General features: G+C 36.7%; 11 protein-coding genes across 11 annotated transcripts; 4 read left to right on the top strand and 7 right to left on the bottom strand.

Annotated features, from left to right (window-relative positions):
• Window positions 1-253: 253 nt before the first annotated feature.
• LOC129242058 (ice-structuring glycoprotein-like) lies at window positions 254-2,143 on the bottom strand. Its single transcript, XM_054878617.1, has 2 exons — window positions 2,132-2,143; window positions 254-2,035 (listed from the first exon to the last, which is right to left on the bottom strand). The coding sequence occupies exons 1-2, from the start codon at window positions 2,141-2,143 to the stop codon at window positions 254-256; spliced, it is 1,794 nt and encodes a 597-aa protein (XP_054734592.1).
• A 19,290-nt stretch (window positions 2,144-21,433) lies between these two features.
• On the bottom strand, window positions 21,434-21,914 carry LOC129241447 (cuticle protein 38-like). Its single transcript, XM_054877772.1, has 2 exons — window positions 21,853-21,914; window positions 21,434-21,781 (listed from the first exon to the last, which is right to left on the bottom strand). The coding sequence occupies exons 1-2, from the start codon at window positions 21,862-21,864 to the stop codon at window positions 21,434-21,436; spliced, it is 360 nt and encodes a 119-aa protein (XP_054733747.1). The 5' UTR covers window positions 21,865-21,914.
• Window positions 21,915-22,479: 565 nt separating this feature from the next.
• Window positions 22,480-22,879, top strand: LOC129241448 (cuticle protein 16.5-like). Its single transcript, XM_054877773.1, has 2 exons — window positions 22,480-22,497; window positions 22,568-22,879. The coding sequence occupies exons 1-2, from the start codon at window positions 22,486-22,488 to the stop codon at window positions 22,877-22,879; spliced, it is 324 nt and encodes a 107-aa protein (XP_054733748.1). The 5' UTR covers window positions 22,480-22,485.
• A 4,726-nt stretch (window positions 22,880-27,605) lies between these two features.
• Window positions 27,606-28,082, bottom strand: LOC129241164 (cuticle protein 16.5-like). Its single transcript, XM_054877354.1, has 2 exons — window positions 28,071-28,082; window positions 27,606-27,995 (listed from the first exon to the last, which is right to left on the bottom strand). The coding sequence occupies exons 1-2, from the start codon at window positions 28,080-28,082 to the stop codon at window positions 27,606-27,608; spliced, it is 402 nt and encodes a 133-aa protein (XP_054733329.1).
• A 610-nt stretch (window positions 28,083-28,692) lies between these two features.
• On the top strand, window positions 28,693-29,092 carry LOC129241165 (cuticle protein 16.5-like). The gene is made up of 2 exons (XM_054877355.1): window positions 28,693-28,710; window positions 28,781-29,092. Exons 1-2 carry the CDS (start codon window positions 28,699-28,701, stop codon window positions 29,090-29,092), a joined length of 324 nt encoding a protein of 107 aa, XP_054733330.1. The 5' UTR covers window positions 28,693-28,698.
• A 6,231-nt stretch (window positions 29,093-35,323) lies between these two features.
• Window positions 35,324-35,723, bottom strand: LOC129241166 (cuticle protein 16.5-like). The gene is made up of 2 exons (XM_054877356.1): window positions 35,706-35,723; window positions 35,324-35,635 (listed from the first exon to the last, which is right to left on the bottom strand). The coding sequence occupies exons 1-2, from the start codon at window positions 35,715-35,717 to the stop codon at window positions 35,324-35,326; spliced, it is 324 nt and encodes a 107-aa protein (XP_054733331.1). The 5' UTR covers window positions 35,718-35,723.
• Window positions 35,724-36,333: 610 nt separating this feature from the next.
• LOC129242392 (cuticle protein 16.5-like) lies at window positions 36,334-36,758 on the top strand. Its single transcript, XM_054879007.1, has 2 exons — window positions 36,334-36,345; window positions 36,417-36,758. The coding sequence occupies exons 1-2, from the start codon at window positions 36,334-36,336 to the stop codon at window positions 36,756-36,758; spliced, it is 354 nt and encodes a 117-aa protein (XP_054734982.1).
• Window positions 36,759-40,558: 3,800 nt separating this feature from the next.
• LOC129241773 (cuticle protein 16.5-like) lies at window positions 40,559-40,958 on the bottom strand. Its single transcript, XM_054878275.1, has 2 exons — window positions 40,941-40,958; window positions 40,559-40,870 (listed from the first exon to the last, which is right to left on the bottom strand). Exons 1-2 carry the CDS (start codon window positions 40,950-40,952, stop codon window positions 40,559-40,561), a joined length of 324 nt encoding a protein of 107 aa, XP_054734250.1. The 5' UTR covers window positions 40,953-40,958.
• Window positions 40,959-41,569: 611 nt separating this feature from the next.
• Window positions 41,570-42,000, top strand: LOC129242330 (cuticle protein 38-like). Its single transcript, XM_054878912.1, has 2 exons — window positions 41,570-41,581; window positions 41,653-42,000. The coding sequence occupies exons 1-2, from the start codon at window positions 41,570-41,572 to the stop codon at window positions 41,998-42,000; spliced, it is 360 nt and encodes a 119-aa protein (XP_054734887.1).
• Window positions 42,001-58,621: 16,621 nt separating this feature from the next.
• LOC129241002 (uncharacterized) lies at window positions 58,622-59,549 on the bottom strand. The gene is made up of 2 exons (XM_054877112.1): window positions 59,434-59,549; window positions 58,622-59,342 (listed from the first exon to the last, which is right to left on the bottom strand). The coding sequence occupies exons 1-2, from the start codon at window positions 59,440-59,442 to the stop codon at window positions 59,010-59,012; spliced, it is 342 nt and encodes a 113-aa protein (XP_054733087.1). The 5' UTR covers window positions 59,443-59,549; the 3' UTR covers window positions 58,622-59,009.
• Window positions 59,550-77,420: 17,871 nt separating this feature from the next.
• LOC129242747 (peptidoglycan-recognition protein SB1-like) lies at window positions 77,421-79,492 on the bottom strand. The gene is made up of 3 exons (XM_054879558.1): window positions 79,397-79,492; window positions 77,823-78,161; window positions 77,421-77,747 (listed from the first exon to the last, which is right to left on the bottom strand). The coding sequence occupies exons 1-3, from the start codon at window positions 79,434-79,436 to the stop codon at window positions 77,566-77,568; spliced, it is 561 nt and encodes a 186-aa protein (XP_054735533.1). The 5' UTR covers window positions 79,437-79,492; the 3' UTR covers window positions 77,421-77,565.
• Window positions 79,493-107,212: the final 27,720 nt, after the last annotated feature.

Raw genomic sequence — 107,212 nt, 5'->3', positions numbered from 1 at the left:
CATAATTTGAGGTCTTCTGCACGTAAACATCCTCGAATTATATCTTTGGATACATTTACACCACTTTTCCTTAAAACTGCTTTCGTGGGCTAAGTAATTTGCTCCCCCCTGTACAGAGGACTTTCGTATAAATATGCATTTAATTATAAAGATTATACAAATTTGAATTATAACTTTTTATTTCGATTGTTTTGCTATATTATCATACTTAACAGCTAATTACAAACATTTTTCACAACACAGCATCACCAAATTACCAAAGAGCTGGTGTCGCCGCAGTGTACTTCAGAGGAGCAGCTACCGCGGCGACTGGAGCGGAGGCCAAAAGTTTAGCTGGAGCAGCGGCTAGAGGTGCAGCAACTGGAGCGGCAGCCAAAGATGCAGCTACTGGTGCGGGGGCTACAAGTTTAGCTGGAGCAGCAGCAAAAGCTGTGGGCATTAAAGCGGCGCCATAACGCTGATTAATGTCAAGACGGCTGCTGGCGTAAGCGGCATCCAGGGGAAGATTGGCGTAGGCAAGAGGTGCGGCGACTGGAGCAGCCAATGGAGCGGCTACTGGAGCGGACGCCAAAAGTTTAGCTGGAGCAGCGGCTAGAGGTGCAGCAACTGGAGCGGCAGCCAAAGGTGCAGCTACTGGTGCGGGGGCTACAAGTTTAGCTGGAGCAGCAGCAAAAGCTGTGGGCACTAAAGCGGCGCCATAACGCTGATTAATGTCAAGACGGCTGCTGGCGTAAGTGGCATCCAGGGGAAGATTGGCGTAGGCAAGAGGTGCGGCGACTGGAGCAGCCAATGGAGCGGCTACTGGAGCGGAGGCCAAAAGTTTAGCTGGAGCGGCAGCCAAGGGTGCAGCTACTGGTGCGGGGGCTACAAGTTTAGCTGGAGCAGCAGCAAAAGCTGTGGGCACTAAAGCGGCGCCATAACGCTGATTAATGTCAAGACGGCTGCTGGCGTAAGCGGCATCCAGGGGAAGATTGGCGTAGGCAAGAGGTGTGGCGACTGGAGCAGCTAATGGAGCGGCTACTGGAGCGGACGCCAAAAGTTTAGCTGGAGCAGCGGCTAGAGGTGCAGCAACTGGAGCGGCAGCCAAAGGTGCAGCTACTGGTGCGGGGGCTACAAGTTTAGCTGGAGCAGCAGCAAAAGCTGTGGGCACTAAAGCGGCGCCATAACGCTGATTAATGTCAAGACGGCTGCTGGCGTAAGCGGCATCCAGGGGAAGATTGGCGTAGGCAAGAGGTGCGGCGACTGGAGAAGCCAATGGAGCGGCTACTGGAGCGGAGGCCAAAAGTTTAGCTGGAGCGGCAGCCAAAGGTGCAGCTACTGGTGCGGGGGCTACAAGTTTAGCTGGAGCAGCAGCAAAAGCTGTGGGCACTAAAGCGGCGCCATAACGCTGATTAATGTCAAGACGGCTGCTGGCGTAAGTGGCATCCAGGGGAAGATTGGCGTAGGCAAGAGGTGCGGCGACTGGAGCAGCCAATGGAGCGGCTACTGGAGCGGAGGCCAAAAGTTTAGCTGGAGCAGCGGCTAGAGGTGCAGCAACTGGAGCGGCAGCCAAAGGTGCAGCTACTGGTGCGGGGGCTACAAGTTTAGCTGGAGCAGCAGCAAAAGCTGTGGGCACTAAAGCGGCGCCATAACGCTGATTAATGTCAAGACGGCTGCTGGCGTAAGCGGCATCCAGGGGAAGATTGGCGTAGGCAAGAGGTGTAGCGACTGGAGCAGCTAATGGAGCGGCTACTGGAGCGGACGCCAAAAGTTTAGCTGGAGCAGCGGCTAGAGGTGCAGCAACTGGAGCGGCAGCCAAAGGTGCAGCTACTGGTGCGGGGGCTACAAGTTTAGCTGGAGCAGCAGCAAAAGCTGTGGGCACTAAAGCGGCGCCATAACGCTGGTTAATGTCAAGACGGCTGCTGGCATAAGCGGCATCCAATGGAGCGTTAACAGCAGCTGCGGCAAGAGGTGCTTCGACTAATGGAGCAGCAAAGGGGGCAATTAAACCTGGTTTAGCGACAGCGCAGGCAAATAAAGCACACAGGACAATCAACTGTAAAAAGAGAAGCGATAATTTCATAGAAATTTATTAATTAGAAAGAAGATGTGTATGGATAACCGGAAATTTGCTTGTAAAACATATACTTACGAATTTGGCCATTTTAAAGGTTAATAGAGTTAATATTCGGCAGGCACCTGGTGTGTTAGCTGGGTGAATTGAACTGTGAATGTGTCTTCATTGCTGGTAGGCCACGTTTTTATACAGTAAGCATTTGAAGTAGTCTAGTAGCCGAATAGTGAATTGCCATTGGCATTGAAGAGTGCTAACGGGTGCATAGATGATTAGTTCACCAATGCAATGGGTGACCACGTCGACTGTTTTGTATTTGCAAAGAATGCATGCTCTATATTACCATACTTAATTAAAGTTTATAAATTTCAAACAAAAGTAATTGTATTTTGGTTTTTTACATATTATTGCGTTCAACTTCTTTACCATCATACCGTATGTATGTGTGTATGTATGTATGTATGTTTTTGCATAGGTACTTTAAGCGTGCATACGTGATTTGAGTGGAAGTGGGCTTAATTACCAAAAAATAGTTTTTAAACCTAAGTTACGTTAGGTTAGGTTCACGTGACCGATCCAAACTGATCGCACGTATACCACAATTGGTCACTAGTGTTGTCTTAAAAATGTACACATTCATAGGCTTGGACTAGTATTACTACTCTTGTTGAGTTTCAGTAAAAAGTTGATCCTCTAGTCCATAACACATATATCATATCACAGCGAGAAGAATGTTGCAGAAACAAGACTGTTATGTCAATGCGCCAATGATATATGGGACACGCTCCCATTGAAACAGACCTCCTACGGTTGACTTCCACCCCGGGACCCCATGTGCACTACATCGAGGGTGATTATGGAGGTTATACGTCGCTGATAGTTTCTATTACTTTCGTTATGAAGCAGATGGAGCTTCGAAAGTATGCGGTAATGTTGTGTGCAGAAATATGTAGGTTTAAAAATGTGGAATATCTCCACGCATCACAGCCCCAACCCATACTGAGCTACGTGACAAGGCGGTGTTCTAGGAATTGAAGAAGCCTTTTCCAGGAGGCAAGAGTGTTAGACAGAGTTTGGAAGAATCAGGGAGGTTGCAAGCTTATAAAACTCTCATATTTCCGAAAATTCCCTATAGAGGAAAGAACTCGGAATTTATTGAGGCTGTGCAATACGGCTCCATTGTTTCTCAGAGGAATACTAACGGGGTACTAAAGCACTGACCAATTGTTCATAAGGTTGATTTCTCCAGGAGCTGCCGAGATGAGGAGCAGGGAGAGCCTATTCAATAATTGCTGTACGAATGCGCTACAGGTTTCTGGAGAACCACTTTATTGAGGGCCTTGAAAGTTCACGTATAGTTTTCACCAAGTGATCAGCTCGGTTTAAAGCCTGGGAAAAGCTTGCCTGGCCATCGCTGTATACTTGTGTGGCCACCAAGTGAACTTAGTTTCAGAGTAGTCCATCTCACCTAAGAACACAAAGTCGCATCCGCAGCATTTCTGTAGGAGGTAGCGAATTAATTAGGAGATATACAGATACTTTTAAAGTATGAATGAATGAAATATTACCACAGATTGCATGCCACTACAATTATAGTGTGGCCGCGTGTGTGTTTGTGGTTAATCAGATATATTTTTTCTTTGCTTTAATTATCTGACCTAAATCTCTCAAGGTGACACCCGTGCGGCAAACAATCAGTATTGTTTATTACCTTTAAACTCGATAAAATGTATGAACGTAAGTTCCTACCAAAATACTTTTTTCTATTATCCGTACTTTTTATATATTGAAATAGTTTGACTTCAATATCACGGCTTTAATTATTTTACTTCGTCTTTGCTTGTGTTTGTCTTTTCGCAATAATTTCTCACTTAGTTTTAAAATCTCATTCCAAACTTAAATGAGGCATGTTCTGGGAATCGTGAGACAAGAAGTCCTGCACTTAACGTAATTACATTTGCGACTTGAAATTGCGCAAAGTATAAAACAGCTGGTAGCATAAACGACAATAGCAATAACAACAGTAACTGTATAAAGCAACATCCATTTTACTGAGTAAGTTTTTCTGATATTAATATAAAAAGTTTTCATCATTGTTTACTTCCCACTCCCAACGTCATCACCTCCCCATATTATAACACTCTCTCAATTGCTCTCTTCATCATCATCATTTTCTAGATTTTCCCATGCTAAGTGTCGGTACCAGCTGTTCTTCACCTACTTTTTGTCAGTATTCACGTACCTACATACATAAAACTTGTGCATTTGTGTGTGTGTAAACACTGATCCCAGCCAACCAGCGCATTCCGCAAGGTGCACAATTAGGACTTTCTGTAGGAGCGTCCCAAGACAGCATATCCGCCGAAGAAAAGTGCCTTCTTTATATACATACATATATGAAAAAAAAATTTGTCTGTAGGCCTCCGCCGCCGGCTGGCGTAGCTGAATGGGTTGATGCGTGACTACCATGCGGAATTCAGTGGGAACGTAGGTTTGAATCTTGGTGAAACACCAAAACGAAGAAAAAGTTTTTATCTAATAGCGATCGCCCCTCGGCAGACAATGGCAAAACTTCGAATGTATTTCTGCCATAAAAAAGTTCCTCATAAAAAAATATCTGCCGTTCCGAGTCGGCTTAAAACTGTAGGTCCCTCCGTTTGTGGAACAACATCAAGACATCAAACACTCAGAAAGGGTGTACGCGCCAATTATATATTATAGATATAGGACTCCTTAAATGGATGATTTCGGCGTTCTAGAAGGCTAATTCAATAAACTCGTAAATACTCCTTTGTACTCCCTTATTCGCCTACGATTTAAAAAAAAAAAAGTTTCTTAAGTCATCCAAAGATAACCTAGATTGAGCGTTTTGGGAATATTTTATTCACTTATAGTTATTAAGTATTAAACTCTGTCTTAATTCCATTCTAATAAAAAAAAACCTTAAAATAAAAGATATTCCATACATTACAGGTATTATATTTAGAACAAGATAGAATAAATAAGAAAGTAAATGGAAACAAAGTTTATTCTTTTTGAAAATCCATTTGAAGCTTGGAGCTACTTTGCGCTCACTCGACTGAATTTCTTGTGAAAGAAAACCAATATTTTGCTATCTGCGCCTGAAAGGTTCTTATGATTTAAACTTATTCTCTCCATCGTGAAACACAACTTGATTCTAACCTCTGGTCTTGACCACTTCATTTTCACTCTTTCACCGGAGCGCCCCGCATTGGTTGGCTGGGATATTTCAATTTGTTGGCACAAGCGAATGCGAAAGCAGCAATGTAAATAAGAGCGAAAAAAGTCTATGCCCATCTATATAAAGAAGCAATAGCATCAACAAAAGCTAACTGCTGAGTACTTCGACAATATAGTCGTGCCATCGAGAAATGCGCAACTTTTGTCATCCATTCTAACAACATAATCGGTGTTGTGTTGTTTCTTTTTATTGTTTTTGATGTCTTAAACTTGTAAACTCATGCATACAAATAACTATGCACGTACATTGTAGATGCCCCACAGAGAAAACTTGAACTAAATAATATTCTGGTTCAGAACTAATACCATTAGGTGCGCCAATTGCGCTTATCGCCATCCGTATTTAAAGTGTGACATTAGTTGTCTTTGCCTATAAAAAGCTTGCGAAAGAAAACATTCCGTTTGGTAATCGGTGGTGAGCAGAGCTAAGGTGCTTGCCAATGACTACTTTTGTGCTCTACAAAGCATGTTATTTCTTTCGATATGAGAAAGGATACACTGCTAATGTCAATGGTCCTCGGTATAGAGTGTTGTTAACTGATAGAGCGTGATAATATCGATATATTCTTGCTGTTGTTCCAACAAGACGGTGTTACATGACATACAAGCGAATCAACGCTAGTAGTTTTGAAGGAGAAATTTGACGACTGGGCCATCTTCCGGCGAGAGGTCATCAATGGGCCGCACAATTATATGACTAGAAACATGTCGATTATTCACTTTGAGGCCATGTGGAATTGTTAGTCTACGCTAACAAGCCAACCACTTTGGATTATCCCGAGCTCAACATTAGTGGCTCTGCCTGACTGCACTCCCGTTCCTTGATGGAATCGAGAGTTCCTGATGTTGAGGCGTGAGTTGCGAAAACTTCTAAACCGGGCCCTTAAGACTAATCTTGCTGAGGACTGGGAACGAAACCGTGATGAAACTGCAAGAGCCTTATTCGGGAATCGAAAACAGCCTTCTATAGGGAATTCTGAAGGGGTATTGCATCTCTGAGTGACATGACGAAATTGGTTAGGATTCTGAAAAGGGACCCAACTGCAAACCTGGGGTCACTTAGGAAATCTGATGGCTCCTTAACGGAGAGCCAAAGTGAGACACTCAGCTTGCTGATGGAATCTCACTTTCCAGGTAATTAGATAAACGTTGGCAACAGCCCTTATTGATAGAGGCGGTTGTTAGAGTTTCACTCCATGTCATCCAGAGTTGTGCTTGACAAGAGATACAGTGGGGTGCTGCCAGAGGCTCAACTGAGGTCAAACTCATAAATTGAGCTCGGCAAACACTGTTTTCGCATTTTCACGGATGGTTCCAGGATCCAGCACGGCTCCGGCTCTGGGGTCTACGTGGTATACAGCCGGACAAAATTGCTCTTTGCTCTTGGAATGCATGCATCAAGAAGCGATGAACTTTGTTGTGGAAAACAAATGGAGAGGCAGATCTATATGTGTCTGCAGCGACAGCCAAGCTGCCCTTATGACCTTATACAGGCCCCAACCACTTCAAGGGTTGTCGAGTCCTGTAAATCCAGGCGGAACAATGTCGGTGGACATAATAGCCTGATGGAATATCTGATTGGAACGAGTCATAAAAACATTGAGCCGATTGCTTGAAGCACTACCAGCGAAGCTGAGGCGGCCAATTAAATTATGTTCCTATTCATACTAATAGCACGAATGTAGCTTCAAAATAAAGCCAGAATCAAATTGATATCTTAAATTTCCGTACTAGTCGATTTCCTGAAGGGTATGCATGGAGGTAGTATTGTGTACGAGTATATTCAGCTTCTGCAGACTTAATGTAATGCTCTTTCTTACTCGGTAGTATCAGCGTTAGCTTTTGTTGGTGTATCGTTAAATTTTGCATAATAAAATTTTTGAATACTTTGCGTAGGAAGAAAGTATTTTTACCGATATTCGAGAAACAGCTATTGTGTTAGTGACATATTCACATACAAGCTGCATTAGGGGATACTCGTTAAGCCGACTTATTTTATTTAAAATGTTCTCCTTCCGATTCAGTAAAGCTATTGTTTTTTTATCTAGAAGTATGATTTGTATGGATATTCTTCAAAACTCAGTTCTTTCAGCGACATGCAACCCGAAAAGATAAACGTCGCACAGTGCCCTTATTTCCTTGTTGTGAACATTTTTGAATGATGACATGCACATCTATGTTAGAAGTGATTATTCATTTCATTCAATCCTCACGCTCTGGCACAGAATAAACATTCATCATCATCGATTTGGAAAAAACTTTTACCTATCATTAAATAATATGGAAGGTAGTCGGAGACGAATCGATTTAAATGGAACGAGCTTATAGTATAACCTTAGCCTTAAAATCTAATTTCTCTTAGCAATATTGGTACTTTGGACTGTGTAGGCAACTGAGTAGTAAAGTCTTCCTTCTATGAACAAAAACTTTAAAATCGCAAGCAAGCACATAATCAAGATCAATTTCAGGTACATTTACATTCTGTCAAAAAAGTAGCGGGAATTATTCAATAAAACGAAAAAAAAAATACCAGTCTAACGGTTAGACGCGATAGAAGTGAAACCTTCCGTAAAACAAACTGAGAGAGAATAAGACGAAAGCAGCATTAGGAGCGGGATAATTATAGGTTCATTATAATATTGCTATAAAGTTCATATTTTATTTTCTTCATTTTATTATTATTCATCCTCAATGTTTTCAATTTCAACAAATGATACGAGTGGCTTATGATAGATAAAATATGATACAAATGCTTTGGTTTCGATGTTGTCAACATATCTTTGAAATACCGCGTCAATGGTTGTTTTTGATCGTGTTGTCGATTCAGTGCGATTGTTACACATTTTTAAATTGAATGTTGTATTGAGAACGTCAATTAAAGGAACCGCTGTGTCCAATGCAAAATTTACGTTAAAATCCCCACTTAAAATCATTGGAATTTTATTGTAATCTTTTCTAAGTATCCGCGATACTTCTGGTGTATACTTTATTAAATTTTCGTGAATGAATTCCGTGATGCTATTTATTGATTTTTTTTTCTGTCGATACTCACGACACTTTTCTGTATTATTTTTCTGCATAATTGCGGTAAATATTTAAAAATGAAAATATTTACGAATATAAAAATACACACACGGTTGCTATTATGAGCGTTCCCAGCAAAACCTGCGTGACCGAAACTCTAACACAATTACATTTTTTTGAATGTTACAAACACGTATGCACGCAGGTTTTGCTGGGGCGTGACCGAAACTCTAACACAATTACACATATGCACTCGTATTTGTTTGAAAATCGACTTTTTTTTGGTTCTCCGTCACTTTTGGAAAATGTGTAAACAGTAAGCAAACTTTATTCATATATTTTTCCTCATTTTTGCATCAGTAAAATTAAACAAACGCCGTAGCCGAATGGGTTGGTGCGTGACTACTATTCAGAATTCACAGAGAGAACGTCAGTTCGAATCTCGGTGAAAACACCAAAATTAAGGAAAACTATTTTTCTAATAGCGCTCACCCCTCAGCAGGCAATGGCAAAACACCGAGTGTATTTCTGTCATGAAAAAAAGGTCCTCATAAACATATCATAAAATAAAATAAAATAACTGTATAAAAAAATTTTTTTTCTTGTGATTCGAACAAAGAATTTTGGATCGGAAGCTCACATTGCTAGCCGCTCGGCTATCGTGCCATGCTGTCGGCGCTGGCCTAAAAGTTATTTAGTTCGTCGCTACGTTTATATGTAATATTCGTAGCCAAGAGTGTCGCTTTTTTCGTTTCACTTTTTCTCAAATCACTCCCAACGATTCTAAAGAAGTTTTCACTTCAAAAATTGTTCCTTCAAAATAGGCTCCATTCGAAACAATACACATATACCGACGTTTAGTCAAGTCTTCAAAGCACCTTTTAAACGCATTTGAAGAGATCTTCTTCAGTGCCTTCAGCGAATTCTCCTTAATGGCCTCTGTCGACCCAAAGCGGCGTCCGCCGAGAGGCAATTTAAGTTTTGGGAAAAGGAAAAAATAACAGGGGGCTAAATCCGGTGAATATGGTGGTTGTTCGATGATATTTGTCGAGTTTTTGATCAAAAAAGTGCTTACAATTTGAGTCCTGGGCCGTATCCTAAGCACATTCCCTCTTAAACGTCGCATAACTTGCAAATTATATTCTTTATTTACCGTAGAATCATTTGAAACGAATTCCGAGATTCCGAGTGCCCAACACCATGATAATTAAAGTAAACGAGAAGCATGACTTTCACTTTTGACCGACTTTGACGTGGTTTTTTAGGTTTCGGCTCATGTGGATAGCGACATTCAGCCGCCTGTTAACTGGTATGCATGTCAAATTCATATAACCATGTCTTATCACCTGTTATGATGCGCTGGACAAACTTTGGGTCCGAATTCACTTTCTCAAGCATGTCTTCAGCCACCTTCTTCTTCTACGGTAAGGTCACGAGCTACCTCCCCCAAAGTTAAATGATGCTTTCCAGCACCATTTCCTTAACTTTGTCGTCGTTTTTATTCGTTAAAAACGTTGATGGGTGACCAGATCTCGGCCCTCTGTAAAAGTGTTACACCTCTCGTTGACCCGTGTTTTTGTTAAGGCACACTCGTCATTGGCTTTCTGCAACATTTTCCACGATTCGGCGTACGAAATCCCGTTCAAAACATAAAATTTAAGACAAATTCTTTGTTCGATACATTCATCCATAGTGAAAATCGTAGAGGGCACTTGTGGTTGACTGATATAATTAAATGCCAAAAACAAGCTAACTGATAGATCACGCTCTAACTCTGCGACACTATAGAGAACAGTTGTACCAACATTCCAGCAAAAAAATTTAGACATACATATGTGCAACGCGCAATTTTTAAATGAACAATTCCCGATATTTTTTTGACAGAATGAATTTTGCTCTATTTTCCCATTATTGTCTAATATTTTTGCAATATTAAATCACCTTAATTTCTAAATAAGATTTTAGAATTCATCAAAAGTACTATTTTTGTTTGTAAAATAAATACAATTTTATACAATTTCCAAAAGTCCTTGAAACTGCGCAAGGTCGGAATGAAGAAAAGTGCATTTCGTGTACCGAATTTTCTGCATAAATAGTTAGTAAAATGTAAATGAAATACAAGGTTTATTCATTAAAAAAAACCTAAAAGAATGCATGAATACGAGCACTTATACATATACCATTACCAGTAAATATTGGTAATTTATGTAATATACATATGTATGTACATACATTGCGTGACGGTTTTTTCTCACAGCTTAAATTTATAATAAACATATGTATTTATGCACATACATATATGCACCTACATAATGAACGCACAGCTCTGCGGTAAATCCTGAACTAGTCAAACAAATTTTAAGTTCAGAACTAGTACGATTTCGATAATTGTAGGTACATCACTTTTTAATAAAAGTTTCGAAATTTTAATAAAATAAAACCTACACAAATTTATAATTACAAAGTAAGAAATAAAAAAAATTATTCTTAAAAAATTAAAAAGTAAAATTCTGTTTTGCCGTACCCAAGAAGCAAATGCTTCTTCTTCTTTCATAGCGTTACAACGCGGGGTGCTTCAAAGCTTCCTTCAAAATGCTCCTCCAAAGCGGTCTATCTTGAGCTGATGCTTCGTAGTTACGTATTCCCAGCTTCTTAAGAACGTGTTCCACTGCGTCAATCCAACGGTTTCTCGGTCTGCCTTTGGCCTTCACGCCCATTAGCTTTCCTGTCAAGGCTTTCTTCACGGTACAGTCAACAGGCATACGGATCACATGACCTAGCCATCTTATGCGCTGCGCTTTAACAAAACGCACAGCTGTCTCGTTCTGAGTTAGATCGTTCAGTTCCGAGTTCAATCGGATTTTATAGGTACCATCATCCATTCTTATTGGGCCAAAGATCTTTCTTAAAATTTTTCTTTCCATGCGAGCAATCTGAGCACAATGATCAACCTTAAGAGTCCATACCTCACAACCATATGTTAGGATTGGTCGAATAAGAGTCTTGTACATAGTGAACTTTGTAGCTTTAGACAAAAGTCGGGACTTGAACAAGTTAAGGTGGACGTAATACGGTTTGTTGGCGGCGTTAATGCGATTCCTGACGGCGGAAGTTGAATCACCGCTACATGCGAACATAACTCCTAGGTACTTAAAATGCTGCACTGCTTCAAAAGTATAGACTACCACATGGAAATTTGGCATCTGTGCAGGCCACCTCGATTTCAACAGATATTTGGTTTTGCCCTCGTTTACAAAAAGGCCAATACCGTTCGCCATTTTGTTAATTTTCAAGAAAATTTCTTTTAAGTCATTCCCATTTCTTGAGAGAATAGCGATGTCATCTGCATAAGCACATATTTGGGTTGTTTTAGTCATCAAGGTACCACTTTTGTTGACTTCCCTTACGACAAAGTGCAACATCAAATTGAATATGACCGTTGATAAGGCATCACCTTGTTTTACCATACATCTGTTTCAATAAAGAACGACTCTGTGAGCTTCCCTTGAATGATCACTTTTGCATGTGTATTTGTGAGCGTTGCGCTAACGAGCCTTATTAGTTTGGCAGGTATTCCAAGAATAAGCAATATGTGCTGGATCCTATCTCTTTTAACACTGTCGAAGGCTTGTTTGAAATCAATGAACAGGCAGTGAACATCTAGCCCGTATTCATAGTGTTTTTCAAACATTTGGCTAAGAAACATTGGTCGATTGTAGACTTGCCTCTACGAAATCCGCAATGAGTCTTCAATTATTCTTTCAGCATATTCGTTGATTCGTTCATAGAGAACATTTGCAAAGAGCTTGTAGGCCGTGCTTAGCAGTGAGATACCACGATAATAATCGCATACTCTCTTATCACCTTTTTTGTGTACTGGGAAGATTATGCATCCTAGCCAATCAGATGGTATGGATTTTTTTCCCATACGTCTATTATTAAATGGTGGAGGCACTTATGTAACTCCTCACCACCTTCTTTCAGGAGTTCAGCCGCTATAGAGTCTTCGCCGCTTGCCTTTCCATTTCGAAGCTTTTTAAGAGCCACGATAATTTCGTCAAATTCTGGTGGAGGGATGATGTTTTCAGCTGTAGCTATAGGTCCCCAAGGTGAATGCTCTTCTTGATGCTTATTATTTAGAAGATTGTCAAAATGTTGTCGCCATCTTTCTAAGATTTCTTGGTCAGTTTGTATTATATAAACCATTCTCAGATAAGCAAATATTTATTCTAGGCTGAAATACTGTCGTTTGGTTTTTAATTTTCCGATAATTATACGCGTTATACTTTGCATTTAATTCTAATTCCTTAATTTTATTTTTGATGGATCCTTTTTTCTTTTTATTTATAAGTTTTCTAGCTGCCGATCTTTTTGAAATATATTCCGCTCGCGCTCTGCTTGGCGCTAATAAGCTCTTTACATTCATCATCAAACCATTCTTTTTTGGATTGTTTTGGTAAGTAGCCAAGCACCTCCTTGGCCGAGCTAGATATGCTCTTTGCTACCGCTTTCCATTCCTCTACAGCATGATTTGGGCTAAGTTCATCCAATTGCGCACTCAACGTAGATTGGAAGCTGATTTTAATTTCTTTATCTGAATAAAGTTTTTCTAAATTATATTTTTCTCTCTTGAAGTTATTTTTAGACGCAACAACTGCCAAACGTTGCCTTAATCTAATTTTTATCAAATAATGGTCAGAGTCGCAGCAAGCTCCTCGGAGTGAACGAACGTCAAGTACTGAGGTAGCTGCCTCCTGTCTACCAAAGTGCTAATACAAGGTAAAGCGACTGATTTATTCAAAGTTGACTCAGGAGTAAAGCTGGGAGAAGTACTGTCTATGTTTGTGTTCAATTTGATCCTGGGCTATATAATTAAAGAGGTTGTACCATCAGTTTTATTTTTGGAAGATTTAAAAGCAGAGCAAATTTATGAACGAATGTTGAAAGTCTATAAGGATTTTTTGCCATCAATTAGTACAGCAGAAAGATGGGTTGCTGAGTTTAGATGTGGTCGTACAAGCCTTGAAGATGATCCACGTCAAAAACATCGAAAAATAGTAACAACACCAGAAATCTTAAGCCAAACAAAGGATATCGTATTTGAAAATCGTCGAGTGACTGAAAGAGATTTGGTAGAAGCCCTATACATCTCATTAGGCAGTGTAAGCAATATTTTGACTGAAGTATTGGGTTTCAGAAAGCTGTGCCGCATTCGCTAACAGTGGAACAAAAACACATTCGAATGCGCTTTTCTCAGCAACATTGAGAGTGTTTTCGAAAGGATAAAGTGGATTTTGAGCGTCGATTAATCACTATAGTCCATCAACATGACCCCTAATCAAAACAAGAGGTTAAAGAGTGGTGCGAACCTAATTCTTCGGCTCCAAAATGAGTTCGTTTCCAGCCTTTCTAAATATGAAAAATCATGAAAATCGGTTGTGATCAATTTTGTTTTGATTGGCCTGAAACTTTGATATTTAACCTTTCAGTAAAAGTGCTATAACTCGCTCACCTTTGCTCTAAATGGCTTGAAGTTTCGGCACGTAACTGCAAAAGCGTCAGTCTTTCTAACTAGGCAACAGTTATGAAAATCGGTTGTAAAACAACAAAACTGTCAGATCTCTTCGGTAAAGATGCCGTAACTCCCTCAAATCTCATCGGTAAAGATGCCGTAACTCCCTCAATTTGGCTCTGATTGGCCTGAAACTTTGACAAATAACCTTTCAGTAAAAGTGCTATAACTCGCTCACCTTTATTGTAAATGGCTTTAAATTTCGGCACGTAACTACAGAAGCGTTATCCTTTCCAAATATGCAAAGATCATGAAAATTAAAACTGTCAAATCTTTTCGGTAAAGATGCCGTAACCCCCTCTGTTTGGCCTAAAACTTTGGCGTATGACCTATCAGTAAAAGTGCTAAAACTCACTCAGCTCTGATTGGCTTGAAATTTCGGCACATAACTGCAAAACGTTATCCTTTCTAAATAAGCAAAAATCATGAAAATCAGTTGTGAAACAACAAAACTGCAAAATTTCTTCAGTAAAGATGACGTAACTCCCTTAACTTTGCTCTAATTATATCATTCAATGTAAGCTCGCTTTCTGGGTACTTCTTCTTTTCTTAATTGGAGTGATAACCACTTACGCCTTTTTCGCCGAGTTTAACAAAGCGCGCCAGTCGTTTCTTTCTCCTGCTAACCGGCGGCAATTGGACACACCAAGTGAAGCCAAGTCCTTCTCCACCTGATCTTTCCAACGCAGAGGAGGTCTTCCTCTTCCTCTACTACCACCAGCTGGAACCGCATCGAATACTTTCAGAGCCGGAGCGTTTGTATCCATGCGGACGACATGACCCAGCCAACGTAGCCGCTGGATCTTTATTCGCTGCGCTATGTCTATGTCGTCGTAAAGCTCATACAGCTCATCGTTCCATCGCCTGCAATTTTCGCCGTTGCTAACGTGCAAAGGTCCAAAAATCTTACTCAGAATCTTTCTCTCAAACACTCCAAGCGTCACTTCATAGCATGTTGTCATCGTCCACGCTTCTGGGCCATACGTTAGAACGGGCATGATGAGAGCCTTGTAGAGTGTTAGTTTTGTTCGTCGAGAGAGGACTTTACTACTCAGTTGCCTACTTAGTCCAAAGTAGCACTTGTCGGCAAGAGAGATTTTACGTTGGATTTCAAAGCTGGCATGTTATCGGTGTTAATGCTGGTTCCTAAGTATACGAAGTCCTTTACAACCTCGAAATCATAACTGTCAACAGTGATGTGGGTGCCGCTACGCGAGTGCGCCGATTGTTTGTTTGATGACAGGAGGTACTTCGTTTTGTCCTCGTTCACCACCAGACCCATTCTCTTTGCCTTTTTATCCAGTTTGGAGAAGGCAGAACTAACAGCGCGATTGTTAAGGCCGATGATGTCGATATCATATAAAAAATTGTGCCTGAGCGATTAAGTTCTGCGGCTCGTACGATCCTCTCCAACATCAGGTTAAAGAAGTCACACGACAGCGAGTCACCCTGTATTAAACCTCGTTTGGTATCAAACGGCTCGGAGAGGTCCTTCCCAATTCTGACGGCGCTGCTGGTGTTGAGCAACGTCATCTTGCATCTTCTGGGTACTAGGAGGGTTTATTATTCTAAAAAGAATCAAGGTTAAAGCTAATCGAAGCTAAACCCATTGACTATCACACCCAATTGAGAAGGTCCAGGAAACCTTAAATTACATAATTACCACCGATTGATTCATATCGAGCTTAGTGAACAAAACGATATCTCGTGTGTCCCGTAGCGGGGTCTTGCTTAAATCAAAGCTTGAATACAATTCTCAAATGTACGGCCAAGATAATTGGTTGCAATATCTCTCTGGTGCTCTTCGTTGGCACAATCTTTGTGTTGATAATAATTGGACAAATATGGACTTATATTAGGAAGCGACATCGAACGCAATGGCTTGCCATCAATTTCAGAGTTAATTGAATTTAATGAGCGGATAAATTCAGTTTGTTAAATGGAATTCTCCTTAATTCTTATTTTCTGAAATTTGCGCCGAGTTGATGTTGTCGGGTTCATATAGTTGGCAACAGTTATGTGTTCAGTAGTAAGCCGATTTCTCGAAATTGTTTCAATTGTTTGCTTCTTTTATTAGTCGTATGTATTAAATAAGAATTTCCACCGAAATTTCTTCTTACAATTTGCACTGTTTCAACAATAGATGATCCGTTTTGGCTACGTTGGCTGGGTCATGTCGTCCGAATGGATACAAATGGAAAGATCAGGTGGAGAAGAACTTGGATTCACTTAGTGCGTCCAACTGGCGCCAGTTAGCACAAACAGAAACGACTGGCGCACTTTGTTAAACTCGGCCAAAATCGCGTAAGCGGTTATCGCACCAATCAAGAAGAAGAAGAGGCACAATTGAGCTATACAATTTGTCTTATAACGCTATAAAATGTTTCTTATAACGCTAACAATTTTATGGTCAAATTATAACCTACAGTAAAATCAGACAGACGTGCCGAATATGAATAAGAGAACGGGAGTAGGTTTATATAAACGGAGAAACCACCTTTAAACTATTTAAGCAAATGATTCACCTTATTACAGGCCGGGGTATTAGTTTTCTCGATCTGTGTCAGCACAAACATCGCATAGGGCTGAAAGGCGCTTTTATAGTTACTATACTTTAAAATAGCCATGCTCTCAAGACTCTCTTCAACCGGGCTTTCATGGGCAATGTGTGCTATGATAACCTACATTTTCAGTAACCAGCATAGAGTACCTGTACATTTGAGCTAAAAGCGTATAGTTGCTGATCAGATGATAAGAGGAGAATCGGCCGGCGATGCCTTTATGGAAGCGGGAACATAATGGTAAACTTCTAGATGTATAGTTCCTGAGTGGGTAAACTCAGAGTCTTTTTGGAAGAATGGGAGCCCTAGATAGGCAAAGCTTTTTGGAGTATGCGTTCGGTGGGTACGATATTAATCGTAATATTAATTAGATATGACTGACAATAGGCTTTTCACTGTGTTATGTCTACGGAAATTTCCTTTCCATGAAAGCAGCTGATGTGCACTGAGAGTGCTTTGAAGCTTAGCTGGATAATTGGTAGGGTTATCCGATTTTTTAATGAAGAAATACACCTACTCCGGGAGTAAATATATAACTTTTGCAAGCCAAGAGTTTTGATGATCTGAGATTTGCATTTTATTATCCTTAACGGAAGAAATGAGGTCTTGGAATCCAAATGTACACAACACATTTTTAGGCAAAGCTATTTGAAATCCACTAACTTTTAAGAAAACATACTGAGTCCGCTAAGTAAAGAGAAGAAAAGCACAAATAAAGACGGAAATTCATTAATTTTTTCTTTTTATTTTAGTATAATTCCAGGAATTTCGGAATATAAGCAAAAACCAATAGTCGATTTAGCCATGTCTGTGTTCAACATAACTCTACCAATAATTAATATATCTGAACGAAACTTGATACATTTTATACTTTTTGTTCGAAAAGAGAGATCCCGGTCAGTAACTATACCTAACTGCCATATAACAGCAATTTTTTCTGTTAGGAAATTTCTCAAATCTCTTTGAAGCAAAATTACTCAAATTCACCCAAATAATGTAATAAAGAAAATAAATATGAAAAATAGGCTGATCATTTAGATCAGATACAAATATTATAAAGATCGGATAAAAACCACGCCCAGTTATATTAACACTAAATTTCCGCTCGTCCCTCTGATGTTAAAGCTATATAAAATCCAGCCTAAATTAAACTCTATTGTTTTGGAAAAGTATTTGTTTTCACCTAAAAAATAATTGCTTCCCATAGAAGCCAAATCACAGATAAAATAGGACTGTTAGAAATATTTCGATGCCAATGCCACCTGGAGAGTAATATTTTTCAGGTTGAAAAGTAGCATTTCGTCAAATTTGGACAAACAGGCAGACAAACTGACAACTTTTGTTGCATCCACTACTTCAACCACAATAATATTTTTAACAAAATTTTCAAGATAAAACCGCATGATACGGATATGTTTAGTCTTTTTGTTAAATTTTGATTAGTGTTTTTTTAATACGTCTATAATGTAACGCGATTCATTTAATGTGACGATTCGGTCCAGAAGATGGAAATCCCAATAGTGCAGTAACTGCTCTGAAATACACATAAAATACCATATTCAGAAGACAGTCTTCCAGTTACTATTTTTGCGTTGTTTTATCAGTTTCTTCACGGGACATCAAATTTGCTATTTGAGTTTCTTGTTTTGTAGTTATTGAGCATAAAACAATGCTATGGAGGTATGCTATGCAAGTATGTATGAATCTCCATTACAATTCAGTGAATATTTCTGTTTTGCATTCGTCCCTAATCAAAATGTAAAACTGAACACTGCTGCTAATGATCAAAAATGTGTATTTCATTGCAGTATGAGACACATACAAATAAGACCCTGGTGCATTCTTCGCTGAAGGTTTTAAAAATTTGCAAAAAATGCTAGTAGACACAAGAAACATAAATGATATCATACTATTTGAATAAATTTTGTACTTTTACTTAAGTGTAAACACAAATAAAACTTAAAATTTGACTTAAAATTTCTTACTATTGTATTAATATAGAAACGGCATAATTTAAAGAATCAAATATACCTTAACTTGATTCAAAGACAGTCAACCTAAATACAAAAAAAAAATCTCAAGACGTTCAAATACGTAAGTCCTTCATTTACACATTTGTATTATTGTAAATATTGTTATTGTTATTTAAATTATTTTCCTCTTTAAACAGACCATTGTTCTCTTCGCTCTCATCGCTTGCGCTGCTACCAAGCCCGGTATCCCGGCTGCCGCTGTAGCTGCTCCCGCCGCTGTTGTTGCCGCTCCTGCTCCTATGGTGACTGCCAACAGGAATCAAGTGATCGCCCAGAACTACAGTGGCATCGCCGCTGCTCCACTCCTTTGGTAAAAATGGAATTTTACGAGTCTGATTTGATACTATGCGCAATAATAAATACTACGCTATGGGAATATCGATAAATAAATAAATAAATTTCCAAGCAAAATCAGTAAAAAAAAAAAACAAAAGGAAAAGTTTCAGCGAAGTAGGCTGCTCACCTAGTTTGAATGGTTCATATTCATATTAAACTATAATCACATCGGCAACCGCCCTACTCGAATGGGTTGGTAAGCGGCTACCACTCGGAATTCAATATTCGGGCGTGAAGCACCAAATGATAGACACAGCTTTATCTAATAGCGGCGACCCTTTGGCAGACAATGGACAACCTCCGAGTGTATTTCTCTCATGAAAAAGCTCCCTATAAAAAACCATCTGCCCTTCGGAGGCGGAGTAAAACTGTTTCTCCATTTGTGAATCAATATCAAGACGGACCCTACAAATTGGAGGAAGAGCTCGGCATAGTAGTATGCACAATTTTTAGCCTCACACCTACAAGAGCAAAGTTCAGCTGATTTCAGCATAAAATCTACAATATTTCCTCCGTTTAAGATTTTAAAGGTTTCGAACAAAGGGCATTGGAACAAGACGTGACGTAACAATTTCTTCGCTCACCGTGCAGATTGGACTGTTTGAAGAACTGTCATGGCCAAATCTATGGATATTTTCGATATATTCCGTGCCCTGTAAGGATTTGAATTAGGTGGTAGTTTGTCCCCCATCGCTCCTTTCTAAGGATGGGCCGTACCGATACTCGTGAGGTTATAGTTGGGTGATCTGTTCCACCGGTCTTGCCAGTGGCAATGGAACGACGCTTCTCTTCTCTTGCAATATCTTTACGCGTTGCTCTACCATCCTGTTCGGATAGCCTTTTATAGGTATATATGTAAGTATAATCTCTTCTGGCTTTTATTTTCCAAAATGTCTACCGGGACCAGTTCTGCAATAGCGAAGGAAGCGTCCTCAGAAAGGGTACGGAAGCCGCAGATTTGGAATGCCGCTAAAACATATGTCTCGTCTCCTGTAATGATGCGTTTGGCGAATGTTGAGTCGTATTCAGCCTTGGAAATCATGTCTTTGGCGATATCATCGGTTCTTGTTTTTCATGAAATTCAGGACCTTTCGGACTAACTTTGCAGCAACATAGCGCAAACTCAAATCATTAACTACAATGTCCTGAACGGATCCATAAGCAATGTTCAAGGCCTATGCTATCTCTCTAACGGTTAATTTGAGGTTATTAATCACCTTTCTTTCACTGTATCTTTTTTATCAATTTTTGATGTCGACGACGTGCCACTACGTTCGTCATCCTCGAACGTTGTTCAGAACAATACCATCCAATTTTGCTCATAAAACATCGTTAGTCATCTCTCGATAGCGCAATCCATTCACCGTAACTGTTGCTCCAGATTCATTTTCGAAAAAGTAAGGCCCAATGAATCCGCTGGACCATAAACCGCACCAAACAGTCACACGTTGAGGATAGAGAGGCTTTTCAACAATACCACTTGGATTTTCTGAGCCTCAGATCCGACAATTTTACTTGTTGACGAAGCCACCGAGGTAAAAATAGGCCTCATCACTCAAGATGATTTTTCGATGGAATTCCGGATCATTTTCATGCATTTCAACGACCCAATCTGCAAAGACACGACGTTGTGGATGATCGGCCGGCTTGAGTTCTTGTGTAAACTGGACTTTATAAGCTTTCCGGCCCAAATCTTTATGCAAAATACGGAATGTCTAATTCCAAAAAATGACTAGGAATTGAAAAACCAGGGTTTTCTTCAACACTTTTAACACTACAACAGCAATTTTCGGCTGTTCTTGAACAACGTGCACAGGTTTTATTCTTCACATCACTAACTTGTCCCAACAGCTTGAATTTTTTCACCTATTTCTGTATTGCGGTCCCACAAGGTGCTTCACGATGACCCAAAAATGTTCGAGTTTTACGAACCGTCTTTGCCAAATTTCCACCATTTTTATTTATTATTATTTATTTTCAAATATCAAGAAATGACAGCTTCAAACATCTGTTATTGGAAAACCGTTTACTTTATTTTTTCTACGGTTTCTGGTGTTGTTGATGTTTTTGGAGGTCCTTGGCGTGTATCGTCTTCACGGCCTGTACGACTGCGTTTAAATTCAGTACTAATTGATAGCGAAAGTTCCTTATACACTTTCAACATTCTTTCATAAACTTCCTTTGCTTTTAAACCTTCAAAAATAAAAATTCAAACACACTTCAAAATGAGACTCACATATGTTCATATGAAGAGTGTCCCAAACTAACAAAAAACAATGTAGCCTAGTAGCCACGCCCTATCATATCGAACCGCAAAACTTAGTGATCAACCTAGTAAGAAGGCTTAATTATTTTTAGTTAAATATTATATTTACCCTTGCCCATTATTGCAATCCTCTGTTTGGTTTTTATTAGGAAGTTACCCATCTGAAATAACTTTTCTCACTCATCAAAAATTAAAAAAAAACTTTCCGAACCGTAGAGGCCTTTACTAACTCACACAAATTTTATGACTCTTCTTCAAATTCAAGTAAAAGACTTCTGAATAATTTTGTACTAAAGTTTCTTATTTATTAAAATGTACGAACATCTTTCACCACACGGCAGCAGCTAAGGGAGCGGCGGCGTAACGGGCCAATACTGGAGCGGCTAAAGAAGCAGCTGCATAGTGAGCAGCAGCCAATGGTGCAGGTAAGGGAGCGGCTAAGGGAGCAGCCAGAGGAGCAGCGGCAGCATAGCGAGCAATAACTGGGGAGGCAACAGCAACTGGAGCAGCGGCAATACCATTGTAATTTCTCGCGATCACTTGACTGCTGGTGGCGGTAACAACTGGAGCTGGTGCAGCGACAACAGCGGCGGGAGCAGCATAGGCCAATGGAGCGGCAGCCAGGAAACCGGGCTTGGCAGCAGCGCAGGCGAAAAGAGCGAAGAGAACAACGGCCTGTTCAATTAAAGAATAAGAATAATTATAATTTTATAAAAGAAAAAATTTTGAGAATTTTTACAACTCACGTATTTGAACATTTTCGGTTAGTTTTTGTTTGGTTGCTGTTTATTGAATGAAAGTTGATAACTGTCTGATATATTTGGTTTAGTGCAGTGTGCCTTTTATAGTAAATTTTATAACATATAACCCATAGATTAAATTTCATCCAATAATGCATCGAAATTGGCCTTCAAAGTACATTTATTTTATTGACAAACTATTTATCGAAATATCCACTTCCATCTCATTACAATTCAGTACATTTTATTATTTTAAGTAGTTATTCAGTATGCCACCAATTATTGTAAAATTTAAATTAACTCAAAACGCCCACAACTACTATGAAGCTCGAAGAAGAAGTGTGTAAAAAACTAAGGCCATGGTTTGCATTCCTAATTGAGAGTTTTCGAAAAGAGCCGAAAATATCAATTCGACAACCAAAGAGTTATTTTAATTTACCCTTGTATTGCAGTGCACATACCTACATATGTATTTGTGTGGGACAATTAGTCATATCAACACTTATTTACAAATTTTGGTACCAACTTTTGTTTCAGCACTTGACTATAAATATCCAACCGATTTTGGTTATTGGTATCAAACAATCTTTAGCTTTTGTTTAAACAACAGTCACAGACAAGAAAATCAAACACTTCAACATGTTCAAATACGTAAGTTTCTTAAAATTTCAATAATATTTTGTACAGCTCCTCATTCATAACTCTCATCCTCTTATTCCAGGCCGTTGTTCTTTTCGCTCTCATCGCTTGCGCTGCTGCCAAGCCCGGTTTGCTAGCTGCCGCTCCATTGGCTTATGCTGCTCCCGCCGCTGTTGTTGCCGCTCCTGCTCCAGTTGTTACCGCCACCAGCAGTCAAGTGATCGCCCGCAACCACAATGGCATCGCCGCCGCTCCAGTTGTTGCCAGCTATGCTGCCGCCCCAGTAGCTGCCCCAGTTGTTGCCAGCTATGCTCATTACGCTGCTGCTCCTTTGGCTGCTCCAGCAATTGCTCATTACGCTGCTGCCCCTCTTGCGTCATCGTTACTTTGGTAATGAGATATGTATTTAAGAAAATCGAAAGTTGCAAATGATCCGGTCAAAATAAAATATCTGTTTCGAAAAGATTTAAAATTACTTTGTTGTAAATGAATATCTAATCTAGTGAAATTTAGCAAAGTTTAACCTGGGTCTTCCAGTTATAATATGAAAATTTGCAGCATCTAAGAAAAGTTGATATCATTTTTCTGGATGTCTCGACTTTTCATAGATTATATACGGGTACAATGTACGGGTACGGATATGGGTTAATCTACAATATATAACACCGTCTGGGCAGTTTTTATGAAAACTTTCTATAGCTACTGTCATGATTTCAGTCCACTTCAAACGACACGTTTTTATTTTACTCTTGAATTTGGAATATTAAGTCAGAGTTTTCATGATCTTCTAAGGAATTTTTAGTTCGAACTTTAATTTTAAATTGAAATAAGAAATACTTAAGTGATTGGTCAATCATATTTGTTTTAGTGTAGAACCATTCATGGCATTTATTTTTTTAAGATAATCCCTGTCAAAAGTGGCTGCAACTGCGCCGTTATCCGGCCAGCCGTAAACACAAACTTTGAATGACTCCCTGGATTTCGTTAATAACTTTGGTAATGTTGGCTTCCAATACCTCAATCGCAACTGGTTTATCCACATACCTCCAGAAATAAAAGTCCAAAGGTGTGATATCACATGATCTTTGTGGCTAATCCACAGGTGCGAAACGAGATAAAAATTGCTCACCAAAACGATGACACAGGAAATCCATTGTTTCATATGGCAAGTGGCGCCATCGTGTTGGAACTAAATGTTGTGGAGATCACAGGCTCCAATTTCCGACATCAAAAAGTCGTTTATCATGACGCGATAGCCTTCACTATTCACTGTTACATTGGTGCCAGTCTTGTCTTGGAAGAAATGTAGGCCGATGATTTCGCCTATTTCCAGCACATTGGCCGCACCAAACGATTGTTTTCAATGGATGTAATGGCTGTCTTGAATGGCTTCGGGTTACTCTTCAACCCAAATACGGCAACTTTGCTTATTGACGTAGCCATTAAGATAAAAGTAGGCCTCATCGCGGATCGCCATACGTTGGCCCGAACGCACGATGAACACTTTTCACAGAACGTCGACTTTCGTAAACAATTTTACGATTTGTACACGTTGTCAAGACGTAAGTCCTTCCATGATGAAATGCCAATAAATACTGAAAAATTATGTATTTAGTTTGACAGTAGTCACGTGTGATTTGTCAAAAAGCCCTTTTGGAAAAGCACCTCCAGTCTGATCACTATGTACATATACATATATACAAGTACATGTAATGGTACTTCCAATATTTTTCCTATGGATGAAAACCGTTACACCTATTTATCTATTTATTTTTTATTTATTTATTTTAATAGTATGTAGTATTTTTTATTTTATTTCTTACTTAAACTATTTAATAATTTTTAATAAAAAATAAATAAATAGTTAGGTTTAGATTTACCACTTTTTCAAGTTCAGTCGAATTTCACTCAAGTTGAATAAAACTAACACCACTTTGAATATAACAATCCATTCGTTTATTTATTATGAGAAGTAAAATCACAACAACAAACATAATTCTGAAAAATATTTGGAAAGAGGTTGTGGCGCCATAGTTGTTGTCCTACAACTGTACTCGTATATGGCAAACTTTCCATGGAAATCATTGAGTCGCAGGTTTGACATGGTTTTGACATTGTCTGCCAAGAGGCGAAAGTGAGCAGGCAAACATTATTTCCTTAGCTTAAGTTAAGTACATAAAGGCGAAGGCGTTAGAAAAATCAGCTATTGAAATTCGGTGATCTAATCAAAAGAACTTAAACTTAAGGGGCATATTCCAAGAGGCATCTGATGAGTGTTACGACACGGTGGCCCGCGGCAGAATTAGGTTTTAAATTTTTCCCCAACCGCGAGAACCGAGAATAGCGTACATTCGCAATCGAAGCGTATTTTAAGGTCAGCTGTTCGTATGCAACTGCTTGTCGTTGATTTTTTTCATATTACAATATTCGACGTTTATATGACGCCGCTAGAGAAGATTTTATTCGTTCATGTGTGCGAAGATTCCGGGCAACAAGTTCGGTGGCAAACAGTCCACTGTCGGGGTCCAGTCGGTCATCGAGAATAAATCAAAATATTGAGCTCGTCGCTACAAATTCGCAAGATAATTCTCGCCAGTTCGTGCGCCAGTTCGTGTGCCAGAAAACGGCTACCCTACGTCTTTCAAAAACTGTTAAAAATATCAATGACAACCCAAAATCACTTCTTCTGGACATTTAGAGGAATTAATTAAAAAAAAGTGCACACTCGTAATCTTTCTAATAGTTATTGAAAGAAACTTTTATCATTAGTAAATCTTTTTTAAGTCAGCTATTCATTTCTAATTATGTCCGTAATTTAATTACTCTAGAAGTCAACTTAACTTAAGCGATGTAAGAACTTAATGATATTAACTCAAGTTGTCAAATCAGGTTACGAATACATCCTCGCGACAAATGAATAATTTATCTCTGTTTAATTGGGCTTGATAAATATTCCATTCGATCCTACCACTAAACCTGATCTCCAGCTATCCCTCAGTAAACAATACTTATGAAAGCCTAAGTTCAAAAGCTCTTTAAGTTCCTTAAGTCTGGAACAAACATTTGTCCATGCTTCCCATATCACAAGTGACTTCTAAGTTTGTTAAATTATGTTTTAGAGTCGAGGAATTGCACTATAAGTTAGTATAGCTCTTTACACAACAAACATTATTTCATATTGAAACATTCAAGCTTATTCATATTTGCAAAAAAATTTTAAGTCGATTTTGCTTTTTTGCACTCACACTATACGCAAATCCATAAACCATCATTTCATTGCGATCGTCGTACTGTTAACGTACGAAACAGAAAAGCGGGTTACTCGATTGCTCTGGCAGTTAAATATTTACATCTGCAATAAGAAATAAAACGAAAAAAAAACAGGTTTGTATGAAAGAATGGTTGCAAAATAGGAGTAATCGTTCTCCTATTAAGTTAAGAAATGTAGGAGTGAGTACTACAGAGAAGTATACAATTTTTTTATTAACACTTGTAAGTTTTCCGCTTACTCTTATCTTGACTTTGGTCAGTAAAAAAATGAGAAAATTCACAAACTGCGCCACACTCTAGCGGCAATTCCCAGGTAAATGAAAATTTTCAATTACTTGGGGTATGTGCCCGCCCTTCGCCATACACGAAGGACTTAAAATATACCGAAATTCCAGGATCCGAATGCATACAGGTGTCGAACGCTTATAAAGGGTGGGCCATGTAAAATTTGCTTTTTGAACCGGCTATAAAAAAGAAACTAATAAATATTTTTTCAAACTTTTTTTTTATTTTGAAGATTGAACATTGTCATTTATGAATAAAAAATAATATCGTTCAAATGACTGCCACGACAGGCTTTACAGTGGGCCATTCGATCAACCCAATTTTTAAGCACATTTTCATGAATGACAACTTCGATTTCGTGTTTTAAAGCATCAATCGTCTCTGGATGGTTCGCATAGCATTTGTCCTTAACGGCTCCCCACAAAAAATAGTCCAACGGGCTTAAATCACAGCTCCGATGCGGCCAATTGATATCGGAATTTCGGCTGATTATTCGGTTTTCAAAAACGGTAGCCAAAAGTTCGAGTGTAACTTTGGCAGTGTGACAAGTTGCACCGTCCTGCTGAAACCAAATGTCGTCCATGTCATCCTCTTTAATTTTTGGAGACAACTCGTTAAGCATGTCATGGTAACGCTCGCCATTTACTGTACCCGAGGCTCCTCGCTCACTTTCGAAAAAAATGGCCCGATGATGCCGCCAGACGAAAAACCGCACCAAACAGTGACTCGTTGTGGATGCATTTGCTTCTCTACAGTAACGTGTGGATTTTCTGAGCCCCAAATCCGACAATTTTGCTTATTGACGTAGCCACCGATGTGAAAATCAGAAAAGAAGAAGAAGGCTCACCACTTTGGAAATAGGTTTTCAATATTTCCCAATTTTGTTCAAGCGTATAGCGTCCCATTTCGTAAACGCCAAACCTTTAAGTAAATTATCAACACATTTGACATGCCATTTGTGTTACCATTCTCAAAAAAATAGGTGGTTCAAAAAGCAAACGCTATATGGCCCACCCTGTAGCCCTTTCGCGAACACTATTTTCAAAAAGAGGAACATAATGCGCTATAGTAGTGGATAGGTTTCCAGTCTTGATGAAACTGCACCCAGTACGAGATAGTAATTTGATCTGTTGTGAAGCACGTAACGAAGGTAAATTTTTTCTCACAAAAAACTATTCGTATGCTGTTTGTCTGTTTCAACGCGCCAGTCTCCAGAACTACTGCAACGAAGTTTGATGGGTACGGTTTCATAGAATCTTGAGTTTAACTTATGGTAATAAATATATCATTCTTTCATTGATTGATTAAAAACAAGATATCTTAATTTTACTTTCTATTCAGCATCGCTCTATGATTGTCTTAAAAGATTACAAAGTTTTTGTTTTCTCATCAGAAATTGTAAACAAAGTTTGAGTAGTTTTCAATTCAGTTGAGTATTTTTGAAGGACCCTCCAAGCCGAAGAGAACTCGAATAATTTGTAAATTCTTAGGAGAAATTTAAGTAAAAGTCTCTTAAATAAATTTGTACTAAAGTTTTCTCATTTATTAAAATGTACGAACATCTTTCACCACACGGTAGCCGCTAAGGGAGCGGCGGCATAACGAGCAACAACGGGAGCGGCTAAAGGAGCAGAAGCATAGTGAGCAGCAGCCAATGGTGCAACTAAGGGAGCTGCTAAAGGAGCAGCCGCAGCATAACGGGCAACAACTGGAGCGGCTAAGGGAGTAGCTAAAGGAGCAGCGGCAGCATAACGGGCAACAACTGGGGCGGCAGCAACAACTGGAGCAGCGGCGATACCATTGTAATTTCTCGCGATCACTTGACTGCTGGTGGCGGTAACAACTGGAGCTGGTGCAGCGACAACAGCGGCGGGAGCAGCATAGGCCAATGGGGCGGCAGCCAGGAAACCGGGCTTGGCAGCAGCGCATGCGAAAATAGCGAAGAGAACAACGGCCTGTTCAATTAAAGAATAAGAATAAATATTATTTTTATCATAAAAGAAAAAAATTTCAGAATTTTTACAACTCACGTATTTGAACATTTTCGGTTAGTTTTTGTTTGGCTGCTGTTTATTGAATGAAAGTTGATAACTGTTTGATATATTTGGTTTAGTGCAGTGTGCCTTTTATAGTAAATTTTATAACATATAACCCATAGATTAAATTTCATCCAATAATGCATCGACATTGGCCTTCAAAGTACATTTATTTCATTGACAAACTATTTATCGAAATATCCACTTCCATCTCATTACAATTCAGTGCATTTTATTATTTTACGTGGTTATTCAGTATGCCACCAATTAAAATTTAAATTAACTCAAAATGCCCAAAACTACTATGAAGCTCGAAGAAGAAGTGTGTAAAAAACTAAGGCCATGGTTTGCATTCCTAATTGAGAGTTTTCGAAAAGAGCCGAAAATATCAATTCGACAACCAAAGAGTTATTTTAATTTACCGTTGTATTGCAGTGCACATACCTACATATGTATTTGTGTGGGACAATTAGTCATATCAACACTTATTTACAAATTTAGGTACCAACTTTTGTTTCAGCACTTGACTATAAATATCCAACCGATTTTGGTTATTGGTATCAAACAATCTTTAGCTTTTGTTTAAACAACAGCCACAGACAAGAAAATCAAACACTTCAACATGTTCAAATACGTAAGTTTCTTAAAATTTCAATAATATTTTGTACAGCTCCTCATTCATAACTCTCACCTTCTTATTACAGGCCGTTGTTCTTTTCGCTTTCATCGCTTGCGCTGCTGCCAAGCCCGGTTTGCTGGCTGCCGCTCCATTGGCTTATGCTGCTCCCGCTGCTGTTGTTGCCGCTCCTGCTCCAGTTGTTACCGCCACCAGCAGTCAAGTGATCGCCCGCAACCACAATGGCATCGTCGCCGCTCCAGTTGTTGCCAGCTATGCTGCCGCCCCAGTAGCCGCCCCAGTTGTTGCCAGCTATGCTCATTACGCTGCTGCTCCTTTGGCTGCTCCAGCAATTGCTCATTATGCTGCTGCCCCTCTTGCGTCATCGTTACTTTGGTAATGAGATATGTATTTAAGAAAATCGAAAGTGAAAGTGATCCGGTCAAAATAAAATATCTGTATTGAAAAAATTTAAAATTATTTCTGTTGAGAATGGTCATCTAGTGAAGCTTAGCACAGTTTAGCTGAGGTCTTCCAGATATAAAGAGAATATTTTGAGCTTTTATTGATACCTTTTCCCGACCTATACTTCAACTTGTCATAGATTATATGCGGTACAGGTACAAGTACAGGGTACGATTATAAGTATGGGTTTATAAATCTTTTAACCCCTAGGCAGTTTTTAAGAAAAAAAAGCCGCCCTAGCGGAATGGGTTGGTGTGGGACTACCATTTGGAATTCAGAGAGAAATTAAGTTCGAATCACAGTGAAAAACCAAAAATTAAGAAAATGAAGACGAAAACCTCCGAGTATATTTCTGCCATGAAAAAGCCACTCATAAAAAATATCCACTGTTCGGATTCGGCTTGAAACTGTAGGTCCCTCCATTTGTGGAACAACATCAAGACGCACACCACAAATAGGAGGAGGAGCTCGGCCAAACACGCGAAAAGGTGTACGCGCCAATTATTTATATACAGAAAAACAGGTTTTTATTTTGCTCTTGGATTTGTTTTTCATATTCTTCGAACTTTAATATTTTAGAGTACGGACCGTTACACATTTTACACATTTACAAACCCGACCCATTTAAGAAAAAATATTATTTTTCTCAAGTAGAGGTAGTATTAGGTATGTATTAGAAATTATATAAAATAGTGTTTTTGAGTTGATAATTTTTTATGCGAATAAAATTTGGAAGATGAGAAGATCTCCACGAGAGAGCCACGCAGAAGATATAAATACGAGTTTTAGAATAATCCAATAACAGTATAAAATTTGTTAGGCACCCGCTAATTTTGATCCATAAAAAATTTAGACACCTATTCCTTTTATTTACTATTTACCCGTGCGCAACACTTTGAAATACATTTTGGAATTCGCATGGGAAATATGCACTTTGCCATAAATTTGTTATAAAATATTTATAGATCGATATTATTTAATATTTTTTATTTTCTCTTCACAAACACCTATCTTTTTATCTTAGCAGTCGGTATAACTGAGCAGTCGGTATCTTTGTTGTGACAAAAGGAGTGGGGTCGTCGTGTTTATCACGGTCATTAAAAGTATATTCAGTAGTCATTTCTTAGCAACTCAAGTGCCTTATTATGGTATTTCTCTTATTCGATTGGGCTGGTAGACTATTTCGGTTGTTTAAGTAGCTCAATTACGAGTACAGAAGAAGGCAAAGGCCATTTTGGTAGTGTTAGAGTTCTCGTCAAAATCACTTTAGATATGATGCTCAAATAATGTGTAATATAGTTCAAGATTCCTGTGGTAGTTCGTGTCTGCTTTTTGTTGTTGGTAGCATTCTACAGCGGAAAATGAGTCTCAGTTTAACAGTGAAACACTTTTGATATAAGAATTAGTTTATCGTAAACGAGGTGTGGTCGTAAAATAAAATGAATTTTCATTTTTCTCAAAAACAATGTATTTATTCATCAATTTTTATTTTATCCTCTTCAAAGTACACCCCCCACTTGTGCCAGCTTTTTTTCCAATCCTCGAAGCAGTTCTGATATGCACTTTTTGGTATATCCTTGAGCTCTCTAAGCGATTCGGGTTTTATCTCCTCAACTGGCGCAAAACGCCGTCCTTTCATAGGTCTTTTCAATCTTGGGAACAGAAAAAAGTCACAGAGGGCGAAATCTGGTGAATACGGTAGCTGAGGCATCATTAGTGTGTTGTTTTTGAATTAATTTTTTTCTGCAATTCTGGAGGTTTTTTCGCACTGCTTCACGCAAACAGCGCATAACTTCAAGCTAATACTCCTTATTTACCATATGACCTTGTAAGAACTCCTATTGCGCTAGGCCATGATAATCGAAGAAAACACTGAGCAACATCTTGACATTTTATCGAACCTGGTCTTGGCTTTCCTAGACTCTTTCATTGGGATGATTGGGCTTTGGTTTCGATGTCATAACCATATACCCATGATTTGTCTCGTCTTATGACCCTCTTAAACAAATCTGGATCATTGTGGACGTCATTCAACATACGGTCATGCGACGTTGTTTTTGGTCAAAATTCAGCAATTTTAAAACGAACTTTGCTACAATACGCTTCATGCTCACAACTTTCGAAAATAGTTCATGGCATGAGCCTAACGATATGCTGACATCCTCAGCAACTTATCTAATTGTGAATAGATGATTCTCCATAACAATTTTTTTCACTTTCTTAACATTTTCATCGGTTGTTGTTGTGCTGGGGCGTCCAGAGCGAATGTCGTCATTCACATCTTCTCGACCTTCTATGTACCACTTGCAAATATTTTTTTTTGTTTTTGCTCAGCGTACTCTTACCGTATGCCACTGTCAAAATTTCACGTTTTTTTTTCGCACTCAAAATTTGATGCAACTTCTTTAATCCATTTTTTTCGATAGCAGAAAATCGCCGAACACGCAAAACACTTGTCTTATTTATGCCTCTCACAAATAAACTAAACATGCAATATTACTAAAACCGTAAACATATCTTTGAGACGAGTGTACCAACATAAAAATGAATAAAAAGCGAAATTTGAAAATTCACCTTATTTTTTGAACACACCTCATATGACTTTAATCTTGAAACTTTGGCAATAGACGGGGAGGGAAATTCATGAGTGCTTCTTCTGACAGCTCCTTTAAGCTTTTTTACTTCGTGCGTTCAGTTATTCGCAAACACGGAGCACGTTTTTATCAATATGTCGCTGGCTTCGGAAAGCGCAGATTACTCCTTATGAGAGAAGCTAAACCTAAATTCCATTACAAGAATAAGCGAACTGCACAATAAAAAAAAAATTGTCGCTTTAATTAAAACATCAAATAATAATCATAAATGAATCATAAATTAATTCGAAGTGAGTACTTTAGTTTGTAAGAAAATGGAGATTTTAGATTTGCCTTTATTTTTTCATTCATTCATTTTTATTTATTAGTTTACTAAAAAAATTATAATAAAATTATACCTATTGTAAGGAATGATAATCCCATAGTGCGGCCTCGGATATAATCTAAGGTTAGAAAATTGTTGAGTAGTTTAAATTTGATTATCAGTCTTAAATCGCTCTTTTATGGACAAACAACACTCTGCTACCTAAAAAGCTTTTTTACATTATAAAACACAAAATTATGTTTCTCGTCTGTGGAGTAATAATTCCAAGCATTAGTTTTTTCTTATGTTGACTTAAGCTGTTTTATTATTTATTGAAGTTGAAGGTTCAAATTCGCAATGCGTGGACAAGCAAATATTAACGATTTGGTAACTGTTTAACAATTTCTGCAAAAAAGGTCACTCAACTTTTGGAAATGGCATATACTTGAGTTAATACGACCTTGACACGCATCGGAACCACACTTTGTTTGCATAGGAAGACAATTGCAAATGAATAGAAAAACAAAAAGAAAAAAGAACTGTTAAAGGTATGAATAAAAATAAAATTATGAAACCGCACTTTTTCACTTGAGTACATACTACGGACTTCACTTACTGGTTTCATTGAACTCCCCCACCAAAAAAGACGGAGCAACAGTAGGTAGATACTAACCAGAGCTGTGGTCGATGGCCAGTGGACTAAAGACAAACCAACGTACATTTGCGTACGTGCCATGACTACATTATGGATATTTGGCTGTCGAGTATGATAACATTTTTTGTAGCGTAATGTGAATATATTCCTTCCGTAAGCGCCGATTGAAGAAATTGTGACCATAATTATATCAGTATACGTAGTGTGTTCAATGGCCAACACTTCATGTTTTAAAAGTAGATATTACTAGTCCCATTAACTGGCACTACTGCCATTGAATGCATTATATCAGGTTCTATGTAACCTAGATGTATCGTGCCTCAGGCTGGAAATTGGCTGAAAGCCAAATTCTTTTAATAATTTTTCCGCCTTGCGGACAAATTTCAGAATATTAGCAACAGGAGCATCCTTAATTTCTTTCGGATCATTTGATCTCGATAAGATGAAAGACGTGCAGTCTTGTCTTTGCCAAGGTAATACAGGTGCACAAAATGTGCTCTGGGGTTTCATCATTCACCAAACAGAGTCTACACTCTATCACATTCCCAATGTAAATTTTTTTGAGATGGTAATTTAAGTAATAGTGATCTGTCAGATAACCTACGATTTTCCTGATGTCTACTTTATGATAAGTAAAAGGTTTTATAAACCTTTTAACTTGACGGAGATCTTGAGTGATTTCCCAATGGGCAAATCTTTGCATCTACATTTAGCTTTTGCCCAGTTGATTCTATCGTAATCTTCAAGACCATGAAAATCTGCAGCCGAACCTACGCCAGTGAGGTGATCATCAGAAATTTCATTACCTTTTATTCCAGAGAGACTTAGAATCCAGCAAATTACAATTTTATTTGTGGTACTAAGTTTGTTTAGGCTGTTAAGACATTTGTACACTCGTTTCGATTCCACAGAATGTAAAGCTAGTGCTTGACTGTCGGCGAGCACTCTTGTCGCCCCTCAAAATTTCAACTTAGATGCCAGGCCATTTGCACGTTGGTCCGGAGGTTTTCATGTTTGGACTATAGATATAGGTATATGTGTATACCGACTCAAGTATTTGTTTTCGAATCGTCTGTGAACCGTAACTGCCGAAACTTGTGACCATAATTGTGCATAGGAGCGACAGCAGAGAAACATTTATTTAAATTTAATTTCCATAAGCTTATTTTTAACACTTCAAGTTGAGATAACGAAAACGTAATTATAACAAAACGTATGTCGAAAAATAAGTATCAGTATTTTGTATTTCAAGTACCGTTCTATTATTGGTCATCTAAGTTCGGCTGTAGCCGTATGGGCGGCCGCCGCAGCTTAATGGGTTGGTGCATGACTACCATTCGGTAATGTCCAGGCTGGAAACCCGCAATGAACACAAAATACCAAAATTATATTATAAACATTTTTTTTTAACAGGGGTCGCTCCTCGGTAAGTAATGGCAAACATCCGGATATATTTCTGCCATGAAAAAGCTGCGGAAGCGTAAAAGTATGGGTCGTCTCATTTGTGAAAAAATATCAAGACACGGGTAACATTAGAAGCTCAGCCCAGCAACCAACAAAGGATAGATACAAATTTATATAAGTTGAAAGAGCTTACGGCTACCGGATCCTTTACCGTTGAAGGGCGCATGGCAGATCGATATACAAAAGCAGCCCTTCAAAAAAAGGCAGAATGTAATTATAAATATACAGCTAAAATTCCACGTCAATAGGTCAAATTTTCTTGTACGGTATGCATCGCTTGAAGTTTTCGGTACTGTATGCCTCGGATTGAGAGAATCGGCACCAAATATAAAAATGGAAGTATAAAATATATGAATATAAAATTGTCCATCTTAATCCTTTGAAAACATACAACAATCTATAGTGCGGCTAAAGAACAGCAAAGCTGCGCGAGCAGCTGTCGTCTGAACTATACATGCCTGTTGATTTGAATTTAAGGGAGTTCAATCAATCTGTGTCGACTGAAATGATATTAGTATTCTCAGCATCGTAAAAAAAATAAACTGTCGACCAAATAATTATTCACAATATGCCATGTTTCGAAGAAACCATCTTAAAGTCATTTTGGACAACAAGAAAATAAGCTGTGTATATGACGCTGAGCCACACCAAAAGTTCTGTCAGAAATAAGAACCTATCTGCCCGCTTGATACCAAACAAGGTAGCGCGCAGGGTGACTTCCTATTTTGTGATTTATTTTATCTAACGCAGAAAAATATTGTAAGTCAGAGAGGATTTTATCAAATTTTACTATTATAATTTGTAGAATCACACTCCATAAGAGTAAATGCATGGCTTGTATCAGGTATGGTTCGGCATAGAAAAATGGTTCAGTTTTGAATATATTTTTGTGAAAGTGGGTGCTGCTTGTCCTTTGGAAAAACTGTTCAGCAAGTTTTACTTTCTTCTTAATTCTCTTCTATTCGCTTTATATGAAGAACTCGTCAGCTAAACACTACTAAATGCTAATAAATAATCACTACCAACAGCAATCGATATGGAAACTAAATATTTATATTGTGTAATAAAAATAATGTAACATTTTTTCAATAATAATATTTTATTTTGAACAGACTATTTGCCACTTTCGATTCTTAAAGACAGATTTCATTACCAAAGCAATGGGGATGCAAGAGGAGCAGCGGCATAATGAGCAATTGCTGGAGCAGCCAAAGGAGCAGCAGCGTAATGAGCATAGCTGGCAACAACTGGGGCAGCTACTGGGGCGGCAGCATAGCTGGCAACAACTGGAGCGGCGGCGATGCCATTGTGGTTACGGGCGATCACTTGACTGCTGGTGGCGGTAACAACTGGAGCAGGAGCGGCAACAACAGCAGCGGGAGCAGCATAAGCCAATGGAGCGGCAGCCAGCAAACCGGGCTTGGCAGCAGCGCAAGCGATGAGAGCGAAAAGAACAACGGCCTGGAAGAGGAGGGTGAGAGTTACGAATGAGGAGTTGTGCAAAATGTTATTGAAGTTTTAAGAAACTTACGTATTTGAACATGTTGAAGTGTTTGATTTTCTTGTCTGTGACTGTTGTTTAAACAAAAGCTAAAGATTGTTTGATACCAATAACCAAAATCGGTTGGATATTTATAGTCAAGTGCTGAAACAAAAGTTGGTACCTAAATTTGTAAATAAGTGTTGATATGACTAATTGTCCCATACAATTACATATGTAGGTATGTGCACTGCAATACAACGGTAAATTAAAATAACTCTTTGGTTGTCGAATTGATATTTTCGGCTCTTTTCGAAAACTCTCAATTAGGAATGCAAACCATGGCCTTAGTTTTTTACACACTTCTTCTTCGAGCTTCATAGTAGTTGTGGGCATTTTGAGTTAATTTAAATTTTAATTGGTGGCATACTGAATAACTACATAAAATAATAAAATGTACTGAATTGTAATGACATGGAAGTGGATATTTCGATAAATAGTTTGTCAATGAAATAAATGTACTTTGAAGGCCAATGTCGATGCATTATTGGATGAAATTTAATCTATGGGTTATATGTTATAAAATTTACTATAAAAGGCGCACTGCACTAAACCAAATATATCAAACAGTTATCAACTTTCATTCAATAAACAGCAACCAAACAAAAACTAACCGAAAATGTTCAAATACGTGAGTTGAAAAAATTCTGAAAATGTTTTCTTTTATAAAATTATAATTATTCTTATTCTTTAATTGAACAGGCCGTTGTTCTCTTCGCTCTTTTCGCATGCGCTGCTGCCAAGCCCGGTTTCCTGGCTGCCGCTCCATTGGCCTATGCTGCTCCCGCCGCTGTTGTCGCTGCACCAGCTCCAGTTGTTACCGCCACCAGCAGTCAAGTGATCGCGAGAAATTACAATGGTATCGCCACTGCTCCAGTTGTTGCTCGTTATGTTGCCGCTGCTCCTTTAGCTGCTCCCTTAGCCGCTCCCTTAGCTGCTCCCTTAGTTGCACCATTAGCTGCTGCTCACTATGCTGCTGCTCCTTTAACCGCTCCAGTTGTTGCTCGTTACGCCGCTGCTCCCTTAGCTGCTGCTGTGTGGTGAAAGATGTTCGTACATTTTAATAAATGAGAAAACTTTAGTACACATTTATTGAAGAGACTTTTACTTGAATTTGTCCTAAAAGTTTACAAATTATTAGAGTTCTCTTCGGCTTGGAGGGTCCTTCAAAAATACTCAACTGAATTGAAAACTACTCAAACTTTGTTTACAATTTCTGATGAGAAAACAAAAACTTTGTAATCTTTTAAGACAATCATAGAGCGATGCTGAATAGAAAGTAAAATTAAGATATCTTGTTTTTAATCAATCAATGAAAGAATGATATATTTATTACCATAAGTTAAACTCAAGATTCTATGAAACTGTACCCATCAAACTTCGTCGCAGTAGTTCTGGAGACTGGCGCGTTGAAACAGACAAACAGCATACGAATAGTTTTTTATGAGAAAAAATTTACCTTCGTTACGTGCTTCACAACAGATCAAATTACTATATCGTACTGGGTGCAGTTTCATCAAAAGCGCATTATGTTCCTCTTTTTGAAAATAGTGTGCGCGAAAGGGCTATAAGCATTCGACGCCTGTATGTATTCGGATCCTGGAATTTCGGTATATTTTAAGTCCATCGTGTATGTCGAAGTACGGGCACAAACCCCAAGTAATTGAAAATTTTAATTTACCTGGGAATTGCCGCTAGAGTGTGGTGCAGTTTGTGAATTTTCTCATTTTTTTACTGACCAAAGTCAAGATAAGAGTAAGCGAAAAACTTACAAGTGTTACTAAAAAAATTGTATACTCCTCTGGAGTACTAATTCCTACATTGCTCCTATTTGCAACCATTCATCCATACAATGTAAATATGTAGCTGCAAGAGCAATCGCGTAACCCGCTTTTCTGTTTCGTACGTTAACAGTACGACGATTGCAATGAAATGATGGTTTATGGATTTGCGTATAGCGCGAGTGCATATGAAATGGAGGCAGGGAAAACCTTTTTTATAGCAAAAAAGCAAAATCGACTTAAAATTGTTTTGCAAATATGAATAAACTTGAATGTTTCAATATAAAATAATGTTTGTTGTGCAAAAAGCTATACTAACTTATAGTGCGATTCCTCTAGTCTTAACATAACTTAACAAACTTAGGAGTCAATTGTGAATTGAGAAGCATGGACAAATGTTTGCTCCAGACTTAAGGAACTTAAAGAGCTGTTGAACTTAGGCTTTCAAAAGTATTGTTTAGCTGAGGGATAGCTGTGAGGGTTAGGATCGAATGGAGTATTTGTCAAGCCCAATGGAACAGATATGAAATATTCATTTGTCGCCAAGATGCACTCGTAACCTTATTTGATAGCTTGAGTAAATATCTTTAAGTTCTTACTTCGCTCAAGTTAAGTTTATTTCTAGAAAACTACGTAGTAATTAAACTATGGGCATAATTAGAAATGAATAGCTGCCTTACAAAATTATTACTAATGATAAAAGTTTCTTTCAGTAACTATTAGAAAGATTACAAGTGTGGACTTTTTGTTTTTAAAATTAGTTCCTCTAAATGTTGTTCTCTAAATGTCCTGAATAAGTCATGTTGGGTTGGCATTGTACTTTTAACAGTTTATGAAAGACTTAGGGTAGCCGTTCTCTGGCGTACGAACTGGTGCGGATTATCGTGACTAAATAACCCGCCTTAATGACGAAGTTGGCGAGATCCTCTCCCCTCTCAGCAGTTGGGGAAAAATTTAAAACCTAATTCTGCCGCGGGACACCCTGTCGTAACACTCATCAGATGCCTCTTGGAATATGCCCCTTAAGTTTAAGTTCTTTTGATTAGATCACAGAATTTTAATCGCTGATTTTTCAAACGCCTTCGCCTTATGTAATTCTGCAATGTCTTCTGCCTAAGCTAAGAAAATAATGTTTGCCTGCTCACTTTCGCCTCTTGGCTGACAATGTCAAAACCATGTCGAACCTGCGACTGAATTATTCCCATGGAACAGTTTGCCATATACGAGTACACCGCCCATTTGTAGCACAACAACTATGGTGCAACAACCTCTTTCCAAAAATTTTTCAGTATTGTGTTTGTTGTTGTGATTTTACTTCTCATAATAAACAAACGAATGGATTGTTATATTCAAAGTGGTGTGAGTTTTATTCGACTTCAGTGAAATTCGACTGAACTTGAAAAAGTGGTAAATCTAAACTAACTATTTATTTATTTTTTATTAAAAATTATTAAATAGTTTAAGTAAAAAATAAAATTAAAAGTACTACAAATAATATATTTTAATTTTTTTTACCCAAGCACGGGGTGTAATTTTCTGTACATCTGTAAAGGGAAATTGAAAGAGGATATTAAATAATATCGATCTGGAAACATTTTGTACCAAATGAAAGGAAGAGTGCATTCTTTCATTGGACTTCAATAGTAATTTTTAAATCAGCAGCAACGACGCGCGAATAAAAAATAAATAGAGAAATAGGTGTAACGGTTTTCATCCATAGGAAAAATATTGGGGATACCATTAAGTAAAACATGTACTTGTATATATGTACATGGTGATCAGACTGGAGGTGCTTTTCCAAAAGGGCTTTTTGACAAATCACACGTGACTACTGTCAAACTAAATACATAATTTTTCAGTATTTATTGGCATTTCATCATGGAAGGACTTACGTCTTGACAACGTGTACAAATCGTAAAATTGTTTACGAAAGTCGACGTTCTGTGAAAAGTGTTCATCGTGCGTTCGGGCCAACGTATGGCGATCCGCGATGAGGCCTACTTTTATCTTAATGGCTACGTCAATAAGCAAAGTTGCCGTATTTGGGTTGAAGAGTAACCCGAAGCCATTCAAGACAGCCATTACATCCATTGAAGACAATCGTTTGGTGCGGCCTATGTGCTGGAAATAGGCGAAATCATCGGCCTACATTTCTTCCAAGACGAGACTGGCACCAATGTAACAGTGAATAGTGAACGCTATCGCGTCATGATAAACGACTTTTTGATGTCGGAAATTGGAGCCTGTGATCTCCACAACATTTAGTTCCAACACGATGGCGCCACTTGCCATATGGCCCATGAAACAATGGATTTCCTGTGTCATCGTTTTGGTGAGCAATTTTTATCTCGTTTCGGACCTGTGGATTAGCCACCAAAATCATTTGAAATCACACCTTTGGACTTTTATTTCTGGAGGTATGTGGATAAACCAGTTGCGATTGAGGTATTGGAAGCCAACATTACCAAAGTTATTAACGAAATCCAGGGAGTCATTCAAAGTTTGTGTTTACGGTTGGCCGGATAACGGCACAGTTGCGGCCACTTTTGGGAGGGATTATCTTAAAAAAATAAATGCCATGAATGGTTCTACACTAAAATGAAAATGATTGCCCAATCACTTAAGTAATTCTTATTTCAAATTAAAATTAAAGTTCGAACTAAAAATTCGCTAGAAGATTATGAAAACTCTGACTTAATATTCCAAATTCAAGAGTAAAATAAAAAAGTGTCGTTTGAAGTGGACTGAAATCATGACAATAGCTATAGAAAGTTTTCATAAAAACTGCCCAGACGGTGTGATATATTGTAGATTAACCCATATCCGTACCCGTACATTGTACCCGTATATAATCTATGAAAAGTCGAGACATCCAGATGATATCAACTTTTCTTAGATGCTGCAAATTTTCATATTATAACTGGAAGACCCAGGTTAAACTTTGCTAAATTTCACTAGATTAGATATTCATTTACAACAAAGTCATTTTAAATCTTTTCGAAACAGATATTTTATTTTGACCGGATCATTTGCAACTTTCGATTTTCTTAAACACATATCTCATTACCAAAGTAACGATGACGCAAGAGGGGCAGCAGCATAATGAGCAATTGCTGGAGCAGCCAAAGGAGCAGCAGCGTAATGAGCATAGCTGGCAACAACTGGGGCAGCTACTGGGGCGGCAGCATAGCTGGCAACAACTGGAGCGGCGGCGATGCCATTGTGGTTGCGGGCGATCACTTGACTGCTGGTGGCGGTAACAACTGGAGCAGGAGCGGCAACAACAGCGGCGGGAGCAGCATAAGCCAATGGAGCGGCAGCTAGCAAACCGGGCTTGGCAGCAGCGCAAGCGATGAGAGCGAAAAGAACAACGGCCTGGAATAAGAGGGTGAGAGTTATGAATGAGGAGCTGTACAAAATATTATTGAAGTTTTAAGAAACTTACGTATTTGAACATGTTGAAGTGTTTGATTTTCTTGTCTGTGACTGTTGTTTAAACAAAAGCTAAAGATTGTTTGATACCAATAACCAAAATCGGTTGGATATTTATAGTCGAGTGCTGAAACAAAAGTTGGTACCAAAATTTTTAAACAAGTGTTGATATGACTAATTGTCCCACACAATTACATATGTAGGTATGTGCACTGCAATACAACGGTAAATTAAAATAACTCTTTGGTAGTTCGATTTGATATTTTCGGCTCTTTTCGAAAACTCTCAATTAGGAATGCAAACCATGGCCTTAGTTTTTTACACACTTCTTCTTCGAGCTTCATAGTAGTTTTGGGCATTTTGAGTTAATTTAAATTTTAATTGGTGGCATACTGAATAACCACGTAAAATAATAAAATGCACTGAATTGTAATGAGATGGAAGTGGATATTTCGATAAATAGTTTGTCAATGAAATAAATGTACTTTGAAGGCCAATGTCGATGCATTATTGGATGAAATTTAATCTATGGGTTATATGTTATAAAATTTACTATAAAAGGCACACTGCACTAAACCAAATATATCAAACAGTTATCAACTTTCATTCAATAAACAGCAACCAAACAAAAACTAACCGAAAATGTTCAAATACGTGAGTTGTAAAAATTCTCAAAATTTTTTCTTTTATAAAATTATAATTATTCTTATTCTTTAATTGAACAGGCCGTTGTTCTCTTCGCTCTTTTCGCTTGCGCTGCTGCCAAGCCCGGTTTCCTGGCTGCCGCTCCATTGGCCTATGCTGCTCCCGCCGCTGTTGTCGCTGCACCAGCTCCAGTTGTTACCGCCACCAGCAGTCAAGTGATCGCGAGAAATTACAATGGTATTGCCGCTGCTCCAGTTGTTGCTGCCGCCCCAGTTGTCGCTCGTTATGTTGCCGCTGCTCCTTTAGCTGCTCCCTTAGCCGCTCCCTTACCTGCACCATTGGCTGCTGCTCACTATGCTGCTGCTTCTTCAGCTGCTCCAGTTGTTGCTCGTTACGCCGCCGCTCCCTTAGCTGCTGCTGTGTGGTAAAAGATGTTCGTACATTTAATAAATAATAGAAAACTTTAGTACAAATTTATTTAAGAGACTTTTACTTGAATTTTTAAAATTTTTAGGGAATAATAGATTTTTCTTCGGCTCGGAAAGTCCTTCAAAACTGTGCTAAAGCTTACTATACTGAATTGACAATCTCTCTTTATTCATAATTTGAACTGCAACCTTGGTGTTTGGTGAAACCCGTTGCATATTGCGGCGTTCCAAAATAATGGTTAAAAAGAGAAAATTCTATGCATTACGTAGATACGTAACGTAGTAGATACGTTCAAAGTGAAGAGGCGGTGAAACAGACAGCACAAAAAAGTGCGCCGTTAATGGACCCAATGGAAATCGAACTTTTATGATTTTTATAATAAATGTTTTAAGAAAAGAGTTATATTTTTTAAATTTATTCTTTTCATTTATTTCATTTACAATTATCTAGACCAAGCCGGTAAACTTTACCTAATATTTCCTTGGGGCGAAAAACTTGTAAGAGTCATTTCCCAATAAAAAACACATCGTTTACCCAAATAAAAAAAAATGCAATTCCACTCAATTCAAATATCAATCGATTGTTCTGAACCTCTGGAATCGAAACAGGTTTAGTATTACTATTACATTCGTTGATATGAGGTGTTTCCGACATTCTTAATCTCTCGCAGACAAGGTTGCCATTATACCTTATATTTTTTAAGTTGCCATTATACCTTATATTTCGTAAGGATTTTTAAACCAGATATACAGTATTGGTGTAAATTGAAAGAGAATTGAAACATATTTCACACTTCAATATCTAAATCAGAGCTGCCACCTATTGAAAATTATTTCAAGTAAAAATACTATTTAAATAAAATTTAATTAGTCTCTACTACAATAATATGAAAGCATTTATGCAGTAGAGTTGCCATTTATAAACATAAGCAACAAAACATTTATACGAGTATAAATCACAGCATCCAAATATCATTTTCAGACCATTCAAAAAATCAGAATTTAGCTTCGGCCAGCTATGTGATTTTTTTGCGCATAATAAAAAATACTCCGTAGAATTATTCTACTGCAGTCAAAAATCGACAAAAGTCATTGAACAAAGTGGCGCATATTTGATTTATATCGGATAATTCTTAATATGTTAATTTCATCGACGAGAAAAGTTTGCAATTTTTACTTTACTCAATAAAGGGTTTTCCAATAACAGGTGTTATCTATCGTTATCGAGAGATGATTAAAGATTTTTTATGGCCGGAATTGGATAGTATTGATCTGGACAAGGTTTATTTTCAACAAGACGGCACTACGTGCCATACAAGTAACAAAACTATTGATATTTTACGGAAAAGTTTCCGGACCGTGTTATATTTCGAAGAGGTGATCACAATTGGTCATCGAGATCTTGTGATTTAACATCTTGTGACTTTTAACATTGTGACTTTTTTCTTTGGGGACACGTGAAAGAGAAGGTGTACACCAACAGCCCAGGGTCGATTCAAGACCTCAAAGATGGAATTCGTGAGGCTATCGAGGACATAGGGCAGCCACATTGCAATTCGGTTATAGAAAATTTCATGAAAAGGATATTGTCCTGTAAGCGTGGTCGTGGTGGTCATTTACCTGATGTTAGTTTCTACTATTACATACCTTCCTCTTTATAATGAAATAAGCATTTATATTAAAAAATATAATTTTTTTTGAATATCAAAATAACAACTCATATTGGAAAATCCAGAGGTTTCACTAATTTGAAAAAAAAATATTTTGAAAAATTAGAGAATATGATCAAAAAATGAGATTTCTCAGCTGTTAATATTTTTATGTTCACCACAGTATTCTTCATTTGTCAGTGGATTAAATCATAAGGTTTTATAGCTATTTTTAATTTGACTATTTTTGTTTTGAATGCTCATTATTTTTGCATAAATAATATAAATCATCGTTTAACAAAAACTTAACTGAACTACTTATGAAATTTGGATTTATAACTTATACAAAAATCAGAAAAATTACATCAACTTTCATTCCAATTCTACGGATTTTAATTAGAACTTTCAGAATGATTTTTGGTTTAAATATGTTTTAGAACTTTTATTTAAATAAGGCATATATCATATTGAAGGGTAACTCTCGACAAATACATTGTTTTTATTTTAAAAAATGTTATTATTTATTGTTGATATCGCCCCTCCCCCGAAACGCCGTTTTTTAGAAGAGGCTTGCGGTGATCACGGTAGCGCATGAGCAGCTAAATTGAAATCAAAAAAATTAAATGATTATTGTAGAAGAATAGTTTTTAGTAAATCTGAACGGTTTATTTACCCAAAAAAATTTTTTCTATATGAAAACCGCTTTGCACCAAAAAGAGGATTTTAGAAAAATTAAAAAAAAAATAATTCCAGCGAACTATGCAAATATTTATAAAAAGTGAACCATTCAGATTCACGAGGTTGTAAATTCGAATAATTAAAAAAAAAGTTTATGGAAATCGGTCAAATAGTTTTTGATAAATAATGATCATCGCGACGGTAATTTTCAAAAAACACGACTTCGAGATAATCGCGTCTAAAGTTTTGCGTGCACTTCATTTATGGATAAGGTCGCGCACTTCCACGGTCTTTAACTTTCGTTCTAGTGCTCCGATCTTTATGCTTTTTGAATTTATATTTTTAAGATGATGTGCCATAAAAAAATTTTCCATTTTTTAGTCCAACACAAGGTATATAACCCCTTATGTTCACTCATAAGAAATTTTTTAACACAGGCGCGAATAGGCGAGCATAGGGAAATAATATAAAGTATATATTTACTAAATATGTTACATAATCTATTGAGTAACATCATCATTGAGTACATCTATTGAATAACAAAATCAATACAACTCAGCAGTCGTAATTATTGCATAGCTGCTGTCATATCTGCTCTATTGTCTTACTTTTGTTTACCGGCAATTGAAACATGCTAAGCTCCTACTGGATCAATGAAAAAGTTACTTGATTTTGAAAATTTGCACACACATATGCATAAAAGTATAAAATCTTTTTCAATGTATCACCTGCTCACCCAGAAGAGACTTCTGGGTATCACTGTTGTAAACTGTTAAACTTTATTTGCCTTTATATGCACATTTAGGTTAGCAGCCTCGAGCTAGGTAGGTAGGCGTCATAAAGACACACTTAGACCTTTCTCAGGTCCATTGTGATACCACTGGAGCTTATCCTTACTCTACGTGTTCCTTTTCAAACCATCCGGTAGCTTTAATAAACGAGCAGAGCTTCGTTAGTTTTAGATGGGCTATGCCTGCTACATCGGTTAGAAATGCTGTATCAAGAGTGCGCAGCCTTCTCATAACTAGGCTTTCACACTCACATAAAAGGTGTCTGACTATTTCCTCTTCTTCTGTATTAAGACAGCTTCTACAGAAATCGAAGTACGGGAGTCCTAACCTTCTAGCGTGGCTGCCTATTAAACAATGACCAGTTAATACACCTATCATTTTTCTTATAGCTTCTCTGTTAAATCTTAGCAAGATCTTCGATCGACCGCTGTTCCAGTTCGGCCATGTCTGTCTGCTTAGTTCGCATGTTGTGAGGTTTTGCCAGCTTGTATTTACCTTTTTGATGGTTTGCCTGTCTATAAGTAATTTACAAGTGGCTATGGGCATGGGTATCAGCGCCTTATCCGGTTCGAGATCGAGCGTTGTACCGGTTCGTGCAAGTTCATTCGCCTTACAGTTTCCTGCAATATTCCTGTGGCCTGGCACCCAGATAAGGTGCACCTTGTAACACTTAGATACGTCATTTTGTAGTTTAAAACATTCCAGAACTGTTTTTGACGAGTGCGTTTTTGATTCAAGCGCTTTTATTGCCGCTTGGCTGTCCGAGTAAATGAAGACTTCATTTGCGGATAATACTCTCGTTTTTATTTCGGTAAGTCCCTCTTTTATGGCAGTGACTTCCGCCTGAAATCTCGAGCTAACTTAATAGAAATCCACCAAAGTGGCATAGCTAACTAATGAAACTTTATCAAATATTACTTGGTTATTTTTTCATAATAGTCCTCGAGTCTAAGTTTGCCTTAGTAAGCCTGCTCAACCTTGAAATTCTTGATCTTCCGCTTTACTTATTTTGAACTATATCATATATTTTTCTATAGTGAGAATTTTTACCAAAAGAAGAAGCAGTAGCAAAAAGTGCAGCAGCGAATACCATAGCCAATGTGGCGACAGCGAGCAACAAAAGGGTCTGCGGCGATACCATTCTGCATCCTCGAGATCGTTTGATTGTCGGTAGCGATAGTACCTGGAGCAGAAGCGGCAACAACAGCGGCGGGTGCAGCTTATGTCAATAAAGCGGTAGCCAGGAAACCGGCTGTGACAGCGGCACAGGCAAAAAGAGAGTCTAATGTTTGTGAAGATTATGCAATTCAGAAAATAGAACAAAAAAGTAAGCATGACTAAATTCGGCCCAGACCGAAAATTATATACACGCGCACATTTTATATGTATTGGGTTGGGGAATAAGATCTTAAGATCGCTTTTACCGAAAATTTTTATTTAAACAGAAAACAATAATTATAATCAGAAAGTTAATCAATTACAATTTAATTACAACCTCTTCCCACCTCTCGACCAATTTGTTGATGCCGTTCCGCACCGTCCAGTAAGCCGTGCCCTTCCAGTCCCACCAAATACATATTATAGCTTGTAACATCAGATGGACGAACGAAAACTTCGTTTTATTATTATTAATTATTATATAAAAGTGATTAGGTCTCAATAATATTAACAAATTTCGGGCTTAATTGATATCGGAACCAATGCGTGAACTATATTTGGGTGAGTTTTATTTAGTTGTTATTGAGATACACGAATTTACCTAAAAGTGGGCTTGGCGCCGACCATTTTTCAGAATTTTACTTGTGTCGTATTTATTTGAATTCATCATTTGTACCAAACTTAAGTAATTTTGCAGATATCTCGTTTTTTTTATTTGTTGAAAATTACCATTATACTCGTATGGCAGGTGGCGACCGATGCCGCATGTTTTCAATACCGAGATATATTAGTATGGTAATTATCGTGCACACGAACCGGCGAATTGGCTTGGCTTGGCTTCGTCCCATTATTCTAAGCCTCTTGCTGTAGGTCTATATCTACCTCGATTCCTTTATGCGTTTACATACAACTGTTATGTGGAAAAAATTATGACAGTCTTGTGCACAAGTATGTGTGGGTATACAAATATTTTGCGTAGATATTGAAATAAGGCCTATTCCTTTCGGCAAGCATTAGCAAGTGGTGAATAGTGAATATCTTGGCAACGCTGAAATAAAATTACATTTGTTTGTAAAATAGTTAGTTAAGGTGCTGTCCCAATGCAGGCTCTCTTTGCTTGATGTACTTGTTTTGCTTGGCTTCGAAAACTTGCTTGGCCAAATGAGCACATTGAATGCTGTCATAACAATTAGATGATTAGTAAAAAGAAAAGGAAACAGAGATGTTGACTATATTCAATACTACATAATGCATTTTGGAATCATGATGTTACCTAGAGGTTGTGAAAAATTACGCGAATTTTTCTTTTAATTGTAAAAATATACAAGATATGATTTTCAATAGCACTTATTAAATTTTCTTCAAACATTTTTGAAAAGCAAATGTAAATAAAAACTCACAAATGAAGCTAAACCTAGTCAAATGAAATGAAAGACAGGGCTGTTCAACTCCTAATGTCGCAAGCGCTGCTAATAAAACATTGAGCTATTTAAAACTTCGCCGGGGCTCAAGGGCTTCAAGCAAATCTGCACAACTCTTCATATATTTCAGTATTGTTCTATTTATTTTTGACAATTATCGAATGTAGCCTGCATTGGGCTAACACCTTGATACCAGTTTTATAGGTATAACCAACCTCGCTAGCGGCGAATCTTGCTCGATAACTTTGTTGTTGCTTTCACATGCACATTTTTCGTCAAGAAAGCCGTACACAGGGATAGCGAGCAGAGCAGCGACAAATAGAAGAGGCCTATTGTAGGACTTTCATACGTATTTGAACATTTTGTTATTTATTTCATTCGATTTGGCTATTGTTTTAATGAAATCTAAGTAGTTTGATATTACAATAGTAAGCAAGTTTGTTTGGGCTCTTATATTAACGACATAGGTAAGGTTAAGTTGACCTGGCTGGCTGAAAGGTATCGCATAGACCTATTGGTCCTTAGTGTTACCAGATGGAGCTAGACCTTTACGTTTCTTTGCAGTAGACATCTTGCAGTACGTGTGCGTCTTTTGCGAATCTAAGTTAACTCTGAAACACTAACGCAGAGAGTCATTCTAACTTCTCATATTGTAGAGCTCCTAAGCATTTTAATCCGGTTCTAGCTAACGCAGGGCAAGGACATAGAAGGTGTTCTAGGGTTTTGCTCCCTTACAGTTCATTGGAAAATCTGTGGCCTGTCAGTATATTTACGATAATTCTGCTTTCTTTTCTGGACAGAGTTAGTACGAATCATACGTATTTATCTGCATTCTGGGTGCACATGATTTTTGCGATTTTGCAAGTGGCTAGATTATTCATTGATTAGCCATTGTATATCGTATTTAAAGGTTTCAGTATGTCATTTTCTTGTTCAAATGGTGTATAAGCAGCGCCCTTGGCAATCTCATCTACAATTTCATTTCCTACAATGCCCTTATGCCCGGGTACCCAACGTATATACAACCGTCTGTTTGCGGCTAGTCTCTCTATGGCTTCCTTGCTTTTTAGAACATTTTTAGATAAAATTTCACATGAGTTTATTACTTTTATCGGCGCTTGGCCTTCAACATATGTGTATGTTTATTTTTTCGTTGCTTGATGTCTTTGCGAATGCTTTATCTGCAGCAAATTAACTACATATAGTATGTATGTAAGTATTTTCTATTGGCTATATTTCTGTATGGCTATCTTTGAGCTCTTGTTGAATTCTGCCCACTGTGCACTGTGGTGTGTTTCATTACCAATTTCAAAAGTTATCGAGCTCCGTTAAATACATACAAAAGTGTATTTTAAATACATTTACGCCTTCAATACATTATGGAAACATACACACAAACTAAAAAACATGTAAATAAACCAACAATTGCTATAAATATACACAAGTACTCGAAATATACGCTTGTTCGCGTTGCTCTTGCGCATAACAATATTTTGGGTAATTTACAGTAGCGCACATGTCTACATACAAATTTAGTTCAAAATCTTAGCACCAACACTCCAGCGGCTTTGGATTGCAATAAGGTTTGTCAAAATTCCTCAGCGTCGAGGTATTTAAATGCCGATTATATTTGAAGGGCATTTTTGGTGAACTTGAAAATAAAAATAAAATTAAAAAATACTAATTTTTGCTACGTCTTGGTATAAAACTTGCAAGTCTTTTCAAAAATGGAAACATATAGTTTTTAACGCTTTTTCGACACACAGTCGTATTAAAAAGATAAGTAGAAAAGTAAAATTTTCAAATACGTAAGCTTTTTTTTAACAATTCGAATTACTAGTCTCTAATTACTTACGACTCCCTTATTTTCATCCAACAGGTTGTTTTGTTTTTCGCCCGGCATCCTGGCTGCTGCGTCCGCTACCGTTGTAACTGCTTCAGGCCCTGTTGGGACTGCCACAAGTAATCAAGTGATCGCGAGAAATTACAATATAATCGCGGCTGCCCCAGTTGTAGCTGCCGCTGGTCTTTTAGCTGCACTCTCCATTACTGTGGTAAGAATGTGAACCTGTAAGTGAGAAAAGTGTGATATATATAGTTTTCTATGATATATTTTGAATTTATTTTAAAGTTAACATACATATAGTACTTACACTCTGCCAAAAAGTTTCCAGGAATGTAATAAACAAGTAATAAACAGGAGATCAATCCTAAAATTATAAGTAATTATTGGGCCCCTATCACAACCAACACATTTATTTCCTTGTTGATTGGCAACTATGAAACCTAGAGCTTTAAACATAAGAATGCAGAATATAGGATAATTTTTCGGTAATCACCCTTAGGGTCGAATAACCGACCAGGGCTGTACAGCCAATGATGCTGATGATTGCGATTAAGATTTAGATGATTTATAAATTTTATATTTTCACCGAGAATTGAAGATGTGGGAGTACAAAATGTCGGACATAATCCATATCTAAATTTACTGATGATATTGATTGCTTTGCACGGTAGTACCACAATTCGGAACCCAGGATATGAAATACCAAATGATGGAAAAAGTTTTTTTTTAATAGTGCTCGCCCCTCTGCAGGTAATGGCATTCGCAGTCTTCAGTTCTCTTTAGGTACGCACATCACAAATAGGAGGAGGAGCTCGGCCAAACACCTAATAAGGGGTGTAAGACCCAGTTATGATTATTATAATTGATTGTTTTGTGTGTTATAACGATCAAATTTTCCATGTATTTTTTAACGAGACACTAAAGCAAGTGCCTGAAAATACCTGCGTAATTTTAGCAGTTTTTTATGAGTTACACTTTTAAAATGCAATTTTTATACTACAATTTATATATTTATGTATTTATATATCTATGTACTAAAATTATTTTTGGTCCTGACGTCGTCTAGATATTTAATAAAAAATTAGTCTGTATATTGTTTGGCTCTTATTCACATACTGGTTAAAAGAAATCAAATAATTATCCTAAAAAATCTCCTTTAAATAGCGCAGGGATAGACATGTTTCGACAAGTTGTACATAAGCTTGAAGTTTAGAATACAGTTTACTTACTTATGTAGGAATACTTCTGTGAAATATGGAATAGGTAAGCAAAAAATTCGAACGTCCTTTTAAGGGGTTAGGTGGGTTACAGAGGTTAAAAAAAGGGTATTTTTACTATTTTTTTTAATATATACAATCATATATTTTATTTAAACAATTCAGCATATCAAAGATACATATTTAAACAGTATTTTGTGAAATTTTTATTTAAAAATTCCGAAAACTCAGCCGTTGGTACCTCATCTCCTCAATAAAAAAATAAGAGGAGTACACTTGTTTGAAAAATTATGTTCAAGTAAAAATGATAAAATTAAAGAAATATAAAAATATGGATGTCAAAAAAATGTGAATGTTAATTTCGAATATATTTTGAGCAGAGTTGCCAACTGCTTAAAAATTAAATTGAATAAATTAAATAATTAATAATAAATATCAAATAATAGAACTAAAAAGAAATTTAGAAACGCTTATTTTAGAAAATATTTTTGGAGATGGTTGCCGCCTGTTTGATAGGGTTGTTAATTGTGTTTTATAAGAACGCCAACTGAAATATTATAATGCAGATGCCAAACGAACGATGTATGAAAAATCTATAAAACAAGTATGCATATAAAAAAACTAATTTTAATAATGTGTGTATGTGGTTGGAGAATAAGTTCGAAACGCTTTTATCGAAAACTTTTATTTAAAAAAAAAACAATAATTATATCAATAAGTTAATCAATTATATATTCGTCGTTACTCTTTACAATCTCTTTCCACCTCTCGGCCAATATGTTGATGCCGTTCCGCCAAAAGTGGCCTGGTCTGGTACCAAAAAAATTTTGAGCCAGTTTTTAAGGATCTATTTGTAATCGAAGGTAACGTTCTTCATATGGTTTAAGAGACAGCGGAAAATATAGCAATCGGTCGGTAAAAGGTCCGGAGAATACGGTAGATTCTGAAGGACCTCCCATCCGAGTTTTTGGAGTGCGGCTTTGAGGACTTGTGCAACATGGGGCCTGGTGTTGTTGTGAAGGAGTATAGTTTGACCATGTCGATCAGGTATTTTCAGTCGAATAGCCTCATTTATGTGGTGTATCAGGGAAATGTAGAGCTCCTTGTTGACAGTGGCATTTTCGAGCATTTCCCAGTGCTCCATGGCACCCAGTCCCACCAAACACATATCATGAACTTCTTTGGATGAAAATGCGGCTTGACGCTCGGCTTTGGCTTACCTTCTGGAGCCACCCACTCCCTTCTTTGCTTCATATTGATATATAGGCACCATTTCTCATTTCTCGCCGATTCGGTACAAAAAGCACTGTTTATGACCGAATGTTGCTCAATGGTGGGCGAGATGCTGAGAAGCAATTTCAAGACGCATTTCTCTGTTTTTTGCGTTGAATCAAAAGTGATTTGAGACGTTCTTCGTCGAGTTCAGAAGGTCTTCCGTTGCGTGACGTGTCGTCGATGTCAAAGTCGCCACTTTTGAACTTTGCTGTCGGGCTGCTTCGGTAACTTTTTGACCTCAACGTAAAGAAAAGAACAGGTGTGGAAAATATTGATTTTTGCCTCCTGAATATTCCATTTCTAAACCTCAGAACTAATAAAAATTAAATAGCTCAAAAATACAAATAAAGTTCTATCAAATGAATACTTAACCTGTGCCAAACAGCAAACAAATCGTTGTAAAATTAAAGCAAATATAAAGACGCTATGAACTTATTCCTCAATCCAATATAAAGGGTTTTCCAATAAGAGGCCCTATTTTTATATTCAAAGAAAAATGCTATTTTTTATTACAAATGATCGGATGTTTATTTTTCATCCAATTCCGGCCGTAAAAAATCGCTAAACATCTCTCGATAGCACAATCCATTCACCTGTTACACCTGTTATAGGAAAATCCTTTATAATTGGCGTGTACATCCATTAGCCCGTAGAAACACCCAATAGCCGGGCTACTCCTACAATTTGTAGTCTGCGTCTTGAAAAAAGCCTTTTCTATAATTTGGTATTTCTTGCCCTCTGTGAGTTTCGAATCCAGCTCCTAGCGAATTGTAGCTGCGCACAGCCCTAAAATTTGGTTTATTATTTAATTCTCGACACTTTTTGGTAATGCTATCTATAGGCACACTAATTTGATGCTTTTTCTGATAACACACGTACCAGGTATCTTTTCCACTGCAACTCTTTATTTTAAAAAGTAAATTACTGCTTTTTCTTATAAAAATAAAAAATAAGTAATTAAATTATTGCCGCGTACACTTCTGTTAGGTATTTGTCCGAGGTGCTCCTCCAATTTGTGGCCTGCGTCCACAAAATAGAGAGACGTACAGTTTTAAGTAGACTCCGAACGGCATATGGTTTTTATGCGGAGATTTTTCATGGCAGAAATACACTCGGCTTTTTGTCATTGTCTGCCGAGGGGCAACCACTATTAGAAAAAGTGTTTATTCATTTTTGTCTTTCACCGAGATTCGAACCTACGTTTGCCAAATTCCGAATGGGAGTCACGCACCAACCCATTCGTCTACGGCAGCCACCTACCGCTCTTTCTTATGCCTGGCATAAATTTGTAACATAAATTATACCGTAAACACACAAAAAAATGTAACGGGGTTTCGACAATGGAACTTGGTAGAGAGGACATAAAAATATCAGCGATTTGAAAGTTTAGGACTGATTTTATCTTAAGAAGAGGTTCCAGTTGTCCCTACTTTGCACAATGTTATAGTAATCGGAATAACAAACTGAGGTGTTCGTAGAACATTTTAATCCTTTTACTCCTTAGAAGATTTGCGGTTTTTGTCTCCTTTGCGGGAAAGATAGAGGAATTTATCAGACGAAAATGTACTACCAAAATATTTATCAGCTTTAAATTCAACTTAAATACGTGAAATAAGTGAAATGGAAAATTTGTACTGTAACTTGAAAGTGTATATTTAATACACAATTTTTTCAATCCATGCTAACGAAATGAACCCTTACATAACTTAGTAAATTTTCCCCCTGGAATTATGTTTTCTGACGATAAAACTTCAAATATTTTACTTATGAAGGCATGCGGGGTATTGTCTGTGCCGTTTTCAATAGTACGAGTACTTTAGAGTGGTCAACTGTTCAGTATCACATCGATTTTTGCGACCAATTAAAAATAAAAGTTGTAATGAAAGTCGAACTTTCGTGGTATTGGGATCCAAAATTAATCCAATAATTTATTGATAATAAAGTAACAATTATTAAGTAAATAAACAACCTTTTAATTCAAAATTAACTTAAAAAGATTTTGAACAAAAAAGCACATATTTACTTATACATTGATTAAATTCGAAATAGTCTGAAATTTTAAGATAACTTTTATGCAAATTGCTGTTCAAGGTAACTGCTTCATTAACCAACTCATATAGTGGCCTCTGTAAGTTTGTCATTTTCCAAATGATCATCATTCCATTTTACTTTCCATATTATTATCATCAGAAGAATCTCTTAGCTTTGTGTCAGATAATTCAATAGCTTCAACATTGTTTCCTGTGATGGCAGGCATGTGCTCGTGGCATCTGCTACAAAGTCAGTAAAATTTAAGAGGTTATCATTTTTTTCTGCGATTTAGTCGCAAATGTGTAGCCAAAAAAACTTACTTACAGTCAGCGTAAGAAGAAAGTGTACATCACATATTGTCAGGTTTTGACTATTTATTTATTTAATTTCATTTATTTCTTTATGAAAATGTTGTTCGTACTACAACAAAAACCATACACTTTGTACGAAATTTATAAAAATTTCCATTAACGTTTGAACTTTTTAATCAGAATTTCTGGATATATTTTGAGTATGCAGTCTTGTAGTCCATTGAATTTTGCAAAAAGTGCCAGTTTAGAAAGGCTCAAAAATCGTTTTAATTTTTAACAATTTTTGTTTCCTGACTGTGGTGGGTATTTTCCCCATTAAGCAAAATGTGGAGCCTACGAGCCAAACAAAAACTTATAAATATGTGGCCAATACCACGCAAAGCAATGCAGAAAATTAAAGAGTCGTGCTAATAGAAACCGATTTTCTACAAAGTTTAAAATTGAATGGCCGCTATAATGGTTAGTTGCGTTTACCAATCCTATGATGCTGCATTTTAGAAAGTGTCTATGGCACTTCATGCATTGTATTTCAAGAGATATCCAAATATTATATTTTCAAGTGTTTTTTATTAAGTGTTGTTTATTATTAAGTATTTTAAATTAAAGTTTACACTGAAGTACGTTTTTCACTTTCTGGGAATATCTGACCGCGAGGTATCATTCGATATTCCGAATTTTCTAAAATGCAGCTGACTATAAAACTAAATATAGCCTAGCAATAAGTTGCAAGGCCTTGAATCCAGACTATTCAGCTTTAGCTCTAAACTAGGCACTAAGCCATCTTGTCGTCTTTTAAAAGATTGATAAGTCTCTTCTCCGCAAGCTTAAAACAATCATGTGCCGCTTAAAGTTTTGCCAACTAATTTAGATGATTGCGTAATTTTATTACATATCGGGTGCTTTTTAAGAGCTTGAGAACATAAAATGATAACACAAAGTAGAGATATTATTGGAATGCATTTGTTAATATAATATGGTTGATAGTTTCTTGGTATTTATTTTTTGAATATGATATATACTAATGCCGGGTCATGCTGCGGACATATGCTGCGGCTACGAGTTACATGGACCATTCGATCAGTCCAATTTTTGTCTACTTTACTCGATAAATCTGGCGTCATTGCTGGTTTAAATATTGCAATAAAGGTTAAGGGCCCGAAAAAATGATGATTTTCAATAATTTTGTTTTTTGCTGGTCAATTGCTTTATTTTACAAAAATAAAAACGTACATGTACGTAAAAAATACATCATGCTTCGACTTGACTTGAGTAAAATTTCAAAAAAAAAAAAAAAACAAAAGTCCCTTGCGGTGATTATCACAAATCCTTGGAGATTCACTTAAAATCAATCGGACAAGAGAAATTAGTTTTATTAATAGATAATCTTGTGCCTGATCGAAGCATTTTTTATCTAAATCAGCAAGAAAAAAACCAACAATGAATTGTTTAAAAAAATTAGAAATTAAAAAAAAGAAATCCTTCGATCTGGCAAGAGTTTTTTATGTTTCATAAATATTATTAAAATCTACCAAGCGGTTTTTAAGTTACAGTAATCACCAGTTCAAAAAACATAGTTTTGAGAAAAATGCATTTAAAGTTTTGCTGCTGATAGCTACTTTCTCTCGAACGCTCCGGAGCGCCCGAGATCCCTTTGTTATTTGTTGAATAACTCGCAAAGTATGTGTTGGATTCACTTCAAATTTTCACACAATATTTTTAAGATACTATACTTTAGGAAAATGCAAAAAAATCCATTTTTTGAAAATTCTGACTACCCTTAACCCCATAAATCGATTGTTAAGCGCGCTGTATTGCAAGATTCGCGGTCTTGTTGAAACAAAATGTCGTCGGGGTTCAGCTGAATAATTTGTCGAAAGTCCCTCATGCTACTTTTGAAAATTCAATCAGCTGGTTCAATAGCGATCGCAATTCACCGTAACGGTAACTCATTCTTCACTTCGAAAGAAATAAGGACCGATGATGTGCCGCCAGTGCTCTATGAACGTCAGGATCATATTTATTTTAAATTCATTATATTATATTATTAAATTTCCACAATTTGGAAGCGTAGCTCAGGCGTCTTGATGACTAGCCACTCCTTAGTGAATGGATATGTCCACACAGTTTCCCATTCTCAGTTATCAAACCATAGTTATCGATGGCTCTCATGCAGCTAAAAAGCACCCGATATTTTACTCAGATACTTTCCATTTCACCGTTTTGGCTACAGATTTCTATATATATTTTGGTTAGGGACCTCCAATGATGACAGGATTTTAGTTTGAAACCTCTATATTATATTATGGTTGGTTGCACAGGCATACTTGAATACCTTACATGCAAATTGGCTTGAATTTATTATATATTAGAACTTTTTATCTAATTATCTTTTAGGTTGTGGAATAAGTGCTTAGCATTTTATTGAAACAAAAAACAATAATTATATCAATAAGTTAATCAATTATATATTCGCCGTTGCTGTTTACATACTATAATTATTTTCTAGGCAAGTATTTTGTTCAAATATACATATATCTAAATAAGGAACTTCGAGGGTATAAGTGTACTACTTAATTTGATTGTCAGGCAAGTTTGTGGACTTAACGAAGAAGCGACATGCTTACACTTTTCCTCATTTAATTTTACATTTATGTCAATTTGCAAGCCATTCGTCAATAAGGTGCACGTGTTGCTACAATATTCTTCAACTTGTATAGGACACTTATCATGGCTTGTGGCTCTTTGATCCCTCGCAGAACCATTGGAAGTTATATATATTATATATATTATATATATACCATTTTTATTTGCAAACGTGGGTGCCAACTACTTGCTGCTAGTAGGGATGTCTGATACAACATTGGCCTTAGAACGCTACCGTGAGGACCACCAACCATTATTGAAATCCCTTAAATAGTTAAAAAGTTCAGATGTTTTTATAGTAAATCGACTGTTAGACAGAGAGGAATTCAAGAGTCTAGGAAATTTTATTGGCATTCGTCAATTATATCAGTACTTACCATTGTTTTCGACTAACCTGCTCTTTGCACCGTTCTTTTCTCGAAAACTAAATTAGTGTTTGATATAATATAATATTATAGTCATTAAAAAAAAATAGCCATCTTTGATACCAGAACTTATTCAATTAATTTAGAAAGACATGACACTGTGGCACTAGAGAGATCTGAAAGAAGTGCTAATGCAATATTTAGCAGCTTTCTTAAAATTTTTGTTCTTCTTCTTATGTAGCGCTACAACAGTGGGTCGGTTTTGGCCGAATCCAAAATAGCGCCCACTTGTTTCTGCCCTGCGCTCGTTTATGTCAGTTCGAAATATCGAATGATGACAGGTTCTACCAACGGATATGTGATCTTCCTCTTCCACATCTTCCTTTTTTGGGTACTGTGTCGTAAATTTGCCTGCTGGAGCGTCTTATTTCATGCGGTTAACTATGTCCACGTCCCTATATAGCTCACACAACTCGCTGTTCCACCATACGCGGTACACTTTACTAGCGCGCAGAGAGCAAAAGATCTTACGTCGCATTTTTTTCTCAGAGGCTCCCAAAACTTTCTCATCTGCTATTGACATCATCAATGCTTCTGCGCCATTTAGCAGGACGAGAATGGTGAGCGTTTTATAGAGTGTCAGTTTGATCTTTCGAGAGATATGTAGCTCTACTTCTCAATTGCCTATTGAACCCAAAGTAACACCTGTTGGCAAGTATTATTCTGCGTGTGGTCTCCAGGCTGTGTCACTTCTGTTGTTAATACTGACCCCAAGGTAGACGAAGTCCTTCACAACTTCGAGTTGTTGGCTGTCAGCACTGACATATTGTCCAAGACACGAAAACTTTTTGTGTGTTGACAGCAGGTACTTTGTTTTGTCCTCATTCACCGCAAGGCCCACATTGTTCGCATCTCTCTTTAAACTGGAGTATGCCGAGTATACAGCGCGGTTGTAGTGAAATATTCATAGCCCGGCAACTTCTTTGGATCCAGATGTTGCTCTATATGCTATTCTAATCTATGAAGTGGGTATCTTGGTGTAGAGTTAGGGAAGAGGTTTATGTAATCTTTATATTTGCATATTCCTTATAGTATGGGCTTCCGCTTCATTAAGCACCGAAATATATTTCAGCTTTCTGCAGGCAATAGAAGAATCATTTTATAAAATTCAGAGTTCTCCTTTCTTTTTAAACATTCTACATTACAATTTTTATGTAGATATGAAATATTTAGTGATTTTCTATTTTATGTGGAATTTTTTATTCGAACGCAAAATATTATACGAAATATAATATTATATACAGTATTTTCATTATTCACTTGCCTCCTGCAGACAATTTTAAACATGCAACACAAAACCACTCTCACCTCGTAACATTAAAACTTATTGTATGAATTACTTATGCATAAGCCAGCCATCCAGTCGCTCAACCCAAGTTCGGAAAATATTGCAGATAAAAGTACATAGCAATGGGCTTCACCATTACGTTAAACAAACTCATCAACTCAGCAGCGCGTATCCTGGCAAAACCACTCTTCAGCTACACGCGGACACACTCTTGCACCTACTATACCGTTACACAAACATATTCGCTTAGGCTTTGTGCATATTAGCGTTAACACATCATCGCCACAAGGCCGTCGGCACAGGGGTACCATATCCATAGCTGTAGCCGTAACTCGGGTAATAACCGTAACCGTAACCGTAGCTTGTTGGATAGGGGTAGGTGGCCAAGGGGGTGGTGGGACTTATAGCTGGTACATAACTTGTGGGTACATAGCCAGCGGGCACGTAGAGTCGATTGTAGTTGCGCGCGACCACTTGATGGCTATGCGCCGTGACGACGGGTATTACAGCGACTGTGTATGTGGGTGTCGCCGGTATGACAGCAGCGGCACTTGTCGTGGAGGTGCTGATGGCATGCAGGAGTATGCTGCAGCAGAACAAAAAAATGAGCTGAAGACGAAAGAAAAAAAGTGAAAATTGAAATGTTGAAAATTGAGTAATATGCACAGTTGATTTTTGAGCCATAAAATTTAACACTTACATTTTTCATATTTGTATATCCTCTTTATCCTCTTACGCCTGAATCAAATTTTTTTCGCATTTATTCGAGATTTGTGGCTGTGCTTACAGCACTTAAGCTACTGGAATTGTGCACAATTTGTCACTGCACTTTTTATACTAAAATTATTTAGTCTGACGTTACTCATACGCCCCACTACCACTTACACATTTACACTATAAGTACACACGGGTGAGTACCGAAGAAATCAATATAAGCGCATTTGGTATATTTACTAATAAATATTTTTAGCCGTAGCTGTGTTGGCTTGTGTATTACCATTATTTGGTGGTTCCTGGGTTCGATGCACAATGGATACATGGAACATCAAATTATAGGGAAATGTGTCTTGTAATAGAGGTTACCATACGACGGTCACTAACAAGCAGGACTCCGAGCGAAATTCTGCTATGAGAAAACATCTGATGAAAACCAGCTATAATTCGAGGGCGAACCCTTCTTTTGTGTAGGTAACTTCGGCCAAACATCTTGCTTTGTACGTATGCGCCATTTATAAATACAGTGCGTGCCACTAAGCAGCGTACCTTCACTTTTGAAAAAATTGGATTGCTTTGTTTCTTAATTTATTAAAATAAACATTGTTTATGGTCAAACAAAACTTTTATAAATTGTGGCTCCAGCATTTGAAGGGAAACTGACAAAGTTCTAGCAAAATACAAAAAAAGTTTCGTTTAGATTTTCTACAATTTTTTCTGGTATACAACTTTATAGCTCATTAATTTTAAGCCCAAGTTGCTATGTTACATTACTGAAATCGCTCAAGCTTCTAGATTCCAGAGAGATGCCAAAAGCTTACTATATTCCAAGTTAGTAAGAACTGCCTCTAAGTTTAACCTCAAGAATGCGAAACGACTGCTGATAAAGTAAAATGCAGAGTTTTCATTCACCAGACATGAAAATCAGATTGTTATCTGACAAAACTAGTCTAAGCATGGGTTAATAATGCCTAAATATCGGTTGGAATACCTGCAAGTAGTCTGATTTATCTGTAGCTGAGAGAAAAGCCAAGTCCTCGCCCAAGGTTTGAAATCCATTTCGGGCATGAAACACCAACTGATAGAAAAGGTTTTCTCCAAAAGCGGCCACTCTTTCACAAACCTCCTCATAAAAAACCGTCTACCGTTCGGAGGCGGCATGAAACATAAAACATCAAGACGCACACCACAAATTTGGAAGAGGACTTGGCCAGGCACGTGAAAACGGATTTATATGCCAATTATATTTACATACATATGGTATATACATATACACGGGTGTACGTGCCAATTATATATACACTCTTTTTGGGTATTTGACCGAGCTCCTTCCTATTTGTGGTGTGCGTCGTGATCTTGTTCCATAAATGGAGGAAACTTTTTCTTCATTTTGGTCACCGAGATTCGAACCTAAGTTCTCTCTGAATTCCGAATGGTAGCAACGCACCAACACATTCGGCTGCGGCGGCCGCCAATTATATATACATGCATATGTATTATATTATATATTTCAAACCCCCAGAAGCTACACTTCTGCTGACATAATTAAGTCACTTTATCTTTTTAAATTTTTTTTACAATTTTTTAATATTTTTCTGTAGAATTTTTGTAATCAATTTCATTTTGCTTTTTACAATTCTTTAATATTTTCTCAAAAATTTTTAATATTATTATTTATGCGGAACTTTTTTCGTAATTTTTTAATGAAAACATAGAACTCGGTATACAGTTTTATAGCCCATTTAATTTCGGTACACTTCGTAAGTTTGAAGCCGCTTCAAAATAGCGTTGATGTTTGAAAATTTGCTTGCATACAACGAAGAGATATTTTTTCGAAATCGAACTAAAACTGGTGGAAAAAATATTTTTTTTATTACTTATAAGGGATATACACAATATAACCCTAACTTAATTAGCAAACTGGCAAATTATTTTGAGGATATTATATAAAAACTAAATTCCTCATACAAAAAAATTCCCAAGTACAAGTTTTTATTAAAAATAGCATTCATTTTACTTAAGTAAATATTAATCGCCAAATTAACTTGATATTAATTAAAGACTGCTCCTTTTAAAACTTGTACGGTTCGAAAATGACTTTAGAGTTGTACTGTAATGGACTTTTTTCCTATAATTTTATTTAGAATGACGTCGAAAGAACATTTACTCCCCTAATGTATATTTAGTGATATATTAGGAAAGTTAGTCGCAGAGTGTTTGCAACCAGCCAACTGATCTGATGCTAGGCACAGACCCATATGTGAATACGTAATTTCACTGATATTGCAGATAAACCAATACGAGTCTTCATAGTTCTAACGAGCTCGTTCCCAGATGCGCTCTTATCTCCAGGTAACCGAGTAAAGCTTACGAAACTGTTAACGGTAGCCACTTCAAGATTGCATCATATTACAGAAGAATTTATGGGACCAGCATATTACCACTTCACTATAAAATTGTAATCTAGTATGAAGTTTGAAAATATTTAAATTAAAATTTTGGTTTAAGTTTATACTTTTATTAAGAGTTTGAAGAAATTTTTATAATTAATTAAGCAAAAAAATAACTTCAGAAATATTGCAATTAAAAAGATATACGATTTTTACTGACACTCACTGTATGTGTACACATATTTGCATATGATGCATATTGCATAGCACCTATTTCCTTTCCAATCGAAATGATGCATGAGCTTTGTAATCAAATGCATTTGTTACACATCTAAAGTGTTGCAAGTAATTTGAATGAACTTGTTGCTCCGTCTATTATTTATTGGTTGCGCATGTCTTGTGGGTTCATTGCATGCAGAGCACGTATCGCTGCAGCTGCCATATTTGTATTGGGAAAAGCAAAATTTGCAAGCCTCAAATATCCAAAATATTTATGCATATACACTTAACACAATTTGCAAGCAAATATATACATAATTTTAACTTAAATGAATGCGCAGGAATATATTCAGTACTAGCAGCTGGTTCTGAGTTGCGTATGATTGCAAGTTTACAACTCACTGCAATATCATACATAACACCACACTTTGTGCCCAGACTGTCTACAGCTAAGGAAATATGGCCCATCAAATACTAACCTCTTCACATTCATGTAATTATTATAATATAATAAAATTATAGGGGCGATGCAACACAAAAAAATGGACTACTGTCTTAGATCAAGTACCTCTCTAAGTGTAGATATGTGTAATAGATAAAGAAAAAAAAATGCATCGGACTAAGTTGCGGTTTCGCCATTAAAATATAGAAAAGACGGCGCTTAAGCAGTTAATAGAAGTATTTATATAGTGCTGCATAGTATACTGTGGGAGAAATAGCTCTTTAACTGAAAAAATTTAGCAAGGGAAACTTGGTACTAGTGAGGCTTTAGGCTCATTTGACCAATTTTTTAAACTATTTTTGTGATTTTTGCGTATTTAGAAAGGCTAAAGCTTTTCTTATTAAGATAAGCCACTCCACCCTAACTAAACCATGTAGAGTGTTAAATTAGACTAAGTTAGGTTAGATGTTTGCCCCGTCCCCGTCCTCAGACGAGCTTTAAAAGTGTAAGCTAAGCTTTGATGAAAGTCGCTGCTTGGATTCTTTTCTGAGATGCTCCGTTTAAGACCGCGCCAGAGTTGCAGCTTTGCTAGTCCTGTAAGCTCTTTCGTTGCCACCGACACACTCAGGTGCTCAGAAAATATTCTGAGCTCAGAGTTCGCTGAGTTGAGACGTGACTCACTTGCTCAGGAGTATACCACAGTAAAATGGTAAAACCTATATGGACATATGGTACAAAAATGTGGGGAACTGCTACGCTTTCAAATATCGAAAAACTTCAGAGAGTGCAATCTAAAGTCTTGCGAATAATTACGGGAGCTCCATAGTATATAAAGAACGCTAACATTCACAGAGACGTTTGCATACCTCGTGTAGCCGATGAAATTGTACCGTTGAGCAAAAAATACCTACAAAAGCTAAAATACCATCCCAATAAGCTACGATGAAATCCTTCGAATAGAGATGCCTGAGGATGTGCATTTAGTGGGATACGCAGATTGCAGCTGTAATAACCGAAGCTAAAAGGAAGTTAAATCAGATGATGATCCGAGTTCAGACGTGGTTAGAAGACTATGGATTAAAGCTGGCCACAGAGAAAACAGAGTTAATCCTTCTAACGAACATACGTATCCCATTAGAAGTAGACATACAAGTACTCGATGAACCTTTTTCGACAAAAAGAGTGGTCAAATACCTAGAAGTGCAATTAGACACAAGGCTAACTTACTGGGCGCACATAAACCATGCTGCCACAAGAGCTGCCAAAGTAAGCGGCATGTTAAGTAAACTCATGGCAAACCTTGAAGGTCCAACGCAGAACAAGCGAAAACTTTTAATGGACACGACAAACTCGATTCTCTTATACGGATGCGAAATATGGGCAGATTTGCTATGGGTGGAATGCCGGCAGAAAACTCTGCAATCTGTGCAACGCACCTGCGCTCTCAGAGTGGCTTCGTCATACAGAACAGTATCTGAAGCAGCGGTGCTAGTTATCAGCGGAACCATCCCTATAGATATTCTAGCACAATAGCGCAAACGGGGATGGGAGGCAAAAAACACAGGAATTCCAGTACCACGCTTCTCCGATGTTAGAGTTCAAATGCTCACACTTTGGCAGGCAAGATGGAACTCTGAACGGTATGGTAGATGGACAGCGAGACTAACACCCGATCTAAAAAAGTGGGTAGAAAGAAAGCACGGTGAGGTTAACTATTACCTCACACAGTTTTTGTCCGGACATGGGTCCTTTCGCAAGTATTTGTAGCGAATGGGAAAGTGAGCCAACCAAACTGCATATATGGAGATACTGAGTATGATGATTCGGAGCACACCTTCTGTAAATGCGAGAGGTGCAACGTAGAGAGAACAAGTCTGCAACGAGCTATTGGTGTATTTACATCTGAAGAAATTATCGAGAAAATGATGATGGACGAAGGAAATTGAAATGCCGTCGCAAATTTTGTGGAGGATATTATCCGAAAAAAGAAGCGTGAAATGGAAAGTTATGCTGAAGAGCATTGAGCATAGGTTTTTCAAAACAGGCGACCCTGGACGCAGGGTGAGTAAGTAAGTGTCCTTCTTAGGACGCCGTCTTGACCCTCTACCTCGAAGCAATGCGGAAGCAGTCCCGGGTTGGAGGGAAAAATCCAAGAGGAGAGGAGGGATATTTTTAGTGGAAACACCACACCCGTAGTAGCGACGGTTACTATATGGTGCGAAGGCATTTTTAACCCAATCTCACCGCCAAAAAACAAAAATAAAAACCCGAATAAACTAGCCCGAAATCTACTTCTAAATGCAGGCCACATGCGATTGAGAAAAAAAGACATCTACAAGTCTGCACTATTTTAATTATCTCATCTCAAACGAGGGTCCGGCCACGAGAAATCAGCTGAATCTTGGCCATTCCGGTTGCGAGTACGGCCTCATCGTCATGATACACGCAGTTTCAAGGGATACGGAACACTTGGACCTTAACGGCTACCTCCATCCAATTCCATCACGTCAAAAAAAGAATTGCACATGCTCGTCGTGAGTGACAATGGAAGCTTTACGGGAGACTGTGAACTAGGCCTTTCCAGCTCCCAGCTATGAAGAATCGGAGACTGGAAACCCATCCTTTCTGACTCCCTCCATTCATTCACTTCCATCACATCCACATCCGATTTAATCATGTATGCACATATGCATGTAGAGATCCCATTGAACAAATAGTTTGTAAATTTATTGTTAGTTTCTTATACAAGAAATATTCAATAAATAAAGAAAATGGAAAAAAATGTTAACTTTGAATTTTGTCGGCCTCTATTTTAATAAACAGACTGCTAAAATAAAAGTAAATTTTTAATATTTGGCTGGAATAAAGCAACCAGCGATTGTTCGTGAGCTCGTGCACCTTAGAGTAAATAAAGTTTTTATTTATCGCACCATTACTCCCAACAATGATACTGGTAGCATCGGGAAACGTTATGGAGGTGGTCATCAAAAGACGGCACGTCACGTGAAATGGTTCAAAAAGTAAAGAGGCTTCTTGAGCGAAATCCCCGAATAAGTGCCAATCAAATGGCGAAAGAACTGAAAGTATCTGATCTGCCGCATACTGCAAAATGATATCAAAGTCAAGCCTTACAAGATCCAAAAGGTGCATGATCTCACACCAATACAGCACCAAGTTAGACTTGAGATAGCGAAGGAGTTGCTTCGTTTGGCCTAAAGCGGTCGATTCCCGAACAGTTTGTTTTCTGACGAGAAAATTTTTCAAATTGAGCAATTCGTAAACTTCCAAAAGGATAGGGTTTATTTGACCGACCGTTCGTACGAGAATTGAAGCCATCGATTGGCCACCAGGAGGCAGCATTTGCCACAGCTAATGGTTTGGGCCGCTGTAACCGCAGATGAGCGCTCTCCAAGCATTTTAGTCGAACCTTACGTCAAGGTAAGTTCGAAATATTATCGGGAAAGTATTCTCGAGATGGCAAGCGGCAGGCTAATCACCGACCATGGCAGAAATCAAATAGATTAACAAAACCACCGCAAGACTGAGTCTTGTCGAGGCCCTCCCGAGTGGAATGAACAAAGGTGGAAAAAAATTCTCGATATTGCTGTGAAGTCGTGGGCAGACAAACATTTCGGTGGCAGACCATGGACATTTCAACAGGACTCGGCAGCGTCTCACAAAGCTCGATAGATCCAAAAATGATTAAAAAACAACGTTCCGAACTTCATAACGTCCAGACAATGGCTCTCAAATTCACCAGACGCGAGTCCGATGGATTATTTTCTTTGGACCATTTTGGAGAGCAAGGCCCGAACTAAAAGACTTAACAGTCGCGAAGCGCTGCAAAAAGCCATTGTCCGCGAGTGAGCCAAAATACCTGCATGTCACATTCGGGCAGCTTGCGATTCGTTTCTGGACTGTCTCAAGGTTAAGGCAAAAAGTGGTCATATCGAGCAAAAATAAATTGATTCTTAATTTTGTATTGTTTCCACACATTTTTTACTTTGAATAGAATAAAAGTAATTTTGCAAACACAATTTGTGGCTCTTTGAATTGGTTGCATCGAGTGCCGGACCCTGTCCAATATAAAATGCTTAACAATGTTGGTTGACACTACAACTATGTATTAATATTTAAATAAATGAACGAGCAGTACAATGTTGGTAACATAAAGACTATGATGTGAAGAGATTTTCATAGTCCCTTCCTTAAGTTAAAGCCACCATGCCAGATCATGTGGTTTAATTCGGTGAAGTCAACGGTTTAGGCCTGAGGTGTTGAGGAGTTTGCTAACTTTCTTATCCATGTGACTTTGAAGCTTGAGGGAGTGGGTTTCTGTTTGCTTTTTTTTAATTTCTCCAGCGACCATAGAGATTTTGAGGTCATAATGTCTTTGTTGTGAACAAACCAAGGTGAGTTAAGAATATCTCGAAGGATTTTATTCTGGAGTCGTTAAAAGATATTTATATTACTTTGACTGGCGCAACGCCATAGTTGCACGCCATAGAACCAAACAGGCTTTATGATTTGTTTATATGCAGCTATTTTGTGATATATGACGAGCTTTAATCTTCCTTCAATTAGGGATCTAATTTTTATTATCTTTAGACGAATTTCATGGTGTTTAAGTTATCAAAGCTTAGCATGGAGCGTTATGCCTAGGTATTTTGCAATGTTTGCATGTGATATTGCGGGACCTAACAGTATTATTGGCTTATGATTCTTTTTTATTGTAAGTGAAGTTTACATGAACGGACTTGGTATTGTTGAATTTTTTGAATTTTCCTAGTCTTTGCCCATTCTTCGATAGCGTTTGTTGCAATTTTCAGTTTAGCTGCAGCTTCTTCAGCATTTTTTCCAGTAGCTGCGATGGCAGTGCCGTCAGCGAAAGTGGTGATCAAGCTATTCGGGGGCATCGGCAAGTTTTTGATGCATAAGAAAAATAAGTGCGGACCAAGAATAGCTCCTTGCGGGTTTTATTCCTTCAAGGTTAGATTATTCATTTCCATGTTTAACGCGAAAGAAGTGTTCAGTCAGATACGAGCTTAAGAGGGCGTAAAAATCATTTGGAGGACAGGTCTTTAGTTCGTTATTTAAACCGTCATGCCAAACTTAATCGAAATCTTGTGTGACGTCCAAAAACACTGCTGACGTTATTTTGTCCAAAAGAATTTATATTTCCACTGTGATTCTATGCACCCGGTCGGTGGTTGAGGGCTTGCGGCGAAAGACAAATTCATGCGATGGTAACACATTTTTAGACAAGATACTTGGCGTCAATGGACTGAGGATGAGCTTTTCAAACAGCTTACCAATTTACTACAACAATAACTTATTATACAAATGGGGACTGGTGACATATGACCAGGATGTATATATGTAGCTGCGAAGCAAATGATTTGCCTATCCGTGAGTAAGCTCTGCTCTACAGTGAGCATTAAAAGCGAAAACGCCATTTCAAAGCTGGTAGAGGAGACTAAGGGCTATCTGAACTCGCAAAAACTAGTGCTGGGTTCAATGGAGGATATTATACAGGATACACGACTTCAGGTTAAGACGAACAAAATGTTTGGTATGTTACAACTTTATTAGGAGAACCAACTTTCCAGATATTTATTGAGCGCGATGTCATACATGTGGCCGCTTCGGCTGGCTAAATTTTGAATCCTATACGAAAACCTTTGGGGTCCAAATTACAGCTGATAAAAGACGGCTGATAAAAGGATTAGTACATTGAATGAAGAGAATGAGGAATCCACGTGCAGCACAATGGACTTAATTAATGTCTGAGGGCTACACTTGCTAGTTGCCCCGACAAAAAAAAACAAAACAAAACATGTGTGAAATGGCGCTCCGTCTTATTGCAACAAAAGCTTCTATCTCTAATTTCACATCACAAAAATTTATTAACCAAAGCAGTGGAACCGAAATAATGTTACCAGCACCGTTTTCCAGGCCACAGCAACTTCAAAATCTACACCAAACTGTTATTCCAGATATGCGCGAGAATCGGGTGCGAGTTTTCTGATACCAGATGCAACCATTTCTTTTGATCCACCCTGTATATGTTAAATGTAAAACAATAAAAGTTATGCCAATATGCGTGTTTTTCCAACCACAGAACACTACTTTGGTTTCATTACATTTGCATGAAGAGAGGTGTGCTTATGTGTGTGCTTTGATTGATACGGAATGGCGATTGATTCATATGCATTTGGTCACATAAAAGCGTGCCGTAACTCCCTCGGCTGTCAACAGTTATGGCAGCTAAGTGCTGTGGCTAGAATTTACATGCTTTGTGAGCTTATTTGGAGCATTTATAGATATCATGATTGGCATTTAAAGCAAGTCAATGAATTGTAAATACTTGTGTAATGATATCTGATGCTATTTTTGTTTGTTAAGCTTGCAATTAATTTAATGTGCAATGAGTAGCTTGAGTCAATATGCATTCGTAATATTGTGGCTCTTGATATTTACATTTTTGTTAGGATCAAACATTATTTTATTGAATTAAAATATAATCATTTTTTATAAAGTACGATAGGCAAGTGAATATAAATATAAATATTAGCATATGATTATTTGTTGCCTTAACAAATAATCTTTTCACACTAATGATTGTTTTTGTTATTAGAGAAAATGAGTACTGGTTGACCAAAAACAATTTTATAAATCCATTATGGGAACTTACGCTTTGTACAGAAATTATGCCTGAAGAATGCCTAATTCTTACAATATTTGTTTCAAGGATGATATATTACCAGGCTTTGCCATCAGCTATGGTGAAAAACAAAATTGTGAGAGTAACTTCGGCTGCGACATTAACAAGGACCAGTGCTGCTATTTTGGTGATTTTGGAACTAGATTTAGCTCTTTTTTTTAAATTGCTCCAAAAATTTGGATTTAGCTCTAACTCTTTTTTTAGCTCTTTTCAAAATGAAATAGTTCTTTTTAGCTGTCGTGTGGTAACTCCTGTAGCCATGAACGATTTCTGTGTTCTAAAGGGTGATTTTTTAAGGGCTATAGGAAAGAACACACGTAAAATTCAGAAAAATGTTTGATGATTATTTCATGCAAATATTGACCGCGACTGCGCTTCAAATGGTCCATCCGCTTGGTCTAATTTTGGCATACTCTTTCCATTGTTTCGACCGGTATCTCACATATAAATGCTTTAAGGGGGAGGTAGGGTTTAGCGCTAAAAAAAAACACTTTTTTTGTGAATTTTTTACAGAAATATGGCTTAAGATACTTTAATAAAATCAGTTACATGTTATTGTACATCTTTTCAATAAGTTTTTAAAAAATATTAATAATAAAATATTGACAAATAAGCCCATGACAGAGTTTTTTTGGAGATATGTTTTTCGAGAGGTGCTCTGCGGTGCCAATCGGCATTCGTCGTAGAATCATCTGAAACTAAAAAAGTCGAATTTTTCAGTTAAAGTATGACGTAATGCTCCCCCCTACATTAATAAAAATTTTTTTTTTTTCATTTTTGTAGTTTTGGTGGCAAAAAAACGTAAAACGATCATTTTTGGCGAAAAATTTCGCCATATTTGTAAGTGAAAAACAACCTTAAAAAACAAAAAATAGAAAAAAAAACAGTGTAGGGGGGAGGTATTTTTGATTTAGAAAACGTGTGCCAAATTTGAAAAGAATCGGTTGAATAGTTTCGGAGTTGTGATTGGCACCGACTTTTAAGAAGTCGTTTCGGGAAAAACGCGTTTGAAAAAATGACTCTGAGAAATTATCGATGCTACGCATTCGAGGTAGAGTGCCTAGAAAGGCTATAACTTTGAGAGTTCTGCTCCGATCCACTTAAAATTTTGACACAACATTCTTGAAATGATTTACTATAAGATGAGTGAAGAAAAAAAATTTCGATTTTGTGACCCTACCCCCCCCTTAATGTTGTCTTCCAATGCGTTAATTGAAGCAGGCTTGTCTGAATAGACATGAGCTTTCACATAGTCCCACAAAAAATTATCTAAAGGCGTTATATCGCACGATCTGGGTGGCCAATTGACAGGTCCCGAACGTGAAATAAAATGTTCACCGAACTCGCCTCTCAACAAGTCCATTGTTACGCGTGCTGTGTGCCATGTGGCACCGTCTTGCTGAAACCACATGTCATGCAAGTCAAGCTCTTGCATTTTGGGCAAAAAAAAGTTGGATATCATTTCACGGTAGCGCATCTTTGAAGAAGTACGGTCCAATGATACCTCCAGCCCATAAACCGCACCAAACTGTGATCTTTTCTGGATACATTGGTAGCTCATGGAATTCTTCTGGCTGATCTTCACTCCAAAATCGACAATTCTTCTTATTTACGTACCCATTGATCCAAAAATGAGCTTCGTCGCTGACCGCAATTTTTCGATAAAAAAGTGGATCTTCGACCAACTTTCCAAAAGCACATTCACCAAAAATTCTGCGCTACGGTAGGTCGTTCGGCTTCAATTCTTGCACCAGCTGTATTTTGAAAGGCTTCCCACCTAAACCCTTTCGCAAAATTTCCCAAAAAAAAAAATGGATAATTGATGGTCATCATTAACACTGGCCCATACAGCTGCGATATTTTCTTCACGCACTCTTTTCGCACTCTACGTAAGCGTGTTGGTGGTTTGATGTCCAATAATGTAAATTTGGTTCTAAATTTAGTCACAATAGCTCGAATAGCCGATTCAGTGGGTCGATTAAACTGACCATAAAATGGAAGAAGCGCGCGATAAACTTTCTTAACAGAACACACATTTTTATAATAAAATTTAATGATTTGCAAGCGTTGTTCGTTTGTAAGACGATTCATGGTTAAATTATAGACCAAACTGAAGATGTTTGACAGTGAAACAAAACACGAAACGTGCGTCAGCTGTTTAAACCAACGGTTTAAAAAGATAATAGCTAAAAAGTCACCCGTTATAATCGATTAGTTTCAAAAGTTTCATACCAAATTTTATTGGCGCATTTTCATTTCAAAAACGCGCAATGGAGAGGTAAGCCTTTTTTGTTTTTCTTATTAAAAATACTTTAAGAGCACTTTTTATTTATGTAGGTTTATGAGAAAAAGATTGCCGACTGCCGCAAATACGGATGCAAAACGGATAAGGTAAAATGTTTAATATTTTATTGGAATTAAAAGTATTTTAAGGAATTTTTTAAATACATACATACATATATAGACTACCGAGTTCTGAAAATGATACCGAGGAGGGTTCTGACCATGAATGCTTAACAAGGCAAATAAAGTAAAACTTGTGATATTTTGTTTAATATCAAAATAAACTCTTTAATGCTTACAGGAAGTACGAGCAAAAACCGCGATCTAAATATGTACATGGCTTCAAGACAAAAGATTCAGCAAGTGGCTGATCGAGAATGGTAAAGGTTTGCAATGTAAGCCGACAGTTTCATTTGTAAATAAGCAACAAATGGAAGTGCGCAGAGCGGAATTGGCAATGCGTCAGACACTACAGAAACTCATGGAAAGTTTTCGTGAATACTTTTTTAAAACTCGCGGAGTTGGACAACTGCGCCGCGGATGGCATTGTGTTAGCCATTTCCAACATATTAAAAGAATTTAATTTGAGTTTTGTAAACATATAATATAATACAATTTAGTTCCAACAGCAAATTTTTTCTGGCAACACTGCCAGGGACTGGGTGGCAGAATACTGTCCACTCATTTTACACCTATTCACACTCTTGTCCGATCAATCGTTGTTCAGACGGCAACGAAGTATGTATAATATATACGATGGAGGCAGTGTTAATTTATTTTTATATCACCAATACAATTTCAGTTTTTCATAAATAACTGGTTGTCATGTTAATTAATTAATATTTTATTTATGTTTTTGGATCAAAATTTATAAATAATAAATAAGATAAGGTAGTCCACATTTTGAATTTACGTATGAGGCATATTTTACACTTTATACCCGATTCACCATTCAATGTAAAAATATATTAAGTTGTTAAAGTTTTAAGTTTTACAATTTCAATACGAAACTTTGTTATTGTAAATTTTAATATGAAATCAGGTGTAAGAGTATAAACTACGCTGGGTTGTGACATGAACCCATCATAAAATATATACGTATGTGTAAGTTTTCTCAGACACGTTCACGAAGGGTTAAAATAAATCTTCACATTTTGGAATGTAATGCATAGTGCTAAGCAGTTTGGAAGCTAATGTGGTTGCTGTCTTTACTAACAAAAAATTTTGGCGGCATCAGGAATAATATTGAATATTCTTTCGCCACTCTGTAAGCACTCCCATGGCTCCAAAACTAGCTATGAAAGTTAAAATGATTTGATTTAAATAAAGAATTGGAGGAATGCAAAAACTAATATATTTTTAACAAAGCCAAATTCAGTCTGCACTGAGATTTATAAATCTGCGCACATTTTAATAAAATCTAATTTGGCCTGCTTGTTAATTTTTGGAATCAAAAAAACTCATTGCCAATGCATCACACGAATGTTTAGGCTTTACAAATAAAAAGTGGGCGCGGCTTTTCATCCAAGCTTAGTAACATTTATGTATGTATCATCTAAATTATACGTTTGCAACTGCCGACTGCCGTTCGGAGTCGGCTTGAAACTGTAGGTCCCTCCATTTGTGGAACAACATCAAGACGCACACCACAAATAGGAAGGAGGAGCTCGGCCAAACACCCAAAAAGGGTGTTCGCGCCAATTATATATGTACATATATATATAAAGTCTGGGCGAGTTTCATTAGGCTATTATCAAAATAAACTCATTGGCCCAAAAATGGAGGTATGAGCGGTGCATATTTCTGACTTTCACTTTTAATGGGTTTGTTATTCGCACCAAATAATAGTAATTTTACAGAGTTTTCATGCGTTATTCCTTTAGGAATGTTACAGTTATAGGGCAAATACCAGTTATAGGCAAATAGTTAATATATGTCCCAAGTTTCATGGAAATACATACACATATTAATTACTGCTCGAGCTTTCGACTTCTCTCATAATTCTGAGCATTTTAGAATTCACAATGATGGTCATTAAAATAGGTACGCTGCCTTTATCTACCGGTTTCCTTGTGCCGCTTCGAAAAATTTAAAGCTATTATTCCCTTTTATTTACAAATGGCATCACTGCTTCGTTGTGAATTTAAAAGACCCGCTATATTGAGTTGCGTTAATGGTTACACAGATTCGGTTATTTTCATAAAGTGCGATTTTTCGTGACCACTAAAATAGGTACTTTGCGAATAGCTCTTGACTTTAATTAATTAATTCAAAAATATTAAACGAAACGTAAGTAGCGAATTAGACAGTTCATTTAATAACTAATAATTAATATTAATTTCTTCCAAAGATGAGTCGCCCGCAGTATTGCACAGTTGAGAAGCGGAGACCTTTTGTGAAACTTCGAAAACAAAAGAAATCGTATAAATTTATAGCTGAGTCACTAAGCTTAAAAAAAAACCGAACGATATGGTGGCAAAAAGAAAACGATTTGCAACTCTTGCCATGAGGGATGCTTCTAAGCCATCAAAGGCCATTGCGGTTGAAATCAGCAAAGTAATATCAGTGAGAACTGAACAGCGTCGATTGTACCACATGAACCTACCAGGCAGAGTAGCCTGTAAATTCCTATATTAAAACAAACAAATGAAATCGAGAGGAAAAGTTTTGCACAAGAACACAAGTAAACGTGCAGAGGGTACGAAAAAATTTTGTATAGTAGCATAACTTGGAACGATGTACCAAAAATCAATTTATTTGGAAATGATGCTGGGCGAAATGTCAGAGGTCCTAAAGATCAAGATTTCTCATTGCGATTCATAAAAAAACAGTCAAGCATGTTGGCGGCAACATAATGATTTGAGGATGCTTCTCTTGGTATAGAATAGGCCCTATTCACCTCATAACCACTAAAATGGACAAATTTATTTACAAGGACATACCTCAAGACGTGATGCTACCTTTAGTTGAGGAGAATATGCCGCTTCGGTGGTTTTTTATTCAAAATAATGACCCATAACACTCCTCAATGTTAGTACGCGAATGGTTTTAACAAAATAATGTTAAGGTAATGGATTGGCCAAGCCAGTCACCCGACCTCAATCCCATTGAAAACCTTCAAGGAGGATTTAAAAACCGAATCGAGAAAGAAATATTAAAAAATAAGAAGGATTTCTGGAACAAATTTAAGAACTATGGTATTCCACTCCTACAGAAACTGTCATAAGATTATCAATCCTATGCCAAAGCGAATACAAAAAGTCATTGACAATGATGGTATATTTAGTGGTCATTGATTAAATTTCGATCATTTAAGCCACATTTTTAATAAAATCACTAAGTTCTTTTTGTGAAGTATCTATTGCTATTTCGAACCTATTTTAATGAACACACGAATATTTCCTTTTTGTTCCTATTGCCACTAGTTTAAATTCTGAAAGAACCTTGAACTATTATTTACATTCGTTGTATTAACCTGTGAAAAAAAACACATACATCAGTTTCCGTATGAACGTAGGCGTACCTATTTTAATGTCCATACGTGTGAATTCTATCTCGAGTCCCTTAAGCTGTTACATGCCGTTAAGAGAACAAAATTATAATACACCATTTTTGGGTGTTAGGCCGAGCTGCTCCTCCTCTTTGTGGCGTGTGCCTTGATGTTGCTTCATAAATGGAGGCATCAACAGTTTCGAGCCGACTCCGAACAGCAGACAATCAAGTTCTATAGAATATGCTTTGCAAATTATCATTTAATGCGGTCAATGCCTTTTTTAATGGTATGTCTCCGCGGCACGTAATTTGCTCTCCCGTTCGTAATACACTTCCCTCTTTATTCTTCGAATTACGTAATTCGCCATACACAATTTTGAGAGCGAATTACCTCATTTGTAAGTAATTCAATTAATTATCTTGGGGAATTTCGAAAATGTATAGCGGACAAGCGGCCGCCGTAGCCGAATAGATTGGTGCGTGACTACCATAGAAAAAAATTTTCTAGGACCGGGTACTCCTCGGCAGGCAATGGCAAACCTCCGAGTGTATTGCTACGATGAAAAAGCTTCTCATAAAAAAAAATATTTTCCGTTCGGAGTTGGCTTAAAACTGTAGGTTTCTTTCATTTGTGAAATAACATCAAGACGCAGACTACAAAAAGGAGGAGGAACTCGGCCAGAAGTGTCACATAACAGAAATGTACGCCCCAATTATTTATTCATTTAAAAATTCAAAATTTCAAAGCTGAAATTAAAATATTTCAGTCGTGAATAATGACCAGAAAAATATTAAATCTTAGTAATGGAAGCAAAACAAGAATTGTTAGTCATTATTACAACGAGGAAGTTGCAGAACTCCTAAAGAATTGTGGAGGATACTAAATTGCCTTCTAAGGAACTGTTCCATCTCCATGAGGAGCAGTTGCAGCTTTTGAACCAACTCAATCTTTTAAAGCTGTGAAATCATCATTAACGTTTGAAAGTTTCACCTGGACTCTAAAACTCTACGTTTGCGGACCCATGCTTATTTAGATTTTTTTTTAATATTTCGCTTTCTGTGTTTTAACGCCATGTAGTACATATTTTTATAGGTATAAACTCGAAAAATCTGTTCTTATATGAATCGATTTGATTTCAAATTTAAACCCTAGTACACCTACATATCTACTCTATCTCTATATATCTGTATAACACCTTGATCTAAAAGTTGCCAGAACAATCGCTAGGTGACGCTCTAAGTCAACTGATTTGTGTTCAGTTTTTTTGTTGCCACATCTGTGATTAACATTCCTACTAAAATTTTATCGCCACTGCTTGACATTTGTAAAAGTTACATCGCCTTGAGTAAATCTATCTCTGCACGTGTTTTCGATTTTCACAGTTTTAAAAACGGATTCGAATTTGCAACTACGAGTTTGTATTAAATTTCGGTGCAAAATAGTGCGAAAACCCTAGAAAAGTTGTGAAACTGTTTCACGATTGATACTCTAAAGAAAACAGCCGTTTACGAGTGGCCTGAACGCTTCTGAATAGATTGAAGATGAAGAGCCTAGTGGCAGGCCGACGACATCGACAACTCACGAAAACATCAAGAAAGTGGAAAAAAAGTTGATTAATAACCGCAAATTAACCCTCAGAGAGCTGCTTATCGATTCGTCCAAGACATTGTAGTTAATGTTGCAAACAAAATTCATGCAAAAAAGAGACCCCGTGTATATCATCGAATGCATCATTATTGGGAACGAGATGTGGGCTAATGGGTACGACATGCAATCCAAATATAAGGCGAGTGAGTCGACAGCACCAAACAAACCAAGACCAAAAAACCCACGTGGTCTCAGTCGAAAAAGAAAACTCACGATCCTCACGGTTTTTATAGCTGATAACGGTATTGTACACTACGAATTTTTGCCAGGAGAGAGAGCTAATAAGGGCTATTATATGGGCGTTATGAGACGTTTCGCCAAAAAAGAAAGGATTTGTGGGAAAACAACTTGTAGATTTTGTACCATGAAAACGCACCGTCGCACAGTGCATCATTCTCAGGTGGATTTTCGACCAAGAACGAAACGAATACCATGCAACAGCCATTGAATTCATCTGATATGGCTCCCTGCGTTATTTTTATGTTTAATCAAGTCAAAAAACCACTACGGGGAATGCAATTTAAACGCCGAAAGGAAGTAATGTAAATGCGAAGAAGACTCTGATGGCTACACTGAAAAGAGAGTTTCAGAAATGTTTCGAGAGCTGGATCAAGCGCTGGCATAAGTGCGTTGTAATTGATGGAGAGGACTTTGAAGGCGGTAATATCTTTTTTAATGAATAAATTGATTAATTTTCAGAATTTATGTATTCCAGGAACTTTTTGGTATATCCATCTCACCCTTGATAGAAGGTTTAAGAAATGAAAACAATAAATTATTTATGCTTAACTAATTGACTATAAATATTTATTCGATTTATGTACAATATAAAATTCTTGTTTTAACTTTGTTCTGGCTTATTTTGTGTGAACCACAAAATAAGGTTTCGGAGAAAAAGTTGAGTAATCTAATGTTCATATTTAAATGCTCTTCCAATGGGGCCATGTTTTAATCTCATCATACAATTTCTGGCCTGGACAAGCTGTAGCTTTGGTTTGTCTATGACCCAGCAGCGTATAGTTATCCTTCAAATAACCCTGTTGCACTGCATGCGCCATCAGATCTTTGGCATTCTGCAACATTGTTTGTGAAGGCGTTGTATCTGAAAGTAAACAAAATTTTGAAATCTCATCGTTTCCCGTGTTCATATGTATGTAAATAAATCCGAGTGACTCACTATCGAAGTTGCCAATGAATACAATGCCAATACTGTTGCGGTTGTAATTAGGTGCATGCGATCCTTGGAGACCGAAACCGCGTCCCTCATAGATATTGTTATCGCCGGCAATTATGAAATTGTAACCAATATCACTGAACTTACGACGACCCTTGTGATCGCTTTGGATATTCTTGATTAGACGTTTGCAATCCGCCGGTGTATTGCAGCCGTTCGGATTATCCGAGTGATGGATGATGACATAATCAACCTTTCCACTTATGCGTGCTGGGGAGCGTGCGGCTACGGCGTTCCAAGAGCTGCGCGGTTGAATTGTGATGGCAAAGCAGGCGGGAAAAGCTATGGAGTAAAAATATAAATAAATTTATGTATGTGCAGTGTACCTCTATTTTTTATATTATAAATGTGGATGCATATAGGTATTAGGTGAAGTAAGAAGTTCTCAACGATTTTTCGCTTTATTTCGACACGATCAAAAAATAAACTAAGTTGGGATTATCCGATTTAGGGAAAAATGCGCCGTTTTTGTTTTTCCAATAACTTTTTTTTCGTTTGAAGGTGTTTTCACAATTCAACGATTGGAGACGTTCCAAATGGGTGCAAAAGATTCTTATGTGCCCTCAATCAATGGTTTAATTCTCAACTCTTGGATAATGAACCAAGTGATTGCATGCCCGTCTGATTCGACTATTTCCATGCCTTAATCGTTATTTTCAACAATTGGCTTAACAGAGCTTGCCTGCTTTTCGACGGCGATACATATTATCAGAACGGAATTATTGGTTACGCCGCCTTGTTGTTGCATTCGACACTTGCTTCATACTTTTGCATCTGACCAAAAAAGTAACACTCGAATTCTATTACATGTGATATTTACTTACAGCTGCCTAACCTTGTTTCCAGCTGTGGGTCGCTTCGTTTTATTCAAGGCGAATCCAGTAACACAACCCCCGAATTTGTGTTTTTTTTTCAAAATTTCAAGTAAAAATGTAAGAAAACAAGCGAAACAATTACAATAAAACAGATCATTTTGACATTGAAATCACCAACTCGCAAGAAAAAAAAACAAATCCGCTATTCCACTGCTATCAACCAGTTTGACGTTTAGCCTGTAATTTCCCAAGTAAATTCCAGCGCTATTTTCGCAATAATATTTTTTTTACTTTACTACACTATTAATCAGGTCCCAAATAGGTGTTCAGATTCCAAACTCTGTTTTGTTGCTTTCCTCTTAATTCGCAAATTTCTTAGTGTTTTTTAACGGGCCGTACGGAAAAAGGGTGTAGTAATTGTACTAAGCCCATGAACAGCCGGTCTGCTGCGACTTCTCATCTTGATCGTAGTGGTACTAAAGAATATGTATAATTTTGCTTCTTCTGGCCTTATTTTCAGATTTTATTTGAAATACACAATTGGTTTCTCGTAGCACAGAACTGCGAAGCAATTTTTTTCAAGCGTAATGCCACATTTTAATCACTTTTTACTGCACCAAATATATTAAAATTTATTTTATAAAATAGTAATTTATTTAAAACAAATACTTTTAAATTTTTATAACACTTTTTTCTCATTACCAATTGCTAAAATAGCGCAGTACAGCAGCTGCCGAGTCATTTTAATACTTTAATCGACAAATAGTTTAAAAAAATTATTTCCCAACTCTGAATTCTATTGAGTCAACTGATTGAATGATCTCACACTGGCCACTTTCGCTACTTAAATACACAAATCAACTCAAGCTTTGTTGATGCTTCGGCGTTACTGATAAGCATTGTGTTATCAGGCTTACCCATATACATACATATGTATATTAATTAACGAAGAAAAATATTGAGGGGGAATTACCACAACTGTATTGCTGTGGTTTTTTCGTCTCTAATAATGCAAAAACTGCAGCTATAAAAAATTTATTTGTTTAGACCTTACATTTATATGTATTTTGGAGTTTCTTTGCCATCCTCTTAATTTACACGAATATTCGCAGAGGGGAACTACATCCACTACTTTCGTTGATTGATGCATTATTGTATAGCCGCAGTTGATCTGATGGCGAATTTGAATGTAAACATCAAAAGAATATTTTGCCAGCGTTTGCTTAAAACAGGTATTTTAGTCATTCATGCTTTAATAGGTATACGGATAGGTGTACGGATTGGGAATTACTACAAAAGCACATGATTCACTACACTTTGCGTATCATACGAAACCCTGAAAAATTAGCTGAGGAAAGTTTGGAAAAAATAGATACTAGTCAAAGTCACCTTCAGTAGCACGAGAAAGCGGTTGTCCATAAGACTTTCAGTAATACCACCACTTCCGTCAGAATTGGGAAGTACCTGCCCAAGCCGTTTGTTGCCAAGTGTCGTTTCAGGTAAATCCGCTCTCCATAGTTGGTAGAACTCTAGCTAGAGCGTGAAGAGTTGTGGATCGCTACCAGAGATAAAAAAAAAACAAAAATTTACATATTTTATCACTTTGTATAATTGAACTGAAATTGGAGAATTACTTTACATTACATTATGACTCGCAGCATCTTTGAAGAAGTACGGTCCAATGATACCTCCAGCCCATAAACTGCACCAAACTATGACCTTTTCTGGATACATTGGTAGCTCTTGCAATTCTTCTGGCGATCTTCACTCCAAAATCGACGATTCTGCTTATTTACGTACCCATTGATCCAAAAATGAGCTTCGTCGCTGAACACATTTTTTCGATAAAAAAGTGGATCTTCGGCCAACTTTCCGAGAGCTCATTCACCAAAAAGTCTGCGCTGCGGTAGGTCGTTCGGCTTCAATTCTTGCACCAGCTGTATTTTGAAAGGCTTCACATCTAAATCCTTTCGCAAAATTTTCCACGTTGTTGAGTAACAGAGGCCCAATTGCTGCGAACGGCGACGAATCGATAATTGATGGTCATCATTAACCCTGGCCGATACAGCTGCGATATTTTCTTCACGCACTCTTTGGTACGTAGAGTGCGTAAGCGTGTTGGTGGTTTGATGTCCAATAATGTAAATTTGGTTCTAAATTTAGTCACAATAGCTCGAATAGCCGCTTCAGTGGGTCGATTAAACTGACCATAAAATGGAAGAAGCGCGCGATAAACTTTCTTAACAGAACACACATTTTTATAATAAAATTCAATGATTTGCAAGCGTTGTTCGTTTGTAAGACGATTCATGGTTAAATTATAGACCAAACTGAAGATGTTTGACAGTGAAACAAAACACGAAACGTGCGTCAGCTGTTTAAACCAACGGTTTAAAAAGATAATAGCTAAAAAATCACCCGTTATTTTAACCTGAAATATAACAGAGAATATCTTTTGTCAAAAATTGCTTCTTTTGACTAAGTAGGCAAATGAGTAGTAAAGTCCTATCTCGACGAACAAACGCAGAAGTTTGGGCGATGACAATATCCGAGGAGGCGTGGCTCTTGGAGTGTTCGAGCGAAAGATTCTGCGGAAGATTTTTAGACAATTGCACGTTGGTGACGGCGAGTGTCGTGGCCTTATGCCAACATAGACATAGCGCTGTAAATAAAGATCCAGCTGCTTCGTTAGCTGGGCTGTGTTGTCCGAATGAATACAAAAGCTCCGGATCTGAAAGTAGTCAATGCGAGGAACAAGGAAGACCACCTCTGCGAAGAAAAGATGAGGTTCAGTATGACTTGTCTTCACTTGGTGTGTCCAACTGGGGCCGGTTAGCACGAGAAAGAAACGACTGGCGCACTTCTTTAAACTCGGCCAAAATCGCGTAAGCGGCTATCGCGCCAATAAAGAAGAAGAATTAACACATAATATTACTAATATGTATGTACGCAAAAAATTATAATTTTCACTTTGGGTATACGAAGGTCAAAAAAATATTAAAAATATTCAGAACTGTATTAGTAAATAAATATTTTTGACAAAGATACCATAGCTGGCATAAATTATTGTAATAAAAACAATACTTAAGTCGATGGTTTTTACGTTAATGTGTACATATAGTTATAAGTCAATTATACCCTTTATTGGGGGTTTGGTCGAGCTCTTCCTCCTATTTCGAGCGAACGTCTAGATGTTGTTCCACAAATCGGTATTTTCTACAAACGTACCAAATCATAGAATTAAGCTGAGATTATTGTCAAATTTAAAAATTTAGTATAACGACGAAGAAAAGCTGAAATTTTCAAAATGTAGTTTATCCCCTCATCATCATTCACATATGTATGTCTATTAGTTGGCATTCCATCTCAGACAAAAGAGCAAAATGCGAATCTAGGTAGGTGAAGTAGATGAATTGGTTGAAGTGCCGGTCTGGCACTCCTCAAGTAGCACTAAAGCGCCGTTTTGATACCATTATGAGACCTCCAACAGCCAGCCAGAGCTGTTGATATAATGGGGGAGATTGATTGGATATAGGCTGGCGCATTGCCACAGGCTGTGGAAGAAAGGAGCTCCCAGTGACCTTAGTCGTCTAGCTGCCAAACCCGGACATTTACAGAGAAAATGATCTACAGTGTCCTTCTCTGAAAGGTCCCCACAGCTTCTGCAATGGGGGTTAAATGGTAACCCTAGCTTTTTCGAGTGTGTGCCGATCGTCCAGTGACCGGTAAACACAGTCCAAAGAGCTTTCAGAGTCCTTCGTATATCGTATTGGAGCCAATAGCACATGAAGAAATGGAGCTCCATCTTTTCTGCGCTTTCCTGAGAAATAATTTGTGCAGTTCCCCTTTAACAACTGTCAGGGGGATGCCAATGACTGGGTAGGAGGTCTCTGAGGCCAATCTAGTCCCTTTCCTGGCAAGCTCATCAGTAAATTCATTTCTCTATCAGAGAAATGTTACCTGCACACCCAAGAAATTTGATCTCCTCCTTACAGGAGTTTACTAATTTCGTTCTGCACCATGGCGCCGTCAGAGCCTTAGTCGCGGTTTGACTATCGGAGAAAATGTTCCCACGAATCTATTCGCTGCACTTAAAAAAAAAATCGTTACCTCTAATAAAGGCACTGATGAAGTAAAATGTATTAGAAACTGCCCTGAGTACGATGAATATATTATTCCAGTTGCACCAGAAGAAGTTGAATAAGCAAAAATTTCTTGTCCTCTTGATTTGATTTAATTACGGTTGAAGTCCTTCGTAATCTGCCAAAAAATTGCATTGTCTATTTGACCACTTAATTTAACAAGTGCAACAAGTAAAATTCGCCAAACTTACCATGATATATAAGCCTGGTAAAGTACCCAAGGAAGTGCCCTCTTATTATCTTTGTTATTTGTAATGTCCGATTCCCATTCATAAATTTGGTTACAGAAAACTTCATTCAGTGCTTGATCAAATACACAGAGTCTTAGGCACCATAGAAAGCGCTATGGAAAGGAAAAACGTGTGTTCAGCCATTTTTCTTGATGTATCGTAAGCTTTCGCCAAAGTAAATGTATGCAAACTACGAGTATAGACGTAAGCGTTCCACAGGGCAGCATTTTTGGGTCTTCTGTTATACCTATACTATACTATGATCAGAAAGTACCGGGAAGGTTTAAATAACACAAAACAGAGTTAAATTTCAGGAAAATTTATTTTATCTCCTTCAAAATATGACCCGTCTGGAGCAACATACTTGTGCCAACGTTTAACCCAGTCCTTCATGCACCCCTGGTAGGTCGAAGAAGGGATGACCTTCAGTTCCTTCGTCGCATTCTCTTTGATCTCCTCTATCGACTGAAGTCTCCTTCCTTGAAGTGGTAACTTCAACTTGGTGAAACAAAAAGAAGTCGCACGAGGCCATGCCAGGTGAATACGGTGCTTGCACAATGGGAGTTACTTGGTGTTTAGTCAAATAATCCAGCACAATTTGAGCTCAGTGCGATGGCGTTATCATCATGCAACATCCAAGAATTGTTTCCCAAATTTCCGGCCGTTTGCGACGTACAGCATCTCTCAAACGCTTCAAAACGGATAAATAATATTCTTTATTGACTGCCTCTGGCCCGATAGAAGGTACGCATGGTGCACTACGCCTTGGCAATCGAAGAAACCAGTTAACATCACCTCCCCGGTACTTTTTGATCATAAACTCACGACTTACCATTGGCAAATCAGCAAGTAACTGCAACATTTGCGAATGACACTTCAATACTTGCAGTCAGTAACAGTATCAAAAACGTATGAATGCACGCTACTTACAAGCCAGTCTCTATCAAGAAAAAACGAGAAGAGCCTGACTTGAAATTAAATAAGCTATATTACATCATTAGTAGGCGCTCAAGCTTATTAATCCGCCACAAATTGTTTATTTTCAAGCAAATACTATCGGTTTGGGTTTCGTATACAATTCTGGGGATACGCTAGTCAAATCCAGCGAAGCATGGTGAATGTACCATACGATATAAGTATTATAATAGAGGAATTTGCATACAAATGTGACTGAAGCAGCGATGCATTTGGCCATATCTCACAAACAGCGACTAAAACTCCATGCTAGCAATGCAGCATCCAGATTACTTCGGCTGAATTCTTCTCACAAACGTTTAAAACTCACAATGGTAGCAGACCTTATTAGAGAGCGACGAGCTTATATTGTAAAATGATTTGTATATTTGTACAGGGTGCGCCATCTTTTATGTCGGTATGTACACGCTGAATAACTTTGTCATTTAACAACCGATCGACTTCAACATACATGTTTTCGATATGTCAATTCAGTACGCGTTTTTTATGATTTATGTTAATGAGTAATTTTTTTAATTGCTTCGTGAAAATGACCGACTTGAGCTGTGATCCAATTTTTAGTAAAATCTGGCGGCTTGGCAGAGATTGGATGGTTCGGAAATCACTGAACACGAGACCTTTATATTTGAGTAAGACCCCGAGACTCGTAAATAAAGTCAGTTGTGGGAGTAAAATGGTAGGGTGCGGCCAACGGAAGAGAATACTTGATAGTGTGTGTCCAATTCACGACTGACGCAATGTTAATCTTTTTTTCCAATATTCGCGGCATCATGCATCGTCGCCGCTGGCATTTTGGGGGTGCTACGGGCTCAAATTTTCTGTGTGTGGCTCGAACTCGCCCATAACTCCTACATCTTCCACGCGAAAACACGCCGGCTCACTCTTCCTCCACTGTTCGCCCGAATTTTTGGCGATAAAAACCATTTCAACACTGTTACAGCCCCTACGTCTGGCCAAGAAGACTATAACCGCAGTATAAGCTCTTCGTTTGCTAAGGATGGAAGTTCGACTTCGTTAATGGTATTCAAGGGCCAAGAATCTATTAAGATGGTTATAGACTATACGTGAGTGTGGTTTCAATAAATATTTGTTCGTAGCCTAATTGCATGCATTGGAGGGAACTTAAATCATGCACCTTGTGCGCCCTTCACATCCACTTTAATTAGTAAGCCAGTAGAAATTTCAGTTAAATACAATAGTTTATTTTAATTTTATTTCTGTTTAATGCTTTTTTTATATTGATTTTGTTTCTCTTTTTTATTGTGTAATATTTAATGCTTTGTTCTTATTTTCACAAATACTCTTACAATATTTATTGATAATTTTTGCAAAGTACCTCCATTACTAGAAAAGAGATTAATATGTCCATTAACACAATTGCCAATAGTTTCCAAGATTTTGTCTTCTGAAGATTTGGAAACTATCTCTACTAAGATAGTTTAATATATATTTATACAGTCGTTTATACATTTGTTTACGCCTTTAGAGTACTTCTACAAAAATCTTCCACTAAAACACCGACCTAAAGCTTTTGTGCCCTTTTAAGGTGTACAACATGTTCGCCATTCAATCAAATATCAAATTATTTACACATACATACATATAAGTGCGAATGCATACGATTAAATGCGCATCTATGTAGAATTGTATTTGCAAGAGTTCAGCGGGAAAGAATTGAACTATGGTATACCTACATATAATTACAAAAATGTCTGGTGCAGGATTGGAATTGAGATGCAGGATTTCACCAATTGAGAACCCAGTTCGCTCAGTATTAGAAAAAATGTTGGAAAAAACATTTAAAAGAAATATTCTTCATGGCACTTCAGAATAACAAATGGATGTTTTTGTAATTGGATGTTTGTCGTTAGCTACCGATTGGTGACCGCCGTTACAAAAAACCTTTTGTATTCTTAATGTATTAATGTATTAATTACCAATAAGTTACAAAATTAATCTACCCATTCACATATGGCAGATTACCTGCAAAATTGACTATCAGCTGTTAATACTGTTGTGAAAGGTTTTTCATCATAAAAATTATTTTGGTGGAATATTTCGGTGTTTTTGGTTTGATATGAAGAAAAGACAAGGAGAAGGATTAGCTATTTTAATTGCGCAATTTGCTGCTAATAATAAACAGTGTGAGGAAAACCGTAAAAGACGTTTACTGAGGTTTCGAAAAGTACGCGTTCAAAATTCCATATTACATTTTATAATAAGCAATAAAGGCCAAGGCGTCTATGGGCACACGCTTTTTTCTGTTATATGAATGCATGGTTAATAATACCTAACAAACATTTTATTAAAATTATGTCTACAAACCTGTTTTCTTTGCCGGCATCCACTTTATTTAGTTTTTACTTTGACGTTTTTCTTTACACTCGTAAAAATAATTGTCTATGACACAGAAAACACAGGGTTATATGTCAAAAAGTATGGATATCTAGGATTATTTTTTAATCTGAGATTTTGGGAGAGAAATTTTGTATGGGAAATCTCGCTTCTTAATTACGGACTGGGAGTTAAGCACAAAAAAGTACATCATCTACTTATACATATGTGAACTTACATATATCTACTACAACTGAAAGAAGTGGCAGCATGCTCGAGAACAAGATTTAAAGAGTCTTAAGCGTTCGATAATCGATCGATAACTTATAATTTACAAATAGCGGTTAGGCCTGCGGTCTAAATACTAGCAAAACTTAATTTCGATAAGAACTTTCGGTTACATTTCCCATACAAAAGCGAATGGAGGGCACCTCGAGTTGCCGATAGGTTAGGTTAAATGGCTGCCCTTGCTTGGGGCCCACTTGAACAAATATTCAAAAAATTCGTCTGTTGTGATACCATAGAAAGCAGAAGAGAGGTAAGAAGGGACCTTGTGCTTAGGAAATGAGGACCATGCACTTACGACGACGCCGACGGTGGCTAATTTACGTTCGTTATTAGCCGCATAAAGCTATTGATGAACTTCATCAGATGTATAATATTTAAACCCGTTATATCCATCGGTGCAGCGAAAAAGTGAGTGAGCCCAGATGTCTAAATTTTTGCCAGACAAGCGCAGGATAGCTGAGAAGAAGGTGCTGAGATGATTCCATCTCGTCCTCCAGGCAGCTTATGCAGAATGGACTTGAGGCAATTCCAAGTCTCACCGCAAACGCACCTAACGCACAATGTTCGGTAAGACTAGTACCCGTGGTCAGAAGGATCTCCTGACTTTGCATGTTTGCGCACTAGCCCAGCGCTCGCTGAGTTGACGCGAGGTCCATCTTTCCAGGAACAGAGCACAGGTTCTCAAGGAAACCCCAATCTTCTCATTCTGCGACGAAACCGTCTCCAAAGTTCCTTGTCTAGCCAGCTCATAAGCTCAGCAGTTTCCCTCTATGCAATCGAGAGAGAAGCTAGTCATTCCTCGACCAAACTTGAACGCACAAACAATGAGCTCAAGGCCCTAATTGCCGGTTGGCTGTCGGAGTAAATATTTACTTCCTTAACGGTAATTACAGAAGTGAGCAACCTATATACTGCTCCTTTAATTGCGGCTACCTCCGCTTGGAAAACACTGCAGAAAAAGCGTTGCACGTAAGAAAAGCGAAGGAAAAGGAAACAAAAAAGGTGTACCCCAAACAATTAAGAAAATGTATTCTATTCATGAGAAGTGCTTATATACGATGATTACCAAGTAATCACTTTGGAATAGAGCACTGATTTTAACATTGGCTATGAACTATCGAAAAAAGGATGCAGAGCGTACTAAATAGTGTCGAATGTAGTGAAAGTTCAAAATTATCAAAAAGTAGTTGTAAACGGGATCAACTCACATTTCTCAGGGCATCGCCTTGTAAAATTCATCAGTTTCTTATACAAAAAAGAAAAGGAACACACATTAGGAATGATGGCAAATTCGCTGCAGGGCTTGCGATAAAGTAATGATGCATTTTCGTACCTACTATGTATGTATGTATGTGTGCATGTTCGGGTATATACTTGGAATTGTGGCACACCGTTTTATTTAAAATATGGTTGTGTTATTTTTAATTATTCAATTAATTGATGCATTCACTTTCTCTCCATACCTATTCCAAAATCGCTTATTTAGTCATTAAAAATGTCTTATAACATCATGCATACCTACAAACGCTTGCTTTCAATTCTTTATCAAAAAACTTGTACGACAATCCTCGGTTCTTTGAAAATTACATTACCCTAAAATTTATTTTTCTTTAAAAGTATTTAAGTTTATTTTTCAAATATATCTTATGCATGTATGTATGTATGTATAACTCTTTTACATACGTATTCTGTCCTATGAAAATAGAGTTATCTTTACCACAGACTCAATTTTTCGAAAAAAAGTAACGTTTTGTTTGTATAAAATCTGCTTAATCGCCCGCTCTTGGCAGAGAACTACCAAGAAGGTCTCTGCTCTTACTTGTGACATGTGCTTGATCTAAAAGACAGAGTTGAACACACATCGGCAAATATTTGTGAGTGAGTGAAACAACTGGTGTGCAACTTTTACTTGAAAAAATGAGTATGTGTTAAAGCTCTCTATCCCTCGCGTAAGACCCACTGGAGTTGCACAATTCACAACACGCTTTTGAAAATATTTTTAGAAACCCTTTAGAGCCAATATCTTATATTTTGAAGCATTTTGAGTTTTCTGCATTTCATTTACTTATTATTATTATTATTAGCATTATCCTTTGTAAATGTCATGGAGTAAGTGCATGCCTCTATAGAAATTTTGTGTTTTATTTTATTTTTCTTTTCGATTTGTCTACTTTGTTTAAACTTACAAATGCTTATAGTGTCAATTATTAGAATCTTTGTTTTCCATTAACCTTTGCAAATACAATTTTTTTGTTCGAATTCATTGGCCTTTTTGCATTGCTTCTGCTTCATTTTGAAAATAATTAATCTCGCTGCACGCTTTTTATGATAATATTTGCTTTTATTCAAGTCAAAGGTTAACTTTCACTTATTTTAATACCCAAAAATGTGTAGAAATATTTTTATTTTCTCCAACTTTCTCATTATTTAGTGTGTTAAATTTTTTTATGTAATATTTTGTCGCTTCAGTAGTTTAACCTAAAGTTGTATACAATAATATAACGGTTATTTTACTAATACTTTATCAAATATACATATACATTTAGTTCTGCTCTCTTTGATTGAAATCTTGCGTGCTCGAAAGCCGTGAAAACACAATTTCACATACAAATTTCCATATTCTTATTTTCGCACATTTTCCTCAAGTTTTTAAAAGCTTCTGCACACGGAACGAGCCTAACTTCATGATTATTTTGATGTGTAAAAGTCTAAGGGGCGCCTTCTTGTCTTATCAATAGAGTGCGCTGTGCTAACTGAGACGATAAATGGTTCCTCCCTTTAAATTGTTTTCGAATATTTTTGTTTTGTCAGCAATTCGCCATTTAAAGAGACCATTAACAGCCCTGAAATATAACGGACTGGTAGTTTATGTTAATAATCGTTTGAGAGAGCGAAAAAAGATGAACAGTGAGCTACTATAAGTCTAAATTTCCCAGCGCCATTTTTTTGTATGGTAACGATTAGTTAATATATTTAAGGGGTTTTGAGGTGGATCCAGGTGGAGATACCAACAGCCAGTAGTGAAAATACTTTTTGCATTGTTTTCGAGAAATTGGAATACTATATAGCGTCTGTTTTTTTTTTGCATTTATGAGGCATACGAATCAATTTTTTTTTTAATTTATTTCGTTTATATAATAAATTGTTGATCTCTGCTTACATTTCGGTATAAATACCTCTATACAATAAAACTTTGCATGAGAAGTACCACCATTATATCCGCTATTCCAAAACAAAATCTAACTTGTTTATAAATAGCCAGGACTTACATATACATATGGTCGTGTAGATGGTTCTAAAGATTTATACCGCCTCCGAAGCAGATGGGTTTTTATGAGGAGCTTTTTCATGATAGAAATACACTCTGAGGTCTGTCATTGCCTGCTGCGGGCAAATGGCTGTTAGAAAAAAAATTTGGTGTTTCATGCTTGTGGTTTCGAATGCCTGGGTACTACCGAAAGGTAGTCACGCACCAACCTATTTGGCTATGGCGGCCGCAAGAAACTGCGGCACCAAACTTTAGTAAATTTTTTAAATTGATATTCTAACAGGAAGGCATTTTTCGATGTACATATTCAGCTTATGAGATTTAGAAATATATCTGGCTTATGGGCAACTAATCAGCCTTAACCATATACAATAAAATTCTCTTGTATAAGCAAGTGCTCAAACCAATTTGGACCCATGGCATCCAGCTATGGGGCTGCTCAAGATCTACTAATATAAAATCAATACAAAGATTCCAAAATAAAGTCGAGTGCGAACTTGGCATCGAACCAGTTGCCACTTTGGCCAACAGAAACACTAAGTCTCAGAGCGAAGACTCAGCCCTAATTGATCCAGGCAAATGGAAGGAAAAGCTGAAACGAAAAAAAACGCAGTAGCCGACTTCTCTGCAAGCAATTATTAAATTTATTTCAGTTACACAAAATTAAATCCATATTGTTCGTTAGAATTTTTTTCACTTAGGTTCGCTTATGTTACGCTTACCATTTAAAAACTTTCTAGGAACTTTGCCTTGGCATTACCGACTTGGGCAAGTAACTCGATGCTTCGAAGCTCAAAGCAATATTTTAAAGTTTATTCATTGCCTTCAACTATAGTATAACTCTTTTCGTCCATTACACAAATAAAAGAGGAACCCGTAGCAAAGAAATCCTGAGAAAGGGTGCATAGTCTTTGCTTTAAAAGTACTGACTGATTTTAAAAATTGATAGTACGGTTTTTTTGCAAATCTATTTTGTTTATTTATTAATTTAATTGAAAAAAAAATTATAAATAATCATCTTATAAAATCAGGACAATCAGCAGCAGAGGCTATCAGCCAGCACACCTAGTTTTGTTAACCAATCCACAATTTCAATTCTTAATTTTGCAAGAATTTTGCTTAATTTGATATGAGTTGTTGGCGTATGAGAACCATTTAAAAATCAGTCTCACGCTCCCAAAAGTAATAGACTAGTTTTGCGTGATGCTATTTTAGGGAAGCTACGAGAAAGAACTGAGAGGAAAGTGTCAAAATATTCAGAAGTTTTCGCTTACTAAGAGATTTCGTAAGATTCGAAAATGTCGGCGGGATAAATGCCTTAAGACGTCTATATCTAGATCGCCTATTTAGATGGAATGTTGCAGTTTTGGAAAATTAGCACAAACGCACGAATACAAAATAATGACGGTAAAGCCCATTTTTTGCATGATACCTTTTATAGTATTTGTTGAGTGGTTTCACGATCTGGATATCCTTAGTAGCCTTTTATGATATGGGCGATTGGGTTTTTTTTTCAGCGCTCTAACAGAAAATCAAGAAGTGCTGACCTAGAAGCCAAGATTGTGTGAGTTATAAATGGCATAAGTGTTGATTTGCGCGAAAAAGTCGTCAAAAACTGGATTGCCAGTGTGGATATTAGGACAGTAAGCAACAATACCCAAAAAAAGCAGGGCTCTCAAATGCAGTACCGACATAAATAATCACACATGCACTTATATAGTTGGTTAATAGTATTTATACAATACAACAATATTCTTTCATTTACAGCTGTATGGGTATTATACGCGCATATGGTATGCATGTATGTGTGCATGTACACTTGTACATTTTTAATATACAAACATTATTAGGATTACTTTAGATTATTTTATGCCTTTATTATTGCTGTGTATGTATGTATGTATGTATGTAGTACGTATGCATTTATATGTAATATTTTGTTATGAAGCAAATAGAAAATATAGTTGTTATCTCTGTATTGAAACATTTTTTAAAAACTTTCACATCTTAATTTTAATGCATTATCTAATATTATAGACGCATTTAATATGGCGGTATGTATGTATGTACATATGTATATTGAAAGCATGGAATATGAGAGATTTGTTTTTACTTTTTTTTTGTAAGCACTCAGCAGTTAGTTAATATTATTTTGGCGATATGTAAAAAATCTAATTACAAATAAATTTTTTTTCTACTTTTTGAAGGACCTTATTGAATACACACATATGTGAAATATACATATGTATGTGGGTAGAAACATGTAATTTGGCAATTTTTGTTTTTGTTTTTGTTTTGTTTTGCATAGATTTAGAGAAGTCTGAGCTTAGCGGGATACCGATATCGGAGATCCAGTTTCTAAGTGATTGACTAACCAGCAAATGCAGTTGAGTTCAATTAAAAGATCAGAATTTGTTTAAATAAGTGAAAGAAACATGATTAGAAGCGTTTAAATGGAAAAAAATGCGTATTTTGTAGCTTATTGGCCGTTGTGGGTTTAATCCCATCGAGTCTAATTTCTTCTCTCGATGCATTCGCTTAAATGCCTGCTGCTCCAAACGAAGCTACAAAGGCGAATGCATTCTTTGTTTTCTACTTTACCAATGCTTTGCTTTCACAATCAAAGCGATAAGCGATAAGTGGTTTCACTTAATTATTCCAGTTTGTGCGGTTTTCCGCTATAGACCCAAGCTCATTGATTGATTTTCTCGTCTCCTTGCTGACAGTACAACGGCATGCGCTTCTTGTTCTGCTTTTTATTTGTCTGGCTTGGAGATCGCCATGCGGGATTTCACTTACATTTTTCCCGAGCGTGTGACCGATCCAACCATATTCCAATTTCTTTATATCAGCTTCAATGCCATTTTGAAAACATAGCACATCCCCTCGATACTAATAGTTCGTGGCCACCAGATTTTCAGGCTACGCCTCAAACATCGGTTTATAAATAATTGATATTATGGGGTCGTTCCACACAATAACGTAGTTTTAACGCATGCATTAAATATTTTGATTTCTGTTTTTTGGTGAATCGTAGTAGATCCCCATATTCTGGTTAAACTATCATGAACTTTTTGAATTCTGTGCTCGACATCATCCAACGCAACCCCGTTACTTATAAATAATATACTACTAAATAATAAAGCGACTATATGTGTATGTAAAAAAGTTTTCCAAAAACTTAGTCCTTTGGAACTTAAGACTTAAGATTCTATAAATTATGCATATGAAACTTTTTCTGAATAATCAAAAAAGTTAATCTTTCTAGCATGGTGTTATAGCTAAATATGTACTTATGTATGTTTGATGCTTAAAAGCTCACTTAAGTGATAAAACGTCGTTATGCGCATTAATTAAACATCGAATGCATTTTTTATCGCATAACTTAATTTTTTATCGCATTACTTAATAGCGTCAAGTTAGTGTGCTTCAATAACCATTTCAAAAATTCGAAATACAATAACGCAATACAACAAATTATCCTTTAAATTAAAAAACATCAAGATATGAGTATTTCCATCATGTCGAATGTGGCCATCATTCACTGACATCGTAACCGTAACAATTTTTTTTTTTTAATTTTTACATAATAATTTGAATAATAATTTATATGTACCTTTTAATTAACCCAATAATTGGTGCTTAAGTAAAGTTTAGGCAATTTTTCGTTTTCAATTAAATTCAATTAATTCAACAATTCATTGGCTAATATTAGCTAACATCGTGCATTGATGTCTCTTATAAATGGTGCTAATTTTATGTTAAAATTATTTGTATTGTGTTTTTAATAACACAGTGCGACATCAAAAATCAAACCGCACCGGACCTTTTTTTTCTGAAAATATACCTATTCAATAGCAAAACCCTCGCTGGGTTTTTAAAAGTTAGCTCGATTTTTTTTTTATTGCGTTTTGAAGTTTTCTATTTTCATGAGATTTTGGAGTTTTACCTGTACGCTAAATTTGACTTATAAATCGACCTTTGTTTGATTTAATCGATTTATTTTGTCATAGCTTGATGCAGAAATTTCGTACATGTACAAATAAACTTATTTTGAGAAGAACCTATATCTCAATACGCAATTTTGAATACCAAAATTTCGAAAAATTGTATGTTTTTACCATTTTTACTGTAATTATGAAAATAATTTTATACGTAACCACCCGCTTTTTCCAAAATTGGGGTCCATATGTCGCTAAAAATTCACTTTCTTCACCAACATTTGGACTATTTTAGTCAACGATTGTCGACAGAATCAGATGAGCAAGGAGAACGCTACCATCAAACTGCGATGCCATTTGAGTCAAGATACCGAGGAAAACGAGCTCCAGGTGCCATACTAGCCGAAATATGTTGGTGGAGTAAACATATTTTTCAATACGACCAGGAAGAAAATGAAGGAAAATGGAGTAACCAGGAGGAAAAAGAATATGAGGTAGAAGAAGAAGAGACAGGCATGGAATTCTTTACTGATGAATCTGATTACTCTGATAATGATGATGTTGAAATTCAATCATTGTCGAAAAGAGCTCGTCTCTAAGGTTTTAGTACGTAAAAATTCTTTATTTTAATAAAAAAAAAAAATTATAAGAATTCAAGTCTATATTCTTTTTACTTAATCTATTTAATATTTTTACCTACAGAGTTTTTAGATATTTAAAAAAAATTTAAAGCAGAGTATAAAAAAATTATTTTTATGAAGATAAATCTTGTTAAAAATAAATTTTTTAGAAAATAACAAACTTAAAGTTCAGTTTTATGTTTTTATCTTATAAATGACTTTTTTAGTACATTTTGCAACATTTTTGCTAAAAGAAATAGTGAGAAATTTTAATTATTTTCATAATTACAGTAAAAAATGGTAAAAACATACAATTTTTCGAAATTTTGGTATTCAAAATTGCGTATTGAGATATAGGTTCTTCTCAAAATAAGTTTATTTGTACATGTACGAAATTTCTGCATCAAGCTATGACAAAATAAATCGATTAAATCAAACAAAGGTCGATTTATAAGTCAAATTTAGCGTACAGGTAAAACTCCAAAATCTCATGAAAATAGAAAACTTCAAAACGCAATAAAAAAAAAAATCGAGCTAACTTTTAAAAACCCAGCGAGGGTTTTGCTATTGAATAGGTATATTTTCAGAAAAAAAAGGTCCGGTGCGGTTTGATTTTGATGACCCCAAAATTGTCGCACAGTGTAATTGGCGTTTTGGCTATTCATAATGGGATGCTCTGTAATGTTGCAGTTTTGTGATTAATCCAAGCTCCAGCCACACGATTTCAGCTTAGACGTCATTTCTGGTGACGAATCAAAATTTAGTATAATATTTACTTTCGGCACGAATGGCATAAATTATGCTAACCAATAGAGAATTGCAAAATACCAACTGTAAAATATGATGGTGACAGTGTAATGATTTGGGTGTGACATGGGAGTTTGCTATATATCTTTTATAGTTGTCACAAAGCACAAAATTTGTGTTTAAAGCTATTGATAGACAATTAGTTCCAAAGTCCCGTTCTCCTTATTAAGAAGCCTGAAAATGACCTGAATGGCTTGAAGTACAAATTGGGGAGTTTGCAATCATAGCTGATATGGAACTGAGATTGCGGATACGGATTCACAACCCAACGGCTTTTAGTTAAAACCCCATCTCATGAATCGGTCTCCGCAATCTCATGTCGTAAATAACACTGGAAATTCGTGCGCAATTTTGGACTTCGCGATACAACAAAACAACTACTCGTAATTAAAAACTTTCCAGCTCTGGTCGGGGAAGCACCCAACACCTTGTTCCCTCGATGGAAAATCGGAATACTAAACCATTTTTTAAAAGAATTTTTGAAAAATTGTCCGAAACTGAGCTAAGCTGTCACCTTAATTTTTATTAAATTAGTAATTCTATTACTTGAAAAATATTAAAATGAAAATTTTTCTAATAAAACAAAAAACACTTTTATTTGAATTTTGCGTTTAAGGCATATTTCTGGTCTAGAATTTCGAAAAAATCGACTTTTTTCATGTTATGATAGTTTATACTTTCAAAAATATACTTGCAAATTTTTATATTGAAACTCGTTGTAGTTTAGACGTTACAGTCCTTTAAAACAAGACCTGTTTGGAGTACGACGCCCAGGTATATGTAAGCGCGTTAACCGTGTTTTTCTCGAAACTATTTTTTCCGAGTTATGGCTCTCGCGGGTAGCAGAATTATAATTGTATAATAAAATTTTCTATATTAAGAGCGAGAAGGTGAAAAAAACCTTTGTTTTATTTTTTCAATAAACAGATAAAATATCTAGAATTTTTTTTTTGTTAATCTGCTACCCACCATAGCGACTATCTCCTGATGTTTTATCAACCGAATTTTTTTTCCAGACGTACCTGAGCAGCCCAATCAGTTACGCCAGTGGCATGTGTTACGTATGGGGAAGCAAATTTTTTTATTATTGTCATTGAAAAAAAAATTTTTTTTGTAAATAAAGAATTGATCTAATGAATGAAAACGATTTTCAATTGATACCTATTGTTTTTCTTCAATTTTCAACGCTTTCAATTTTAACGTCTCTAGACCAGAAAGGTGCCTTAAATATTTTTAATATCATCGTTGGTTTTCTGTTTTCTTTTTTGGTATTACATTTTTAAATTTGTTTTTAAGGTTTCACCAACTATCTTTCAAACTATACAAAATCTGCTGTGAGCCACTATATATTTGTATAAGTTATTTCAAACAGCTAAGAGCACCTGATATCAAACACAGAGTGTCAGAATGTAATTTAAAAAAACAGCGCTCTGTACTGCAAACCCACTGGTCGCGTTTAATATCTAATAAAATAACTCGAAAAAAGCCGAAACAGAATACCTATAAAGAATTAAACTTATAAAATTTATGAATTTTTGTTTTTTTTTTGTTTTGTAATTGAAGTAATTATAATTACTCGTAAATCAAAGGTTTTATATGGTATAAGTATTTGGTATTTTGGCTTGTTAAACATCCTTCATTCAGCGATCATATTGTCGGAGTGAGCTATGGCAATAACAATGACAGCAGCAGCAAGCACACATCATTCAGAAGTAGAAGTTTCGGGCGAGTTTTCTCTATATTTTCTGGATGCACTTCTTTCCAATAAGTGGAGAGTTCTATGCATCTTTAATGCCGATTTTCCGATGCAGTTGGTGTTGGTGGTTTTTATGAGAAGCTATTTCATGTACTTAAAAAAATGTGTTTGTCTTTGCTGCCTAGTGACAACAGCTATTAGAATAAACCCCATACACAAGTACAATAATTTAGCCATTTGATTGGCATTGTTTGGCCATTTTTGCGAATTGTCTAAATTAATGTTTTCTTTCGAGATAGTTAAAAGTTCTTATATTTCGACACTTCTGCCACACAAAATACTGAAAATACAATTTTTAGATCAGCAAATTTGGGTAATGAATGAGTAATTTGGGAGCAAAATTAGTAAATTCTTAAGGCCATTAAGTCGAAAAAAGGTTGACTTTGAATATGGTTTCAGTTGAGTCAAACAAAATTTATTCGGAAAAGTTAGCTATAAATGCGGGTGCATCTGTGGACTTTTGACAAAACATCAAATCTGACTCTAGTAGTCTAATATCAATAAACTCTTTTCTTTCATAAACAAATTAAATGTTTTAAATCAACCTTTTTAAGAGAGACTCAGTAAGCTGCAGATACGAAGGATTAATTACTTAATTATTGCCTAAAAGTCCCATAATTTAGTGCTAGGAAATAGGAAAATGCTAAGTGAATTTAAGCTCTTTTTGTCAAAAGCTTACAAATATTTAGCTTGTATACAAGGTAGAGAGAAATTAATGATTTGATTTTGTTTTTAAATAACTTTTTTATTAAATAAATAAATAAACAAAAAAAAAATTATTTTGAGTGGTAGAAATCCGAAATGATAACATCGTCCGATAGGGTGATTAGTTTTGCGCCACCTTGTGAAGGGTCTTTCAAAAGTGACATAAAGGACAATCTTCAAGAACAACATATCGCAAAATTCGTGATATTTCCACCCAAAAAATGAGTCGATAATTCAGAGGTTGGTGAAAAAATTTTAAGAAACTCTAACTGGCGAGGACTAACTTGCACGGACTACATGACTCCATACTTTAATTGGGAGAGAAGGTTTCGCACTACAATTGAATTCTTCACATCTATACAGGCGGCTCTAAAACTTTAGACGGAGTGGGAGCGGATATTTACTGCTCAAAACTAGGGATAAGGCAGCCTATCAAGCTGCCAGACCACAGCAGTATTTTCCAAGCGGAAGTTTTTGCTCTGGTGAAAGCCGCGGAGCTAGCCTACACTAGAACTAGAAAGAACTCAGCAACTAATATAATATATACGTGGACAGTCAAGCAGCAATAAAAGCAATAAGCTCATCATTAAGTCCAAAAATGTTCGACGGAGCAGGGAGGCCATAGAAAGGGTAGCCGCAAACAGTATGCTCTACTGGGTACTCGTACCTGGTCACAAAGGCATTATGGGGAACGAAATGGAAGATGAGATAGCAAAAGTGCTGTTAGACTGCCTTTTGAACAAGTGAACGACATACCAAAACCGCTAAATACAATATACAATGAAATGGACGACTACGTGAAAAGGCGAGTGGAAGCTAGGTGGACTAATCTGACCACATGCAAAACAGCAAAAGTCATGTGTAGAACTAACGACAAAAACTGACTCAATTCGTACTTACGCTCTGCAGAACTATCATAGGTATGCCAACAGGTCATAATCTATTGGCTGCACATGCGTACAAGATAGGGATTGCTAACACGGACAAATGTAGGAAATGCAGAGAGGAACCTTTAGAAACTTGTTGAGGAAACTTTAGAACACCTTCTGTGCGTTTGTTCGGCATTATTAAAAACGCGACTAAAATGCCTGGGAGCCCCACTGTTTGAGGGTCTGGAGGACGTCTCAAAAGCGGAGCTCCCAGCTCTACTTAGATTCGCCAAAAGCGCTGACATCCTACATGATGTCTACTTTCGGTATTCATAGAGGTCGGTCTCCATCTGGTATCGCTAGCGACCAAAAAGTCGATGCCTGGCTTATTGCCAACCAGGCTAACATAACCTAACCTAACTGGCGAGGATAAAAAAAGGACTGGCAATTGGACTTTCTGTTGAAAATATTGCTGCTGTAAGTGTTGCTCGGCAAAGTGTTGCTGAAGAACCTTCAACATCGATATACAGGCGCTTTCAACAATTCGGCATTCATGAATCGACGGTTTGGCGGATTTTACTAGTAGACTTTCATGTTCATGTAATTTTTCACAATACAATTGTTAAGAAGTCTAATTTTAATAGAAATTGCGAAACCTGAATTAATCTAAATTTGTACATGTTTTATTTTACAACAACACCTAGGCGCGTCTTTTACAAGACCTTTTATAAAATAGCCACATTTTTCTAAAACATTAAACATTTTCATATTGCGTGGATATTCATTCAAAAAGTAAAATTAATAGCAAAAATTTAAATCAAAATAAAATAAAATTCAATATTTACGGCTTTTCATGCGTATTCTGCCCTATACTCTGACTAGGAGCGATAATATGTACTTAGAATTTAACAATTAATAATTTTCTGAATATATTTCGGCTACTTTTTGATCAAGCTGGTATGTGCAGTTATGTTTTTTAATAGCAGTTCATTAGTTCTGTTTTAAATGTCATCTAAACGTATATATGTAGTTGTATTATCGCGGAATAAAAACAAAAAAAAATTATTAGAAGTGAAAAGAGCGCAATTGGTGATGATATCGATGTTGGTGTTTGTGAGGAAAGCAATGAGTAAAAAGAGAAATTTAAATTTGAATTAAATCAATTGAAATGTTTATTGTTTTATAATTTCTTTTTTATTTATTTGTTTTTTTTCGTATATTGTATGATAATAGTACAAATCTTTGTCAATACTATCAATTAAACTTTTGAATGTTCATACACAGATGCATTTAAGCATTTTTATGGTATGTTATGTTGTATATTCATTATCCCCTATTTAAAATTTATAATTATGAATTATGCATCATTGCTGCTTATTTAACTCACTTGGCTGCTATACCGTGTTTTGTTTTTGTTTTTGCTTTCGCTTATTATTTTACGGTTAATTACAATTAAACAAATGTGTATTAAAATTATAAATTATTACATATAAATTGAAAATGTTTTTCGAAGAGTAGCTAAAAGTGTATTCTCTTTCGTTTTCTTATTCAGTTTATTCATTTGCTTAACGAGGGAAAAAAATTAATTAACAAAATATGAACGAAGAAATCTAGTATAACTCACGATATGTTCACAAAAAAGTAATATAGTTGGCTGATATAACAGTAATAAAGTATAAGTAGGCATGTGTACGCATTGGTAAAATGTTAACTTAATAAAATATTTGTAAGAATGGAATTTCTGATGCCGCCGCATGTGCGACCATCACCATTGCATTTATTTATTTACTTTGCGTGGCGGCTATTTTTGGTAAGCCTTAAAAATCTACGCCTTTCATTTTCCCACACTCTATACTCTACATTTTCGCTACAATACAATTACAAATACGCATTAATATCTTTATTTCCTTTAATTTTCATTTAAGTGGCCTTTTCGTCTTTTTGTCTATTTTGTGTTAGCTTTTTTATTTCAATGTAAAACACATTTATTAATTGCTTGTTTTCATGACAATATTTATTTACACAAGTATGTAATTTCACATCATAAATATGATTAAATGATGGTGTTCGGAAAAATGGAAAAAAGAAGGCAATCATTTGAAAGACGGAAAATACATTCCCGAAACTCAATCAATTTTCTGGCTTCTCACAATTTTATAATTTCATTAATATCTATGTATGAAAATACGTACACATGTACAAGGTGGCACAAAAGTAGTCCCCCTCCGATAGCGGGATTTATAATTTTAGCAAATGGCGTTGTACGTCAATCATATTTGTCACTTGTGAAATGGACAACTGCAGTATACAAACATACAAGCACAGCAACGCGTGAGAATTAAAATAAAGACGTCGATCTCTTAAAATCATTGTTTTTCATTTAGTAACAAAGTTATTCAAACACAAAAATTGGATGACTAAATTTGCGCCACCTTGTATGTGCATACGTATTGCGGGTAAGTTGATTTTCATCAGCGCTTCAATGCTAACTAAAAAGTTATATTTCTGTTGTCTTTTGTCAAATCAACTTAGCTGCCCTTAGCAGTTTTTGTTTTTGTGTCATACAAGATTTTAAATTTTTAATCGGCTTTTATTAAGATGACATTTTGGGCTAAACTGAAAAAAGTTTAATAAATAACGAGTTGTGGCCGAGCTTAGTTGGTACTTAATGCTTGACAGCCAGAAATTGCTAAGTAGCCTTAAGTTGTTTTGTCAAAAGTTCACATTTTAATTCCATTCGAAAAAAGAATTTTTAATGAAATTAAAAATTTTTCTAATTTTAACTTTTAACCTGTTAAGCGATTACTTTTTCTTAGACAGCTCAATTTACTGTGCTGAATTAATTTCAAGCGATGGACTGTCGATGCAAAACCGGTTTTCAGAAAAATATTGGATTCACCGTTGGCTGAACGATTATGATAACGCTTATCAGGAAATTCAGTGTTCATTCTTACTTTATTATGCCAAAATAACAGGGACATTTTCGTTTTTTGCTTAACTTTAAATTTCACAGCAAATGCAATTTCCGTTTTCGGCATGTCGCACATATACGACTATATATATAACTAAAAAATGATCTTTTGAAATTGACGCATATATACGACATAATCACTTAACAGGTTAAAAATTCAATTTTTTTATTGCTTGTTTAATATTTTATATGCTCTACAAGAGTCAAACCCCTTACGCAATAATAGTTAAAAACAATTTTTAATATTTTTTTAAACACGTCTAATATATAAAAAAAAGTGAAAGAGCATTGCAATCTACGAGTATGTATGTATGTACCTGAATCCATATAAAACATACATATCATTAAGCGTTTTATGACATATTCAACTCTTAACCGATTACTGCCCATACGCATTGGTTTAAGCTAATAAAAAAAAGTTTAAAATGCTTAAAAACTTTTAATAAACAAATTTGGCATTATTGCAATAATTTTCCTTACAACATAATTTGTTAAGCAACGCTACACTCACACATATGCAAAGCGTAATATAAATATTTTATAACTGTTTTAAATCCATATGAATGTATTTATGGCTGTTATTGTTCTTTAAAAAACATATTTTAATTTTCCAAACAATTTACATACCGCCAAATTTAATAACACATACATATGTAGCTAAAATTAATTCATAATATACATAAGCGAAAGAACAAATAAATATTTACATGACATGAATGTTATTGAAACACAACTATATTTTAGTCATAAATTGCAACAGCATTGATGAATCTTCCAGCAAATGCAACAAAGCACAAGCAAAGCTTTCCCAAAAAAAGGAAGAAAATTGATAAAATAAAACAAAGTTTTTTAGGCCGACTTACATTGACCGGCTTGCGATAAAACTGCAAGAAGGTGATAATACAAAGTGGCGAAAAATTAATCATCCTTTCGGAAGGTCTATACTTTTTGCAACTGGTGTCGTACGTCAGTCATATTTGACACTTTGGCAACTAGACAGCTGCCGTATACAAACAGACAAACAATGAAACGCATGACGGTCAAAATAAAGATTTCCATCGCTCAAAATCATGTTTTTCATTTAGTAAAAAACTAATCAAAAACAAAATCGTATGATTCATTTTGCGCCACCTTGTATACAAGCTAAATATTTGAAAACTTTTGACAAAAAAAGCTTAAATTCACTTAGCATTTTCTACCTGTCAAGCACTAAATTACGGAACTTTATGCAATAATTAAATAATTTATCTTTCGTATCTGCAGCTTCACGAGTCTCTCTTAAAAAGGTTGAATTAAAATATTTAATTTGTTTAAGAAAAGATTTTCCTGATATTAGACTGCTAGAGTCAGATTTGCTGTTTTGTAAAAAGTCCACAGATGCACTCGCATTTATATTGACTTTACATCAATTTATGGATACATTTTTTTCGCTTTTCCGACAAAATTTTGTTTGAGTAAACTGAAACTATATTCAAACAACATTTTTTCGACTTAATGGCCGTAAAAATTTACTAATTTTGCCCCAAATTAAAAATTGTATTGTGAATATTTTGTACGACAGAAGTGTACAAATATAAGAACTTTTAACTATTTCAAAAGTAAACATTTATTTAGTCAATTAGGAATTCGAGTTAGTGTTGCCGGAACGGGGCATTTGACTGGTTTTCGTGAATTTTTAAGATAAAAGAAAAGATAATTTGAATTGTCTAACTATTTACTCCAGAAGTATGCTTTCAAAAATATGAGCAGCCGTGTATATTCTTCATATTTTAATTTCGAAATATGATTTTCTCTACGAATTTGCTAACGCCGTCCTATCGCAAGATTTATAATTTTTGCAAATGGCATCGTACGTCATTAATTATTGGCACTTGCGAACTGGACTGCATACAAATAGACTAGCAATGGAGCGCGTAAAGGTCAAATTGAATATTTCCATCACTAAAAATAATTTTTGGTATTTAGTAAAAAGTTACCTAAAAAAAAAACCAAAAATCGAATGATTAATTTTGCGTCACCTTATATGATCAGTCTTAAAGCAGATATTTGAAGGATAGTTGTTTCTTCAAGGAATACTGCCAGTTTGTTGATAAATTTGTGTGTGTAAAAACTGTTGATCTAATATTTCGTTAAAGTATTTTATTTTAAAGGGTTAGGGGTAGTCAGAATTAAAAAAAAAAATCCTTTGTTTTGCATTTTCTTAAAGTAGAATATCTTAAAAATGTTGTGTGAAAATTTGAAGTGAATCCGATAAATACTTTTCGAGTTATTCAACAATTAACAAAGAGCGCTCGGGCGCTCCGCAGCGTTCGAGAGCAAGTAGCTAGCAGCAACTGCAAGCAACCGACTTTAATCAAGTAGTATGGAAAATATGCCCAAAAACGGTAAATACTAGTTATACTATCGTACAAAGTGCGTACATTCTTACTTGTATATTTATTGAAGGTGTAAATTCATTATTGGTTATAATGAACTGGGACTTAATTGTGGGCCTAATTCTCATTTGTATGCTGAAAAAATGGGTGCTGCACGCATGAAAGTGGCAGATAAGCGCGCTAACGATAACACTCGAGAAGGTAGAATACTACGTAGGCAACAGCAAATCGATATTTTCGAAGCTGCTATGACGGATGAAGAACTATTATATGGCCAAGGCATAGACGGCACAGTCTAAGTAATTAAATAATTCGTATAACTCTACATAAATCAATAGCAAAATTTTAAATGCGTTTTTCTCAAAACTATGTTTTCGGAACAGGTTATCACTGTAATTTAAAACCGCTTGGTAGATTTCAATAAAATTTATACTGCTTTTGAAAAACATAAAAAAATTTGTGCTTGATCGAAGGATTTTTTCTTTTCAAAAATTTTGATTTTTTTTAAACAATTAATTGTCGGTTTTTTCTCGAAAATCTGAAAAATATTTCCTGATGCCGCCACATTGTTAATTGTGAAAAAAAAGCTTCGATCAGGCAGAAGATTACCTATTAATAAAACTACTTTCTCTTGTCCGATTGATTTTAGGTGAATCTCCAAGAACTTGTGGTGATCACCGCAAGGGTCTTCTAGAGAAACACGCTCCACACAAACAGCGATAACTTTTACAATTATTATTATTTTTTTTAATTTTGCTAAAATCAAGTCGAATCATGATGTATTAATGCTACGTTTTTATTTTTGTAATATAAAATAAAGCAATTGATTAGCAAAAAAAAATAGTGAAAATCATAATTTTTCAGGCCTCTCACTACCCCTAACTCCTTAAAATTGTACAAAATTCTGTTTAAGCTAACTTGACTCAATATTATTAGCATACAATTGTCTTGAAAAGCGATAACACGTCACTGCTGTCATTGTGGTTTATATTGATTTTATTATTAAAGCTCTAGGTTAGGTTAAGTGGTAGCCCTTGAAGGGTGAGACGCCACGATTGCTCTTCAACCTAAATTCGTCCATTATGGTACCATTATTATTTAAGCCTTGAACTTGAGAAATAATAAAAATTAAATTTTATTATTTATTACATTTTAATAGTTACGTCATTTTATTAATAAAATCATTTAGGCAAACATTTTTCATTCTATCAACTACCAAAAAAAAAAGTGTCATTTATAGTCGCTTGTATTGGATTTATTAGAATCAAATAAAATATAAAAGTTTTGGTAAAGTTCTTTACAATAAATCAAAATTATCAATTTGAAAAAATCGAAAAAAGTTAAAAAAAAACATATTTGTTTAAAGATAACTTAGGGGTTTACATAATATAAGGTTGTCAAAAAAGTCTTGCGGTATTTCCGCAAGCTTGTCTTTGCAAGCGCGTAGTTCTAGTTGTATTCGTCGCATCGGTTCACGCTAGAGCTTTTTGGAAAGCTCTTTTCACGTGCTAACACGTGTTTGATTAGTTATTGTTTGCTTTTAGTCGTTCTTGAGTTATAGCGTCGCAAACATGGAGCAAAATAAAGAGAAAATACGGCATATTTTACAGTACTACTACGATAAAGGCACAAATGCATTTCATGCTGCGAATAAAATTTGTGCAGTTTATGGACCCGATACAGTTTCCATTTCCACTGCACAACGATGGTTTCAACGTTTTCGTTCTGGTGCAGAGGTGATCGAAGATGCGCCACGGTCTGGAAGGCCTGTCGTCAAAAATTGCGATAATATCGCTGAATTGATCGAAAGAGACCGGCATAGTAGCTGCCGTAGCATCGGCCAAGAGCTGGGCATGAGCCATCAAGCCATTTGAAGAAGCTTGGATTCAAAAAGAAGCTCGATGTATGGGTGCCACACGATTTGACGCAAAAAAACATTTTTGCCCGTATGGATGCATGCGAATCGCTTCTGAATCGCAACAAAATCGACCCGTTTTTGAAGCGGATGGTGACTGGCGATGAAAAGTGGGTCACTTACGACAACGTGAAGCGCAAACGGTCGTGGTCGAAAAGCGGTGAAGCTGCCCAAGCTGGCCAAGCCGGGATTGATGGCCAGGAAGGTTCTTCTGTGTGTTTGGTGGGATTGGCAGGGAATCATCCACTATGAGCTGCTCCCCTATGGCCAAACGCTCAATTCGGACCTGTACTGCCAACAACTGGACCGCTTGAATGCAGCACTCATGCAGAAGAGGCCATCTTTGATCAACAGAGGCCGAATTGTCTTCCATCAGGACAACGCCAGGCCACACACATCTTTGGTGACGCGCCAGAAGCTCCGGGAGCTCGGATGGGAGGTTCTTTTGCATCCACCGTATAGTCCGGATCTCGCACCAAGTGATTACCACCTATTTCTGTCCATGGCGAACGAGCTTGGTAGTCGGAAGTTGTCTTCAAGAGAGTCCTTTGAAAATTGGTTCTCCGAGTTTTTTGACAATAGTGAAGCGAGCTTTTATAAGAGGGGCATTATGAAGTTAGCATCTCATTGGGAACTCGTCATCGAACAAAACGGCGCATATTTGACTTAAATCGTATTATTATAACCAATTTTATGAACAATTGAAAATTCAATAAAAATACCGCAAGACTTTTTTGACAAACTTATATATTATAATAATACCCAGCTTAGCTTTTTCTAGTTTCCAATCAGCTTGTAGGCAAATTTTCGTTGAATTTATTGTAAAATTTTCACAAGTGAGTTCTTGTGTTAAGTAAAAGGTGGACAAATTAAAAATCATATGCAATTTTAGACTTCGTAGAAAATTATAAAAAACATGAAGTTCTATGAAATGTGAAACTTTTCCAGAAAACGCCGAAATGACATAAAATGAATGCGAGTTTTCAGCTGTCTCCTTGAAGATGGTATCATGAAAATGATATTACTTAGATCGAGTCCGTTTCTTGCTTCAACTTTGCGAATTCTCTTTTGGTGCTGCCCATGGTGTTCGAACACGGCAACTCCGCAACCTCCTATTGTTTTAGTTATTAGCCTAAATCCAACACCAACATTGAGAAGCACTAAAGCTCAAGTCGTGCTGACCGAGCATAAACAACTCGGAGAACCCCCGCATTCCTCGTCCACCAGTTATGAGTTGAAGTTGCCCTGTATGAACGCGGCCTTATTTAATTGCTTGCAGCCTATGTTACAGTTTGTAAATGAAGCGAGTAATAAGGCGATTG

Source organism: Anastrepha obliqua, chromosome 3 (genome assembly GCF_027943255.1).
Source record: "Anastrepha obliqua isolate idAnaObli1 chromosome 3, idAnaObli1_1.0, whole genome shotgun sequence".
NCBI classification, from domain to species: domain Eukaryota; kingdom Metazoa; phylum Arthropoda; class Insecta; order Diptera; family Tephritidae; genus Anastrepha; species Anastrepha obliqua.
Note: the sequence above shows the minus strand (reverse complement) of the source record. Positions and strands in the feature narration are given on the sequence as shown.

Bases quoted from the DNA above. Each gene is read 5' to 3' on its own strand.
- LOC129242747 (XM_054879558.1), bottom strand. From the start codon at position 79,436: ATGACTCGGCAGCTGCTGTACTGCGCTATTTTAGCAATTG. The intron at 78,162-79,396 runs GTAATGAGAAAA...TTTACTCCATAG, and splicing joins CTGCGCTATTTTAGCAATTG to CTTTTCCCGCCTGCTTTGCC. The intron at 77,748-77,822 runs GTGAGTCACTCG...GTTTACTTTCAG, and splicing joins ATTCATTGGCAACTTCGATA to ATACAACGCCTTCACAAACA.